Source organism: Lepus europaeus, chromosome 18 (genome assembly GCF_033115175.1).
Source record: "Lepus europaeus isolate LE1 chromosome 18, mLepTim1.pri, whole genome shotgun sequence".
NCBI lineage: Eukaryota > Metazoa > Chordata > Mammalia > Lagomorpha > Leporidae > Lepus > Lepus europaeus.
Window position 1 is genome coordinate 58,578,709 of NC_084844.1, and position 143,649 is coordinate 58,722,357.

Consider the following 143,649-nt stretch of genomic DNA (forward strand, 5'->3'; position numbering starts at 1 on the left):
GGGCTGGGCTCACAAGTCATTCAGCAGTCAAAGCATCAGGAAGTTCAGAAACCACGACACGCACACACGTGATCGTGTAGACATTCCCTACCTGTTGTAGCTGGCCTTGGGATACCTGTGTGGGCTCTTGTTTCCCCCTGCTCTGTCTTCACGAATGGAACGACACCTAACCCACAGCCACCTCCTCACTACTCAGAGGAGTCGGGATCCTGGACCTGCCGCACGCCATCTCCCAGGGGCTCGTCAGCCATGAAGAAGCCCAGATTGGGACTCTACGCCAGATCTATGAGGGTCAGAAGTGGAGCGGTACTTGCAGGTGAGCTGTGCACACACTGAGCCTGGAGAAGCACCTGACACCATGGCAGCAGCACTCTGTAGGCAGGGCTCGTTAGACGAGGGGTGGAGGCTTGATGAAAACTGTGCCAATCAGAATCTGGAAAACCCTAAATGAAAAGCCGCAATGGGAAGTGGAACCAGATCACAACCGTGGTACAGCTCTAGAGAGACAGTTTCAGGTGTCCTGCTCTGGTCCTTGGCTATCATTCCTCCTGGGGTGTCCTGGAATAACACATAGCCATCCCTCTGTGTATGGGCTCCATATCCATAGATTCCACCAGCCACGGACTAAAAATGTTGAGCAAAAAAAAAAAAAAAATGGGTTTGTACTTGAATAGGCACAGGTGTTTGTTTTTTTTTTTTTTTTTCTGGTCCTTATGCCCTAAACAATACAATATATACTACTTATATTGTGTTAGGTGTTATGAGTCACCTAGAGATGATTTGGAGTATGAGTATGTGGAAGGATATATGTAAGTTCTATGCAAATCCTTGAGGAAGTCTGAATTTGCTTAAGACAAGGGGATGTGGGGCTGGCGCTGTGGCACAGCCACATTGTAAACCGCCGCCTGCATTGCTGGTATCCCATATTGGCACTGGTTCGAGTCCCAGCTGCTCCACTTCTGATCCAGCTCTCTGCTATGCCTGAGAAAGCAGTAGACGATGGCCCAAGTGCTTGGGCCCCTGCACCTGCCTGGGAGACCCAGAAGAAGCTCCTGGCTCCTGGCTTTGGATCGGCACAGCTCTGGCCATTGCAACCAATCGGGGAGTGAACCAGCAGATGGACGATCTCTCTCTCTAGTCTCTGCCTCTCCTCTCTGTGTAACTCTGACTTTCAAATAAACAAATACATCTTTAAAAAAAAAGACAAGAGGATGTTGAAGGTCATTATATGTCACACAGGACACTGTGCCTCACACAGTGTGTCCCTGGAGCTCAGCCATCCTGTGCAGAGGGATCTTACTATCAGTCCCATTTTATCATCGAGAAAACTGAGATGTCGAGTCCTCAACCTGCCCACCCAGAGTTCAACAGTGGCCAGTGGCTGGGACTGGAATCCACACCACTGTCAACTCTCACACTGCGCTTCCTCGCAAACAAACTCAATCGTGTCCAGGGATGCTCAGCTCTTGCGTCTTGGCGCAACTCACCAGGCACGAGTGGCAGAGACAAGAGGACACATGCCGGCATCCCTTGTCCCCAACCTGAAGGCGAAGGCAGGGATAACAGGTCTCCAACAGGACAACACAAGCCACAGGAACCAGCCAGCGTACGTCAATTAATCCCACAGGCTCAGAGCCCAGGGAGACTGAGTCCAAGGGGCCTTCGTCTGTGTTTCCACCCAAGTATGTTTGTTGGACTAAAAGCCAGAAGATTGAAGATATTTCTGAATGCAATGCAAGCTAATATTTTATGACTAACAGGTTTGGTAGAGATGACTCAACTTTTGCTAGGTCCTCCTGGGGTACTTGGACAGTGTGACACAGGCATCTCAGGACCTGAAGAGGGGGATGATAATTAGTTTTCCCTCTATTCAGCTGTTTTTCACAATAGTCTCTCTCTCTCTCTCTCTCTCTCTCTCTCTCACTCTCTCTCTCTCTCACACACACACACACATGCGCGCGCATATGTAGATCACTCCATACTTAGCCTCAACAGTCCCATAAATGACTTACGGACTTTTAGAACAAGAAAGAGTGTCAGTGGTGTTATTTTTATTCCTGTCATACTCTGGCATGGATGTTTTGTTCCGCAGGAAGTAGAAACCATGCATGCTTGCACTTTCTTTTTCTTTTTTTTGGTTAATTTCTAGAAAAAGTTAATCAAGGCCCTCTTCCTCTTGCTCCACAAAGCATTTCTTTACAAGCAACGACACCACAGTGAAATTTGCAGAAGTTCAACAAGCTGCCCACACAGTTGGAAGAGTCTGGGGCAGAAGCCAGCTGCCCTGGGCTCAGGATGTAACATCTGTCGGCCAGTTCAATGCAGCTTCCAGAGAGCACTGGGGGAAGCTTGTTGGCTTCGTGCCTGGGTGTACAGCAAAGTGTTGCCCTCAAGTTTCAGATGTACCCGTGTGTGAAGGAGCTCCACACAGAAATCCTCCACTAAAAGGGACCCCTGTGCAACCCCTACATCCAGTCAAAAATGGCAGGAGAGTGAAGCATCAGCTTCCTTTGAAATAACTCCAGGGACTTCAGATTGGAACCAGACAAAACATTGTGCAGAAATGTGTTTAGACAGTGTTCAGGGCTGGCGCTGTGGCATGACAGGTAAAGCTGCTACCTGCAGTGCCGGCATCCCATATGGGCGCCTGTTCGAATCCTGGCTGCTCCACTTTTGATCCAGCTCTCTGCTCTGGCCTGGGAAAGCAGTAGAAGATGGCTCAAGTCCTTGGGCCCCTGCACCTGTGTGGGAGACCTGGAAGAAGCTCCTGGCTCCTGGTTTCAGGTCCGCGCAGCTCCGGCCATTGCAGCCATTTGGGGAGTGAACTAGTGGATGGAAAACCTCTCTCTCTCTCTCTCTCTCTCTGTAACTCTACCTTTCAAATAAATTTTTAAAAATTAAATAAATAGGCGGCACCGTGGCTCACTAGGCTAATCCTCTGCCCGCGGCGCCAGCACACCAGGTTCTAGTCCCAGTCAGGGCGCCGGATTCTGTCCCAGTTGCCCCTCTTCCAGGCCAGCTCTCTGCTGTGGCCCGGGAAGGCAGTGGAGGATGGCCCAAGTGCTTGGGCCCTGCACTCGCATGGGAGACCAGGAGGAAGCACCTGGCTCCTGCCTTCGGATCAGCACAGCGCACCAGCCATAGCGGCCATTTTGGGGGTGAACCAACGGAAGGAAGACCTTTCTCTCTGTCTCTCTCTCTCTCATTGTCTAACTCTGCCTGTCAAAAAATAGTAAATAAATAAATACAGGTGTAGTAACTGAGTAATAAGTCGCTATTTTTAAAAAAATTTACATTAGAGTAAAAACTACTTCACTGAATAAGCTAAACAAGTAAAATCAAAAACACCCTAGTTTAGTGGGAATATAGACAAAGCTATAAACAATTTACTGTAGATGGGTGAAATGTCCATTTTTCCCATTCACTTATTGATTATATTCTTATTTTTAACTTTAAAGAAATCTTTAATGTGTTTGTGGAATCAGGGCAATAGTTCGGGCTTGAACTTTTGGCCAATCAGGATTCTAGGTGATCACCATATGGAACATTATCGAATGAGACTGAATTTTTTTAATTGAGTGTCTTACCAGTTTATTAAATAACCTCTGGATTGTAAAACATGCTGTTATAATAAAATTAAGATAGTTGATGTTCCAGTTGAGTGGTTAAAAACACCTTTGCATCCTAGGACAGGAATACAGAAAACTGACAAATATTTGAGAGGAAGCAAACTTCCTTATCCGTTCTTTCAAATCACTCTAGAGATAGTTTATATATTAATACCAATTTGCTTATATATCTTATATAAATATTAGTACACTATGTACCATTCTTTTTTTTTTTAAGATTCATGCATTTATTGATTTATTTATTTGAAAGCCAGAATACACAAAGAGAGAGACACAGACAGAGAAAGACGTCTTCCACCTTCTGGTTCATGACCTAAATGCCCTCAAATGCCAGAGCTGGGCCAATCCGAAGTCAGGATCCAGGAGCTTCCTCTGGATCTCCCACATGGGTGCAGGGGCCCAAGCACGTGGGCCATCTTCTGCTGCTTTCCCAGGCACATTAGCAGGGAGCTGAATCAGAAGTGGAGCTGCCATGACTCTAACCAGCACCTGTATGGGATACCAGTGTCACAGGCAGCAGCTTAACCCACTGTGCCACAGTGCCGGCCCCATTCAGATTGTTTTTAAACTTTGCAATTACTTTACAAATCTACGTAGGTATCTGTAGTCTTGTAGAAGTAGAGTTTCGGGTCAAAAGAAAGGGCATTCATCATTTTGACCTACGTTCTGAATTCCCCTTCCAGGCCTGTTTTGATTTGAGTTCCCTCTTGGGAGTTGCTGCTCCGCCTCTAAATATGTAGTAAGTATTACTGGAATTGAATTCCACACTCTTTCCCCCATCCTCGACTGATAGCCATGTGTTCCCAAACTGTGGACTATGGCAAATGATGGTTGTTCTATTTACTGCTCTCTTGTACAGTTATGTGTATCTTGAATATCTATCTTGGAATATTTCATTTTCTTTTCTAAATTGTCCATTTCTCTCCTCTGTCTATGATTTTGGCTTTTGTTTTGTTCCGTGTTGTTGGCTGGCTTGGCTTTGCTGTCATTTGTTTGTAGCAATTCTTTTCAGGAGGCGTCCTCAGCCAGGGTGTTGCACTCCCATGCCATGGGTCTGGGGTTGGGCTGAGGCTGGATGGTGACCTCCAGATGTCCTTGCTGCTCTCTGAGGCTGCGGAAGCCTGAACAGCCCACTTCCTGCGTGTGGGGCAGCTGGCTCCAAAGTCCAGGCACTTACCCGCTTTGCATACTTCCTCATAGGCGTGAGGTTGGCTTTTGGATTAGACTCATCCACAATTTCCCATTTTTGTAAGACTTTCTTTTTTTAACATGTTTACACATTGAATATTTCAAATATCTTGTTAGCATGCACATCTTATTTTAACTTTTATTCTGTTGATATAAGGAAAAATATACTGATAGACGTTCTTATATTGATTTGCCTTTCAAATCAAATTGTACTAAAAGATATCTAGCCAGAAAGGACAGCCCCTTGGCCAACTTCTCCTCAACTTTTTGTCTGACCTATTAATTAGGTTATCAATGCTTGTTGACTTCTAATGGTAGTACATGAGTTTGTATCTTACATCCCCAGTCCCCTCCAGAAATGCTCATAGTACATTTCTATTACAAGGACCAGCATTGTGACACAGCAGGTGCAGCTGTCGCCTGTGATACCAGCATTCTTTATTGGATCACCAGTTTGAGTTCCAGCTGCTCCACTTCCGATCCAGCTCCCTGCTAATGCACCTGGGAAGGCAGCAGAAGATGGCCCAAGTGCTTGGGCCCCTGACACCCACATAGGAGACCCAGATAGAGTTCAGCCAGCCCTGCCCACTGTGGCCATCTGGAGAGTGAATCAACAGACAGAAGATAGCTCTGCCTTGCTCTCTCTCTCTCCCTCTTTCTCTCTGACAGTCTCCTTCTTTCTGTCACTTTCACTTAAACAAGCAAAATAAATCCTTAAAAAATTATTACAAGAATTGATTACATCATATAGCTAAGTCATCAATGTTTATATTACTATGACCAAGCAAATGTCCATTGCAAAGCCAAGTAGTCAGTGATGACTATCTCAAAAAATTTTAATTAATGCAAGGTAATTTCAAAAAGTTCATGGAAAATGGAATTTGAAATATGAGCATGTTTTGGTATAAAAAAAAATTGAAACCCTTTTTTTCATAATACACATTTTACATGAATTCTAAACATTTTTTGTTATATTTTTAATTTGTCTGAAAGGCAGAGAGACAGACAAATAGACAGAGATTTTCCATTTGTAGGTTCACCCCTCAAATGCCTGCAACAGCTGGACCTGGGTAAGGCCAGACTAGGAGCCAGGAATTCAGTCCAGGTCTCCCACTTGGGTGGCAGGGAGCCAAGTACTTGAGCCATCATCTCCTGCCTCCCAGGGTGCACAGCAGCAGGAAGCTGGAATCTGAAGTTGAGCCAGGGTGTAGACCCAGGTAGGCCAATATGGGATGCTGACGTGGCAAGAGGAAGATCACCATAGCGCCAAATGCACCCGTCTTTGGGAAGACGGCGAATGCTTGCTTGCTTGCATGCTGTTTGCATCATTTCCCTGGGGCACCATCCTTTAGGTTTCCTTCACACCTGTTGCACACCCATAAAGGTGTCAGGAAGGTGCTCCACCTATCACGGAAACTGGCTTCCATTGTGGTCCCCCTCCACGTTCTCAAGGCTGGCGGGCTGCTCTCTGCAGCCTCTACATAGCTGACATCCAAGGTCTCCAGTTTTATTCTCCATTCAATATCCTGTTTCCTGGCTCCTTTGCTTTCTCTTCCGTTTTAGCAGGATAAACTTTTTTTTTTACAGCTTTCTGTGCGAAAATGCATGATCAGTAAATCTCCTGGTTAACTCTACATCCGATCATATCATTATTCTTCACTCATATTTTATGAATAGTTTGTCTCAGTAGGAAAATCAAGCTTGAAAATAGTGTCCCCAGGCTGGCGCTGCAGCTCACTAGGCTAATCCTCCAACTGCAGCACTGGTACCCCAGGTTCTAGTCCCGGTTGGGGCGCCAGATTCTGTCCCGGTTGCTCCTCTTCCAGGCCAGCTCTCTGCTGTGGCTCGGGAGTGCAGTGAAGGATGGTCCAAGTCCTTGGGCCCTGCACCCGCATGGGAGACCGGGAGAGGCACCTGGCTCCTGGCTTCGGATCAGAGCAGCACCAGCCATAGCGGCCATTTGGGGGATGAACCAACGGAAGGAAGACCTTTCTCTCTGTCTCTCTGTCTCTCTCACTGTCTAACTCTGCCTGTCAAAATAATAATAATAATAATAATAATATCCCCACAGAACTTTGTCAGACACCTTCCAGGGTTACTGACACCATTTTGATTCCTAACTCTTTCTTCATGATCTATTTTTCCTCATTTAACTCTCACTATTGTTCTACAATTTCATCAACATAGACTTGCTATGAGTTTGTTGTTGTTGTTAACCAGTTGCTTTGCTTTTTGTCATAGTGATAGATGCTTGGCTGCATCTTATCATCCAAGCTATTATTTCCTTTGGTTCTAGAAAGTTCTCCTGCATAATCTCTGATAATTTCCTCCCCTCCATTCCCTCTGGATCTCTTATTAGATGATTTTGTCTCTCTTGAATGGGTTTTCTTTACTATTATTCTTTAAAGATTTGCTTTATTTCCTTTGAAAGGCAGAGCAACACAGAGAAAGATCTTCCCTCTGCTAACTTCGCTTCCCAAACGCCCACAATGGCCAGGTTGGGCCAGGCTGAAGTCAGGAGCCGTGAACTCCATCCAGGTCTTCCACGTGAGGAGCAGGAACTCAAGGACCTGGGCCATCTTCTCCTGCTTTCCCAGTCACATTTTCAGGCAGCCAGATTGGAAGTGGAGCAGCTGACACTCTAACTGGCACTCCAAATGCAACGCCAGTGTTGCCAGCTGTGGCTCACCCACTGCACCACAACACTGGTCTCTGAATGGGTCTTTCAATGTACTTATCATTTCTCTCCTGTTTTCCCTTTATCTTTACCTTTTGGGAGATCTCCTCAGCTGTATTTCCCAGTCTTCTCTTTGTTAATCTTACTATGATACTTTAAATTGCAGAGACTTCAGATTAATTCATTCACCCATTTATTCTAGAGTCAGAGAGAGAGAGGGCAGGGGGCTCCCATCTGCTGGTTCACTTCCCAGATGCCTGTAATAGCTGGGATTGGGCCAGATTGAAGCTGGGGGCCAAGAAATCAATGCAGGTCTCCTGGGTGGGTGGCAGGAACCCAAGTACTTGAGCCACCACCTCTGCCTCCCTGAGTGCCCATTAGGAGAAAGCTGGAGTCAGGAGCCAGAACTGGATGCTAAACCCAGGTACCCCAATACAGCACATGGGCATCCTAATCGGCATCTTAATCTCTAGGCCAAACACCTGCTCCATCAAGAGCCTTGTATTATCTAAATATTTCATTTCTTGGGAAAGAGAGTCATATTGTCTACATGCAATGCCATCTCTCACCTCTTTGGAGAATTTGTAAAGCAGGATATTTTTTAAAGATTTATTTTATTTATTTGGAAGGCAGGGTTACAAAGAGAGAGAGAGAGAGAGAGAGAGAGAGAGAGAGAGAGAGAAAGAGAGATCTTCTATCCACTGGTTCATTCCTAAATGGCCGCAACGGTCAGGGCTGGGCCATGGCAAAGCTAGGAGCCAGGAGCTTCTTCCAGGTCTCCTACATGGGTGTAGGGCCCACAGCACTTAGGCTATCCTCTGCTGCTTTCCCAGGTGCATTAGCTGGGAGCTGCATTGGAAGTGGAGCAGCCGGGACTTAAACCAGCCCCCCTACAGGAAGCCAGCATCTCAGGTAGCAGCTTTACCCACTACGCCACAGTGCCAGTCCCATGATGCAGTAGTTTAACTTACTCTTCTTTGCCATGTGTAATTTCTTTCCTCTTTTCTTACATTTGTCTCAAATAGCTGACACCTTGTCTGCCCGTGTGTGTTTCAGAGTGGAGCCCTAAGAAGAGCCTAAAGCTCCAAGGAGTCTTCATAGATTTCCTTCAAAGATTCATAGGACATGTGTGTTATCAAAAACCTATGCATGACAGGCGCCGCGGCTCAAATAGGCTAATCCTCTGCCTGCGGCACCAGCACCCCGGGTTCTAGTCCCGGTCAGGGCGCCGGATTCTGTCCCGGTTGCCCCTCTTCCAGGCCAGCTCTCTGCTATGGCCCGGGATGGTCCAAGTGCTTGGGCCCTGCAGCCTCATGGGAGACCAGGAGAAGCACCTGGCTCCTGGCTTCAGATCAGCGCGATGTGCCGGCCGCAGTGGCCATTGGAAGGTGAACCAATGGCAAAAGGAAGACCTTTCTCTCTGTCTCTCTCTCACTGTCCACTCTGCCTGTCCAAAAAAAAAAAAAAAAACTATGCATGAGGGGCCGGCACTGTGGCTCAGTGGGTTAACATCCTGGCTTGAAGCACTGGCATCCCATATGGGCGCTGGGTCAAGACCCAGCTGATCTTGGCCGGCGCCGCGGCTCACTAGGCTAATCCTCCGCCTTGCGGCGCCGGCACACCGGGTTCTAGTCCCGGTCGGGGCACCGATCCTGTCCCGGTTGCCCCTCTTCCAGGCCAGCTCTCTGCTGTGGCCAGGGAGTGCAGTGGAAGATGGCCCAAGTCCTTGGGTCCTGCACCCCATGGGAGACCAGGATAAGTACCTGGCTCCTGCCATCGGATCGGCGCGGTGCGCCGGCCGCAGCGCGCCGGCCGTGGCAGCCATTGGAGGGTGAACCAACGGCAAAAGGAAGACCTTTCTCTCTGTCTCTCTCTCTCACTGTCCACTCTGCCTGTCAAAAAAAAAAAAAAGACCCAGCTGATCCACTTCTGATCCAGCTCTCTGCTATGGCCTGGGAAAGCAGTGGAGCATGATCCAAGTCCTTGGGCCCCTGCACTCGCGTGGGAGACCAGGAAGAAGATCCTGGCTCCTGGCTCCTGGCTCCTGGCTTCAGATCGGCGCAGCTCCAGCCGTTGCGGCCAATTGGGGAGTGAACCATCAGATGGAAGACCTCTCTCTATCTCTGTGTAACTCTTTCAAATAAATAAATAAATCTTAAAAAAAAAAAAAAAACTATGCATGGATTTCCAACTTGTTGGCACCAACATAAACTTAGCTTTTAATTCCTTTTTCTGGAAACTTCTTTGAACTCCCTCGTCCATGAACAAGGCTCTTCAGGCAGTGAGGTTCACTTTGGGGTGCCTCCAGGTTTCAGGGTATAGAGAAGCTTTCTCGGGACCAGGAGCCCTGGGTCTGGCCCCTGCACCTCTCTGTGGGCACTCACGGCCAGAGCTGAGCTGATCTGAATCCTTAAAAAAAGAAAGACACCAGCATCCCACCAGTTCAAACCCCAGCTGCTTCACTTCAGATCCAGCTCTCTGCTACGGCACCTGGGAAAGTAGTGGAAGATGGGCCCCTGCCATCCGCGTGGGAGACCTGGATGGAATCCCATGCTCCTGACTTCAATCTGGCCCAATCCTGGGTGTTGCAACCATCTGGAGAGGGAACCAGCTGTTAGAAGTTCTGTGTGTCTGTCTGTCTGTCTCTCTCTGTAACTCCCTCTGGGTAAGGCCATGCTTCTTCCTTGCTGGTGGGTTGCATGCATTTGGCCCATCGTCCTCCACACTCCAGCGGGACCCAGAGAGTCATCCACAGCCACACGTGTCCCAACAAAGGAGATCCTTAGGTCCAGGCGAAAGTGCTTTTCTCCACCAGCTGCGAGGTAAACCAAGCCTGTCATTTCTCGCATACCACAGGCTCACAGGCACTTCCCCGGGAGTGCAGGGAGACCGCCATGTTCTGCCTCTGGGAGAGGAAACACTGGCAGTTTTGATCACAGCGCCATAAAGCGTCAATGCACAGCCATGGGTAGCGAGCGACATAAGGCTTCCTTTTGTTCGGCAGCAATTAGCCACGTTCCAGCAGAGCCAGTTCTGGGCAGGGGACAGAGGGAGTAGCAACAAAATGGCCTTTGTCCGAACTCCCATAACAAAATTCCAGGCAGTGAGAGTGAACGCAGACATAGTCCAGAGAGTCGATTGTAGATGTCCCAGATCCTGGCTTTTACCGGTGACAATTATTCCAGGAATTTGCAGACCGCGCTTTGCGCAAGGAGGAGAAAAACAGTTCGCTCCTGGAATAGAAAAGGCGATCGAGGGCTCACCGCCTGCCAGAGACGTGGTCTCCAGGAATTTAACCGAGTTCTTCAGTTGCTAGCATAGAGATAACAGCCAGAGAGAGACGATTTTTATCTCTGCATCTCATCGCCACGCCCCATTCCCTGGTACGCACTAGAAATGGGCTTTTGGCTGAACGCGGTTACAGCCTTGGAATTGTAGACGTGCCTGGAAAACTTGCTCACCTGGCCATCATGTCCGCTGGGGAAGTGGGAAAACTAACTCTGCGAGGGTTCTAAGTCAGTGGATGAAGGGCTACTGGTGGCGTTGAATTGATATGCTAGATACATGTGCCTGCTGCAGGGACTGGGTCCAACATCCGCCTCGCCAGAGCCCTTGCTGCTCAGAGGAAATCATTGGTGTAGCAGGGAGAGCGCCTTGGGCCAGATCTCACCTCGTATGACCCCCTAATCTTAGATCTTAGATCTTAGATCTTAGAGGATCACACCTCTCTGGCTCGCCTTCCTTGTCTTTGCGGTGGGCATGAAAGCAGAGATCCTCAAACTTCAAGGGACAGTGTGGCGCGGTGAGAACCGGCAGTCCCTGGCATTTCATAAACAGTGAAGGGATGCAGTCCGATGAAGTCAGCCTCCAGGGGCTGCCCAGGACCAGTAGGCTATGCTTTGAAGGACTTCTCCCGCTTGGAAGGGCTTGCGCTGATGCAAGCCTTTTGCATTTCCCTTTGGATTAATCATACACATTCAGAAGGTGGCTGACCAGACGAATCCTGTCCCTGCCTGTCTCCCCGGGGCACGAACTGATCTCAGATAACTGGATGCTGATGACCACTGGCCACACCGGGGAATATGGGAAGAGAGCACCGTGGTTTCGCTTTCCTTTTTACCAAGAAGATAAGACTGGCTGCACGCAGTGTCTGTGGAACAGAGTTGAGCATGTGTTAGTAAGCCCCTTTGAATGACAGCCGTGGGGTTGAATTCTGAGGCTGCCTCATCTCATTCACTAACTGGGTTGTTTTTTGTTTGTTTGTTTGTTTTTATCCCACCACCCAGACAAACCAGAAAGGTCAATGATTTCACACCAAAGTTGCCTTCTACATCTGGAAACATATAATTCTGCAGCTTTCGTTCTTTGTGAAAATTAACCATCACGTACCTCAAGGACAGACCCCAGCCAACCACCATAAAAGCGAGCACATCCAACTCCTTGGTGATGGACGCTGATGTCAACTCGGGTTGCCGGAACTGGCAGGTGTGGGATGCACAAGAGTAGAAGAAAACCTTGGCAAATCAGTCATGGAGTAGAGTGAGACACACTTGGGCTGACTTCCGACACTGCCGGATGCACCTGCTTGCCCGTTTTCTGAGGGCTTCGTTTCTAATGACTCATCACCCGATGGGACTTTGGCAGATCATTTCCATTTTTATGAAGTTTGGACTTTTTATTAGTGGCAGGGTGGGAGCAGGGTGTGGGTTGAATGCCTATGCTAGAAATCGTCTCCCCAGGGCCGTCCCAACCCACCTGAAGTGATTCAGAAGGTTATTAGCATGATCAGCTGTGCCTCGCTGGTCGACACTCCACATGCTTATGTAAGTTTCCAAGGGAGAAGGTCCAGAGGTGGCACCAACGAAGGCGTCGCTCTCCGTGCTGAGCTCGGCTCACCGTAAGGAGACATTTTAATACTTTGTGGTTTTGACAGATATGTTGATAGCATAAATACACTTGCTTCATGTTATTTTCTTTCTTTTTTTTTTTTTTTTTTTTTTGGACAGGCAGAGTGGACAGTGAGAGAGAGACAGAGAGAAAGGTCTTCCTTTGCCATTGGTTCACCCTCCAATGGCCGCCACGGCCAGCGCATCGCGCTGATCCAAAGCCAGGAGCCAGGTGCTTCTCCTGGTCTCCCATGGGGTGCAAGGCCCAAGGACCTGGGCCATCCTCCACTGCACTCCCGGGCCATAGCAGAGAGCTGGCCTGGAAGAGGGGCAACCGGGACAGAATCCGGCGCCCCGACCGGGACTAGAACCCAGTGTGCTGGTGCCGCAAGGCGGAAGATTAGCCTGTTGAGCCACGGCGCCGGCCCATGTTATTTTCTTGATGGGTTGATCAACCAATCAGAACATAGCCTGTTTTCCGTGTGTCCCTGTTTAAAGACATTTGACTTCTGAGGAACTGTGGATTCATCGAACTCACAGCTAACAGCACTAAAACCCCCGCCGGGATGAAGTACATCTATCTCATGCATGTGAGGCTCTGTGAGGCTCATCACAGCCTTCTTAGAAACACTAGAGAGTGATTGGCGCTACGGCACCATGGGCTGAGCCGCCACCTGCAATGCTGTCACCCCATAGACTCCCAGTTAGATTCCCGGCTGCTACATGTCAGATCCATCTCCCTGCTCATGCGTCTGAGAATACAGGTGGTCTATGTGGGAGACCAGGATGTGGTTCTTGGCTCCTGGCTTAGGCCTGGCTCAGCCCTGGCTGTTGAGACCAATTGAGGGGCGAACCAGAGGATGAAGGATTCCCTCTCTCTCTCTCTCTCTCTCTCTCTCTCTCATAAATAAGTCTTTAAAACAAAACAAAACAAACACTAGATGACATTTTAGGGCTACATTCAGGATCCATTTTAAACAGAAAACTCATCAGTAAAAAGTACAAAATAAAAAGGCAGCACCAAATTTATTTTATAAAACACAATTTACCATATTGATATGCAAAATTAGAAGGCAGAGCATCAACTTATTCTTGCATTAGACACCTCATGTTTACCATCACGCTGCATACACATGGCTATGAAGTACCATGAAAGCAACAAGTATTATTCCTGGAGCTACAAATAAACTTTAAATAATAGACGGCTTCACAATTATAGAATCCACAAATGAGGCTTGACTGGTTACGGGGGGTCGGTGCTGTGGCACAGTGGGTTAAGCTGCCAGCTGCTCTGCTTCCAATCCAGCTCCCTGCTAATGCACCTGGGAAAGGTGCCTGATAATGTGCTTAGGCCCCTGTCACCCATGTGGGAGATCTGGATGGAGTTCTGGGCTCCTAACTTTGGTCTCGCCCAGCCTCAGCCATTATATATATTTGGGGAGTAAACCAGCAGATGGAAGAACTCTCTCTCTCTCAATCTCTCTCTCTCAATCTCTCTCTCTCTCTCTCGTCTCTGTCTCTCATCACTCTGCCTTTAACATAAGTAATCTTTTAAAAATAAATCAACAAAAGGTAGTTCCAGGGATGGGCATTTGAGGTAGCAGTTAAAATGCCCACATGCTGTATCAGTGTGTGTAGGCTCGAGTCGCAACTCCTCCACTTCTGATCCAGTTCAGCTTAATGCAACCCTGGGAGGCAGCAGCTGATGGCTCAAGTATTGGGTCCCTGCCACCACTGTGGGAGACGCGGATTCAGTTCCTGGCTTCTGCCTTCAACCTGGCCCAGCCCTGGGCATCATGGGTACATGGAGAATGAAGCAGCATATGAAAGACCTCTGTGTCTGTCTGCCTTTCTCTGCTCTCTGCCTTTCAAATAATTAATTGTTTAAAGGATTGTTACAAATAGGGAGGTGGAATAATTTATAGGTTGAGAGCAAGAGTTTTAGGGTTAAACTACCTGTGTTTAAACCCTGGCTCCTCCACATACTAAGCAGGAAAGATTCTCCTTTGCATGGCAGCTGTGACATTAGATAGACTAATAAAACTCATTACGACATGGGGTTGGCCTGTGGATTTAAAGAGTTAAAGCACAGGAAGCGCTCAGGAAAGTTCCCAACATGCTAAGTGCTCAGTGAGTACCAGCTGACCCATCCTCTCCTCCCTCCTCTGCCCAGCCTTCTTTGGGGGGGGCACAGAAAGAGGAACCCCTCCTCCAAACTAAGAAGACCCCATTCTGGGCTTGTGCATGGGGAAGAGTAGAAGAAATTCCACCATTCTCCATCTGACACAGAAAAAATTGGAAACATCGTAGTGCCCAGTAGGGTAATAAATACAAGGTAGTTCAAAAGGTTTGTGCAAAGTGGAATTAAAAGATAAGCTTATTTTGGTGAAAATAATTCTGAAACCCGTACATGTGAGTCTTCAAAAAGTTCACGGAAATGCATATTATGAAAAACTATGCGTGAGTCCCCTTTTTTGCACCAATATAAGCTCATCTTTTAATCCCATTCCCCTTGAGCTTTTTGGAATTCCCTCATGCACATATTCGTGAGTTTCTAGAAATTTCTGAGATCCCTTCACCTCTATAATCACTTATTTCCACTGGACTTTGACCTGTCACTTGCTTTTTATAAGGCTTAATATTTTGCCCACTAGAAGAGTAGGAAATGGAAATAAAGCTTATATTGACATAACTTAGGGTGACTCCCTTTGGCTCAGAGCCCTAGGGTATGACTCATCATGTCATACATGCTGTTTGATCGCAGATAAATCTTCAATAACACACGCCGTTCGGTCTGGACCATGAGCTGAGGAACTACCATCAAGTGAGTTTGCCCACATCGCAAGCCCACTTCCCTAGAGAATAAACCTCTTTTAGTTTTTTTTTAAAATGCTATTTGGCCACCGCCATGGTTCAATAGGCTAATCCTCTGCCTGCAGGCCGGCACCCCGGGTGCTAGTCCCAGTCGGGGCGCCAGATTCTGTCCTGGTTGCTCCTCTTCCAGTCCAGCTCTCTGCTGTGGCCCGGGAGTGCAGTGGAGGATGGCCCAAGTGCTTGGGCCCTGCACCCCATGGGAGACCAGGAGAAGCACCTGGCTCCTGCCATCAGATCAGCATGGTGCGCTGGCCACAGCACGCCAGCCACAGCGGCCATTGGAGGGTGAACCAACGGTAAAGGAAGACCTTTCTCTCTGTCTCTCTCTCACTGTCCACTCTGCCTGTCAAAAAAATAAATAAATAAAAATAAATTTTAAAAAATGCTATGCAACAGGCAGAGAGAAAAAACACACGCCCAAGTGTCTGTGAGAGCCAGGCAGAGCCAGGCCGAAACAGGGAGCCAGCACTGAAGCCCTCATCATCTGCTGCCTCCCCGAGGGCACATTAGCAGGAAGTTGGATTGGAAGCAGAGGAGCCAGACTCGAGGCGAGCACCCTGCTACGGGATGCAGGCACCCAGGCTGCAGCTTCACTTTGGCTCACTTTGAGCCAAACGCCAGCTCCGTGTGCAAACTGACATGTATGGCAAGAGAGCAGATGAGAAAGAGGAGGTGAAAAATAGGGGCTGGAGTTGTGGCGTAATGGGTAACGCCACCAACTGCAATGCCAGCACCCAATGTGCGCACCGGTTTGTGTCCCAGCTGCTCCACTTCTGATCCAGCTCTCAGCTAATGGCCTGGGAAAAGCAGCAGAAAATGGCCCATGTGCTTGGGCCCCTGCATCAACATGGGAGACCTGGATGAAGCTCCTGGCTCCCGACTTGGGCCTGGCCCAGCCCCGGCTGTTGCAGCCATCTGGGGCGTGAACCAGCATATAGAAGATCTGTGTGTGTGTGTGTGTCTACCTTTCTCTCTCTGTAACTCTGACTTTCAAATAAATAAATAAATAAATTGTATATATTTATGTGTGTGTAAATACATATATACACACACACATTATAACACCCTTAATAGTAACTGCAAGGATTGATTGGTAATAATTAATTATGTTAATTTTAAATGGGCTTTCATCTAGAAAACAAGATTCTTATCTAACAAAATAAAACTCATGGAAGTAGACAGCAGGATGATGGCTACCAGAGGCTGGAGGGATGGGGAAGGGGGGAAAGGGGTGATGACCGAGCTGCACAAAGTTTCAGATAAACAGGAGGGTTAGGTTTTGCGATCCATTGCACAGCAAGGTGACTGTAGTCAATAACACACACTACATATTTCAAAATAACTAAGAGAGACGATGTCAACTCCCCACCCTTTAAAAAAGGGGAGGTAAGTAAGGGGATGGATATGTTCATTAGCTTGACTTAATCATTCCGCCTTGTACAAAAGCATACTTCAACGAGTCCTCAGGAAATTAAATTCAAAGGTTAGCTTCATTTGATGAAAAATGTTTAAATCCATGCCTAGGAGGGATCTTCAAAAAGTACATGGAAATGTGAGTTATGAGTTGCAGAACTCTTAAATCTATGTATCTCATTGTACTAAATATGCGTGTACAGTGATGATTCATCAGTAAAATTGTGATCATTTATAAGAAAAGAAGAGGCATCTCGAAGGCATCAGAACAGTAAGAAGGATTGGTATCCTCATTGGCTTTATGAACATCTAAGCTGAGCCTGACCCTGAGTGCCAAGATCTTTGAGGAAGAACAAGACCAGCACAACAGGCAGGGTGGCTCAAGGGTCATCAAGGGTCATGGAAGAGCTGGTTACAGCTCAAGAAGGACAGCCGCAGACCCACAGAGCTTGCATTTTTATTGCTTGGGGTTACATCATTACATCACAGGAAGAGACAGATCCGGAACGTGTCCTCTCCACCCTAATCTATTTGTGATCACTGGAGCCCTAATGACAGGGGTCTTGGGGGTACAGAGCCAAATATTCACTAGGGAAATGATTACCCACCCAGGTACTACAGCAAGTGCTGTTTATATCTCAGTTCATTGATTCTTCCCAATGGGCACCGTTATGCATTCATTGGTGGGGCCAGTATTGTGGCCTGTGACACCAGCATCCCAGATGAGCACTGGTTTGAGTGCCGGCTGCTGCACTTCCAATCCAGCTCCCTGCTAATGCACCTGGGAAAGCAGCAGCAGATGGCCCACATGCTTGGGTCCCTGTCACCCATGAGGGAGACCTGGATGGAGTTCCAGGGTCCTGGCTTCAGCCTGGCCCAGCCTTAGTGAACCAGTGGATGGAAGATTCTCTGTGTGTGTGTGTGTGTTGCTCTTTGTAATTCTGCCTTTCAAATAAATAAATAAATATTTTAAAATATTTATTTGTGGACAATCTTGCAAAAGATCACATTGATTGACAATGCCACTTCCTAACAAACATACTAAGGTGTTGCCAATGAGTTTCATCCATCAGAAAGCCTTAGTCTGGGAGGCAATACCTGCTTGTACCACATAGTAGGCGGGAAGCCTTGGGCAACTGCTTACTAACCTTGCTATGTCTCCGTTTCCTCATTCACGTAACACAGGCAACAACAGTTCCACATGACCCGGTTGCTGCGACTGGGACAGTGTGTGGAGAGTGCTCAGAACAGTGTATGGCAGAAAGTAAACACTCAGTAAAAATGTCAGTTTTTACTATCGCCACTATTGGCCTTGCGGGGTGCCTTGTGGGCAACGAATCTGATGCCACATTTCTGGCCCCACCCAAGGAGTTCATCCCAAAGTCCCTTGAGGAGCAAACAACACGGCCTCATCCGGAAGAGCCAGAGCTGGCTCTTATCAGATCAGGTTTAATCGGCCTCAATAAAACAGCCCATCAGGCCCAGGTAATGTCTGTACGGGAACTCATCAAGCTGTCCTGAGCAGTGCAAATCTTACGAAACTGTGCTAGATGCATCACGGGTGTGTTTTCATGGCAGAAATGAACCTATTCCATAGTAGGAAACAGAACGTGCACATGAACCAAAGGAAGAGACTAAAAACCATCCACAATTCCACTCTGAGATGATATGAACTTGTGTGCAGTAGCATTTCAGATCTTCCCCCTGCACATCTATCCAACATACGCTTATTTTACCATAAAGCTCTGGTCATTTGGCTTTGTAGCTCAAGCCATGCATGGTGTCTCTTCTGGGAGCCATTGTGGAGCCTTGGAGGCCTGCCAGTCTCCTAAGCACTTGTCAGATGTCCCTGGCTCAGTGAGGTTGGCGTCACCACAACCACTTTACAAATGAGAAAATTAATGCCTTGAGAGATGAAGCAAACTTGCCGAAGTCCACAGAGCTAGCAAGCGGCAGAGCCAGGCTTCAGCCCAGGTGCCAAAGCCCAGGGCATCTGCAGTGGCCGTGTAGTGCCTCTGTCGTGTCCATGGGGATTGAATCACAACTTACTTGGCCGGTCCCCAATACTGGTGCATTTAGAACGTGGCCAGTTTTTCCACATCTGTAAACACCGTGGCAGGAGATGCCCTTCCATAGTCTTTGGCTATCTTCTTAGGAAACATTCTTATTAGAAATAAAATGGCTGGATGAAAAGGCTCTCACACTTCAAGACCCATGGATAAATAGTGCTGGATTGGCCTCAGAAAACACAGCATCATTTTCAGTTCCCACTAAGAGGTGGGCATTTGCTCTAGCAATTAAGATACCCACATCCCGCATGGAAGTACCTCGGCTCCATACAGAGCCCCTGACTCCAGCTTCCTACTGATGCAGACCGTGGGAGGGGGCCGTGATGGCGTAAGTGACGGAGTTCCTGGTTCCCAGCTCCCAGAGTCCAACCCCAGCTGCCATTAGCATTTGGGGAGTGAACCAGTGGATGGGAGTGCACCCTCTCTCTTTTTCTCTCTCTTTCTCTCACCCTCTATGTGTATGTGTATGCCTGGGTGTATCTGTCTCTTTAACTCTCAAATAATGAAAATAAGTGTTAACACACCTGGCAAATTAACAACACATGCACACAAAAAAATCTGGTGTGGTGGGACCAATTTTATATTTTGACTAGTGTGGCAGACACACGAACATGCATATGTGATAAAATTGCATCGAACAAAATACACAAAATATGCATAAATGAATACAAATAAAGCTGGCCAGATTTGAACAAGATCAATGGCTGCATCAATGTCAACAACCTGTCTATGACACCATACTCTTGCAAAGTGTCACAGTTGCGGGAAGCTGCATAAGACACTGCTTCTTACAACTGCATGTGAATTTAAAATTAAAAGTCCTAAATTAAAACATTATACAGACACTGAACATATGGCCTAGGCATTCCATTCCTCTGTACTTACCCCAGAGCGATGAAAGCATATGTCTACCCAAACCTTGTACCCAAATGTTTATTGTAGTGTTATTCTTAAGAGCTAAATATTGAAAATAACCCAAATGTTCACCAACAGATGAACAGATACACAAATTACAATATATCCATACAAGGGAATGCTACTTAGCAATAGAATGCAAAGAGTAAACAGCCATATGAATCAATCGTGAAATAATTATGCCAGTGAAAAAGAGAGTGCATACTGTGCTACGTGATTTCTTTTGTACAAAATTGTAGATAGCACAAATCAAACTATAGCAACAAAAAATAAAAACAGATTGGTAGTTCCTTGGGAGCAGGGTTGGGGCAGGAGGAAGTGGGAGGTAGGAATGACCGAACAAGATAATGAAATTTGAAAGTGTACTGGACATATTCATTATCTTTTCCTATAATTTTTCGTGTGTGTGTGTATGTGTGTTTATATATGCAAACACAAGTTGTTTACAATATGTAAGTTATACCTCCCTAAAGCTGTTGTTATTTTTATAATAATAACAATACGGCTTGCTTTGTGCTACCCTGTTCTTTCTAGAACCTTCTGCTCCAGTTCTTGAAGACCAGGCTCTTTATAGTCATTTGCATTTCTTGACATGTTCGGCAGTCATTGCCTGAATTTTCTTCCTGTTCCTAGGTCTTCTTCTCAGATGCTCCTAGGAGGAGGAACCCAAAGAACAGGAAGTCATAGGGAAGTCATCCCAACTCACTCAAGGTAGGAAGAGCAAGAGCTGCTGTCATCTGCTGAGACGAGAGTTCAAGTTCACAGTGATTGGCTGCTCTGCATCATAAGGTCCCAGTCCAGTGGTCAAAGCATCCCTGCCCAGTGCCTTCCTACCACACTTCACAGAAGAGAACACTCTACTCCCTGTGTGCCCTCTTCGGCCTCGGCTGAGAAGTCAGGAAAGTATGGAAACAGCCCAGAGTGAGATGATTCCTGACAGAAACTTGACATCTGATTGAAGGATGGGCATCTGAGAAGTGCATTGAGTCAAACCCAAGGCAGAGTAGGATCGTTGCATTCACTGCATAGATTAGCCATGCTCAGGTTCCCTCAGTTCCCAATCCCCTGCCTCCAAGGCTGGGGGACTGAGTCCAGTCCCATCTGCTCTGGACTGCCCATCCTGGATCAGGGGACTTGGTGAGGCCCCTTGACCAAAACTTCACTCTCCCATTGGGTGTTACCAGGGAGTTCTGTCTTAGGGGTAGGAAGCACCTGGTGTGTTCTCACGTGTTTCTTTCTGTGTCCTGGAGGGGAGAAGAGATGTGTGTCAGAATTCAAGCAGAAAACCAGTTTGCAGATCCCTAATTGTGCATCTCCATTGTTCTACTCTGGCCCGCCTCCTCCCAAAACCCAGACCTTGTGACCTTGGGCCCTAGAACTCCTTCTACAATGTGGGAGGTATATAGGCAACTCTAAACAATGTCAGCTATGTGATCCAAATGGGTTGCCCAAAGCTGCTCCAATGGGGCTAGTGTGGCACAAACTGCTGGTTGGCTGTGTTAGCCCTTCCCTGCTTGGAAATAGAAGCCCGGATTTTATCTGGGCACATTGCTGATAGCAAAGAAAAGAGGAAGGAAGAGATGGAAAGAGGAAGTGGAAAAGAAAGGAGGAAGGGAAGGGGCAGGAAGGGAAGGGAGGGGGAAAGCGTACTTCCAGGAGACTAAGCTGTGCCCACTGAGCCACGAGCAGGAATGCGGTTCAGGGCTTTCTGTACAGAGAGCAGCGACCCCTCAGGGCTGCCTGAAATGGACAGAACTTGGTCTTTCCTTCTCTCCCGGGGCCAAGAAGGGGATGTCTCGGCTGAAGCTGCCTTAGCCTCCTGAGACCCAGAGACAAGGAAGGCACACGCTGCAGACGTGGGAGTGGAAGATAAAAGCCCAGCATGCTGACGCCTGCGAGCCATCATCCCAACTGAATCACCCACTCTGGACAGTCTTTATGTCAAGAGAAAATAAACTTACGGGCAGCGTAAGCCAATGTCATTTCGAGGGTGTCTGTTGTATGCGTCTGATCCTAATCTTAAAGTACTCACTGTTTGCTCTTTGTTCCCCGAACACTTGCGTGGCTGCCTGAGTTCTGTGGGAATTCTCTCTGCGTGTTTACATTTCTTCACCAGACTGTGAGTGTCTTAAAGGATCGTATTTTCATAATCTCTGCCTGCTGAATAGCTTCCTAGCAAGCACACAGCATGTACCTACTGAATCTTTTTTTTTTTAAGATTTATTTACATATTTGAAAGGCAGAGTGCCAGGGAGGATGGGGTGGTAAGACAGAGACAGAGAGTCAGAGATCTCCATCTGCTGGTTCACTCCCCCAGTGGTTGCAATAGCCAGGGCTGGGCCAGACCAAAGCCAGGAGCCAGGAACTCCATCCAGGTCTCCCACATGAGTGGCAGGGACCCAAGCACTTAGGCCATCTTCTGCTGCCTTCCCAGGCACATTAGCAGGAAGCTGGATTGGAAGCAAAGCAGCTGAGAGTCAAACCAGCACTCTGCTATAGGATGCCAGCATTGCAAGCAGAGGTCTCACTCTCTGTGCCACAATGCCAGCCTCTAAATATTTTTAAACATTAGAAGGAAAGGATTTTCAAGGTAAAAGTCCAAAAGTTGTCTTGTGTCAGAATGCCTTGTAACCTCTGCCCCGGGGGAACTCTTATTCCTCTACAGAGTCTGGGTGGTGACTGCCCCCCCCACCCCGCATTCGCTTGCTGGCAAACTCAACTCCCTGGAGTGCAGAAACAGGGGTGCAAAGAAGGCATTGTTGGCTCCACTCCCACCCACTCTGGCTCCCCCCCCCCCCATCACAGATGACAAAACCAAGGCTTTGTTTAGGCAAAGTGCAGTGTTACATTTCTGTCCTCTCAAATCCCAACCCAAACTCTAGGAAGGGAAAGGTGGGGAAAAAGTCTCCATTTTCCCATTATGCCTTGCAAATATTCAAACTCTGTTTTCCCCTTTTTCTTCTGCCCTTGGTGCTTCCAACATATCCACCTCTTGATTTGCTGCTCTCTTTTATTCTGTAAACGAATTCCTTTCATGACAGTTATTGCTTGGGCACCCAATGAATGCTGAAAACTCTGCAAGGTGCCGCGAATAACATAGAAACACGGTTACAAGTTGGGTTTCTCCACGAGATGTATACAGCATGGACATGGGTGACATGGGGCTCTGGGCCAGACACAGTAGCAGGCTTGAGGAGGGACCGTCCATGTTGTCCCAAGATGATTGGCAGGGGCTTCACAGAGATGAAGGAAGCAAGGATTTTGCGCACACCTGAGTTGAGAGAGAATGGAGTTCACAGTGAAGGAGGCGGCTTGTGCCATGAGGTGGATCCCTGAGCAAGGTCTAGGTCAAGGTGGAAGCATTATATCTCAGGTTGCACCTCCACCTGTAGGCAGCAGAGAGACAAGGAGGGGGTTGGCACTGAGGAGCACTGCAGTGTGCATGACCATGTGGTGCTTTAGAAAGATTGGTTCTGGCAGGAGTACAGAGGCTGCCGAGAATAAGCGATGCTACAGCACTCTGCGAGAGAGGAGGATTGGTGGGTAGGGATTGACAGACAGACTAGGGAGGCATCCAGACCTTGGCAAGCATAGCACATAGCACCCATTGAATGGGAGGTCATAGGTTGGACTTTGTGAGAAAGCAAGAGGTTGGTAAATTCGAGATGGAAAGCACTCCACCATTTCTACTCTTCTTTGATATCACCTGGCTTGAGAGAGGAGGTTGTGAGTACAGGGAGAGTTCTCCTTGGCACCGGAAATGCTCAGAGGAGAGAGAGTCTGGGGCAGATGCTGGCCCTTTATTTCACACTGCCAGACTCTCCCTCTGTGCGATCCAACTTCTATGCTAACTCACGTTGACCTCCACCCTCTAGGGAGTAAACCAGCAGAATGAAGATCTCTCTCACTGTCTCTTTTATGTAACTTTGCCTTCCAAATAAAACAAGTAAACCATGATAGTTACAGAGAGAGGGAGGGAGAGACAGAGAGAAAGGTCTTCCATCCACTGGTTCACTCCCAAACTCCACGACGGCTGGAGCTGGGCCAATCCAAAGCCAGGAGCCAGGAGCTTCCTCTGGGTCTCTCACATGGACGCAGGGGCCCAAGCAGTTGGGCCATCTTCTACTGCTTTCCTAGGCCATAGCAGAGAGCTGGATAAGAAGAGGAGCAGCTGGGATACTAACAGACACCCTTATGGGGTTCTGGCACCGCAGGCAGAAGCTTAACCCACTACACCACAATGCCGGCCCCAGTAAACCTTTTTATTTAAAAATGGGGATTCTGGCGCTGTAGGAGAGAAGTGATACTGGGTGCATACAGCTGTCAAGCTCTGCTATTGCGTTGTTTGAAAAGCATCTCTTCTGCTCAGGCTCTGTTCTCAGCCCCATCTCCTCCACAAGCCATCTGCCCAGCTCCTGATTGGCTAACATCACTTACCTGATTCTTCTGCCCAGCACACAACACTTCCTCCCCCTTAAAGCCACAGCCCACGCCGGGGAGGGGCCCGCCAAGGATGCCTTTCTGCTGCAGCCAGAGCCCACCCCGTCCCCCTTACACAGACATGTCTGGAGTCCATTTGGGGCTGTAAGCAGTTACATAATCATAAGCTGTTACATAAATAATCATAGGCTGTTATAGAAACAACACCCAAAGGCTCTGCTGCTGGGTGGGTAATGACTGCCTCCACTTCACCAACTCTCCTGAGCCAGACTGGAGCACAGACCGGTTTTTGGAATGCAAACGGAAAGCCAGGGGCTCTGGACTGAACAGCCATCTGACGGCAGCGGGAAGCATCAGTGCAGGGGAACGCACGGCAACCTTGACCTCTGAAGGGACCTGGGGGGCAGTGGGGCTGTGCAGGCAGAGACGTCTGCTCTGTCTTGACACGATGAGGACTTGCACAGTCCCTTGTGTCCCATGAAAACCACGCTGGCCGGTTCTTGTGCGTTACTTCCCAACCTCAGAACAACCTGAAGATACAACCCGCGTTTCATAGACGAGGAAGAAGGGTCAGAGAATACGACTGATTCTCCCTGGATTTTACACTTGAGCCCACAAGTGAATGGCTAGAGACCCAAGTCAGGTTTCTGCTACTGGGTGACCTTTCAGATATTTGGATGGGTTCTCCCACAGAAGAGGAAAGAGGCTTCTGGAATGTACTCAAGTAGGCTGAACAGGGGCCAGAGAACAATAGTGCAGAGAGAGACCAATGGGGGCTCTGCAGCAAGAGTGGCCCAGGAAGCCAACGGTCTGCCTCGATGAGTGGGGTCGGATTGAGAGGAGCTTCGGGCCGGCGCCACGGCTCACTAGGCTAATCCTCCGCCTTGCGGCGCCGGCACACCAGGTTCTAGTCCCAGTCGGGGTGCCGGGTTCTGTCCCGGTTGCCCCTCTTCCAGGCCAGCTCTCTGCTGTGGCCCGGGAAGGCAGTGGAGGATGGCCCAAGTGCTTGGGCCCTGCACCTGCATGGGAGACCAGGAGAAGCACCTGGCTCCTGCCTTCAGATCAGCGCGGTGCGCCGGCCGCGGCAGCCATTGGAGGGTGAACCAATGGCAAAAGGAAGACCTTTCTCTCTCTCTCTCTCTCTCTCTCTCTCTCTCACTGTCCACTCTGCCTGTCAAAAAAAAAAAAAAGAGAGAGAGAGAGAGGAGCTTCAGGACCAGACGTCAGGAGGCTGAAGAGCGTGCGTCTGCTGCACGGAGGCTGGGATCTAAGTCACTACCACCTTCAAAATCTCAGCTGGAACAAAGATCCTGCTCCCAGGAAGGAAGAGGCTGTGCGTAGAGAGTGCAGCTGGGAGACCGGACTTTCAAGGTCGGTAGAAGTTTGCACAACACTGTGAATGTAGTAGATGCCGCCACCATGCACCCTTATAGATAACTAACAGGGTAAGTTTTACGTTCTATGTGGTTTCCTGCAAATTTTTAAAAAGTCAGGAGTGAGCATTGTGACACCTGCAACTCCTACTGGAGTGCCTGGTTCAAGTCCCAGTTTCTCTGCTTCTGATCCAACTTCCTGCTGCTGCATCCTGGGAGGAAGAAGATGATGGGGTCAAGTGCTTGGGCCCCTGCAACCCACGTGGGAGAACGGGATGGAGTTCCTGGCTGTGGCCTGGCTCAACCCTGGCTATTGTAGGCACTGGAGGAAGTGAACCAGTGGATGAAAGATATTTCTCCCTCTCTCTCTCTCTCTCTCTCTCTCCCTCCCTCCCTCCCTCCTCCCCACCCCCCCACCACCACCACTCTGCCTTTCAAGTAGATGAAAAAAAAAAGAAGAAGAAGAAGTCAGTAGAACAGATGATTAAGCCATGTCTGGACCAGACATCCATAGGATGTTTCCAATGACATCAGAGTTTCAATGTCTCCTCTGAGACTCAGCAAAAGAAGCCTCTCTGTTGCCAGGTGTGCCTTGGAGCTGAATAAAGAAGGATGAAAAACTCCAAGGCATTATCTTCTCTGCCCCGCCCACCAAGCCCCTGGAACCAGTCCCCCTTCCCTTGTAGGTCAAAGGCCCACCCACCATGGCGTCCCATCACAAGGAACACAAAAGAACAGCTGGAATTCACAGGTCACTTAGCACTGGCAAGGAACCTTGTCTTCCCCAGCCTTACCTACCCCATCCTTATCTTCCCCGGGCTGGGGTGCTCTGGCCAGCTTCAGATGGGAGAGAGCTAGGACCTGAAGGAAGGATGGGAGGAGGTGGAGGAGCAAGGGTCTAGGGGAGGCTGCAGGCCTGCAGGTGAGGGTATTGGCTCACAGCTTCCCAGAAGAGGCTGTCCCAACAAGCAGCCTACGCAGGGCTTGAAGGTTGATGAAGAGACAGAGAAATCTCTTAAGAGCTGATGCATTTTCTGGTTCAAGTCACTTGTTGGCTAGGATTCCTTCAAATAATTCAGAGAATTAGGGCTTGGCTCTCATCCATGTAATGTTCCTCTCTGCCCAAAACCAATTGATGAAGATTGGCGATGTCCTTGGACACAAACAAGCTGAGTTACAGCCTGGGTTTCTTTCCTACTTCCTATCCAAGCACCTGGTCCCATGCTAGCCCCTGGGTTAAGGTCAAGGCCTCCTATCTCTCGGTCCACAGACCACAGAGAGTGGTATCCTGAGTCTCTAACAGCAAGTGGCCCAGGTACCGAGTAGGAGGAGAAAATGGGGAGGGAGGACCTCTCACTTTTTGCTGGGCTGCTGGCCACCGGCTTTTCTAGACTCCCAACCAGACATCCCAGGGCAGGGCAGAGAAGAGTTCCATAACTGTACCTTTCATCTTTTCCCTTTCTTGAGTGAGAACCCAGCGAGGGTCTTTCACGGTGGTCTGAGCCCCAGTGTGGCATCCTCCTTGCCCTCCGAGCCCACTTCACCCTCGCCTCTCGTTCCCACCTCAGCACCCACCAAGCCCATCTCAGTAACCGGGCCACGCACGCGTCATCTCCTCCTGCTTCCTCTTCATCAGTTCAGGGCCATCACCTCCTCACTGCCAGCAGGCAGTGATCCAGAAAGGCCATTTGAGCATTAGCTCATTGTGCCTCCTGTCTCTGGGGCTGCAAACCTTCAGTTTAACCCTTTCTGGGGAGAGCAGTTTCTGGTTCTCCATCAGCCTCTGGGCTGTGCAGGGTAGAGCGGGACATCGGGGGAAGAGGGTGGAGGACAGGGGATGGGGGTGATCTTCAACTTCAACTTCTTCCACAGCTTTTCTGGAACTGTTCTCTTTTTTGAGCTCCACTGCTAGAGGTCCCTGGGGCTGCCATTCCTGAGCTTCTGGAAGGTTCTGTGACATCCATCAGGCAACTTTCGGCATTCTTCATCGGTGAATTTCCTTTATTCTTTGTCCTCCTGCTTTTTTGTCCCCAAAAGTGTCGTTGCCACTGACTGCTCCCTCCTTGTTAACCTGGCAGCTTCCTGTCTTAATCCCTCCAGGGGATGCTGATGGAGTTTCACTGGCACGTATCCAACCTATTTTCTTTCACTACGAAGCCTGAGTGGCTGTTTGTCCTGAGCTGTTTGTCCCCTGAGTGGCTCTGCCCTCCCCAGCTGTATCACAGACCTCTCTGGTCACTGCACCTGCCACTCTGGAATAGAGTTCTCCAGGGGGACATGCAAGGCTTTTAACTGTTAAGCCTTTGAGGACTGTGGGTGCACAGGTCACGTGGGCATGGTCCCTGCGCCCTGGTGTGGGTCACCTGGCATACTCTGGTGTCTAACACCAGGTGACTGCACCGCCCAGAGCTCTGGGAAGTGCAGAATGAGCCTTCACTCACCATTTCCCACATGGGCAAGCTATGAGCTGGGTTGGGCTCTGACCTTTCTGTGTATTTCCCATTGGTTCTGGAGGCTTCCAGTAGGGTGTGGAGGCACAGAGACAATGGGCAAATTGGACTCACTTCCCAAGGAGAAGGCAAAAAAGACCCCTCGGGTTATAACAGACACACAACAAATAGCAGTCCCCTCCCACTGATAACACCTGGTTTGGGGGGTTGTTTCTGAACAGCCCAGAAGTCGCCACATTCCACTCCTGCTCTGGGCTCCCTCCAACCCGCACATTCCCATGGCTCCCGCACTACTGAGCACCGCTGTGCCCTGCCCAGCCTCCAGGGAGAGAGGAGGAAGAACCAACCCAGGCCAGCGGGCCATTCCTCCCTCCCTTTCTTCCTCCTTGTACAGGTGTGTATGAGAATATGTGTTTCCATTTTCTTGTATTTTTTAAAAAAGATCTATTTAGTTTATTTGAAAGTCAGAGTTACAGAGAGAAAGGAGAGACAGAGAGAGAGAGAGAGAGAGAGAGAGAGAGAGAGAGAGAGGTCTTCCATCTGCTGGTTCACTCCCCAGATGGCCACAATAGCCAGAGCAGCGCAGATCTGAAGCCAGGAGCCTGGAGCTTCTTCCAGGTCTCCCAGGCAGGTGCAGGGGCCCAAGGACTTGGGCCATCTTCTACTGCTTTCCCAGACCATAGCAGAGATCTGGATTGGAAGAGGGGCAGCCCGGACTAGAACTGGCACCTATATGGGATGCCAGTGCCACGGGCAGAGGATTAACCTACTGCACCACAGAGCTGGCCCCTTGTTCCTTTTAAAAACCTGAGAATGGCACATGAGAATAAGGCAGGTAGAAGAGCCAGGAAGAGCCAGAGCTGAGTGTAGAGCTCGAATGTCACTCCCTCCGGCCAATCTAAGGATGGTGGTGGCGCCGTGGGAGGTGACAGAGGCTTGGGCTTGCACAGCTTAGAGGTCACATGGATTTTGGACTTAGCCTGGAGAGCTCCAGGGGAAAAGCCCAAGCAGGTGCAGGACTCACACTTTGAAAAAGTATCTCTGATTGGTTGGTACAAAATCAGTTGCAGGGGAAGGAATGTAGTTCAAGGCAGGAAGACGGGAGACCAGTAGTGAAGGCAGGTGGGCTCCAAGGTCCTCAGATGACAGCATGGCCGGGCTTTGGTGATGGGTCCCTAAGGGGACAGGGCTCTGGATGGCGGTCACATTTCTGTGGGGCAGTGGGTGGTAATATTTACCAAGACAAGGACCCTGGAAGCAGGACCTGCTCTGTCTTCTTGATTTCAAAAAAGCAATAATGAGGGAGGGACCAGGCTGCTTCTTGAGAACTCTGTTGCAAGCTAAGGGGCCTGCCAAGCCTGGATCTCACTGCTCTTTCTCTGTGCACCTCCTACCGGCTCCTGGGCTTAGCCCTGTGGCCACACAGGCCAAAAGCCATAGCATCCCAACCGCACTGGATGACTACTACTACAGATACTGTTCTCGGATCCCTCACCGACCTCCACAAGGGTACCTCCAGAAGTTCACAGAAAGTGGGATGAAAAGATGTTTACTTTGGCACCCCACAAAAATGGAAGTTTATGCATGTGAGTTGTCCTCAAACATTTCCTGGACAATGCATATTGTGAAAAAATGGTGCATAGATTTCAACAATGTTTGCACCAAACTCTACAAATCTTTTCAGTCCATTTTTCCATGAATGTTTGGGAATGCCCTCACACTTGCACAAGGCATGTCTTGGGCCCCATGACAGCCTGTAAACCCTTATGTGTTCCTCCTCACTTCTGAGACAGGTACACACCGTCTCCTGTGCCTGGACCAGCTCGCTCAAAGCCCACTAGTTCCCAGGCCTCCGGGAGTCCTCTGGTTGCTGGAGACAGAGCCGGTGACTGGAGGGTCTACTGAGTCTTGTTTCCTGAGTCCCCTTGCTAACTCACGCAGATGGGGGAACAGAGAGATGTCTCCTGTCTTCTGCTGAACTCAGATAATCACTGGACTCTGCGAAATCACAGCTGAACTTGATCCTGAGGACACAGGGCTGACCCAGAAACTGTCTCTCTCAGCCAGGAAGAGAGACAGGTGCTCATAACAGTCCTAGCCCCTGCACCTCAGAATATGCTTATGGGTGGATCTGGGAGTCTTCATATGATAATTAAGTCAAAATGAGTTAATATGGGTGGACCCTAATCCAATCTGATTTGTGTCCCTTTAAGAAGACGAGATGAGGGGTGGGCATTTGGGTGCAATGGGTTAAGCCACCACTTAGGACAGCTGCATCCAATGTCAGAGTACTGGTAAGAACCCCTAGTTGCTCTGCTTCTGATCCAGCTTCCCGCTAATGCACCTGAGATGCAACAGGTAGATGCCCAGGTACCTGAGCTCCTGAGACCCATGTGGTGGGTGGTTTCTGGCTTCTGGCTGTTGCAGGCTTTTGGGGAGTGAACCAGTGTCTGTAAGATTCTCTCTCTCTCTCTCTCTCTCTCTCTCTCTCTGTGTGTGTGTGTGTGTCTGTCTGTCTGTCTCCTTCTCCTCCCCCCTCCAAAGAAAGATGAGATTAGGACACAGACCCACCCAGAGGAAGCACTATATGAGGACACAGGAGAAGATGCCATCAGCAATCCAGAAAAAAATCAACCGTGCTGACACTTTGCCCTCGAATGTGCAGCCTCCAGGGCTATAGAAACAAATCTTGTTGGTGGAAGCCACCAGCCTGCAGTACTTCACACAGGAGCCCAAGGAAGCTAACACAAATGCTATTATCAAGGTTTGCAAAATGTGCTGCAGGATCGGCCCAGAAAGAAAGCAAGTTGGCGCAGGGATGAATGTGTGGGCCCCAGAGCAGTCTGGCTGAGCCCAAGCCTCCCTGATGGGTCTCTTCCCTTGAGTTTGAAGACCGAAAGTCTTCAGAGGAAGCAGGTACAGCAAGGGACAGAGAGAGAGGCCACAGTGAGGCCAGCTGTTGCTCTCTTGGCTGCTATGCAGGAATCCCATGTCACAGAAGGTGAGAGCACAGAGAGAGAGAGGCATAGCCCTGTGGGCATAGCCCACAGGGGCTGCACGTGGAGGAAGGAGTCTTTCCAACCAGGGGACTTGGAGAGCCGGGGCTTGTCCTTGGTCTGGATGGGCCCTGGGAAGAAAGGTCACTGTGGCAGTGGGGAGATAAGCAAGGGGTTCTTGCAAAGGGGAAACTGGAGCACCAGGCCAGCTGTTGTTCCCAGGGAAGTGAAAAGTCATGAAAGGTTTGCAAGCAAGGAAGAGAGCAGCAGAGACAAGCTGGTAGCAAAGGCACTGGAAGACCAGTTGCAGGCTTGTGTGATCAAATAGGAGGCCGCTGAGTAATTCTGGCTCCACTCTTTGGCTCGTTGCTCATCTGAAATATTTACTTCCGTGTCTGCAAGCATAAACAATGCAGGAGCCCAGATGCGCTCACTCGAAGAGATGCTCTGTGAATGTGTTCCTGGAAGAGTCAGTTAATGCCTCTGCTCCCTTAGCCCAAAATTGATTTCTGAGAAGCAGGGCCCTGCCGGGCGAGCCTGGCTGCCAGGAGGATTTGTGAGTGCCGGCCCTGTTGCACCTCCTGGGGTGCAATGAGACTCAGGATCTCAGATTTCCAAACAAAGGCTCCTCCTGAGGAGCTCAGCTGAGGGGTGGCTACTGAATTAATGAGAGTGCCCATCATGGCCAGGTGCATCCCCCCATGCTCCGCTACTGAACCTCTAATGTCTTCTTTTAGGATGGACACTGGCTGTCCTAAACTCTACCAACCCCTGGAGAAGCTCCGCCCAAAAGAAATATGGCGCCAAGTCCCACGGTTAAGGTTAGACCTTCAAGGAGCCACATGAACAACACCAAAAAGAAACAAGTGAAGTGCACCTTAAGAATATGCATGGTTACAGCCAGTATATGCTAAATGCACAGACTCTTGTGCATACCTCCTGACCCACTAGATCAAAACGCACTATGCATCTGCTTGTGCTTGGCTGGGACATGGGTGGGAGGGAAGGAGTGAGGCCCCAAATAGCAGTGAGAATGGCCTCTCCAAGGAAGCCAGCAATTGCAAGCCCACGAAGCCACACATTTTGCAGAAAATCTGCACTTCTCGCAGGAGCATTAGTGTATAGAGAACTGTCCCCCACAATAAAAGCGTAGGCTTTGGGGGACAGAAGGCTTTTTATCCTGCCATCTACTGCCAGGGTGTTTTTAGCTGACAAAGAACGCCTGTGGGTTGCTGGTATTCCATCCATCTCTCGAGCCAGCTGGGTGTGGGTGACAGGGCCAGCCTCTGGGTAGAATGCTGGGACAGAAGTGCCTGAAGGGGCAGAGCAACCGCCCCCCAACACTGGAGGACTTGTGAGGTCAGCCCAGATGACTCATGTGGGATTCCCAAGCCCCTTGGATCCAAGGAGTGATCCCAATAGTCAGAGTTCACCTGGAGCTATGCCAAGTTCCCAAATTTCACCCCTTCCCAGGAATCTGAGATTCCGTTTTAATCCCTGTAAAAGCTACTGCTAGCTGACTGGGCCTCCACCTTCTCCAAAGATGTCAACATGCATCTCAGAGCCAAGTGCTTCTTCTCTAGCTCTCAAGTTCCCATATTGGAGCCAATACTCTGGTGGACTAACGAGGGCTGCTGATAACCAGGTTCCCAGGGTCACGAGCCGCTGGAGGCAAAGGTGGTACATTGCCCGCCACCACCTGGCCCATGGCATGGCTTCTCGGAGTGCTGATTAATTAACACAGATACTCAGATTGATGGAATTAATAGGCTCTTTGGCCAACAGGTCATCACAGGTTTTGGCTGTTCAGTTTGATTCCAGAACTGTGCAGACCAATACATGTGGATTAGGGAGCCTTTGAAATGCAGTTGGTCCAAACTGAGATGCCCTGGCATCTTCATTCTGTGTTTTGAGTTTGGTAGTGGATGTGAACCCACACACGTGATGGGATTGAATGGGACTTGATACACAGATACTCACTTGCCTGTGTTATCTGCATGTGACTACAATTATCTCAAGGCCATATTCTACACCCATGCCCACAGCAGCACTATTCCCATGGATACACCTTGAGGATGCTATGCTAAGTGAAATAAACCAGTCACACAAAGACCACTACTATGTGATTCCACTTACAGGAGATACCTGGAAAGAAACTAGAATAGTGGTTGCCAAGGGCAGGGGGAGAAAGAAACAGGAAGTCCATGTTTAATGGCCAAAGTGTTGGGGAAGATGAAAAAGTTCTGCAGATGGAGGATGGTGATGGTTACAAAACAATGTAACGCACTAGACGCCACCAAACCGTACTCTACAAAATGGCTAAAATGCAACTTTTATGTTATGTGTGTTTTATCACAAATGTTAAAGTATTTTGTCAATTTAAAAACTGAGTCCTTTGGACCTAGAGATCAATGACTATCTTCAAGGAGGAAGAACCAACAAGCTTTTGGGCATGTGAATAAGAACCATACCTCGGGCTCCTGGGTCAGTAGCCTGTAAGGGAGACAGAAGCCAGGCGTGAGCTGTGGGAAGATGTGAATCAGATTGGCACCTATGCCCATGCCCCACCCAGAGCATGCAACAAACCCACTTGGATCCTCTGTGCCACTCAAAGATTAAAACTACACCTGCTGTTGCAGAGTTAGTCTTGATCAAGACTATTAGTAAAATGTAGGGGTCGTGGAGCTGAAAATCCAGATGGAGACGTCCATTCCAAGAGCTGAGAGGCGCTGGAGAAGGCCAGGGCTGATCCCAGTTCCGGCAAATTGGGTCTATGGTGACTCGTGAGATGATTTCCTTTACAGATTAAGAGAAGTTGATGCTAGAAGCCATCTCAGTTATACCATTGAAACGACTCTGAATGCATTGACAGAGAAGGGTGGCTGGAGTGGGGGAGGGTGTGCACCTGCTCTGCCTAAAGGAGACGACTTTGAGCAGGAGGAGCTGCCGGGCTTGGGGGTTTTCTCTTAGCTGGCCATCAGGAGCATGACTCGGGGGTCCATTTTGGATAATGGGGACGTTCCAAGCCGGTGCACTGTTGCAACCTGTATTAAAAATGGCAGGTCGGGGCCGGTGCTGTGGCATAGCGGGTGAAGCCACCACCTGCAGTGCCAGCCTTCCATATGGGCGCTGGTTCTAGTCCTGGCTACTCCATTTCCAATCCAGCTCTCTGCTATGGCCTGGGAAAGCAGTAGAAGATGGCCAAAGTCTTTAGGTCCCTGCACCTGCATGGGAAGACCCGGAGGAAGCTCCTGGCTCCTGGCTTCGGATCAGCTCAGCTCTGGCTGTTGCAGTTGTCTGGGCAGTGAACCAGCAGATGGAAGATTTCTCTCTCTCTCTCTCTCTCTCTCTCTCTCTCTCTGCCTCTCCTTCTCTCTCTAACTCTGACTTTCAAATAAATAAATAAATCTTTTAAAAAAATGGTAGCCGTCTCAGCAACCATTTCGGTCCCCAGGGTTACAATGGGCAGTGACCCTACCACCCCGCTCTTTTTTGTTTTTTAAGATTTATTTATTTATTGGAGAGGTAGAGTTACAGACAGTGAGAGGGAGAGACAGATAAAGAAGTCTTCCATCCGCGGGTTCACTCCCCAAATAGCCACAATGGCTGGAGCTGTGCTGATCCGAAGGCAGGAGCCTGGAGCTTCCTCTGGGTCTCCCACGGGGGCGCAGGGGCCCAAGCACTTGGCCATCCTCTACTGCTTTCCCAGGCCATAGCAGAGAGCTGGATTGGAAGAGGAGCAGCAAGGACTAGAACCAGCGCCCATATGGGATACCAGCGCCACAGGAAGACTTAACTACCACTGGGCCAAAGCGCCACCCCCATTCTTCTCTTCAGCTCCCCCACGGCCCTCACATGGAACCTGCACCTGCCGCTGTGGTTCTGCGCCGTTCCTTCACAGAGAACGAGGGCGCATCATCACCATGATCCTGACCTGGGGTGTGATCCCTCCTCAGCCACAGCTTCTCGAGCCAAGAGATTGAACTGCTTATGAGAAGCAGCATTGTTTTCCCTCTTGGTCATGGAATTCATGGGAAATTTTTGTGTGGTGATGCATAAATCCCAGAAAGTTTGATGGGAAAAAAAAAAAAAAGTTCCTTAAAGCGTGGGTTGTTCCTCAAGCTTATCCAGATCTACTGAACATCCCACATCCACAAAACAAGCCTGAAAGCGTCGCCTGCACACCACCACCTCCCCTACGGGGTCTTTCTGGGCTCGCGGGCATCTCCAGGAGTCAGTCATGCCAGTCGATGGGCCGTGGTAGGACTTTCAAACTCACAATTAAAATGTGGCTAGGAGCCTGAGTTAGCTGGGTCGGAGGGGAGAACGATGCTTCCAACCTTGATCTAAAAATTCCTCTAATAAAATAATCATGGTGAATTCCAAATAAAATCTGGTGAGAAATTAATGTTTTACTCAACCTGTGGACAATCATTCTTTGGGCACCTGCTTGTCTCAGGGTGGCCATTCACTGACCGGAATGCCTTCTCTTAGTGTCAAGCCTCCACCCCCTCAAAACCCTGTCCCGCTGATCCCCACCCAGTAACCTAAGTAGATTTTGAGTAAATCGTGTCTGGACATGGAAAGACAGAAGAGCTTGCAAAACAGTGTGCATATGTGTTTGTAAATAAATAAATAAGTAATAAAAATATGTTTGTATGTGTAAATAAATGTTTGTAAATACATAAGCAATGTGTATTTAATCCAACTTCTGTGTATGTATATATATAGTGACACATGCTAGATATGATAGATAAGTAGAAAGATAGATAAGATAGGTAGATAGATAGATGATTGATTAATAGACAGACACAGATAGAGTTCCTGTGTTTCTCTCAGTAAGACAAAATCAGAGGGCCAGCGTTGTGGCGTAGTAGGTTAAGCCTCCACCTGCAGTGCCGGCATCCCTCATGGGCATCAGTTTGAGTCCCAGCTGCTCCACTTCTGATCCAGCTCTCTGCTATGGCCTGGGAAAGCAGTAGAGGATGGCCCAAGTGCTTGGGCTCCAGCACCCACATGGGAGACCTAGGAAAAGCTCCTGGCTCCTGGCTTCAGCCTGGCCCAGCTCTTGCCATTGTGGCCATTTGGGGAGTGAACCAGTGAATGGAAGACCTTTCTGTCTCTCCCTTTCTCTGTCTATAACTCTGCCTCTCAAACAAATGAATAAATCTTTAAAACAAAACAAAAATCAGGATAGATACCAACCTATTACCAGTGATCATCTCTGCTTAGTGGAGATGATCTCTGTATTTTTCTACATACAAAATCAAAAAATAAAAATGTTTTAAAGGAAACACTGGCATTGAGTGGTGATGGAAAGAGACTAGGGAGCCATTAAAAGAGGTTGCATTTTATTGGTTGGTAAGTTTTTGTTAATTCCTTGTAAATTCTGGATATTAACTCATCAGATGCATAGCTTGAAAATATTTCAGCCCATTCAGTCAGCTGCCTCTTTGCTCTGTTGATTTCTTTTGCTGTACCCCGTGAAAGTGTACAAGTTTTATATGCTGATCCAAAATACTAGAAACAAATTAATTACAATTTTAAAGTTTGAAAAAATAAAGAGGTCTATGTGGATTTAGGGTTTGGGAGCCCTGGGGTTCCGTCTGAGATGATGGCCTGGACAAAGGGAGAAGGTGATGTTTAGCTTTTTCCCATGCGACCAGGATGTAAAGACACAGCCAGTGATGTCTGTGTGACCTCCCCCTTAAATACGAGGAAGGGGTCTTCTCCAGCCTGATCAGGCTCATTCCGGGGCCTGGCTTTGCTGTTCTCATTGGGATGGAGGATGGAGGAGAGACTAGAAACAGCTAAGAGACGTTAAGTAGCTCTACGTAAGCAAGGGCACAGCCGCCAACACAAAGCGGGCAATGCACAAAGTGTGGAAGGAAGCGGAGAGGACTCCAAGGAGGAGGAGGCGAGGAGACAACCAGTCCCACTGAGATTCCAGGGGGAGGGAGGAGAAGCTAGCTGAGTAGTAGCTGCTGCAAGTATGTCCCCAGGGGACTTCCGGGGTCCCAGGAGAGAAAGGCAGACCTTGTCAATCAAAGGAACTGCACCACCTGACACAGGTTCTGTTCCCAGTCCCCGCCCTCAGCAAACCTTTAGTGAAGACTGTGACAACTCTGCAAGGCTGGGGCTCAGGTTTGTGTCACTTGGAGCCAAGGCAGAGAGCCTCCAATTTACCTGGACCTTTTCATTGTTGCACTGACTGGGCAAGCCGATCAGAAGCTAAGGGGGAGCTCCTGGGGGAGCTGTGGGGCATGTGCCCGAACCATGCGGGGGGGGGGGGGTGGCGTTGGCTGCAGCAGCTCCAACTCCCCTCCCCCTCCCCCTCCCCCTCGCCCTCTTCCCCCACCCTCTCCAGCCGCACCACCAGGTACCCTCTGCTGTCACTCCCCAACAACGCTGCTGTGAGAAACCATGACGTGTCCGGGGGACTCCAACAACAGGAATTTCCCATCCCGCAGTTTTGTGGAGACGGAAGTCCGAGATCAAGATGGCCACCTGGCTGGTTCCCTCTGGACGGTGAGGGGAGGATCCGTTCTAGGCCTTTCTCCTTGGCTCGTAGACGTCTGTCTTCATGTTCCCACACTTTCTCCCTGCATGCCTATCTCTGTGTCGAAATTTCCCATTTGTGTGGCACCGATCACATTGGATCAGAGCCTACCCTAAAGATCTCACTTGATAATAACCTTGAGAAAGACCTTATCTCCCAGGGAGGTCACATTCTGAGGTATTGGGGGAAAGGATTCAACATACATATTTGGGGAGAGAAGGCACGATTCAGGCTGGGACACCCACAATGGCCCCGGGCCCGTGCTCACCCCCGGTTCCTGCAACCCGCAGCTCAGAGGGTCCTCCCAGGGACCCGACCACATCCCTGTTCCAAGCACACACAGTCTGTGCCATCAGAAGGCTGTGCAGAAATTTCTTAGAACTTGGGCTTGTGACGTCACCCTTCCCCATTTCTGAGCCATCCTTGTCCTTGGCTTCCATCAGGCAGTAAGCACCAGGGGGGCAGGAAGACCCCGCTGGTGGGCTCGGATCCCTCCTTGAGCCTGAAGTCGCTCCTGTGTTTTGGCAGCCGTTCATTGAAGGGGCTTCCCTGGGGGGGTGGGGTTTCAGGAAGGCTGGGTGGACAGGCAGGTGCAGGGGTTGCTGGAGAGCTTCCCGAGGCTGCTGTCGCTGCTTCCTGTCCTTGGACAGATGGACAGACGTGGGATGTGGCTTCACTCCTCGGGGGTGGAGTAGGGGATGAGATGCAGGCAGGCAGTTAGCTGAGCTGGAATTCTCGCCAGCCCTGCCAGGTAATGTTCTCTCTTTTTACCTGCCAATCTAAAACACCCCTGAGCACAGTGGAGCATGGGGCTGGGTCACAGGCAGGGACCTCTTGCTCTAATAGGACAAGGAGCTGGGCCAGCGCTGTGGCGTAGCAGGTAAAGCTGCCGCCTGCAGTGCTGGCATCCCATATGGGTGCCGATTCGAGTCCCGGCTGCTCCACTTCCGATCCAGCTCTCTGCTATGGCCTGGGAAAGCAGTGGAAGATGGCCCAGGTCCTTGGGCCCCTGCACCTGCGTGGGAGACCCGGAAGAAGCTCCTGGCTCCTGGCTTTGAATCAGCACAGCCGGTTGCGGCCAATTGGGGAGTGAACCAGCGGATGGAAGACCCCTCTCTCTGCCTCTCCTTCTCTCTCTGCATAACTCTGACTTCCAAATAAATAAATAAATAAATCTTAAAAAAAAATAGGACAAGGAGTTCTCCAGCTCTTCTGGGCATCCAGGTGCAGCAAAAGGCTTCCTTGAAAACCCAAATTACTGTAATGGAGCCCCTGGGGGACTTGGCTCCAGAGGAGAGCATTTTGCATTTAGAAAATGTGTTAAATCGCGCCTGTAAGGGTTCTTGATTGTAGGGCTTCTTCTAACTAGTGGCTTGCACCCTGAAGTCCCAGGGCACCCTCAGATTTCAGCACAGGCCCTGCGGGTCTTTTCCTGGAAAGAGATGAGACAGAGAGAGCAGCTCCAGCAACCTCCCTCACTCCTACCCTAACTCCATCTTCTGGCTTCAAGCAAAGCTGCGCATCTTTCCTCGCCTGCTTGGAACAACGGGCTCCCACATAAGGTTTCAGTTGAAGAAAGGTCTCCATGGTTACAAAGTCAACACACGCATGCCCACCACTGCTTCAGCTGCATTTCGATACATGTGGAAAATCATTCAGTCATTCCTCAGTCCTCAAGCGACTGGTCCCAGGACCCTCCAAAGGTACCCAAACCCAGAGTTGCTCAAGTTCCTTCTAGAAAAATGGCCTAGTGGTTGCAGCTAGCCTACATACATCTTCCCATACACTTTATTTTTTTTAAGATTTATTTATTTATTTGAAAGGCAGAGTTACACAGAGAATGAGAGGAAGAGAGAGAGAGAGAGGTCTTCTATCTACTGGTTCACTACCCTAATGGCTACATTGGCTAGAGCTGGGCGGATCCGAAGCCAGGAACCAGGAGCTTCTTCCAGGTCTCCCATGTGTGTGCAGGAGCCCAAGGACTTGCGCAATCTTCTACTGTTTTCCCAGGCCATAGCTGGATCGGAAGTGGAACAGCCGGGACTCGAACCGGCACCTATATGGGATGCCGGCACTGCAGGCGATGGCTTTACCCGCTGCACCACAGCATCAACCCCTCCCAAACACTTTAAATCATCTCTAGATTTCTTATAATATCAAGAACAATGCAAATGCTATGTAAGCAATTGTTCTATTAAGGGGCCAGAGTTTAGCCTAGCGATTCAGACACCTGTGTCCCACATTAGAGGGCCTGGGTTGGAGTCCGGGCTCTCCTCCTAACTCCCGCTAATGCAGACCCCAGAGGAATCCACCTCCAGGAACAGGAGGTCCCAGCCTGCTGCTTCTGCTTCGAAGGCTGTGCCGTCTCTTGAGGACAGGGAGGGTCCCAGGGACATTTTCTCCACATTCCCCTCCCGACCTGGGGGACTTAAAGTTCTTACATTTGGGTCCAAGGGGGTGGCAAGCAGAGTGGCTGGGAGGAGGAACGCGGAGGCCGCTTGCTGGGTGGCCTGATTTAGACCTTTCCTCAGGCGTCAGTGAAACACCTGCTATAAGCAAAGCACTGAGCAGAGCTGGGGATCCAAAGCTGAGAAAGGAGCCCCGTGGGGCCGGCGCTGTGGCGTAGCAGGGAAAGCCACGGTCTGCAGTGCCAGCATCCCAGATGGGCGCCGGTTCGAGTCGCGGCTGCTCCACTTCAGATCCAGCTCCCTGTTAGTGGCCTGGGAAAAGCAGCAGAGGGTGGCCCAAGTGCTTGGTCCCCTACACCCACCTGGGAGACCTGGATGAAGCTCTTGAGTCCTGGGTTCTAAACCTGGCCAACCCCCAGTCGGGGCAGCCATCTGAAGAGTGAACCAGCAGATGGAAGGTCTCTCTCTCTCCTCTCTCTCTATAATTCTGATTTTCAAATAAATAAATAAATCATAAAAAAGAAAAAATGTAAGCCCCAGGGGTGGTTCAAGTGGCTCTCTTGCCTACTACAATGGTTTCCCAAACACAGGTCAACAAATATTCTGCTTCTAGAACCTTCTAGAAGCCAAAGACCTTTGGACCTTTCAAATAAATAAATAAATAGAACCCTGTCTGTCTTTGCCCTTTTGGGTCTGCCAGTGTAGCTGGGAGGAGCGAGTTCCCTGAATACCACGTGCAGAGAGCTATCCCAGGGGTGTAACACCCAGAGAAGGGGCAGAGACTGGAGTCCAGGATTGTGGAACCTACAGTAAACTCACAGCCACTCCATTCCTTGGCTGTGCACAGACTTCTGGTCTATAAATGCCCCCGGCCACCACCAGGCACTCGCTTGGGAGGATAGGATTGCAGTGTCAGAAGCAGCTCTCAAGGCCATCAGACCCGGCCCTGATGGGACAGGGCACTGGGAGCCCCGTGGGGACACGCCCATTGAGTGGCAGTTGGACTGCTCAGAGCAGGATACACTCACACCACGTGTGCAGGTCCTGGGCACCCACTGAGAGGCAGCTGCGTCTCAGAGCCTGTTGCCAGCTTTGGTGGGGTGTGATCGCCAAGGAATGGCGTTCTCTGCATGTTGGGCTTGTTCGGCATGTCCAGGGCCCCAAGCCCAGAGACGGCAGGACCTCAAACTGCCGCTCAAGCAAGGGACCAGCTTGCCAGAGGTCGCTTGGAATGCAGGCAGCTCCGCAGGGCACGGTATGTGCCTCCCAGGGCAGGCAGCCATGCCGGAGGGCCAGGGCAAAGCACCCAGGGCCTCCCAAGCCAAGAGACCTGCAGCAACACAGCTCCTGGATGGGGCTCCAGGCTGCCTCGCCCCCCAGCCCAGCTCAGCCTCTGCATGCGTCATGCTTGATCTCAGTGCCTAGCTCACCTCATTCTGGAAAGTTCTATTCTCGTTCACATCCTTCTATTTCTCCCATGGCCCAGGGGTCCACCCATCTCTATTCCAAATGCATCAAAATTTGCCTCTCTATTAAGCATCTCCTCATATATTCTTTTATTAAAAATTTATATGTATATATATATATATTTATAAGGCTGGTTTATGGGGCAGAGAGAGAAAGAGAGACGGGGAGACAGAGAGAGATTCCATCCACTGGTTCACTCCGCAATGGCTGTAATGGCCAGGGCTGGGCTAGGCTGGAGCCAGGAGCTGCTTCCAAGTCTTCCACATGAGTGCCGGGGCCCAAGCACTTGGGCCATCTTCTACTGCTTTCCCAGGCGCATCAGCAGGGAGCTGGATCGGAAGTGGAGCAGCCAGGACTTGAACACCCATATGGGATGCCAGTGTCCAAGGCAGTGGCTTAACCTACTGGGCCACAGTGCCTGCCCCACCCTGTGCAGTCCTGTCACCCACATCACTGCCACCTTCAGCTCCAAGTGTTGCCCAGCTGTGCCTTCCTCTGTCCCCTGCTGGTCCCTCTTTTTCTCAGCCTCTATGTTACTTCCGGCCCATACCATACTAGCGAGTGCTAGTGAGTGCTTCCTTTTGTGCTGCCTATTGCTGTTTCCCACCCGTGCCCTCCGTGCCACCCTCCTCCCAGCAAGCGCCTAACGAGAGGAACTGTGTCTCCCTGTGTCTGGTCTCTTCCCAGGGGCACGGCAGCAGCCACCCATCCCTGCGCACTGGCCTAGGGTCTCCCAGAGGAGGTGACCCTGGTCCTCGCCCCAGCTTCCCAGACCCCACTGTGGATGACACGCAGGAAACAGAGGCAGCACAGACTTGAAGAGGGATCTTCTGCAGCAAGGGACATTGCACTGGGTAAAGGGACCCGAGCTGAGTGAGGGGACAGGCAGGGGTGGCCTCCGATGGCCAGAGCTCAAGCCCTGGGGTGGTAATGCTGGGTGGGGGAGGGGAGCGGCTCCAGCATCCATGAGGAGATCCCACGGGACAGGCCACTTCACAGGTGTGTCGGCTTGTCTTGGCCCATCCCTGGAAAACACCTGTGATCCGCGGTTGACACCAAACAGCCAGGGAGGGCGCTCAGGTGGCCCTGGGCTGAAGGCACTCAAGGGACTCAGGACCATTCACCCAAACTAGAACATTCCCAGGGGCTCCACCTGCTTTCTCCATGTCAGGCACACGTCAGTGTGGTCTCGGAAAGGGAGGAGGAGGTGGCCAGCTCGGTATGGCCATCGCTGGGGCGCCTGTGAGTTGAAGTGGGCTCAGGGTGGTCCCTGGGTCCCCCATGCTGAGGTCTGAGCCACGCTGGGCCGTGGATGCTTGGGGGAGGGGACCAGCTCACCCAGGCCAGGGCTGGGGCTGCCCTGGAGCCACCTCTCTGGGGAAGCCACGTTCTGCTCCCTGGGTACCTCAAAGACGCTCTCCTGAGGTTGCAGACGGCTGGCTCCCTTGCCAAGCTGCCCAGGCCAGGGCCGCAACAATGGGGGCCTGTTCCTGGGGAAGCCGACAATATTCCATAAGAAAGGAGCAGAGAAGAAAAAAATGTCTAAATATCTGTTTTTTGCATCCTACGCGGCACCCACTCGAGACATTAGCCTCATACCAAGCTCCCACAGAAGCAGCGGGTTTCAGGAGGCCCCAGAGCTCTATGGGAAGGAGCAGAGGAAAGCCAGACCACGCTGGCTCTGCCGAGGGTCAGCCCCACAGCCTTGGCCCCCTGCTTCCTCGCCTTGGCTCTTCCTTCAACTGTCAGTAGGATCGCCAGCGACAGCCATATGCCAAGGGTGGGATTTTTCCCGCTGCTTTGCATTTTCTTTCTATTTTGCTACTATTTTTAAAAAATATTTATTTTTTATTTATTTATTTATTTATTTATTTGAAAATCAGAGAAACAAAGAGGGAGGTGGAGAGAGAAAGCGAGAGGGAAAGTGAGAGAGAGAGAGAAATCTTCTGTCCACTGCAACAGCCAGGGCTGGGCCAGGCTGAAGCCAGGAGCTTCCTCTGGGTCTCCCATGCAGATGCAGGGGCCCAAGCACTCAGGCTATCTTCTGCCACTTTCCCCAGGCACATTAGCAGGGAGCTGGAACAGAAGTGGAGCAGCCAGGTCCTGAACAGTTGCCCATATGGGATGCCGGTGTTGCAGGTGGCAGCTTCACCTGCTATGCCACCAGACTGGGCCCACCACTTTTTTTTTTTTTTAAGTGGCAAAGGTATAAATTCAGTATACTAAATTTATTAGTAAATTCAAATTTTTAAAAGATGTATTTATTTATTTGAAAGGTAGATGGGGAGTCAAGAGGAGAGACACAGAGAGAGAGGTCTTCCATCCCTGGTTTACTCCCCAAATGGGTGCAATACTTAAGGTTGGGCCAGGCAGAAGCCAGGAGCCTGCAGTTCTATCCAGATCTCCCACGTGGGTTCTGGGGCCCAAGCACTTGAGCCGACTTCCATTGCTTCCCCAGGTGCGTTCGCAGGGAGCTGGATTGGAAGTGGAGCAGCCGGGACTCAACCCTTAACTTGCTACACCACAACACCAGCCTTGGTAAACTCTTGGAGCCCTCCTAGCACACGCCCCAGAGGTGACCCAGGCTGCAGCACTGGGTTGTGGCTTCTGGGGAAGGAAAGAGTTTCACACAGCCTGTGTTTTGTGACCTCCTGGTGCCGCAGCAGAAGGGGGTCTGTCGGGAACCAGGCGCTTCTGTTGGCCTCATTGTTCTGCCTCTAGGAGAAGACAGGGCTGTGGCACCACCTGCAACCAGCTCTCCTTTGTGTCAAAGGCTCAAAGCAATCAGAAAACAATTTCAGAGGAGTCCTGTGGGCTTATTCTCACCGGGTACTTAAGAGATGTTAAAGCTGCATTAACGAAAATGATTTTATTCTGGTGTATAAATAGACAGGCAGATCAATGAGCCAAAATCAAGTCCCAAACTGCGACTGGAAAATATAGGCTAACTTAATGGACAGACCGAGTTCAAATCATCGCAGACAAGTAAATATTTTTTTTTTCAAAGTCTAATAGTCTCCTGTCAGGTCGGTATACTAAAGTAAATTACAGGTGAAAAATACATGTGTTTTTAAAAAAATATGTAGAATCTGAAAAAAAGTTGATCTTTTAGAAGGTAAGAGTAGAATGGTGGCTCTAGAGGCTCGGCGAGGAGGCGGGAGGAATGTATGGGGAGAGGTTGATTGACAGGCACCGAGTTCTAGCTAGGAGCAAGACAGTCTGGTGTTCTGTTGCACAGCGGGCCATCTACAGACAATGAAAATGTGCTGTATTGTTTTAGCAACGACACCAAAAAGCTAGAAGAGAGGATTTTGAATGTTTTCACCATAAAGGAAAGAAAAGTATCTAAGGAGATGGATAGGTTTCCCCAAATTTGGACATCACACAAGGTAGTCATGTCTCAAAACACCATGAATATCCACAATAATTGTCAGTCAATTACTTTTTTAAAAATGTTTAGGGGCCTGCACTGTGGTGTAGAGGGTAAAGCTGCCACCTGCGGTGCTAGCATCCCATATGGGCGCCAGTTCTAGTCTCAGCTGCTCCTCTTCCCATCCAGCTCTCTACTATGGCCTGGGAAGGCAGTGGAGGATGGCCCAAGTCCTTGGGCCCCTGCACCCACGTGGGAGACCCGGAGGAGCCTCCTGGCTCCTGGCTTCAGATCGGCGCAGCTCTGGCCATTGTGGCCATCTGGGAAGTGGAAGACCTCTCTACCTCTCTCTCTCTCTCTCTGTAACTCTTTCAAATAAATAAAATAAATCTTTATAAAAATATTTACAATGTTATCTCTATAGAAAATACTAAAATGGTGTCAAAACACAAGTAAAAAAGTCGAGGAAACTATTTGAAATACAGCTTATAACAAAAGACTAAGAAAGGCACAATACAGAAATACACCTGTGAACTGCAAGTATAAAGCCAGCTGCTTACTTAACAAGCAAAACACAAGAAGAGGCTCACTTACACACAACTGTAGGCTCTGCAATCGTCTACAAGAACGAGTTGATTCTGTCTGTTCTAAGAGAAGCAATCTCCAGGACCACTAAGCAGGAGAACATGTGTGTGTGCATACGCGAATGAGGGGTGTCACACTTTGGATTCGTTCAACTAAGCTTTACTGAGCAAATACTGCATGCCAGGCACCAGGGACCCAGCAGTGAACCCACAGACCAATGTCACTCAGTAGGCATGGAGCTTTTATCCTAGTGGGGGAAGAGCAACAATAGCAAAACGTGCGGTGTGCCAGGTGCTGCCAAGCGACAGGGAGAAAACTAAGCGAAGAAGGGATTCTGGAAAAAGGATGCACCCTTAAATACGGTGCCCAGAGAAAAGCTCCCTGAGAGGCAGATATCTGAGCCAAGACTGGAGAGCCCCAGGCACACAGACGGAGAAGAAAGTTCTAGCCAAAGGAAGGGCACGTGCCAGAGTCGAGAGACAGGAGCAGGCTGATGTGAGTGACGGTGAGGGAGGGGCGGGAAGGCTGGGGCAGAGGGAGTGAGGACAGTGTACGGGGCGAGCGAGCAAGAGCCAGGGGGAGCGCAGAGGGCCGGGTAGGGCTGTCTGAGGGACCCTAACTCCTCTCGGAAGATGAACTAGGAGAGGCAGGTGCGGAGGTATAGGACGACGGCTCTGTGGGCTGTGTGGTTTCTTTCCTTGGCTAACTATGCATGCATAGCTCTTTTAAGTTTTAAAAGTGCATCCTCTGTGAGCCAGGCAGGGCTCACTTTACGATCACATCACTGGATAATCTAGGGGCTGAGACACCTGGAGTTTCCCCAAAGCAGAGCCTGAGATGAGCACATGGACTCGGGAACCATGGGTGGAGGAGTGGGGACAGGGACGAGGTGCTTTCCTAAGCACATTGACATTGGGGTCACCAAGGCTGGGTCCTACTGAAAGCTCCAGGGAGGGGGCAGGACTATGCACCTGCCAAGTCCTATTTGCATTACTGAGGGCAGCTCCATGGGGACTTGGCTCCCAGCTGGAGAATCAGGTACCTCGTGGACATATGCTGAAATGCAAGGGCATGTGGGCAGGGGGCTGCAGGTGCTTTGCCTCCTTAAAAATACCTACAGGGGCCAGCGCTCTGGTGTAGCAGGTAAAGCCGCTGCCTGCGGTGCTGGCATCCCAGATGGGCGTTGCTTTGAGTCCCTACTGCTCCACTTCCAATCCAGCTCTCTGCTGTGGCCTGGGAAAGCAGTGGAAGATGGCCCAAATGCTTGGGCCCCTGCACCCATAGGGAGACCTGGAAGAAGCTCCTGGATCCTAATTTCAGATCAACTCAGCTCCGGCCATTGTGGTCCTTTGGGGAGTGAAGCAGCAGATAGAAGACCTCTCTCTCTCTCTCTCTCTCTCTCTCTCTCTCTCTCTCTCTCTCTGCCTCTCTGTAAATCTGCTTTTCAAACAAATAAATAAATCTTAAAAATAAAGTAAAATAAAATAAAATAGCTACAAGCATTTCCATTTGAGTTTCTTTCACCCTACCATCCAAAGCACAGGCTGTCCTGGAACGAATTCATTTCATGGGAAGGTGGAATAAACAGAAGCAAACGGGGTGGGCTCAGAGCTGTGTGAAATCTGCACACCCTTCTACTTCTCCCGCAGTCCCTGGAAAAAGGACACAGATACAAATAGTTCCCATCTGGTGCACTCTTTGGAGAGCAAGTTTTAAGAACATCGACTTGGGGAGATCCATGGCTCACCCCCTTTTTTGGGGAAAAAGACATTGTCAGTACCAGAATCCTTTTGGAGATACCTACAATACCTCACCCTCTCCACAATTCCCCTCCCTCTCATTCCGCCTCTTCAAGCCCTGTTCTGCAATGCTTGCCTCTAGCAGTAGCTCCGCCTGCCCCCATACCAGGAGATGCCCAAGTACATGGACAGCCAGGGTCCCACTCTTGCCCATGAGACATTAACAGGGGCCCTGAGGTTGCCACGGCTGCAGTCGGCCAAGGCTGTAGTTCTCAAGTAAAGGGGTGGAGAAGCTGCCCTCTGGCTCGTTCCCATGGTTTTTGGGCATGGGTCTTCCCCACAGGGCTTCCGTGTGATACATCAGCTCCTTCTTCCCAGAGCCAGTGACCAGAGGCAGAAAGTGGGCACCCAATACTAACACCTCCATTGCTTTCTTTTTTTAAAATTTTTTTCATTATTTGACAGGCAGAGTGGACAGTGAGAGAGAGAGACAGGGAGAAAGGTCTTCCTTTTTTCCGTTGGTTCACCCCCCAATGGCTGCTGCGGCCGGTGCACTGCGCTGATCCGAAGCCAGGAGCCAGGTGCTTCTCCTGGTCTCCCATGCGGGTGCAGGGCCCAAGCACTTGGGCCATCCTCCACTGCCTTCCCGGGCCACAGCAGAGAGCTGGACTGGAAGAAGAGCAACCGGGACAGAATCCGGCGCCCCGACCGGGACTAGGACCCGGGGTGCCGGCGCCACAGGCAGAGGATTAGCCTAGTGAGCCGCAGCGCCGGCCAATTGCTTCTAACCTCATCTTGGAAGTGCCATGCATCCCTTCTGCCACCTTCTGTTTATCAGCAATGACTCTGTAAGTCCCGCCCACACTCAAGGCAGAGAAATTGAGCTCTCCCTCTTGAAACGAAGAGTAACAGAGAATTTGTGGACACATTTTAAAAAAAAAATGACACCACCTCCACACCGTCACCAATGCTTTTCTTTCAAGAATAATGGCCCCTTGGCCAGCACCATGGCTCAACAGGCTAATCCTCCGCCTAGCGGTGCTGACACACCGGGTTCTAGTCCCGGTTGGGGCGCCAGATTCTGTCCCGGTTGCCCCTCTTCCAGTCCAGCTCTCTGCTGTGGCCCGGGAAGGCAGTGGAGGAAGGCCCAGGTGCTTGGGCCCTGCACCCGCATGGGAGACCAGGAGAAGCACCTGGCTCCTGGCTTCGGATCAGCGCGGTGCGCCGGCCACAGCGGCCATTGGAGGGTGAACCAACAGCAAAAAGGAAGACCTTTCTCTCTGTCTCTCTCTCTCTCTCACTATCCACTCTGCCTGTCAAAAAAAAAAAAAAAAAAAAAGAATAATGGCCCCTATCTACCCAACAGCTGCCAAGCAAAATCCTTCTTACCCTCCAGGTATACACATCCAGCAGTTGTATACAACCTGGTTGCACCGGTAGTGTGTGTTGGTGGCATTGCTCAGTGGTCAGTGTCGATTTGTGTGTGTATATGTTTTTAAGACTTTTTTTTTCATCAGGTGGACTGAAAATAGGAGAAGCATGAGTTAAGCGCATAGTCAAACTGTCCCAAACTGGCAGGGGAGTCAGCAACCAACCACAGGCGGGTGAAGCCCCACCTCATAGCTGCACCTTGCATGGTCTCCAGTCAGCAAAGCTCCTCCCACATTTTAGCATTCACCACCCACACTGAGCCTTCAGCCCTAACCCAATATGCTGGCTTAACTCCGGGCAGTTGGCAGCACCCGTAAGCTCTGGTTCTAATTGGGCCAGAATTCCCTGGCTGTTTGCTGTGCGTGAACATCCAGGAGTAGGCGGCCGTACCATGCCCTCGTTGGAGGAGCTCTGAGCTCTGCCAACTCGGGGTAGGTGCAGAGCAAGCATTGAGGAATGGGTAGGTTTAGGACATTCTCTCAGCTTGGCTCTTCCTCAGCTGAGAGAGCTAGGGTCAATAAGTCAGCTAAGTGAGCGCACTGAAAAGGCACACATTCCATGTAACAGAAGACACCACTCTGGTCTGCATGTCTGTGTCTCTCCAGAAGTTAACCCCCACTAGAGAGGTAGAGACTTTGAGGGGATGACCAAGACATGAGGGCGGGGCCTTTGAGAAAGGGAGTAGTGCCCTTACAAAATAGACCGATGGAAGCTCATTCGCCCACTCCACCATCTGAAGACAACAACGAAGACGTGAGACTGCACCAGAAACCCGGTCTGCTGGCACCGTGAACTTGGACTTCCCAGCCTCCAGAACCGTGAGCAGTAATCTCCGTAGTTTATAAGCTGTGCACTCAATGGCATTTTGTTCAGAATCAACTAAGACTGGCATGGTTACACCAAGCCAAGTCAGAGAGCAGCTGAGGCAGGAGGGAATCCGAGAGCTCCCCCTTGAGCTTTGCAAAAATCCAATAATCAATTCAAAGGTGAAAGCACTGATTACCACGGGGCATTAACCAGCTATGTAAAGGAGTAAGTGAGATCTCTATCTTCTGATGGTGAGGATATCCATGAGGTGGTAAGTGAGATAACAAAAATAAATATAATTTGTAAGATCCAATCATTGTAGAACTAGTGATTCTTAAAAAATTGTTTAGCCATTTCTACCTAAAAGGCCAGAATTGTTACATTACTCTAAGGAGCTTCATTCTCATTGTGGCTTATGTGAAATCCCCTTTTCCCATCACTCCGGAAGTGTCCAGTGCTCAGCATGTGCCATTACGCAACGAATCCTGTAAGAAAGCAACAGGTGGGAACCTGAAGAACATAGGAAGAAGAGTGAAGCCGTCATTGAACTTGCATTACTGCATGATTGGAATCATGATTCATGCATCGAGGGGCGTAGAGCACCAGGCTCTCTGATCATCATGTTTGGGCAACGTGGTGGGCAGTACTCACCCCACCCCCACCCCTGCCACTGTGCACATGGGATTCTCAAGAGCCTACTGGGCTATGTTGCAGGAAACTAAAAGCACATGGGTTCAGTGGAGATGTGACGTCTTCCATAGGCCTTTCACTGAGCCTTTTCTAGATCAGACTTTTTCCACAAATAAAGGCTGCCTTTGCATCCATTTGTTCCGTCGTGCTAGCGGGGATGAGTGGCCGTGGTGATGGTGAAGGTGATGGCAGCTGCAGCGATGATGGGCACAGTGATAGTGATGGAGATGGAGGTGGAGGTGACAGAAGTGGTGGTAAAGGTGGAGATGACCGTAGTGGTGGTGGTGAAGGGGGAGGTGTGGGTGTTGGAGATGGTCGCCATGGTGATGGTCATGGTGATAGTGATGGTGCTACTGATGGAGTTGCAGAGGGAGACAGAGGTGGAGGTGATGACGGTGGTGATGATAGAGGCGTTGATGGTGGTAGAGGTGGAGGTGAAAGGGGAGGGGAGGTGTGGGTGTTACAGATGGTCATCATGAGGGTGGTCGAAGTGGAGGTGAAAGGGGAGGGGAGGTGTGGGTGTTACAGATGGTCATCATGAGGGTGGTCGAAGTGGAGGTGATATTCATGGTGATGGCGTTAGTGGTGAACATAGTGGTGGTAATGGTGATGGTGGTAGGGATGGAGTTACAGATAATGATGGAGGTAGTGCTGGTGATGATGGAGCTAGGTGCTCTGTGTTCTGTCCGGGAGCTACCCCCACATTCTCATACCCAGACCCTAAGGAGGACCATACAAAAGCCTCCTGCTCTGCTGAATGGTTTTGAGGATCTGAAGTCCCTGATAAGCCACAAGGGAGCGTGTCAGGCAACAGGGAGTGGACTGTTGAGTGTTGAGATTGTCTCTTCCAGCCCAGGGCGGCTGAGCCACATCTCATAAATAAGAAACTTGGCATTCTCAGTGGTGTTTGTCTGTGATCAAAACAAGGAGGAGGTCATTAACAGGGGAGAGTAAGGTGGAAGTGGCCCCACCGCCTCCAGGGTGAGTGGGGAATGGAGTCCGAGTTCGGACGCATGTGCTGGAGGCAGAGCTGGTCCTCCCCAGGGAGTGGAAATCAAATTCACATTGTGCCCCTCCGCACGGGAGCCACTCCTGGAAGCAACTGCGATTCCCTCTCCTGTGCTCCTTCCGTCCCCAAGCCCTCCAGGCAGATTGGTGGATGGTTCCAACTCAGGCAGAGCTGATGTTGGGAATGTGTAGTGGACCCAATGGTTATGCTGGAGTAAAGCGAGACAGCAATGCTCTGGGACCTGGAAGTAGCTGCTTCTGGGATGAGGTAGGTGGCCAGGGTGACAGGTGGCTGTGACGATGGTCAGGTGGCTAGGGCAAGTATTCCTCAGAGCCTCCCAGGAAGTACTTGCAAACTCCCTATTGTCGTCTTGATGGAGGTATGAGAGTACCTTAGTACTCAGATTAGTACTTTAGTACTCAGCTTAGTACTTCAGTACTCAGCCATGCTTCCCCTAAAGACTGGAGGCTCAGCGTCATCTTGATTACTTAACTTCAAGTTACTTGCAGCAATTATCATTTAATTTAGCAATTATAAAAAATAGCCACGAAGATCAAAAGATAAGGAAAGAAGGGGAAGGAGGGAGGCACACAAGGAGGAAGGAAGAAGATGATAAAGGGAGAAATGAGGAGGGAGGGAAAGAAAAGGAAGGAGATAGAGTCAGGGCAGTGTCAAGGTCGCAGTGCGCTACAGTCTACGGAGAGCTGTGCAAGACCCTGGGAACGCAAGCATCGAGCAGGGGCTGCTTGGCCAGAAAGGAAATCAAAGACAGCACCGAAGACCCAGGAAAGCCCAAATGGGTTGGAACCGGATGCTTGAGGCCTGGCCCAGGTCCTTGGCCAAGGTCTGCAGAGCACAGCAAAGGGCCCTCAGAGTCTCCTTTGTAGCTGCCCTGCCCAGTCCCCCGGGACAGAAAGGCAGGCAGGAAGTGAGCGCCCTGGAATAAACAGTGTGTGCAAACATTTGGCACTTCCTCTGTGCTGTCACCGGGAGTGTGGAGCGGGATGCCCTAGCCCCAAGCCAGCCTGAGCTAGCAACAGCTCCATGGTGCTACAGAAACAAACAAGCGTGTTGGGGACCGGGTTTGAAACTGAAGGCAGCTTTGCAGAGTTTCACAAACTTACCAGGCTTCGCTGAAATTCCACTTGGCCCAAAATTCACTATGACCTCATTCCCTTTTATGAGCAGCTGTCCTGACACTAATCCTGCCTCCAGCTCTAATCCCTTTTTCAGAAGGCTGAGAGAACGGGTCATGAGCCTAAAGCAAATTCACTCTCACAGAGCCCTGTGCCCCTGCCTAACGCACAGCCCAAGTGGCATTGGACAGAACCCTTGTCTAATGTCGCCACCGCTGAAATATAAGCCCAGCTGTGTCTCCCGTGGCCACGGATGGGCCGCTGGCACAGTGCCTGGTACGAGCAAGCACTCAGGGCATGTATTTTGAGGGCCTGTCGACATGCTTCAAGCATGGAGACGGAACAAGTGAAGTCTACGAAACCACGTCCCTCAAAAAGGCTAAAGGGAAAATGGACACCTTGGAATCTCATCTCATAGGTATGGATTGATCATTTAAAAGAACATCTTAGGAGCAGGTGTTCGGCACAGTGGTAAAGACTGTACTTTTGACACCCATGTCCCACAACATCCAAGTCCCTGGATTCAAGCCTCAGGTCACTCCTAGCTTTATGTGTCCATGCATGGACACCCCAGTGGTTCCTGGTTGAGATCATAGCACAGAGAGCTGAACGCTGTCCTGTGTGTGTCCCCTGCTTCATGTGACTTCTTAGTACCCTTGGGGACCTCCACTGAGGCCTGAGAACCAAAATCCCTACCCTCAGGGTACTTACTCATTTAGTTCCCTCGGTCCTAAAAAAATGAGATGTGGGAAACAGGGAGGCATTTGTGTCTCCTGTGTGAGGACCATGGGCTAAGAAAAGGAAATGCAGGATTTGTTGACCAAGCTGTGATGGTCTCACTCCAAAGTAGCTCTAAATCAGGGTTGGGGTGGGGGGAGGCTTTTTTTTTTTTTTTTTTTTTTTTGGTGCCAAAAGCCATTTGGATCATCATAGCATCTTTCACGGACCACACAAAATTATCAACTTAAAAATGAGCCTGCTGTAGATTTATCAAATTTCATGTCCTCCCAGCAGTTCCCTGGGCAGGGCCAGACCAAATGATTTCGCTTAGACCCCACGGCTAATCATGGCCACAGCTGTTCTCTGTTCGCTGTTCCCCAAAGCTCCCAGGCCACCCCCAAATATCTGGCTTGCCCAGACCTCTGTTCTCAGAGTCACCTCCTCCAAGCTGGCCTCACTCCATCCAGACTTGCTCTCTGCCATGGCCAGGAAGGCTGCAGAATGTGGAACTGTTTGATGTCCTCACGAGCCCCGTGCCAAAGTGACAGCGGCCAGCAGGCTCGGTCATGTTGCCGAAGTTAAACATCAACCGTTCAAGCACCAACCTCGGAATCTGCAAATGTGCGCCGGGAGCCAAAGAATCTGCTCAGAAACAGCTGCGCGGGATGTGTCGGGACCGGGCCTTAGCTACAGAGCAACACAGACAGGCTAACAAAATCCATATTCTGTAGCTTCAGGAACCTCCTGCTTGCAGCAGGGGGACGAATGGAAACTGCTCTCCTGCCAAGCAGAAAATTCCATATGCAGGGGAGATAAATAAGAAGAGGCCCCTTGCGTTGTGGAATACCAGTGAACGCCAGCTCCCCCTTGGAGATGAAAGGTAAATAAATATATTCAGGGTAACCTGAGATAGCCCAGGCCGCCCCTGGCTGGAACAGGCAGATGAGGTTACCTGAGGGATAACCCACACATTCCACTCGCTCCAGCCCCTGCTGCTCCTGACCGACTCCAGGCCCCAGGAAGGGCTCCGTGCCCATTCCTGGGGACATCAAGGGTGTCTCTTGGTTTCTCATGAACAAGGCTGGTCCCACCACGCATGTACTAGGCTCTGCCAGATGCAGCCATTTCTTGTCTACATGCAGGGTGGGGGGATAATGTGAAGTCGAGAAGACCTCCCGACTGGGCCTTAGTCCCGCCCCCAGGGCCTTCCAGGGGCCTGTGAGAGTCTGACCCACTGGTCCCCACCCTCGTGGCGCTCAGGCAGGTCTGGAGCAGGAGACGTGTAAGCGTGAGATACGGGGTCCCCCAGGCCTCTCCTCCTCCCCCAGTGACCAGGCTTCTGCGGGGAATCCCGCTGATCTTCCCCAGGTATGTCTTTCCTTGGAGAACTGACTCCCAGAGGCCTTGTCAGCCCTACTGTTCATAGGCATGGCTGGTCAAGTCCCCCTGTGGGCCAGACCCGCAAATCCCACCTTGGACTTGGGCAGAATTCCCCCATCCCCAATGGAATTAGGGGTTCTCTCTCTTCAAACTGCCTAGGGAGTGCAGTGGCAGGGTGCAGGCAGCTCCTGTCACCACACAAGATGTGAACGGGTCCTTTCCCTCATGACTCGCGTTAGTAAAACAGGCTGGGCATTAAATCCATCTAATTAAGCGATCTAGAAGACAATCATTTTAATTTAGAGGGTACACACTTTTAAGACGATTAAAAATGATTCAATGCCTAGAAATGGGAAAATAAAAGTTGTGCAATCCATACCATTCTGCCCTTGAAGGGATTGGAAGAAAACATCCGAAATCATCCCAGATCCCTATAAACGCTAATACTCAATAACATTCTATACTCCATATAAACCCTGACCATAAACACCCATAAAGGGAAAGAGGAGATAAAGTTTCTTGTTGGTGGAATTTATCACCTACTCCCTTGGCTATAAACTTTCCAGGGACACAAAGCACAGTCACTCGAATTCACTAGAAACCTCCTGTGTTGTTCTAAGAACTCACTCTGGCCAAGGGCTGGGAACCCCAGAACGGATCCGGAGCTCCTAATTTGTGCAGTCGTCCCAACACCAATACCCGGAAGCCAGAGAAGAGTTCCCCAGAGCTTCCTGCATGAGTAGGCGTCTCCGAATATCGACGCAAGACTCTCTGAGGGAGAAAATGCATTACAGGACAAATTCTGCTTTTTCAAATGGTGTCTCCAGATGGGGATACTGCATTCCTCTACGTCTCTGTGAGGGAAGCCAGGTGGGGGTGAACTGCCTTGCACGGGCAAACACAGAACCTGAAGCAGGGTCAGCCATGCCCACGAACATGACCGTGAACGTGAAACCAGCTGGGGTTTGCTCATCATGACAGATCCCCTGTATCTAAAGCTGAAGCTTGTCTGCTTGGAGATGGGAGGTAATTCAGCACTGCTTGCCTTGGCACCAGCTGGGGCATGGGTAGACCAAGTCTAGTCTTCTCAGAAAAGCAGCTGGGGCCCAGCCCCCCACACTCTATTCCAAAAGGCAAAGGTCTGAGGAGGACGGGCCGGGGGGAACCTCCTCCGGTTCTCTGCTAGGGCCATCTTGATCCCCACCTTACAAGCCTTCAAGGTCAAAGCCTCGTAGCCTGAGGTTCGGGTGCCAAGTAGGGCAGCAGAGCAGACTCCCTCAGAACCGAGGCTGCTGCTCTGGGTACTAAGCTAATTTTTTCATGGCTTCTGAATGCATCCTGCTACCCTGTGCTTGGAGGTGCTAGGAGAGCAGACCCCACATCTGCTTTATGCTCCCCCAAAAAGCTCTGCCCTCGGGGTACCAGCTGGAGCCTGCAAGGCTGGAGGAGGAAGCGCACACTTGCTGCTTGTTCACTTCCTGTTTGCATCCTGGCGAGTTGCTGTCCGTGGCCTGTCATTCACCCAAGCAAGAGCCAAGTCCTTCCAGAAGCATCTGAACACATTTTGCCACTTGGCCAGCACTCTCAAAGACCAGCCTCAGGAGTGCCGCCTTGGAGACACCAGCCAAACAGTGGGGACACCATCCCCACAGAGACTCCACCCCGGAGTTCAGGGGCACAGCGTCCCCATGACGCCACCCCAACAAGCAGCTAATTTTTACTAAGTGCCATCTCTTCCCTTTGTTCCCCCAGCCTCAGGAGCCACCACTGCAGGTGCTTCCTCTATGGAAACCTCTTGGGTCTCCTTTTCAGCCCCCTGCTCCACAATCCCTTATATTCAAGGATCTCTGCTAAAAAATAAATAAATAACTGGTGTGATTCACCTCCTGCCTGGACGGGGACTGCTACACCTGCACGCGGTTAGCTCCTCAGCCACTATGGCCGACACTAAAACATGACACTGCCACACCCCACCACACAGACAGCAGGGTGGGAGGGGAGGCCCCCACGCACCTACCACGGCCCCCATCCAGAGGTGGCTTCTCTGAGCCGCAGGCACAAGTTCCAATTTAAAGGACAAGGTGACGTGTGTGGCACATGGAGCTTAATTGCTGTAACATTCCTGGGAGGGCACGGCCACGGGGGCTCCTGGCTAGGCATTGGCATGTTTCTCCTTGCTGGTCAGCAGCGAGCTGTAGGGAAGCAGCCTCATCACCGGTCTGCGGGAGAAGATGATCTTGTTGTGGGTTGCGGTAGGGCTGTCGCACGTGGGTTCTTGGCTGATGGCGGGACCCACGGCCAACACGGAGTGAGCGCCCCACACGGATAGCATGGCCTGCGACAGCACATCCTGGAAGGCGGCTTCACTGGAAGATTTCGAGGACTTCCTCCTCTTCAGCTGCACCATGCTGGGGGCCTTGTTGGGCTTCGCTGCCCGGTGGCTTTCCTCGAAGGCATTCGCGCATTCCAGCTCTCTCGTCTTGCTTTTCTCAATGAGTCTTTTTACCACGGGGGAGGTGTAGATGACATAAGCTGGCCAAGGGTCATGCTTGTCAACGAGTTCCAGGGGGAGTCCGATGTTTGCTGTGAGTCCTACCAGCAAAGACAGGAGCAGGCAATGTAGAGACACAGCATAGGCAATGATTCCGTTCTCCCAAGACTTGGGGGCTAGAGCAACCATGTTTTTGATGTGGCTTTATCTATTTATTTATTTATTTATTATTTATTTATTTGAAAGGCAGAGTTTCAGAGAGAGAGAGAGAAGGAGAGGCAGAGAGAGAGAGAGAGAGAGAGAGATCTTCCACCTGCTGGTTCACTCCCCAGATGGGCCACTATAGCCAAAGCTGGGCTAGGTTGAAGCCAGGAGCCAGGAGCTTCTTCCGGGTCTCCCACATGGGTGGCAGGGGCACAAGCACTTGAGCCATCTTCCACTGCTTTCCCAGGTGTATTCACAGAGAGCTGGATAGGAAGTGGAGCAGCTGGGACTCAAACCAGCACCCACATGGGACGCCAGCATTGGAGGCAGCGGCTTCACCTGCTATGCCACAGCGCTGGCCCCTGGAACCACTTTTTGAAGTCCCGCCATCAGGGCATCCCTTGCATTCAGCGCAAATGAAATCCACGCCAAAGCTGGGAGACACCAGGAAGATTCGGGGAGTCTACCCATTAAAGAACAAACAGCACAGGAAGGTGTCTGGAGTAGCAGTTATGCCACTGCTTGGGACACCTGCGTCCCGTATCAGAGTGCCTGGGTTCTAGTTCTGGCTCCATTCTCCACTCCAGCTTCCTGCTAATGCATACTCTGGAAGCAGCAGGTGATGGCTCAAGTATTGGGTCCCTCTGCCACCTCTGTGAGAGACCTGGATGGAGTTCAGGGCTCCTGGCTTCACTCCAACCCAGCCCTGGCTGTTTGCAGGCACTTGGGAAGTAAACCAGTGGATGGGAGAGCTTTCTCTCTGCCTGTCTCTGCCTCTGTGCCTTTCCAAGAGCAACAGAATAAGTCAGGCTGCCTATGCTGCAAATATTTGTACAACTTCAAATTGTTTAATCTTTGAACTTATGTTATTTATTTATAAAACAGAAATACAGATGAAAAAGAGAGAAACAGAGTGATTTTCCATCTACTGGTTTAATCCCCTAAATGCCTACAACAGCCAGAGCTGGGCCAGGTCAATGCCAGGAGCCAGGAACTCAATCCAGATCTCCCATGTGGGTGGCAGGGACCCAAGTACTTGAGCCATCATCTGCTGCCCCTGAGGGTGCACTTTAGCAGGAAACTGGAATGGACAGTAGAACTGAGACGTCCGCTCCAGCTTCCTGCTAAGGAGCCTGGGAAGGCAACGGATCATGGCACAAGTACCTGGGCCCCTGCCACCCAAGCAGGAGACCTGGATGAAGTTCCTGGCTCCTGGCTTCAGCCTGGCCCAGCCCTAGCCATTGCCATTTGGGTAGTGATTCAGTGGAGAAGATTTCTCTTCTTTTTCTATCTCTGCCTTTCAAATAAATAATTAAATCTCTTTTTTTAAATAAAAGGTAAGTTTGGGGTCTGCTGTTGTGGTACAGAGGGTTAAGCCATGTCTGCAGTGCTGGCATCCCATATGAGCACCAGTTTAAGTCCTAGCTGCTCCACTTCTGATCCAGCTCTCTGCTAATGAGTCTGAGAAAGCATTGGAAGATGGTCCAAGTGCTTGTGCCCCTGCACCCACGTGGGAGATCTGGAAGAAGCTCCCGGCTCCTGGCTTCAGATCGACCCAGCTCTGGCCATTGTGGCCATTTGGGGAGTGAACCAATGAATGGAAGATCTCTCCCTCTGTCTCTCCCTCTCTCTCTCTGTAACTCTGACTCTCAAATAAATAAATCTTTATTTTAAAAAAAAAATTAATTTGTTTTTGATGCAAAAAGTGTGAAATCCATGCAGAGTTTTATCCTAATATGCATTTTCCATGAACTTTTTGAAGGTCCCCTGACATCTACATGAGTTTCAACGTGTCTTTGCACCAAAATCAACCTATCCTTTAATTCCACTTTCCACAAACTTGCTGAAATACCTTCACATTTGTGTATAACCTACAAACATGCTCTCAGATACTATAAAACAATACCAAATACTGACTTACAATACCCAACACTGTCAATTGTTGCTATTCTGCAGTATTTAGGGAATAATGAGAAGAAAACAAACCTGTATGTGTGTGTGTGTGTGTTCCATTCGGATGTAATATGTTAATATTCTCCACTCACGAGTAGTGCAGGCTACAGATGGGAACCCAGCAGCTGGCCGAGGGGCGGCTGACTGTAATGGATTTTGAGGGCCTGGAACGGGAGAGCTTAGGGCTCGAGGGCATGGGCAGGCCATTTAGAGCTGCAGATTCCTACACTGCCCGCTTCATGACCAAGCTGCTTCTGCAAGTTTCTTAACCCTTCTACAGCTCAGCTGCTGTGCCTGTAACGATAGCGGCTGGAGTAGACCAACCCCAGAGAGACTGCTAATGGCTTAGGGCTCATTTATGGAAAGCTCTCATTTATTTGAATGTATGGGATGCTTTTAGTGCAGTATGTGACATGTAGCAAGCTACATCCCCTGGTCTGCAGTGTTTGATTTCATCTGAGTTATACCCATGAGGTAAGTACTAGACCCACGTAACAGTGTGTGACACTGAGGCTGACTCACACAACTGAGGGCCTGATAGGCTCACACACCCCAAAAGTTTTCCACTGTGGCCGATGACCTGAAGTTTTGGGTGTTTGGGGCTCTGGGGCTTTCCTAGAAATTCGACCATTAATCGACATGTTCCTCTGTAGATGCCAAGTCCTGAGCAGATGGGTCCCCCCTTCCGTCACATGCAGCTTCATTCTGTCCAGTGAACAAGGCTCCGGACTTCTCCCCTGCAGCCGCTCCTCACCCTGTCCCCCTGGAGTGTGTAGGTTCCCAAAGTCTGTGTTTCTTGGGTTATGTAATATAGGAGTGAATTTCATTAAAAAGTCTTGTAAGTGGGGCAAGAGGATTTGCACATTACACTTTTTCCCCTTACCCACAGTTTCACTTTCCATGAATTTGGCAATTTGGAGTATTAAATGGAAAATTCCAGAAACAAGCAATTTATAGGTTGTAAATACCTTGCATTACCGTCTACTGCTACAACGGTTCCATTTTATTATTTATTGTTGTTAATCTCTTACTGTGCCTAATTTATAAACTAAACTTTATCATAGGTATGTGTAGAAAAAAAACACAGTATATGAGAGCACTTTGAAAGATTTGTGGAAAACATTGTGTCATTTTGAAATAAAATCAAAGATTCATGGAAAATGGGATTAAAAGATAAGCTTATTTTGGTGCAGGAATTTTTAAACCCATGAATAGTTGTTTTTTTTTTTCCCACAATCTGCATTTTTCTGTTCCTTTGGAAAACCCCTGGGATACACGGTTGAGTACTAGGCACGGTTCCGTGCACACTGGGAGTCTGGAACATGTCCCTTGCAGGTGAGGGGGGACAGCTGTACACAGTCATCCCAGGCTGCTTTGCGGACGACGAGGCGCTGGCGTTTGTCTGCAGACAGATCTGTCAGTAAGGAACGTGCCGCAGAAGGCTTCCGTCTCCTGCAAGAGTCGTGAGTGATTCTGCCCAAGGAAGGGGAGACGTGTGGCATCACCCCTCACTAGAAAACGGGCATCAGAGCTTCCAAGCGCAGACCTGCCTCTCCCTCCTGGCTCCTCCAGGCAAATGCAAAACGCGAAGATCTTGCAGGTGACATCATCTGCACGACTCGGGCCAAGGCCAAGCTTCGCTAGAACTCTCTGCTTTTGACAGGGAGCAACTCCCTATTGCCTCTCCTGCACACGCTGTGTTTTCTGCCCGCACTGCAAGACTGGCCCTCCCCAGAGCCCTGCCTCTTCCCAGCCCCAGTCCTCCCACCAGGAGAGTTCCCACTGTGAAGTACCCCAACCCCTCTTACCTTCTTCTGTCTTCAGCTTTCTTATATTTGTCTTCTCTTTTAACTTTATGCAATTCTTCAGATCATAGGTCAGGATACCTTTGGGGACATACATTTGTTAGCCAGCGTCTCTTCCAAGTTCCCAGAGAAGAAGGGGTCTAGGATCCACCTTGGGGACCCCAAGTCCTATTGTCCCTAAGACTGAAGATGATTCCACCCTCTCCAGGGCAAAGACACACCTTCTGCGGAGCTGGAGGGAGGCCGGGTGAGCCCCAGAAGGCCCTGCAGGCAAGGCCATGCTCAAGAGTCTTGAGCATGGGGCCGGCGCTGTGGGGCAGCAGGTTAAGCCACTCCCTGCAACACTGGCATCCCATATGCATGCCAGTTCAAGTCCCTGGTGCTCTGCCTCTGATGTAGCTCCACACTAGTGGGCCTGGGGCAGCAATGGAAGATGGCCCAAGTGCTTAAGCAGACATCTGGGGAGTGAACCAGTGGATGGAAGATCTCTCTTCCCTCTCTGTTTATCCCTCTTTCTCTGTAACTCTGCCTTTCAAATTAATAAATAAATCCTTCAAAAAAAGAAAGAAAGAACGAACTGTGACTGTCATGCCAGCTCTCGGTGCACTGCTTTCTGGTCTGTACCTCTGAAGGAGTGAGAACAGGGCATATGTGGGGTCAGTGTGAATGGTGGTCCACGGAGAGAGATGAGAAAAAGTCCCTGTTTCAAAACCGTGCCATCTCCTCCATCGGAGCCCAGGAGTGGTCATGTTACAGCAAACATGTCAAGACCTCACCCTTCAACCTGCACTTGTCAGCCTAGAACTGGGGGGAGGGGGTAGCAGAGATGGGCGGCTGCCCAGGCTTTGAGTGCAGGTTGAAATAGGGAAGAATCTTTAACGGCCATGCAGGTAGGAGATTCAAAGAGAATGGTGCTCAGTGGTTCTCAAACTTGCAGGTGCATCGCCAGGATGGCTTGTTTAAGCACAGGTGCTTTTTTTAAAGATTTATTTCTTTATTTAAAAGTCAGAGTTACACAGAGAGAGGAGAGGCAGAGAGAGAGAGAGAGATAGAGAGAGAGTCTTCCATCTGCTGGTTCACTCCCCAATTGGCCACAACAGCCAGAGCTATGCCGATCCAAAGTCAGGAGCCAGTAGCTTCTTCCAGGTCTCCCAAGAGGGTACAGGGGCCCGAGGACTTGGGCCATCCCCCACTGCTTTCCCAGGCCATAGCAGAGAGCTGGATCAGAAGCGGAGCTGCCAGGACTCGAAACGGCACTCACATGGGATGCCGGCACTGCAGGGGGTAGCTTCACCGGATACGCCACAGTGCCAGCCCCAGCACAGGTTGTTCTTAACACCTCCAGAGTGCCTGACCCGGTGGCCAATGCTGTTAACTACATGAAGATGTTTTCAGTTCTTTCCAGTTCTAAGATGCAAGCTTTTATCCAATAACTCATTATTTCATACATTCAGTTTTGCCATCTCTGTAGCTTTTTGAACATTTAAAAGAGCCACAGGGCATGTCCACAATCACTCACTAATGCTCAGTGATAAAGAGCCACTGGCAGTTTTTACCAAGTTCCCTTGGATGCTGGTGCTGTTGGCCTGGAGATCACACTTCCAGAAACGCTGGTCTAGGACAAAGCTTTGGGGAGATGAGTTCATTCTAGAAGCATCTGCAGAGCTTGTGAACGCACAGATACCTGGCCCCTACCCTGGCATATTCTGTTCAGTAGGTCTGTTTTAGAGACCTGAGATTTTCCCATCTCCAAGTCACTCTGGAGCAACACTGATGCGGTTGGTCTGTGGATCACACACTGAGCAGCCCTGGCTTAAACAGACGATGGTCTCAACCTTTTCTTTCCACTGAGATTGACTTTCAAGTGTGAGACCCTCCCCTGAGATAAGCGACTTCCTAGGTTCTCTCTCCTAATCAAGGAACTGTTACAGAACGCCCAGTGCGCATGGCATGCACCACAAGTTTTATAAATTCACAGATTTCCGCATTTCATTATCACATACCTAAGAATAGCACCCTAGAGATTCATTCATTTTTCTTTAAAAAATATTTTAAAAGACTAGTCTTTATCAAACCTATTTTGATTCAGGTCATACAGGGGTTCTGCCATGACTGTCAGTGGCAAAGGTTCACAACAGCGTGTTGTTATTTTTTGTTTTTGTTTTGTTTGTTTTTGTTTTGTTTTGTTTTTTTGACAGGCAGAGTGGACAGTGAGAGAGAGAGAGAGAGAGACAGAGAGAAAGGTCTTCCTTTTTGCCGTTGGTTCACCCTCCAATGGCCGCCACGGCCAGCACACCACACTGATCCGATTGCAGGAGCCAGGTGCTTCTCTTGGTCTCCCATGGGGTGCAGGGCCCAAGCACTTGGGCCATCCTCCACTGCACTCCCTGGCCACAGCAGAGAGCTGGCCTGGAAGAGGGGCAACCGGGACAGAATCTGGCGCCCCGACCAGGACTAGAACCTGGTGTGCCGGTGCCGCAAGGCGGAGGATTAGCCTGTTGAGCCACGGCGCCGGCCACAACAGCGTGTTTTTAGAAGCACTCACAGCATCATTTTTCTGAGGCTGGGGAAATAGTCCCCTAACCTAGAAGCTTCACGTAATTAAAAAAGCGGAAGTTAAAACCCGTTAGTTCTCCAAGACCTACCATAGGATCTCAGAATTTAAGCTCATCCATTGGAAGTTACTTACTATATAAGACTACTTCAAAAGGTGTCTCAGAAAAATGGTATGAAAAGGCAAGTTTGTTTTGGTGCAAAAGAATTTTGAAATCCATGCACAGTTTTCCCATGATATGTATTTTTTGAAGATCGTATCTCTGCCTGACTTCAAAATCCCATCTACCTCTGATGAAAAGTCGACTCAGCTGAGCTTCTGTCCCTGTAGAGTTCTTAGACATTTCACTTCTCCCCACAGGGAAGACAGGACTGCTCAACCCTGCCCCATGGTGGGAATACCTTCTGAGCTGGTGCTTTGTAGAGCATTTTGGATCATTCCTTTCTTTCCGGCCTCTGACCTTCTAGTTAATGAGCTTGAAGTCCAGTTACCAGCAAATCGCCAACCAGCACACTAGAGTTTGTGAAAAAGTTCGTGGAAAAATGAACTAAAGGACGTTGGTACAAATACGTTGAAATCCACGCGTAGTTTTTCTCATACTATACGTTTTCCATGAACTCTAGGAAAACCGCTGGGTGACATCGGCGCCTCATGCTGTGTCTCCCTGGGCCCCTGCAGCAGCCCTGGGGGGGGCTCATAGGACAGTTCTACAGAATGGTGGGTGGTTCTGATACCTGCTGATGCAGAGACTGGGAAACCATAAAAAAAGCAAAGGAGGGGGTGCTTGAGACTGGCCTGCAACTCCTGGAGAGGCCTTGTTTGTTTGAAAATAGCAGGAGACAAATAGTTGACATTAAGTCTGAAGACAAGCTGTGGGCTTTCCTGATTCCCTTCAGTTTCAGCACAAAGGTTTCATTTTGCCTCCCTCCAAATGAAATGCAAACCAGCAGTCTGCACACAGAACCGGCATTGATGGGAGGGGCAGGAGGCTAACACTGAAGTGGCTTTCTTGTCTCTCCTACGGACACAAAGGCCCATGTTCAACCCACCTCCAGCCAACCTCTCCACCCACCATATCCAGCATCTAGCCTGATATGTGAGGTTTGGCCTTGCTAATTCAGAGGCAGGATGCTCACCTGGGACCTGTCCTAGCCGTGTGACCCTAAAGATGTCCCTTAACCTCTCAGAACCTCAGTTACTTGGATTTCAGGCTCCCCCCCTAATTTTTTTGGCCGTTGGAATTACTGGAGATTTTTAAAACATAAGCATGCTGGCCGACTCCCAACATTTGATTGGAATGGGATGCAGAACAGGCATCAGAATCAAAAGCTTCCCAGGGGATTCGAACACACAGCAAAATCTGGGGACTGCTATTCTAGAATCTAAACCAAAAACATCCAAGATTTGTAAGGTATGAAGGCACTTCAATTAGTCTGTGTGGGGATGGGTGGGGGCAGGGTAAGTGCAGGTGCTGTGGTGCAACAGGTTAAGCCACCACTTGGGAAGCCTACATCCCATACCAGAGTGCTGCTGGTTCGAGTCCCAGCTACTCCACTTGCCATTCAGCCCCCTGCTAATGCATTCTGGGAGGCAGCAGGTGATGGCTCAAGTGCTTGGGCTCCTGACACCCATACAAGAGACCCAGACAAAGTTCCAGGCTCCTGGCATTTGGGTAGTAAACCAGCAGATGGAAGGTCTGTCTGTGTGTGTCACTCTGCTTTTCAAACATTTTTTAGAAGTGTGTAAAAAATAGTATTTAAAAATAAGTTTATTTTCATGAGAAAAAAATTGAAATCCATACATGCACAGGAGATTCAAAAAGTTCACAGAAAATGCATATTACGAAAAATGTATACATGAATTTTGAAACTTTTTTAATCAAAATAAATTTATCTTTTAATTTCATTTTCCAGAAACTTTCTGAAATGCCCTCATATTATTTTGACCACTTGGAGATAGGTTACGGGACCAGTCCCTCTGCAGTTCTAAGGTACAGACTTTTGTTCAAGAATCCCTCATTATAAATATTCAGTACTGGGCTCAGTGCTGCGGCACAGTGGGCTAAGCCTCCTCCTGCAGTGCCGGCATCCCATTTGGGCACTGATTTGAGTCCCAGATGCTCCTCTTCCAATCCAGCTCTCTGCTATGGCCTGGGAAAGCAGTAGAAGATGGCCCAAGTACTTAGGCCCCTGCACCTGCATGGGAGACCGGGAAGAAGCTCCTGGCTCCTGGCTTCATTTGGGGAGTGAACTAGCAGATGGAAGACCTTTCTCCCTGTCTCTCTCTCTCTCTCTGTCTGTAGCTCTACCTCTCAAAAACAAATAAATAAATAATCTTAAACAAAAAAAGAATCCTTCAGTGACTTCTCATGGATTTCATTGAAAAAAAAAAATCAGTATTGCATCTCGGTGGCCGGAACACATTTAAGAACCATGGAGCATTTGCGCCACTCCCGCCTGCTATCACCAGAACTGACTTAGATCAAAGGTGGAGAAGCAGTGGCTTAAAGGGCTGAGCTAAGGAAGCTGTGGCTGGGGCAGGATTCACACACGAAGCTAAGGATCGCACATCTCTGCCTGTGACCGCAAGCTGCACCCTTATCTCAGGAAACCATCTTGTAAAAGGATGTTTTTATGGATCTTCAGGGTGGATTGGTGGATTAGTGCTTGGGAACAAGTCAGTCAGTCCCACACAGACGTGCTGGCCTCTGGCACTGGGCGGGGGCGGGGGTGGGGGGTGGGGTGCTGTTTGCAGTGCCGTGGTGGGCAAGGTGCAATCCTTATTCAGCATGTCCTAAAGTGGGTCCCCTAGAAAGCCAGGCTCACTCAAGATGTTAACAGGAGTTGCTTAAAGAAAAAAAAAAAAAAAGGCGGGGGGGAACTATGGTAAGGACCACAGCGAACAGCCATAAAGATTGGTTAGCCCAGAGTCTCCGTTCACATGGTATAAGTAGCTCTGCAACATGACAGGCCCTAGTCAGCTAGGCTTGGAAACACATGTCCTGTTAAACTCAAGGCTAAGCCTCCGCCTCTCACACCCATATGGGCACCGGATCGAGTCCCGGCTGTTCATCTTCCAATCTAGCTCCCTGCTAATGGCCTGGGAAAGCAGTGGAAGATGGCTCAAGTGCTTGGACACCTGCACCCACATGGGAGACCTAGAAGAAGCCCCTGGCTCCTGGCTTTGGATTGGCCCAGCTCCGTCCGTTGTGGCCATTTGGGGAGGTGAACTAGCAGATGGAAGACTTCTCCTTCTCTCTGTCTGCAATTCTGCCTCTCAAATAAATAAATAAAATCTAAAAAAAAAAAAAACACCTGAGAGCAGGACTCCCAGAGCTTGTCATTGATAACTTGCTCCGTAAATCTCCAAAAGAAAGGCCGAGTGTGCAGCAGCCTCTCACCGCAGGACGTCATTCATTCATTCATTCATTCGCTGGGTATGGCATCTGGTGGGACTAGCAGATTCTGAAGCCGTGTCCTGGTTCTGGAGGTGTGAACGCTGTGATGTCAGCGGACAGAGGATGCACCTGCTCAGGGTACAGCCGGGACTTCAGTCACTTATCTCTGCAGCCAGCCTTCGCCTCCCACAGAACTGTCCACGCTCAGAAGCATGAGCCGACACCAGGCCCTAGTGCTTCAGGGCAAACTACTCCTACAGGGGGTCTTCAGAAAGTTCATGGAAAATGCGTTTTATGAAAAAACTAGGCCTGAAATCCAAACTTTTTTTTTGCACCAAAATAAACTCATCTTTCAATCCCATGTTCCATGGGTTTGTTTTTTCGTTTTTTCTTTTAAGTGCATTCGCCTTTCTGCCTCTGGGTAGCCTCTCTCCTCACTGCTCCAACCTGCAGGCTTCTTATCCCACACACATCACATCTTTCGCCTCCCTCCCGGAGCCATCCCTAAGAGTTTTCTGGGACTCCCAAGGGAGAATCCATTTTCTCCTCCAGGAACCTAATGCAGGCCCTCATTTCAGCTCTGCATTTTATCCTGCTCACCCTTCCGTTTCCTCCCCCCCTTCTCTCTGCTTCATTTCCTGCCCTCGGGCTGCTCCTCGTTTATTTTTGATCGGAAAGGAAAGCGCCGGGAGAGCCAGAAGTGTCTGGGGAAGCCTCTCTCTTGGACATCCCTGGGTGCAGTAAATGGCTTACACACTCATCTCCCTCCCAAATGATCTCGCAAGAGACCTGCGGCGCCCCTTCCCACGGACTCCTTGCGTTTCAGTCCTGGGGAAGGCACCAAACAGATACTCAATACCTTCCACCACCCCGCCCCCACCTGGTGGCTGCTATGGAAACTCTTGCCACAGCCCCACCTCTGCTACCCTCCACCAGAGGTGGAGAGTGCGCATGGGATAGTGATTGGATGTGCCCTTCATGACACTGCAACTGGGGGGTAGGGGGCCCTAGAATTGCTAAGATAAAAGGGACCAGGGTAGGGAGGGACAGGTTTATCTTTCAGGAAAGAAGAGGTGTTCTGTGTCCGCCCCCCTCCCCCCGCCATGCAGCAACATGGGGCTGGCCACCTTCTCTTTTTCATCACTGCCCTTGCCAAACCCACCCAGTCAAAGAAGAGGAGCTCATTAGAATACGGTTCAAAAGTCAGTTGCATGCAATGGGTGACTTTGGTGGCTGCACCTTCTAATAGAGACCAGGCCACTTCCTAGGAGAGCCATGATCACTCACAACAGCTGGGAGGGGCAGCAGCAGTCCCATCAGAATTGACCTATTTATTTATTTATTATAACCGATTTATGTGGCACTCATGGTGGGGAGGAGGGGTTGCCTCTGGATAGTACTGCTACACTTGATGTATTTTCTGTGATGCTTCTTCATGTATGTCGAGGGTGCTTTATTTTCCAAAGTTGGAAGCACAGTTCACGTTTCCATGGCCACACAGCATCTGTGTATGCATGGCGGCCTGGGTGCACACACTCAACAAATCCGCATTGCGGGGCCATTGCCGTGGTGTATAGTCTGAGCCTCTGCCTGTGCTGCCCCCTGCACCCACATGGGAGACCAGGATGGAGCTGCAGGCTCCTGGCTTTGGATCAGCCCAGATCTGGCCATTGTAGCCATTTGGTGAGTGAACCAGTGGACGGAAGACTTCTCTTCCTCTGTCTCTCCCTCTCTCTGTAACTCTGCCTCTCATTTAAATAAATCTTTTTTTAAAAAAATCTGTGTTGCACTGCAAACACTACACATGTACTAGGTGCAGGTCCTGCATTTGCCCAGAGCCCACCGTGGATTCCCCACACTCACTTCTTGTCTTAGGGTCTGCCCTTCTCAATTTTTGTCAAAGGGTCCTCCAGGCTGTCTTCCTATGCTGACAACAAACTAAACGAGACTAATTCATGTCAGCAGAGACAAGGGCAGAGAAGTGCATTGCACAGAACCCCTGCCATCAGCCACTCTACAGACAGGCACTGGGCATCCCCATGGGCCAGGCACTGAGCTGGGTGCTGGAGACACAAAGCAGGGTGAGCTTCAAGACACTCCCGGGCCTGGGAGGATGACAGTCCACCAGTTTCTAATTCAGCTCAAGACGGGGGAAGACAGTGGTGCTGGACTTCAAGGACAAGGACAATGGGCAGTGGGTAGGGTTCCAGTGCCAGGCACAGTGTTTTCAAATCCTGCATGATATGCTTCTCTGCTTCGGATCCACTTTCTTCTCCCGGCATGTAGATGATACAGGCTGTTTCCAAACGGTGTGTTTTCTGCTCAGGAACTACAATATGGAATCGACTGAATGAACACGTTACACACTCACTTCAGGAGGAAGCACTAGGTCTTGGATACCCAGCAGGTGCGGCCATTTCATCTGAATTTTATGTTTGCCCAAGAAATATCCCATCATAAATATTAAATTCCCATTTTACGATGGAATATAAAGGCCCATTAAGCGCAAAATACATACAGGCCTATTAGCCGTGGCTCAAGTTCCGAATTTAAAACTGAAGCTTCTAGAACAAGCCAGGCAAGCATCATCAGAGGAAAGCTTTTCAACTTTTCTAGGGACGTTCTGGGGTACACCTGTCGACTGGTGAGAAACATAGGGAAAAATATGGAAAATCTGGCAACAAGAAAAGCCTTACAACCTCTAAGTCAGGAAACCAGGCATAAGAGCTTTAGGCAATTTGTTCTCAGAGGCCTTCTCTCGGCCTGACAGCTGACCCGGGAGCGACAGCGACGGGGACCATGGTAATGAGCGGCCACACAATGCCTAATCAATCAGGAACAGGAAGTCCCACTCCACAGGAACAATGGGGACAGTGTGAACCCAGAGACCACGTCGGGGAACAGCCCAGCATTTCCCGGGACTGGGTTCAACCAGTGGGCCTGGCCACCTCATTTTGCAATGCCCAGAGCATGGGAATCCAGGCCAGTGCTTGTTTCCAACAGGAAGCCTTGCATTTGAGACTGCCCAGAAGCAAAAAAAAAAAAAAAAAAAAACTCACATTGACACCTTCTAAAAGGATTCCATTAATCCGGCAACCAACTGACAGCTTATCCTCAATAGCACACGGTTATCCCACTTCTTGCCATAAGGCGAGGCAACACCTGTATCCCACCTTGAACCCAAATCTTGGGTCCCAGATAGGTGGCCATCAATTACGATGGAATCGAAAACGTTGAGTTCGTCTGGGGCGGATTGTCATGACTGAGCCACAGTCAAAGTAAATTGCCAAACTGAAAAATTAAGTTTGTACTTTGTCTTGAATGCTCTTCACCCGTACCCAGCAATCACAGGAGCCCTCGAGTTGCTTCCAAAACAGAAACTACACAAAGGGAAGTTGGGAAGTTGCAGCATTTGGGGATGAAGCAAAGAGAGGCAAGCTTGGGGATGGATCCTCGGCACTGCTGAAGCCAACAGGTGGAGAAAGGGGAGCTCACTCCAAAGCTGTGCAGACAAACTCCATCCCATCAGCAGAGTCCCTCCGGTACCCCATCCACATGTGGCCACCCCAGTGACTAAAAGGGTCCAAGGAGGAACTCGAAGCAATCATTACCATCCCTGGGAGAGCAGTCCAAGCCATGGACCCCGCTGATCATGGCCATGTGTCTGCATGTGTCATCCATAAACCTAACACAATCCCACATCAACATTCTGCTGTGTGTGTTTTCAAAGTGGAAATGATGCATCGGCATTATAGAAAGCCTTGTAAATAAGCTCCCACTCGGCCGGCGCCGCGGCTCACTAGGCTAATCCTCCACCTTGCGGTGCCGGCACACCGGGTTCTAGTCCCGGTCGGGGCACCAGATTCTGTCCCGGTTGCCCCTCTTCCAGGCCAGCTCTCTGCTGTGGCCAGGGAGTGCAATGGAGGATGGCCCAAGTGCTTGGGCCCTGCACCCGCATGGGAGACCAGGATAAGCACTGGCTCCTGCCATCGGATCAGTGCGGTGCGCTGGCCACAGCGTGCCAACCGCGGCGGCCATTGGAGGGCGAACCAACGGCAAAAGGAAGACCTTTCTCTCTGTCTCTCTCTCTCTCAACTGTCCACTTTGCCTGTCAAAATAATAATAATAATAATAAGCTCCCACTCATCAGCACACAACTGTCACCTCACCCAGTTCTTACATGATGATGGCCACAGAATGTACATATTCTTTCGAATCTTTCATTGTTCCTCCACCCTCCTGGCTGTATCTTCTCATTTTGTTCAAGATTCCTCATCATTATTTTAGAGAATGTTTACCAGTCCATCCCGTGAATAAACCATGTTCAATCATGGTTCAATCATGATTGTAAGGTGTTTTGATTTTAGCTACTGTAAGCGACGAGCAATGTCATTTTAAGAGGAAGGACTTGGGGCTGGCACTGTGGCATAGCAGGTAAAGCCTCTGCCTACAGTGCCGACATCCCATATGGGCGCTGGTTCGAGTCCCAGCTGCTCCACTTCCGATCCAGCTCTCTGCTATGGCCTGGGAAAGCAGAAGATGGCCCAAGTCCCTGAGTCCCTGCACCCACATGGAAGACCCAGAGGAAGCTCCTGGCTCCTGGCTTCGGATCAGCACAGCTCTAGCCGTTGCGGCCAATTGGAGAGTAAACCAGCGGATGGAAAACCTCTCTCTCTCTCTCTCTCTCTCTCTCTCTCTCTCTGCCTCTCCTTCTCTCTGTGTCTCTTACTTTCAAATAAATAAATAAATCTTTAAAAAAAGAAGAAGTGGAAGGACTCACTGATGCCCCACTGCTATGTATAACCATCTACAGCACAGTGCTCAGAGAACGTTGGCTGCCAATGGTTTCTTGTCCCCCAAAGACTTCAGGATTGCCAGAGCCACTCCCTTCCAACTCCTTTTCTCCACAGACAAAGAGCAAGGAAGATGTTTGCCCCCGTGGCCTCTAAAGTTCTTATCCACCCGCTCCTAGGTCTACCATCCACTGCAGAGCAGTCCAGTACTAACAATGAGGCCAGAAACTAAGATGGAGGCTGTGCGTTAGCTGGCTCCCGGCGCCAAAGTGAGGCAGACTCCAGAAAGTCCTCCATCCCCACCCCCACCCCCACCCCCGTACCCCTCCAGTCCCAGAAGAAGTCAAACAGAATCAGCTCCCTGCAGTTAGAACCTGCTGTGGACAAGGAGCCGGGCCTGAGAAGCACCTCAGCCACAGGGACGCTTCAGGAAGACAGAGGGGAAGGTTGGATGCCTCGCAGTGCGATGGCAAAGGAAATGGCATTGGGTGGATGAAAAGATTCTCTAAACTTGCAAGGCATGAGGCCCAGGAGCTGTAGGAGCTGCATAAAGGCCACCAAGAACCGCCTCCAAACGTCTAGGTATAAAACGCCCCAGCCAACTGAAGTCTCATTGGCAAGATGCTGAGTGACTGCTGGGAAGACCAAAGAACCATGGAAAGCAAACCGATTTACCACAAAAGCATGGCGACGTGGCCAGCGTCCTATCTTCCCACAGCAGCTAAGGCCCTTCCAGCATTATCATCTCCCATAAAAATCATAGCTGCTCTTAACTAGGTCCTGAGTCGTCAAGAAATTGTCAAAGCCATCATGCTAAGTGAAATAAGGCAGTTTCCAAAGGACAGCGTCCAATTCCAGTTAACTTGTGGTACCTAAAGTAGTCAAAGCTCACAGAAGCAGAGACTAGAATACTGGCTGCTTGGGGCAGGCGCTGTGGCATAGTGGGTAAAGCCACTACCTACAGTGTCAGCATCCCATTTGGGCGCCAGTTCGAGTCCCGGCTGCTCTACTTCTGATCCAGCTCTCTGCTATGGCCTGGGAAAGCAGTAGAAGATGGTTGGGCCCCTGCACCCACATGGGAGACCCAGAAGAAGCTGCTGGCTCCTGGCTTCCGATCAGCGCAGTTCTGGCTATTGCAGCTATCTGGGGAATGAACCAGCAGATAGAAGACCTCTCTCTCTCTGCCTCTCCTCTCACTGTGTAACTCTGACTTTCAAATAAATAAATAAATAAATCTTTAAAAAAAAAAACTCTCCTTCACACACAAATTCACATAGCAGCTACATCAAAAACAGGATTAAAAAAAAAAAAGTACAGTGGATACCAAGGGCTGATAAGTGAGGAGGAGATGGGGGATCGCCTACTGGGTATAACAATTCAGTTATACAAACTTAGTAAGTTCTAGAGAGCTGTTGCACAATATTTTGTTAAGAGCACAGGGGCTGGCGCTGTGACACAGTGGGTAAAGCCTCCGCTTGCAGCAGCAGCATCCCATATGGGCATCAGTTCGAGACCCAGCTGCTCCACTTGCAATACAGCTCTCTGCTGATGGCCTGGGAAAGCACTGGAACATGGCCCATGTGCTTGGGCCCCTGTATCCATGTGAGAGACCTGGAGGAAGCCCCTGGCTCCTGGTTTCAGATCAGCCCAGCTCCAGCTATTACGGCCATTTAGGGAGTGAACTAGCAGATGGGAGACACCCCCCCTCCCTCTATCTGTAACTCTGCCTCTCAAATAAAAAATAAATCTTTAAAAAAAAAAAAAGAGCACAGTATTGTGCACTTAAAAATGTGAGGGCAGATCTCACACGTTTTTAAAGGGCACACAAAGAAAACCTTGGAGGTGGTAGATATTTTGATCACTTTGATTGCAATGATCATTATCATGGGCGTGTATGCCTACACCCAAGCTCATCAAAATGTAAACATTAAACATGCAAAGACTTTTATATATTAATTACATCTTGGTAAGGCTGTTTTTTTTTCCAAAAAAGGAAATTGCTTGGTGTTGTCCCACATTACCTATTAGAAAGCAAGTAAGACTGGAAAAGACATGTTTGCATGGTTTCCCTGGCATTGTGCAAAGGAGATGGACTTGGAAACAGCACAAATGAGTCCCAGAAAAGCAAGTGAATGGGGGGGGGGGGGTGGCAGATGGGATCCATTGTGTGTATGAGTTGATGAGAGCAATCCCCTTTGCTTTGTTCACAAAGCAACTTTCTGAAAATTCGCATTCTTAAGTAACTCCTAGGTGTCCCATGGTAAATGATTATTCTGTGCTAAAATTTTCCTTTAAGTTTTGTCGGAATTCATCACTTCCCCACCAAAACATTATCAGTGTATGCCTTCAGTACCACTGGGAACTTGATAATTATCAAAATATGTTCCTAGGGCACACCTCTTGTCTGAGACTAGAGTGCTGTTTCCAACTGCTTACTAAGCAAGTTCCTCTTAGTGTTTGTCCCCTTCCGTTACAGCCTCTTCGAAGCCAAGGGCAGTATCCAATATCAGCCCAAACTATCACCGTCATTCCTGACCCTCAAAGCAGGAACTCAGTGCCTCCTCCCTTCTGATGCCCTGGATTCAGGCTCCGGTCCCCAAACACGTCTCCTTACCTGTGTTTTATTCCCCTCCAGTTCACCGTCCATAGGGCAAGGACAAGACTAATCACTTCTAGACATAAGCACTCATGTGACCAACCAAAGCTTACTGATTGCCTGTAATGTGCTGAGCGCTGCAGCAGGCATGATGTCCAAAAGCAGAGAGAGCCAACTGGGCGAGAGCTGATCATGTCACACGCTTTTCTACTGCCAGGAAGATAGAACGCACAGCCCTTAGTACGAGGGTACAAAACCCTTCAAGATCTAGTCCTGGGGTCAGCGTTGTGGCGTAGCAGGTAAAAAGCCACTGCCTGATGCACCAGCATCCCATATGGGTGCCAGTTCACGTCCCAGCTGCTCCACTTCTGATCCAGCTCCCTGCTAATGGCCTGGGAAAAGCAGTGGAGGATGGCCCAAGTGCTTGAGGCTCTGCCACGCCCATGGGAGACCTGGAAAAAGCTCCTGGCTCCTGGCTCCTGGCTCCAACCTGGTTCAGCTCCAGCAATTGTGCCCACTTGGGGAGTGAACCAGTGAATGGAGGATCTCTCCATTTCTCTGTCTCTCCCTCTCTCTCTAATGCTGCCTTTCAAATAAATACTTAAAAAAAAAATCAAGATCTAGTCCCATGAAAACTTCCCAATCTCAGCATCTACCACCATGACACTCTCTCTACATACTCTCCCTTGCACACGCATGTACACACATGCAAACACACATATCCACAGTCACAAACATATGCAAACATACACATGCACATGTATGCACAGAAACGTGCACACACATATAAATACATATATGCACAAATGTGCACTAAACGTGTACACATGCTTAAGCACACACATGTGCATACATTCACATGCATGCACAAACAAAAATACATACATCACAATACAAACCTATACTCATATACACATGTGTACACACATGTACTTGCACTCATAGTGCAGATGCCCACGTATACAAACATGTACATGCAGGCCCATATACCCGTGCACCATGCTCACACACACCTACACTCAAACACACACATACAAACATACACTTGTCACTCCAAGCGCCCCATCATTCCTAATGCTCTCCATACCCTCATGCCTTTATCCTCCACTCATACAGTTGCCTTTGCCCTGAATTCTTGTCTCCCTCCCCACTTCCAATTTACTGCACGTCCCCCCAAAACCAGCGTGTAGCTCAACCAATGCTAGAAACTATTTCCCAACCCTTCCGGGATGGAATCTGTCTTGTGCTGGCAGAGGAAGGTAAAAATGACTGTGTTACAGATACCGTGTTGGGAGAATTGTATGGGATTTTCTTGGGGCCTTGAGCAAACTGATAAAATTGCTTTCACAGTCGGAAACTGAAGACAAGAAGAGGAAGCTGGAAGACATCCCCATGCAGAGCCACACCGCCCTGGCTCAGATCATCACCTGAGGCCGTGCCCTCTGTCCCGGCCCGGGGAAAGCCTGGCCACCATCCCCCTCCTCACACACGGGTCCCAGCGCCCAGAGACAAGTCGTCCCACTGTTGTTCTCAAACCATTTTCCTTCCCTCCTTCTTGGAACCTCCCACATCACTCACTGACATCCTTGGTGGTGTCCGGTGGTGACTTCTGGGCCCTTTCTCTTTCTTTGCCTCCACATCCACCCAAGGGGACATCTGCCAGTTCTGTGGTCTTACCTTCCATCCATTTGCCAAATCTTAACTCTAAGGCTGACCCTTTGTCCCAAATCCACCTGCCATCTCTACACCTGCATTTGTATGTGGAAAGAGATCCCAAGCTTCTGCCGGCTCAAACTCTTGATTTACTCCCTAAAATGTTTCCCCTGGCCTCTCCCACCTCAGGATGAGGCTCCATCATTCAGCAGATTGCCCAACTCAAACATCTCAGGTTTGTCACAAGTCCTCCAGCTGCTTCACTGAGTACATCCAGGCCGTTACCCTCCCTCAACATCCTGCCATTACTTAACTTTTCTACATCGCCAGCCTCGTCCAAGACACTCACATCTACTAACGGGGCTGCTGAGCACCTGCTAACCAGCCTCTCCTTTTCTCCTATAATTCTTTCTCTACAGTAGACCCAGGATTAAAATTAAATCCTTTCCTTATCTAACCCCAGTGGCTTCCCCTTCATTTAGGATACAGTCAATGTTCCTAACCTTGACCTACAAAACTCTCTTTGATCTTGGCCCCTGTCAACCTGTCCAGCCTTAGCCAGAGCCACTCACCCCTTCAATCACTGGACCTGGCCACACTGACTTTCCTTCTCTCCTTTAAATGCCTCAGGCTTCTGCTCGGGATGCACTTGACCCAAATCTTCACGTGGGATATTTCTTCCTATAAGTCAGAACTCACCCAAAATGTCACCTCGTCAATGGAGCCTTTCCCTTTCTATCCATTGCATCCACCAGTAATTACCACTTCTCCCATTTTATTTCTCTGCATGACACTAAACCTGTCTGGCATTTCTTATGGTTTCTCTTAACCAACTAGAAATTTCCATGGGAGTAGGTTCCCCAGGCACTGGGACCAAAACCATTAGATGAGTGAATGTCACTGAAACTTCCCCTTGGATCTCCAAGGATCATGGAAAGTCCACTCATCTGGTAGCTGCACCCTTGTACAGAACACAGTGGAAAGCACAGATCAGCAGACTAGCTGACTTGACCTCTACTATTAGAGGTCAAATGCCAAACAATGAGACATTATCAAACACGTATGATAAGCAAATTGGCTAGTGGAAAGGCCTGCGTTCAAATCCTTGTGCTTCACCTGACTCCTCGAAGGGGGCAAAGCTCTTGACCTCTCTCTCCAGGCCATACATTTTCCCCACCTGTAGCATGGGAATGACACACCTCTCCTGTAGGACGTCTGTAAAGAACGAGTGAGATACTGCACGCAGAACACCTGCCACGTTGCCAGTGCCCAGTGAAGAGCGACGACTCGAGCATTTAGCACCACATTCGTCTGGGATTCAGGCATCGTTCAAAGGTGCAATGAAATCCTGTCTCTCATGAAAAGAGCCCATGGGGCCTAACTGTACCAAATTCCAACTCAAGCCCTTTTCCACTTTGCCTCCAAACCTCCATTTCCCTTCCCACGTGGCCCCATGGGGGCTCCATTCCCTCCACGCCCAGCAAGCATGGCCAGGTCTCATCACCGTCAAACATCGCCGCACTCGAGGCATCTTCCATACGCTGTTAGTGGGTGTGACTGTCTTTTCACACACGTCTGTTTTCTTCCATCATAATGATCACACACGTGTGTATGTGGCCCTCGCTCTCTACGCACTCTGTATCTCTTTCCAAGATGGCTCCAATGGCCCCCGTGCTTTGGGATCCTGGTCCCAACCTCTAAGTGGAATTAGGAGTCCTCATTCTGTGCTCCCAATATCTGATCTGCACCCCATCTCTCAGGACCATCTAACATATTGGTATGTTAGTTGGTGTGGGTCTCTCTCTCTCTCTCTCTCTCTCTCCTTAAATTGTATTTCTTAAATCTCAGAAGCCATATCTTTAAATTCCAGTCAACTCCCGGCCCACACGTTGTCTCACAGGGTGAGGACTGACTATGGTCTGGCTTACCTTGATACGATCTCTTTTCTTGCTCGCTTCTCCCAGCCGGAAGCTCCTGCAAGTTCTTGGTGTCATTCATTTTACTAGGTTTCTGAAACACATAGAAAGAGAAAGGTAAACTGTCAAAAATATAATGGAACATAACTAGGATGAATGACTTTGGGGACAATGGACAGCCAAAAACATACAGCATTGGTGCCTGGGAGTGGAAGTAGAAATTTCAGTTGCTCCTTTCCCTAGAGGTCACTGGAAGTGGGGAGAAATCTGTAGTCATTCGTTTCAAGTGGATCTTTCTAGGCATACACACAGATAGTACACAGCGAAACATAACTGCTGCTATCCACATATAGAAACTGTGTGTGGGTAACATGCAGAAATGTTGAAGTTCTGACAAAAGAAGTTTTTGTTGAGTCAGAAATCCAATTAAACAACAAGGACTTCAATGTGTGCCCTTGGCAGGGCAGGGGGATGGATCAAATGCCCTTAAAATCCGGGAGTGGGCACTTAGTGGAGGGTGTTGTGTGGCCACCCTCTCCCCAGTGAAAGTTTGGCTTTTTTTTCTTTTTTAGATTTGTTTATTTATTTTAAAGGCAGCATTACAGAGATAGAGGGAAAGACACATTCCCCAAATGGCTGCAACAGGCAGAGCTGGGCCAGGCTGAAGCCAGAAACCAGGAGCTTCATCCAGGTCTCCCATGAGGGTGCAGGGGCCCAAGCACTTGGGCCATCTTCTACTGCTTTCCTCAGGCTCTTTAGTAGGGAGCTGGATAGGAAGTGGAGCAGCTGGGACTCGAACTAGTGCTCATATGGGATGCTGGCATCACAAGCAACAGCTTAACGCGCTGTGCCATGGCATGGCCCCAGGTCTAGCTTGTGAGAATCACCTGTGTGCAGATTGCAAGAAAGCTCATTCCCTCCTGTCCAGCTGTGTCTGTGAAATACTGTTTTGTGCATATTTCCATGTGTGAAGGAGGCAATTGATGGGAGAGTTAGCCAAAGTTGCCCCAAGTGGTTAAGCTGCATATTAGCAATTGTTTTGAGTGAAATGTGGCATAGAATTAAAAAGCATGTGTTCAGGAGATGACTTAGCTGTGTGACCAGGAACAAGATACTTAAACCTGGTCTCAGTGTTCTCACCTGTAGAACAGAGGCAATAAGAACTCCTCGTAGCTTTTCTTGAGGATTTAATGAGATAATTCATACAAGCATTGAGCACAGGCCTAGACACGTGATAAGAGCCTATCTGTTGGAATGATAAGAGCCCATCTGTTGGAATGTTATCATCATGAAAATTCGGGCTGATGGTGTCTTCCATAGTGCCAGAACAGTGTGCACCAACATTTAGGCTGGAAAATTAATGGCCAAGTGCATCCTCTCAAAAACCAGCCACCAGGTTGAAGAGCAGGGAAGAGATTGGAGCAAAGGGGATCAGAAGATGTGTTCAGGGGACCCTTCACCTGCCACATGCTGCTGTCTCCACCTCTCGCCCAGCCCACCCCACCTTCCCAATTTTTCCCAAGAGTCCTATTTACATCACCCTCTCATCAAGAGGACAGTCTCTAGAGCTCACTCCTGAGCCCAGGCAGGTCTGAGGCATCAAATGTCTACTTGTAGCCACATACATGTTCACTTGCACATAAACATGCACAGTCCTAAGGAAGACATCCATGTAGCCCCGGGCATGGGAAGGAGTCAACAAGTCACACATACATGTATGAGCAGGCCCACAAACACACATGCACACACCTGTGTTTACCTCTCCAAAGTCACCAGCCATGCCTGCCGTGAACCCCTCCTGCCTTTGACCTTCCCTGCCCTGGCTGAGTTCTATCTCCCACCTCAGATCCCTGCAGCCATGGTCTGGAGTGACTTGATGCACACAACCAGGTCGAGGAGTCTTGCCAGATTCCTACCAGAATCAATATGGAGAGTTAGGTGCGTAGGCAAGCAAGCAACGTTAAAGGGGGTGCAGGGTGGAGCACAGAACGTGGGGTTCTGAAATCCAGATTCACCTCCATAAGCCTACTCTGCAGCAAGTTCCTTCGTCTTTCTGAACCTCAGCTCCTTATATCCAAGATGGGGACCATCCCGTCCCACGGGATGTTGTGACGATCCCATTAATACAGGTGGAAGTATTTCACAAGCTTTATGACTGTCAACTTTGGTGGTGAACACCAAGAACCATGAACTATCTTGTCCATTTCATTCTCTGGTCTGTGACTTGGGGCTCATTTTGGTAGCAAGAGAGTTAAATGACACTGGCATCCAAGGTGAGTGTAAACTCTAGAGAGAGCAGAAGGGTCGTGTCAGCCAGGAACCAGCAAAGACCTCAGAGAGGGGACAGTGAGTGTGGACGCTGTCTTGGGTTTGTCTGTGGTCTGTGGAGTGGCAGTGGGGTAGGAAGGGAAAGTGGAGGGTCTATGTAACTGGCTTAGACACTCAGAATTATTCATCCCTGAGAAGTCTTTGGAATGCCATGCCAGCAAGTGTGAGCATGCAACTCATTTTCCTCTGCCCCTCACAACCCCATCGCTTATCAACATCCCAGGGCCCCCCAAGGAAACAGATCCAAAGACTCAACAGCAACTGGTCACAGGAGGCCTGTGGTAGGCAGCTCAGGAGATGGCTCCCAAGGACCTTGGCTCCTGAAGTTCATGTCCTTGTAAAATCTCCTCCCCTTGTGTCTGAGCTGCCACTCATAGCGACCTCCTCTTCTAACAAACAGAATTTTCCTATGGTCCAAGGGACGACGTCACTTCTGAGACTGTTACAAGACTCTGGCTTCCATCTTAATCATTCTCTCTCTCTCCACCTCCCCACTCCCTCCCCATCTCTCTTTCATTCATTCTGAGTGCTACCAGCTGTCCCTGAAGAGCCCATGAGGCAGGGGTCCAAGCAGTATTTCCAGTCAACAGCCAGCAAAGAACAGAGACACTCAGTTCAGCAGCCTGGGACAACTCAATCTTGCCATGGACCAAGCGAGTGAACTTGAACGCTGATCGTCCTCCCCTTGAGCCTTCAGATGAGACCACAACCTCAGCCAAAATCATGAGTGCAGCCCCATGGACAGACCCTGAGACCGAGGCAGGCAGTAGATTCCTGACCCACAGACATGGCAGCATAAAAAATATTCAGTGACTACGTTTGGGAGTAATTTTTTTACACAGGAAGAGATCACCAACACAAGGCCCTCACCAGGCATGCCAAGAGAAAGCCCCACCCATGAGACTGACACAGAGGAGGGTTTTGCCCTCTGGCAGCTGTGGGGGAAATCTCAATGCATTATTCCTCCATTTCCATTCCACTCCCATCTCTAGGAGGCAATGCAACTTCTACCAAAAAGAAAAAAAAAATCATGAAGGTAAAGTTGCTAAGCCCCAGAATGTAAGACAATAATGAAGTGACTCTTGTAACAAGGCTGATGTTGGCCAGGCCTTGTAGCCACAGGGGATGCATGGATGTGATGTGGCCGGAGAAGTCCAGGTTGGGGCAGGGATGAGACGTAAGGGGACGGCCCAGAGACGGCATCAGGGCATTTTGCTTCTCACAAGACTTGAGAGGTGTGGAGAGCTGGAATTGGGGTGGCTTCTTTGGAAGACAAAGCAACAATGAATGCCCTTGGCATCAAATTGGCTTTGTGAAAGCAGAGAGACCAAAAAGTTAAGTCCTATTATGGAGCTATCTTATCCAACCTCACTATGTAAACGGTTCTTGGGCTCTACCCAGGCCCCAAAGGTGCAGAAAGAGTATAGCAAGTCTCCCTGTCTTGCTTGTTAGTGCAAGCACTCACACCTTTGCGTGCGCACACACACACACACACGTGCAGACACACACATGTGGACACACACACACATACCTTGATCAGGAAAAATGTCCAGGGCCTACGGCACGAGGGTCGAAGATGGTGTGAATTTCAACACCACCCTTGTCTGTGCCCTGCTTGGACGGGGCTGCTCTGATTAAGAGGCTGACAGCCACCGGCCCAGAGGCTGGAGTTTCTCCGCGGACCCCATGGAGCCTAGGATATCCATGGGGTCCCACAAGGGCTTTCCCTGAACTGCTGAGCACCTAGGACACAAAGATGAAGAAGCCGTCTGCTGAGCACGGTGACTCTAAAGATCACCTTTATCTTTAGCCATCCCCCTTGGTTTTCTCTAAAGTCATTTGTATATTGAAAGCTATTGCCTTATCAACAAACACTTCATAAAAACGGGCATGTCCCCTGTATCCCCATGTGGCTGGCTGGTCGTCTTCCTTGGAGCTGGCACAGTCCCAGGTCACCACAATTGGGTGACCTACGAAGCAGTGCTGAGGTCTAACCCACTGCACGAGGGACAGGTGCCCAGGTCACTTTGCACCTCCGTTTCCGCCTGGGTGACAACAGAGGGGTTGGGGTCTACCACAGCCAGGTGCCCTTCCAGCTCTGACCTCACGGGTGTCCCCAGCCCTCCCCGCACCGCGGGGCCCCGGGAGCCCGGAATGCAACTGAGGTTTCCTAACTTCCCACCAAATCAATTCCTTATGAGGCCAACTCCTGGGTTGATCCTCATGGAGGAAACACAGCAAACGCTGAACTGCAAAACTCCGCTTGTTCTCATTCCCCGCTGCCTTGCACAAGGACAAGCAGCTAACTTTTGCCCTCTAGGGTGGGAAATGCGAAAGATACAAGTGCAGAGCCCTGCAAACCGAGACCACAACCACCGCCGGCCCCTCCCAGGCGCCGCGCCATCCGCTGGGTGGAAATTCCACAAGCAGAAGGTGCCCGGCCCGACTCCCGCTCTGGCTCCCCTGCCAGTGGCCGTCAACCTGTTTCTGTCCTGGTGGAGTTACGACGTGGAGCCAGAAATCTGGAAGAATTTAACACCCAGTCGATTCAGACACAGGAAAACACTGTTCAGAGTAAACACTGGAATCCCTCCCTCATCGTGCAGGAATGTGGGGCCAGCAGGGTCTGAGCTCAGCAGCTTCTCAGAAAAGCCCCCGCTAAGTGCTCGCTCGCTAGCTCGCTCTCAGCTTTGGGGCTGCAGCCCTGGAGGGCCGGGCCGGGCTCCGCAGGCTGTGTTCTGGCGACACAGGGGCGAGGCTCAGGTCAGCACAGGGCGCTACTCCCTCGCCATGGAAACATGGGCAACGCTGGCCGCAGCCTCTGGCGAAGGAGCCGGTTGTTTTCTCTGCTTCCAGGACTTTGCTTGTATGCCAGGGCCGGGCATGGGCTCTGGACTTGCGCACGGTGGAGGAAGCAGAGGGGCTCCGGCTGCCTTGGGACCTTCCATTTCCCCTCCCTCCCAGCAGGCTATGAAAGAGTCACTTTTCCTGGAGGAGAAGAAAGGAAGCTCTGTGCACATGGCCAGGGTGCAATCCATCCAACCGAAAGCTGAGGGCGCGCAGCATGGGATGTGGCCTCCAGCGTCCATTTCTCTTTACTGCGACTGAATGACTTCCGTTTCTCCACTCCGTTTCCTCTGGCTCTGGAGACCAGAGAGAAAGGTCTTGCTGGGCCCAAGAGCTGTAAAATGGATCCCAGGAGGAACATTTTTGTCCCTGCGTCCCTCTGCCTAACATTCTGCCCAAATGCCCCTCGTGAGAAACTGCTGGACGATGTCTCACGGCCAGAATGTCAGAGGACACCTGTAAGTTAGCAGTGGTTCAACAACCACGCAGAGGGGCCGGTGCTGTGGCATAGCAGGTAAAGCCACTGCCTGCAGTACTGGCATCCCATATGGGTGCAGGTTCGAGTCCCTGATGCTCCACTTCCGACCCAGCTCCCTGCTGATGTGCCTGGGAAAGTAGCAAATGACAGCCCAAGTCCTTGGACCCCTTACACCATATGGGAGACCCAGATGAAGCTCCAGGCTCCTGTTTCAGCCTGGCCCAGCCCTGGCCATTGCGGCCATCTGGAAAGTGAACCAGAAGATGAAAGATATATATATATATATATATCTCTCTTTCCACCTCTCCACTCTTTCAAATAAATAAATAATTCTTTAAATAAACACATGCCACAAAGAAGTAACACATATGCCCTTAAGACAAAGATATTTTATTTAAAAAAAAAAAGACAATGCATAGAGAGTCCAAAGATCACTGCTGTGGCTTGAATGTCATCACCAAAAACTCACGTTGAGAACTGAATCCTATGGTAAGGTCGTGAGAGGTGGGACCAGGTGGGACATTTTACAGGTGATTGCTTGGGACATGAATGAATTGATTAAATGGTTCTCTTGAGAGTGGGCCTGTTATAAAGCTGTTGGTTCTGTCTCCCCATATGATGCCTTCTACAATACAACAAGAACATCCTCCTTGGATGCAGAACTGATCCAGCCACCAGCATGGACTGCCCAGGCTTTGGAACCATCAGCCAATTAAATGTCTATTTATCATAAATTACCTAGTCTTGGGGGTTTGATTACAGCAAGAGAAAATTGACTAAGTTGACTACTTTGCCACCAAAATTCAGTGATGAGGCTGCTGGGACATTGAGGTGCACCAGCTACAGCTACTTGGGTCTTTATGAAGGGGCCAAAGGCACAAACCACTGAACGCCTGGCATGGCAGTCCATCTCTGCCTGAGCTTTACCACTGCCTCCCTGCCAACGTAGCACTGAACCCATTCCCGAGCCCTGAGGGATCCATTCACTGATCCGAGTGCATTGAGTGGCATTCTTTGTGAGCAAGAGACCCAGCTCCCAGATGTGTATCTCCAGCCCTGGGCTCTTCCCTGAGCACCTGGTTCATGTAGACAAACTCTCCAGACCTTCCCTGTCCTAACTGAGCTCTAGCCACCTGTCTCCCTAGCCACTCACCAAAACCTGCTCCTTCTCTGGGCTGTCCCCATTTCATCCAACAGCACCAAAATACTAGATGGTCTCCCTCTCCTCTTTCCTTCACCTTCAACGTCCAACTTATCAGCAAATCACGTCAACTCACCCAGCAGAAATACTCTGAAACTGTCATTTCCTCTCGATTTCACAACCATCACAACTACTACTGCAAATAACAATGATAGAATAACCATAACTCACCCCATAGGTGTCAGTGTTTCACGTGCATTAAGCCATTGAGAATTCTCAACAAACCAGGAGTTAAGTACTACTATTACAGAGGGTGAACTTGAGGCACAGGAAGGCTCACTCCTAGCTCAAAACCGTACACCTCTTGTGGTGGGGCCTGGATTTAGATGTAGACCACTGGTTCCAAGATCCACGTGATCAAACACCACATGCCCGGTGCCACCCCTGTACATCCCTGGATATCCCCACAGCCTCTTTCACCTATGTAATTTATTTTGTATGCACAACAGCATGGTGATCTTTCTAAAAATATGTGCCAGTATGCATAGCACCCCCCCACAACCTAAATATCCCTCCCCAGTGGTCTCCCCAGAACCCTTGAAATGAGATTCTCACTCCTACCATGGCTGCCTCTGTATATTTCCTCTCTCTCTTCTTCTCTCTTTCTCTCTCTCTCTCTCTCCCTCCCCCAGTCTCCAGCCCTTCCCCCAAACCAGAATGCTCTTGCCCACAGACTGCTCCATGGCTGGCTTCGGGTCATTTGGATCTCCATCACATGACTTTATTGCATTATCACAGCAGCACTCATCACTATCAGCCATTATTGTACATTTGTTCGTCTATAATTTATTTTCTGCCTTCCCTCTTAGAATGTAAGTTCCACTGGGGGGAAAGAATTTGCCTAGATTTTCCCCCACTCATGTCCTAAGACTTAAAACTATATAAATAGCTACTGAGCACCTGCTGTGCACCAGACGCAGGGAGAGAGAGCGGAAGACATCAGAAGCTTGACCGACAGGGAAGTTGTTGTCCCACAGTTCCAGCCTGGCACTGGGAGTTCATGACAGAAGAAGGCACAGGTGCCATGAGGACATAGAAGAGTAATTTCTCACCCCGCATAGGAAAGTCAAGAAGGCTCCCTGGGGTAGAGATGACTTGAGCTCATTTCAGTAGTTCAACAAACAGGTACTCTGGGCAGACCCACACAGTGGCAGAGGTGACGAGGCCAGTGGTCCACTTCCTCAGGGCCAGAGTCACCTGCATTGCTGAGTCCCACACCCAGGGCCTCTGATTCAGTAGACCTAGGGTGGGGGATGCTAACAAGTTGCCAGGTGAGGATCAGTGTCAGTGGCTTAGGAAGCAATGCTTGCAGAACAAGTCAATTGGGGCATTTTCCTTGCCCCAGACCAGCATGAATATAGTTCAGTGCACAGCTGAGGGCCACTTGCTTTGACAGAAGTATCAGCTGAGTTGATATGATAGGGAGAGATCCAGGTCACTGAAGGAGAAGAGGGAGCCAGAGTCTTGGAGGAATTAAAATGTATTTCAGTATTGCTGAAGATTAAAGTGAAGCCTAAAGCAAAGATTAGCCAAAAGTGAGATCAATGCAACTACCAGTTCCGAGTCTCAGGTTGAATAAGGGCAAGGAAAGCATAACAGACTAAGGGACTTCAAAAAATGCTTCCATCACATCACAGAGGTGTGTGTCATCGGGGGAGAGCATAGTAGCAAGAAATGAGATGGTGAACAAAGTAGAAGTCAGACCATGAAGAACCCCCTCCTGGAGCCAGGTGCTACTTGTGTCCTCTGCCTAGAACATTCCCACTGAACGTCATGGTGACTGCCGGATGACTTCCATCAGGGAGTTGCGTCATCAGCTCTGATTTTCAGAAAGATTTCCCCCAACAGAGACCTATGGTTTTCCACCAAAGACGTGCACTTCCAGACCTAATTATCCATTTGTTCCCAGAAAGAAGGAGCCCAGCCAAGAACTCTCTTGCTAAACTCTTCCCCCCACCTTGCATCGGAGACAAGCTTTGTATTTGAGTTCTTGCTACTCACAGGTCTGGCCCATGAGACCTCCCAACTTTACTCGCTTCGTTTCCCCCGAAGGAAAGGAAATTGAAGCAGAGATGGCAGAGTCACAAGATGGCTCAAAGGTCCCCCTCCACCCTCCAGCAAGAACCCCGAAATCCACAAATTCTCAAGTCCTTTACATAAACTGGCAGAGCAGCAGCATCGAACCGTGCACATCCTGTATACTGTCAGTCCTCCCCAGATTACTTAGAGCACTTAACACGACGCAATGCCATGTCAACAGATGCTGTACTGCATTGTTTAGGAAATAAGGACAAGGAAAAAGTCTGTATGTGTTCAGAACTGATCCAATTATTTTTAATATCTTCTGAGTTTGGTTGAATCTTGGCATGCAGAACCTGCAGATACGAAGGCTGACTGTATTTCAACATTAAAAAGAATGTTTTGAAGTAAAGGGATGACAGAGCAGAAGGGAGTGGAAGGGGGTGGAAATGGGACAAGAATTGCTACAAGGAGGGGAAATAGAAGATTGCCTAGAATTGCTGGATGTTTGTCCATGACCCAGGCTCTGTCAGAGCACAGCTGAAGGGTTAGCAGTGAGATGTGTGTGTGGTGGGAGTGGGTTGGGGTCGGGGTCAGGGTGGGACTCGGGGCAGGGGCAGTAGTGGGCAAGTCTCTTTAGCATCAGTCAGGAGCCTTAGATGGCGTGGCCTGGAGAAGGTCTCGGGTGTGATGGAAAACAAATGAGAAACAGGGGATGGGTGGGGAAGGGGGGTGCTGGGGTCCCTGTGTGACTGAAACAATGGGCTAGAGAAGACAGAGCCCGGAGATGCACCGAGGAAGACAGACCTGGCCATCAGCCACTAACCTGAGGGTGCAGTTAGCAAGCTGGCCCCTATCTCTCTAAGGCCAAAAATAAGCGTCTACAACCAGGTCAAAATCACCCTTTCCCATGTTCATAAAAGCCTCAAGAAAAAAAAAAGGTAAAATCAACATGTATTTTAGAAATAATGGAAATTGAAAATCAGTGTAGGCCAAGTATTTCCCAGGCAGCAGGCCTGACCGGCTGCACATTCCTGGTGTCTGGTTTCCACGAGGCACTCACTGTGTCTCGGCCAACCTTTGCTTCTGACGTCTCTGACCCATGGACGCTGCTCCCCACATGCCACCTCTGCAGTGGATTCCACTTACTGGGAGCCATCAGATGCTGCCTTGGCCAACTCCAATTTAAATACCTTCTTCTCCATACCTCCTTCTGAGTCCCTGCTTCTGCCTGCCTATCTAACTGTCCCATTGTCAGAGGTATGGGTGGCCTGAGGACAACTGGCCCTGGGGAAGCCTCAGAAACTTCTGGGTCCAGAGCTGGGGTCTGGCCAGGGGCGAGCATTGGATGAATACTCTGAGCTGAAATGCACTAGCTGGCCAATGTGTGATGAGCTAAGGGTCCAAGTCAGGCAGGCACGAGAGGAGAGGAGCAGGCAAAACAACACTGGAGGAGTAAGCAGGTCACAGAGGATGAACAGCACACCAGGACCCCACGACTATGGAGGAGGACTACGTCATGGAAGTCCAGGGCTTGAACCACCGTTGGTGGCACACGAGGCTGGGTTCAAGTCTTTGTTCTGGTGATTGCCCATGGTGTGACTTTGGCCAAGTCACCGACCTCTGCTGGCCTCGATTTTCTCTGGTGAAATGTTGATGACCTTGATGACGGGTATGGGGGAGGGGACGGAGGCCCCTGGGCCAGGCAAGACTTCCGGTTTGAGAGGTTGAAACGGAATCCTGAGCCTGTCAGGGACGGAGCCTCTGGGCCAAGTCAAATGAGGAAGTGGACATGACACACATGAGCCTGGGCAGCCCCGTCAACCTCAGGGGCATGCTCACTGCCTTTCCAAAGCCTGCTTCTCGCGTCTGCTTCCTGGGCCGACTCCTGAGTGACAGCATAGACGCTGGGGCCACCAGCAGCCTGCACGCTGAGTAACAGCGACCAGTGTCCGTTCTCTTGCCCTGTTCCCCCACTCCGGCGCCGGCTCCTCACACCTCTCCCAGTCGGCCTCACCCTGTCCTCTGCACTTTCCAAACGTCCCTCCTCACGACATTTCCAAGTCTTCCCTCCTCTACAACATTCTTCCCTTGACCTCCAGCTTCCCCTTACTTCTATTTTTCTCCTTTTCGCTGCCAAAATTCCCCAGGGAATGGCCGTACCAGCTGCTGCTCTTGCCTCACTCCCCAGGGCCCCGCAGCCTGTGTCCATCCCCAGAGCTGCTGACAGTGCTGAGCAGAAGCCAGCGGGCAGGCTGGAAGGAAAGACATGGCTGGAGAGGGCCCCAGGGAGCGTGAGTGGGAACGTGCACAGGCTCATGCACGCACACACGTGCCCAGACACACATCCCAACACCCCAACACACATGCACACACACACACCAGCACCCTGACATAACCGGGTGTGCCAACATACTACCACATGCACACACCAGAACCTTGACACATACAAACATGCTTAGACACACACACACCAATACACAGACACAACCACCCCAATACACCCTCAACACACACACACTCACACACATTAACTCATGGAAATACACACCCCAACACACACATCAACATATAGGCACATGCATAGCTATACCCCAATATACACACCAAGACATAATTGCACTAACACACTACCACCCTGACACATACACAACATACAGAGACACACACACCAACACACATATACCATCACACATACCAGCATACAGACACACACACGAACACCACAACATATACACACAGCAACACAGACACACCCACAAACACCATGATACACACACCAACACAGAGACACATCCACAAAGACACACACACACACACACACTACCTAACCCCTTCCAAAATGGTAGACAGGGGTTCTCACTGTGATTAGAGAAGAGGAGGCGGCACCCAGAGCTGCCCATTGTGGGGCCTGCACCCAGTCCTTACCACAGGGACCTCGGGCCTGTGTTGGCAGCACAGTGGGTGAAGGGGATTCTGAACTGCTCCACCTAGGGGTGCATCCAGGCCTTAAGTGAGTGGCCTGAATGTCCTGCAGTTGGGGAGGGAGCCTTGCACAAGTCCCCGGGGAGTAAGCACCCAGAAGTCATCCCTGAAATGCTGTGCAGTCAAGGAAGGGGGAGGGAGGAGCAGGGTAGGATGGGGTACAACTTTAGGCTAAGTCCCATGAAGATAACATCAGCCTGATTCTGCAGGGGGCGGGGGAGGGCTCTGGGTATAAGTTATGCCTCTGGAAGTTTTATTTTATTTTATTTTATTTATTTATTTACCTGAGAGATAGAAAAAAAGAGACAGAGAGAGGAGAGAAGGAGAGACAGACAGCAAGAGCTCCTACCCTCAAATGCCTGCAATGGCCAGAGCTGGGGCCAGGCTGAAGTCAGCAATCAGGAACCCCATCCAGGTCTCCCACACAGGAGGCAGGAGCCCAACTACTTGTGCATCACCACTTCCCCCCAGGATCTGCACTGGCAGGAAGCTGGAGGTGACTATCAAACCCAGGTACTCAGAGATGGGGGCACTGGCATGTAAACTACTGGGTCAAATGCCTGCCCCCTACAGGCTGTGAGTAGTAAAGGCAGGCGCCAATCCTCGGTTCTGAACTATGATGAGACTCCTTCGTGCATCTGTGGGAGACACAATGGTGTCAACCCTCACCTCCACTGCCCAGGAAGGCACACAGGGCTGTGGTCTAGCTATGGTTTGGATGTGTCTGGGGCGCATGTACTGGAAGCTCCACCCGCCATGGGGTGCCACTGGGAGGCTGTGGAACCTGCAGCCGGTGGAGCCTAGTGGGAGGTGACTGGGTCACTGGAGGGTTGTTATAAAAGGAGGCAGGCCTGACCCCTGGGCCCCTCTCCCTTCCTGTCTCACCTTGCGATGCAGCGATCGCTCTGGCGCGTTCTCCCACCATGTTGTGCTGCACCCTCATGGGGAGGGCAAGCCAATGGGGCCGCCCAGCCTTGGGCTTCCAGCCTCTAAAGCTGGGAGCCAAATAAACCTCTTTTCTTTAGAAAGAACCCAGCATCAGCTGTTTTATTACCACAACAGGAAGTAGACAACAACTCCCTGAGTACACTTTTGTGTGTGCTTTGGTTGGCTGGTTGCTTAAGTAGAGTTGTCAGCACTAATTACATAGCAGAATCACCTGTTAACATACCCAGGGCTGAGCCTTCTGCAGACAAAGTAAATCAGAATTTCAGGGATTGGAGGAGACGGTGGGGGTGGGTGGGGGAGAGTGATGGAGGCAGGGGCTGGACATCAGTATGTTTACCAAGTCCCAGGTGTAGGGACCCCTGAGGATTCTGGGAATTCTGGAACAAGCAGAAGGATGGTCCTCCTATGAACCGCATGACCTCCTGGTATCTGGGTGTGTGCCTTTGACTTTCCCCTAGACTTTTCTCTCTCTGAGAATGCCTGGTGTCCCAAGGTGGGGAAACAGGATCCCAGCCACTGTTACCTGAGAGGGTTCTGTGCTTCCCCCATCTTCCTTAGCTTGCCTGCCCGGTGCTTATTGTCTGTCTCCAGCCATCTCCCGTGCTCTCGATCCCACTGGCCCCAGGATCCTCTGCTTGCTGCTGCCAGCCATCCCCTCACCTCCCTCCTGGAGTGGTCCAGAAGCCAGGCCCCAGGGGGAAATGGGGGCATTGTGACATCAGCAGTTGCCATGTCTTTGTTCTCTTCCTCCTTGGTGAGGCCAGCTGACTCTAAAAGGGGGGTGTCCTCAAACTCAGATGTGGGAGGCATCATCGCTGTCCCCCACCCCAGAGAGAATACCTACTACGTGCCAGGTCCTGGCCGAGGCACTGTGTGTGCCTGATCCCATCGGGCAGCTCGGATCGCAGGGGCATGAAGGAGATTCTTGGGATCATTTCATTTCCACAGGCAGTTACTCTAGCAGAGCCGGCCAGTGAGAGACAGACAAGGCCAGTGGTCTACTTCCTCAGTGCCAGAGTCCTGTGGAGGACCCATGTAGACACAGGTCACTGGGTGCCGCCCCCACCCCCCAGAGCTCCAGTTCAACAGATGTGCACAGGATCCTGAGGCTGTGTCTCTCTACGCTCCTAGCATCCTTCTGAAATACAACCTACTTTGGGTAAGAGAAGGGAATCATGGCCACCAATAGGCTGTTCAGGTTCAGCCTCCCTTGCCGGGAATCCCTTGACTTGACCGTCGTTGGCAATGGAGAAGGCACAGCTTCAAACCTTACCTACCCGTGACCCCAACTCTGATAGATTCTCCAAGTCCAAGGAGCACCCAGTGCAGAGCAGACTGGGACATCTGGCAATTTAACTGCAGTTGGCTGGGGACAGCAGCCAGGAGGCAGGCTGGCCTTGTCCTCTAGGTGTCCCAGTCACCAAGCTCCACTGGGAAGTCCTTGGAAATGTCTCTCCAGCCTTCTTGGTCCTCTCCACCCACCTCCGCTCCCCCATGCCTCTAATGCCAGCCCTCAACCTGTCCATCCAGGGATCTAACCCTTGTCCCCAGCATCCAAAGCAAGTCCTTCATCTTCCTCAAATCATCAATTTCCCATTGACTCATCGTCTTTGGAGTTCTCTGTAATCTTGAGAGAGAGGCGCATTCTGGAGAAAGTCCAGGCCCAGGTCCGGAAGGCAGAAGACCTGTGTTTCAGGCCCAGCTTTACCACTTGATGGTAGGACGGCGAGCGGGTCTTCAACAAGAGCCCGCCTTTCCTTAGCACCACAAGCCCAAGCCGTAGCCTCGCACAGACCCTCTGCCATGGCTGTTCTACAGACACCTTCCTTGGTCTTCTCTCTCCAGACTCCAGTTCCTCTGCGGGTGCAGCCCCACACTCTTCTTCCACACTGGAACTCCTGTGTCACCCGGACTGAGCGTCCTCCCTCTCCTTGGTCCCCTCTCTGTGTCTCTCTGTACCCCAGCCCCATGTGTCTGATGAAAATCTTTCCTGGGGTATTTTCCTCCCACAGGCCTCGGGGTGCTGGCTTTAGGGAGGTGCACCTTTCCCTCCTCTGTGGGCAGCACGACGTGCCTCTGCACTCACCGTCAGCTTCCACGGCCTGTGAGCAGGGGTGAGCCAAGCAAGTATGCAGTGTGAGCCTGATGCTAACCACCCCCGGGACTCGGGGGGACTGGACTTCAACCCTTCCAGAGCCCCTCTGCGCACCTCGCCTGCCTCTTCACTGTCATTCCCTACAACCTCCCAAGAGGCAGAGACCCAGCTTGACCCCAGCCCTTCATTGTGGGCAGAATGAATCAGGCAGCTGAGGATCCCAGAGCTGGCCTGAAGGCCCCCATGCCCATGCCCTGTGCCAGGCCCTGAAGGCAACTCTTTTCCCAGACTGATTTATTTGATGTCCCAAGTCTTCAGGACAAAGCCTATAGAGCAAGCTCCACGATTCTAGATCCTGGTTGTACAAAATGAATGATGAAATTGAGGCACACAGACGTTAATTAAGTTGCCCATTGTCTTAGCCTGGTTCTTGCTGCTGGAAGACCAGGTAGCTTACAAGGAAGGAAAGCTTATTTCTCTCATAGCTCGGAATCAGGGAAGTATAGGAACATGGCGCCAGCATCTGGTGAGGGCCTTCCTGCTGGCTCAGGACATGACGTGTTGAGATGGAGCAAGTGTGCCCAAAGCTGTTCCTTTAAAAATAACACATTGATGGCCCAAGTACTTGGGCCCCTGCACCCACATGGGAGACCCAGAAGAAGCTCCTGGCTCCTGGCTTCAGATTGGCTCAGCTCTGGCTGTTGTGGCCATTTGGGGAGTTGAACCAACAGATGGAAGACATTTCTCTCTGTCTCTCCCTTTGTCTCTCTGTAACTCTCTCAAATAAACAAATCGGAAAGAGAGGAGAGGAGAGGAGAGGGGAGGGGAGGGGAGGGGAGGAGAGGGGAGGGGAGGGGAGGGGAGGAGAGGGGAGGGGAGGGGAGGAGAAAGGAGGAGAGGAGAGGGAAGGGGAGGGGAGGAGAAAGGAGGAGAGGAGAGGGAAGGGGAGGGGAGGAGAGGAGAGGAGAGGAGAGGAGAGGGGAGGGGAGGAGAAGGTAGGAGAGGAGAGGGAAGGAGGGGGAGGAGAGGAGAGGGGAGGGGAGGGAAGAGAGGGGAGGAGAAGGGAGGAGAGGAGAGGGAAGGGGAGGGGAGAGGAGGAGGAAGGGGAGGGGAGAGGAGGAGGAAGGGAGGGGAGGGGAGGAGGAAGGGAGGAAGGGAGGAAAGAAGAAAACAACACATTGATCCCTTGACACATCACCTCCAAACACCATGCCTCTGACCTTGGAGACAGGTGTCCAACATTCAAACCACAGCACCCGCGGACATGCAGTTCATAAGCAGAAGAACCCCAGGCTGAGGTCCTGCACAGCCCACTGAGAAGGGGATGCCCAGGCACCTCCACACGCCAATTCCACGGGAGAGGCCACCTGAAATCCACGGCAGACTTGCCCAGAACCCCTCACCCAGCTCTCCTCCTGAGCTGCTCTTCCTCTCCCCATCCCAGATCCCGGGGCAAACAGGCCCAGGCGCACTCTCTCTCTGGCCTGCTGTGAGGGCTCACCCTAGCTGTCAATTTGACCGCAGTAAGGAACGCCTACGGAACTGGCCGGCCACTGTTTAGGGCACGTTTGTGAGCACGTTTCCAGAGATCACCACGTGTGTCTGAGCGGACAAGGTGAGGAGACCCAGTCTTAACACGGACAGGCACCACCAGCTGGCGGGGGCACCTGGAGAGAATAAATACAGAAAGTGGATTGGTCTTTTGCTCCATGATCTGGAACCTGCTCAACTCACTTTACTCCCGCCTTGGACATCAGAACTGCAGACTTGCTGGCTTTGGAACCCCAGGACTGAACACCAGCACTGGTCTAACTATTACCTGGGCTTTCGGCTTCCCATGGAGAGTTAAACCCGCAGCCTCTCTGGTTTGGAGGTCTTTGGACTTGGACTAGGCCATGCTGCCGGCATCCCGGGGTCTCCAGCCTGCAGAGGCCCTGTCCTGGGACTTCTCAGCTGCCATAATCACGTGAGTCAGTTCCCTAATCAATCTTCCTGCACATATGTATACCGTAGCACTTCTGTCTCTCTACACCTGCACAGTCACGTTTTATGTGAAAACCCAAACAGAAAAACGTATCAGGTCAGAAGTTTGTTAGTTCTCCCTCTTGGTCTCTATGCCAGTTTTCAGGGTGTTAAACATCAGACCCGTCACACATCACCTCTTCCTAGAGGACTCCCCAGTGGCCTGGTACCCCCAGTTGAGTCAATCAAAGAAGGACATAGAATCAAATCAGGCAGCTCACTGGCTGCCCTCTGCCCTGTGGCCTGGAACAAGAAGAGGACCTGGGCTGAGGCAATTCTATGCGGGAAGACAAGCAGGAGGCCGAGAAAGAAGTGGCAACTGGCCAAGGGTCAAAGGATTCTCCGAGTACTATAAAGGCCACGAGAGGTTGTAGCAAACATCAAAGGAGCCGGATGAGCTCCACGTGCTGCAACTGGTGGACAAACCTCTTCAGTCTCTGCTTTCCAGGTTCCCCCTCCCTCCCCTTCTCTATCTGCAGAGGAGCTGCACTTCCCACAGGCTGAACTGTGCTGATCGCATCTCCATGACACCTTCTTGCAAGTTCCTCTGTTCCCCCTGTAACTTGGCCGTAGGATCTGGAGCCTTGACGGGGCCCGAGTTTGCTTTTCCATAGATGTGTTGTAAGTGCCAGGAGGTGCCTGACTCAGGGCTGCCTCTCCTGTTGGGACATCGGCAGCTGCTGCCAACCTCCTGACAGTTGGTGACTGCAGCTGACAGTGAGGTAGTTCACTCGTTTCCTCTTCGTTTTCCACCTGGAATATTTCCATAGGCAGACACCTGTCATCAACACTTTGGTTCTGCAAAACGAATGAAAAGCAAGACAGGTGTTGTATTTTTTTTTCCTCCTTTAGTCACTGTTTTTTCCAAGTAGTAAGTGGGATTCTTGCAAGTTTCAAAAGGAACTAAAATTATGGAGTGAACTTGCAGATTTGCAATAGCTCCCCCTTATCCACAGGAGATGTTTTCCAAGACCTCCAGAGAGTACCTGAAGCCTCAGGTCGTGCCAAACTCTGCGTACACTAAGATTTTTCCACTACAGACAGACACACCCATAATAAAGCTTAATTTATAATTTAAGCACATAACAGATTAACAGCAATAACTAACAATAAACTAGAACAGTTATAACAATCTGCTGCAGTAAAATCGCCAGCATTGCTGCTCTTACACGTTGGAGCCATGGCAAAGTAAAACAGGGGTGACGAGACTGTCAGCACTGTTCACAGCACTCTGTCTACTAACAAAGACAGCTACCAAGAGACGAATGGGCTGGTGGGGCGCTGCGTGGAGACCCTGCACAGATGACTCAGGTCCTGGATGGGGAGGAGCAAGACAGTGCGAGATTTCATCACACTGCTCAGAACTGAGTGCAACTGAAAACTTCTGAATCAGGGGTCAGTACTGTGGGCATAGCCGGTAAAGCCCCAACCTGCAGTGCCGGCATCCCATAGGGGCACCGGTTCAAGACTCGGCTGCTCCACTTCCGACCCAGCTCCCTGCTAATGCTCTTGGGAAAAGTAGTGGAAGACAGCCCGAATGCTTGGGTCCCTGCACCTATGAGAGACCTGGAAGAAGCTCCTGACTCCTGGCTTTGGCCTGACCCAACTCCAGCTGTTGAGGCCATTTGGACAGTGAATCAGTGGATGGAAGAGCTCGCTCTGTCTGTCTCTTCCCCTCTTTATGTAACTCTGACTTTCAATAAATAAATCAATATTTTAAAAAAACTGAATTGTGTCTTTCTGGGACTTTCCACTTAATATTGTTGGCTGACTGTGGGTGGCTGAAACCACAGAGAGCAAACCATAGATAAGGAAGGGTTACTGGGAATACTCAAAAATTGCAATCCACAGTAGCACTGTTCTTTTTTTCTCAAAGATTTTTTTCTTACTTATTTGAAAGGCAGAACTACAGAGAGAGAGAAGGAAAGAGAGAGAGAGAGAGAGAGAATGATCTTCCATCTGCTGGTTCACTTCCCAGATGGCCACAATGGCCAGGGCTGGGCCAGTCCAAAGCCAAGAGCCTAAAACTCCATCTGGGTCTCCCACGTGGGTGGCAGGGGCCCAAGTACTTAGGCCATTTCCTGCTGCTTTCCCAGGTGCTGTAACAGGAAAAGGAAGATGGAGGCTTGCTTTTAGCTTTGTAGGAAGGCTGTACCACTCACCTGTAGGATGAAATCATTATGGAAAAGCTAGTTTTTAAAAGGAGATGTGGGAAAGAGGGACATCAATCATCCTGTAGCCTCCAAGGTACGTGCAGTAAATAAAACATCCCACTGCCCCACCCTGCCCTCTTTGGCTCCCTGTCGGGTTAATGCTGAACCAATGTTTCAGTTCCAGGTCAAAGGCCATCTCCCATAGCAGGGCACGGAACTCAAAGGCCTCCAGGAAGAGACTGGCAACACACACATCTCCAAGAGACCGGCTGAACTCGTGGAGGGGTGGTGCTGCCCGCCTAAAGGGCCTGAAGTTCAGTCTTCAAAACAAGATGGCAGCCCCAGATTGCCACTGTGAACCGTGGCTGCATCTCCGTTCCAGGGACTGCAACCCAGGCCAAGGTCTCCCCTCCCCTGCCACCGCCTCACGGAGGACTGACTGTCCCTTCTCTGCCCCGGGGCCCTTTGATCGCGCTGCAGCTCTTTCACTGATTAGAGGCGACACTCGCCAGCCTTTATGGAGGGCTTATCGGAGGCCAGGCAACACGCCAAGGGCTTTACATCTCTCCTATCCTACAGCCTTGGTAGAAATTAGGTGCAAGTTTGCAGCCCCCTTTCCCGGGTGAGGAAACTGCATCCCAGAAGGGTTGAAGAGCTCCCTCCAGGTCATTCACCAGCAATGAGGTAGGCAGGCTAGAGCTGGGATCTGAACGCAGGCAGCCTGGCTTCAGAATCGACCTGCCTAACCAGCAGCTGTCTTGCAGAAGACGGGGCTTGGGTCCTAGTCCTAGGTGCCTAGCACCGTGGTTTAAGTAGAGTCAAACTAATTCGGCAATACTTACTCAGGCTGCCACAAAATGCATAACGCCCTCCCTGCTTCCATGAAGGTACCACGGCGAGCCATTTTCATTGTGTCTCACCCGGAAAACAACCACTGTGTGAATAAACGTGGCAGACACGAGGCTAAGCAAAAGCAGGCAGTCGCCAGGTACCCAGACGGCAGGACTCCAGTTACGTGAGCCATCCAGGAGACACAGGTCCATGGAGAGGGAAGGAGGGCTGCTCACGGCTGTGGGGAGGCAGGAGCACTGGGGAGGGGACCGGTAGAGGCGACGGGGTGTCCTGGCATCTGGGCCCTAGTGCTTTCCCCTCCTGCACTGCCCCGGCGATGGCCTGGGGGATCCAGACAATCAGCACAGCAGAGGGGTGGGCATCTGGCGTGGTGCCCGTATCCCATATCACAGTGCTGGCTTCCAATCCCAGCGCTGCCCTCCGTTCCAGCTTCCGGCTGATGTGCACCCTGGGAGGCAGCAGACTTCTTGGCTCAAGCAATTGGAGCCCTGCTACCCTGGAGGGAGACCTGCATGGTGTTCTGAGCTCCAGCCCTGGCCGCTGGGGGCATTTGGGCAGTGAACCAGTGGAAGGAAGATTCTCTCTCTCTCTCTCTCTCTCTTTCTCTCTCTCATCCCCTGTCTTTTAAATTAAGTGAAAATAAGTAAATAAAAATGCTTTTAAGAAAATGTCCTAAAAATTGACTGGGGTGATAGTTGCAATACTCCGTGGATATACTAAAAACAATGGAACTGCACAATTTAAACTGGTAAGTGAAGTGAAATTAAGTGGAATATGAATTATATCTCAAGAAAGCTGTTTTAAAATCTGAATTATCTTTTTCCAAATACATGCTGAAGGTTAGATGAAAAGAGCATGTATTAAAGATGCAATTAATAAGTAACGGACAATAGGCAGCTAGCTTAGGGAGACAGGCAGCTAGACAGCTAGCTGATGGATAGTTGTAGGCACCTGTCCTGACTATCTTTCACCTTGTGTTCTCCCTTCTCAGACCAGCAACCCAAGAGGACAGAAGATCTGTCAACAAACCATGAGACTCACCAAGTGATTACAATGGCAGAAAACTTAAGAGAGAGGGCTGGAATATCAAGCCAAGTATACCAAGTATACAAGTGCTCCCCCCCCCCCCCCCCCCCCGTATCACTTTCCCAAATGCCTGCAACAGCCAGGTTTGGGCCAGGCTGAAACCAGGAGTCAGGGACTCCATCTGGGTCTCCCACGTGGGTGGCAGGGACCCTAGTACTTGGGCCATCATTCACTGCCCTCCTGGGTGCATTAGCAGGGAGCTGGATGGGCTATCTGGGGATACCTGTGACTTCTTTTTTTTTTTTTTTTTTTGAGTTTTTTATTTATTTATTCGAAAGACAGAGATATCCCATCCACTGGTTCACTTTCCAAATGCCCACAACAGCTGGACCTGGGCTAGGCCAAAGCCAGGAGCCAGGAACTCCATCTGGCTCCCCCACAGAGATGGCAGGGGTCAATTACTAGAGCAGTTCATGTGGAACCCAACACCTTGAGTCATCATCACCTGCTGCCTCCCCAGGTGTGCATTGGCAAGAAGCTGAAATTGGAGCCCAGGCACTTCAACAGGAGATGCAGGTATCTCAAGTGGCGTCTTAATGCCCACGCTAATGTGACTTCTCTTAGAAATCCATCAAGGCCGGCGCCGTGGCTCAATAGGCTAATCCTCCACCTGTGGCGCCAGCACACTGGGTTCTAGTCCCGGTTGGGGCACCGGATTCTGTCCCGGTTGCCCCTCTTCCAGGCCAGCTCTCTGCAATAGCCTGGGAAGGCAGTGAAGGATGGCCCCCAAGTGCTTGGGCCCTGCACCCCATGGGAGACCAGGATAAGCATCTGGCTCCTGCTTTCGGATCAGCACGGTGCGCCGGCCGCAGTGGCCATTGAAGGGTGAACCAACGGCAAAGGAAGACCTTTCTCTCTGTCTCTCTCTCTCTCTCTCTCTCTCACTATCCACTCTGTCAAAAAAAAAAAAATCAATTATGCTTTCCAGGTGGAGCACAGACAGGTTTTACCCTAGCTGTCAACTCAAGAAAGAATGCTGCAATGCAGTTATTAAGACTACAAGGCAATCCCTTAGGGATTTCTCTTCTCTTTGGAACACATTACATAATTTATTTTGCAAGGGATTCACATGGCTAATTAATTCCGTTTTTCCTCGGCAACTATTAACAGGAGTTTCACACTCCCAGAAGGAACTAGAGTTATACAGGGTGTTGAGACTGGAGTTGTGAAGCGAGTCATGGAGGGTTTTCCAAGAGCTGAGGGCACGCGGCGGATAACACCCATGAAGAAATGTGTACAGATTCACAATCACATGCACGCAGCTTTTTAGAGGGATCTGCAAGTTCTTCTGTTCCCTCTCCAACACCCATAAACTACCCTTCCAACCCCATGTCACCCGATCCCCAAAAGGAGCAAACTCTCAAAGGCAGGCTTTCCTCTATGTCCTATACAAGTATGTTGGACTATGTCCGGTGTTTCTCAATGCTGTCTCTCTCCTCTCTCTCTCTCTCTCTCTCTCTCTCTCTCTCTCTCTCTCTCTCTCTCTTGCTACTACAGCTCTGGGTTTCCAAATGTCACTCCCTGGAATGTACTTCCAAATTACTTGGGAGCTGGTTACCAACACAGATTTCCTGGAATGCTGGTTTGGTAGGTCTGGAAAAAGTTTAAAACACTGTATTTCTGTGTACATTTGATTTTTTTAAATTTATTTGATTTTTAATTGACAAGTAAGAATTGTGTGTTCTATTGGGCATATGTTTTGAGTTTTGTACCCATTATTAAAAGATTCAATAAAGCTAATTAATGTATCTACCACCTCATCAACTTATCATTTTTTTTGTAGTGGAAACATTAAAAAATGGGCCAAGCAGGGCTGGTGCTGTAGCCTAGCAGGCAAAGCCACCAACTGCATCCCATATGGAAGGCAATTCAAGACCCGGCTGCTCCACATCTAAGGCAGCTCCCTGCTAATGCTCCTGGGAAGGCAGTGGAGGATGGCCCAAGTGCTTGGTCCCCTGCACCCACATGGGAGACCCAGAAGAAGCTCTTGGCTTCTGGCTTCGGATTGCCTCAGCCCCAGCCGTTGCAGCCATTTGGGAAGTGAACCAGCAGATGGAAAATATCTCTCTCTCTCTCTCTCTCTCTCTCTCTCTCTCTCTCTCTTTGCCTTTCAAATAAATACAGAATGCTGGAGGACGTGGAGAAAAGAGAACCCTGGTGTACACTGTTGGCGAGAGTGTGAATGAGCAGAGCCATGACAGAAAACAGTATATAGCTTCCTCAAAAATCTAAAACCAGAACTGCTCTGTGATCCAGAAATTCCAGTGCTGAACATAGATCCTGAAGAGAGTTATAACTGGCAGAACCAAAAAAAAAAAAAAATCTACACTTCCAAGTTCATTGTAGCATTAGTCACAATAGCCAAGAGCCAAGAAGACGAATCACTCTAAGCCATCAATGACTCTCACGTGGGAGACCCAGATGGAGCTCGCAACTCCTAGACTCAACCTAGCCTAGCCCCAACTCCTTATGGGCATTTGGGAAGTGAACCAGAGGATGAAATCTCTTGATGTCTCTATCTGTCTATCTATCTATCTATCTATCTTCTATCTATCTATCTATCTTCTATCTTTGTCTCTATCTCTCTCTGTCTGCACCTGTTTCTCTTTCTCAAATAAATGAATACAAACCCAGCCAGTCTCGTTTCTCGCTCTCTGGTCATTCTGACCCAGCTTCGGTGCTCGGCCTGGCTCCTCCGCAGAGAGCTTCATCACGTACGCCGGCAAACCTCCGCAGCCCCTCTTGGTGTGGGCGATGCCACCAGTCTGGACTTTCAAACTGAATTCCGGGGCCTACCCTGCAAGATGGCCACAGCACGTGGTGTCTACTTCCAGAATTCCCTGCGCACCCCTGCTGCAGTCACCCTTCAAAAAACATGGATCTGCTCAGGCTCCCGACTGCCTACACAGCCACTAACAGGCAGAGCCCCCACCTCCCACTTATTCCTGTCTTCTCCCACCACGCCTCTCACACGCCTCCTCCGACAGCCATACCGCAGCGGCGGTGCTATTTTTTTCAAGTACTAATTAGTTTATTTCCTATGTATTCCCACTGGCTTCTTCTTTCTCACTGACGGGCTGTAAGAAACCACAAAGAAACCAAATTACTTTAGTAAAGAAAAAAAAAAACACGGAAGCCAGCAGAGCCAGTCTTCCTGTCTTCTAAGACCAGACAATACCGGGCTAAGGACTTGGACAGGGTCCAGTGGGAGGAATGTGAGAGAGACAGGAAGTGAAGAACGAGGCGAACTTTACCGCTGGAGATCTGCTCGCGTCCTGCCAGGCAAAGCTCATCGCCCCCTCTGCCGGGCTCCCCAGACCTGCGTTCACCTGTTTGCTGCTCCAGGGGATCCATGGCTTTTTAAAGTGTTTTAGTTCCTGCCATCCACACCATAAAGGGCTGGCGATGTGCATGGCCAGGTACTATTTAGATTATTAATTTTTTAAAAACCCCTTAGTTCATTTAATGCAGTGCAACTGTGCAGCCTTGCGTTTTTAGGATCCTGTTTCAGTGCAAGCGTCAAGAACACTCAAGTCAGTGTGGAACCTTCTTTTCTCCTTCCTGTTTCCCACAATTCCAGGAATGCTAAGGTGACCTGGGAATCCAACAGGCCCCATACACACATCAAAGTCTTGTATGTTGGTTAATCGCTACTTGCCTGTACTTGTCCCCACAGGCAAGTCTCACCTCCTGACCTACTGACCCCTACAGTCACAACCTCATAACCTCTTTCTAGAGATCTCTCCCAACAGCCAGTGAGCCCTCAGGCAGTGAGTTATTCCAGTACCAAGCATCCATGGCATAGGAGAAAAGATTTAAAAGATTCTGGCTTTTATTACCTGTGATCCTGCAGAGGGTTTCATTCTTCCTCTCGGCGTTCAATGTCTTCATTCCAAAAGGTCCTCATGACATCTGCCCAGGTCCTCTTGCAGGGACACTCTGAGTATCAAAAGAAAGAATCATTTTGGAGATGTCCATGAAGTGTTCAAGGGCCATGCACAGACAAGGAGACCTCAAAAGGTGTGTGGAAGATGGAATTAAAAGATAAGTCTGTTTTGGTGCAGAAAGTTTCAAAATCCATGCATAGTTCTTTCAATGCGCATTTTCCATGAACTTGTTGAAGACCTCTCCTGGAAGTGGTTATTGTTTTTTAAGATGTGTTTTTGTTTTTTAAGATTTATTATTTAGGGGTTGGCGCTGTGGCACAGTGGGTTGATGCCCTGGCATGAAGCGCTGGCATTCCATATGGTCAACTGGTTTGAGACCCGGCTGCTCCACTTCCAATCTAGCTCTCTGCTATGGCCTGGGATAGCAGTGGAAGATGGCCCAAGTCCTTGGGCCCCTGCACCCACGTGGGAGACCCGAAAGAAGTTCCTGGCTCCCGGCTACAGATCAGCGCAACTCCGGTGTGGCCAACTAGGGAGTAAACCATTGGATGGAAGTCCTGTCTCTCTCTCTCTCTCTCTCTCTCTCTCTGCCTCTCCTCTCTCTGTGTAACTCTTTCAAATAAATAAATAAATCTTTTTAAAAAAATGTATTATTTATTTGAAAGATGAAGTTGCAGAGAGAGCCTCCATCGGCTGGTTCAGTCCCCAAACAGCAGCAAAGGCAAGGATTGAGTGCCCTAAATTCCATCTGGTTCCTCCATGTGGGTGTCAGAGGCTTGAGACATCTTCCACTGCCCTCCCAGGCGCATTAGCAGGGAGCTGGGTAGGAAGTGGAGCACCCAGGACTCAAACCGGCCCTCTGAGGCATGATGCCGGTGCTGCAAGTTGTGGCTTAACCTGCTGTGCCACAACGCTGGCCCTAACAGTTTGGCTATTAGCTTCTCATTTATAAGAGGATGAGCCTTGATGTAGTGTAAAGACCAGCTCTATTTCCACTCCAAACATGATTGACATAGAATAGACTCACTACTACACAAAGTAAGAGTTAATAATGCACAGAGTAAAAACCCAATGCTAATGGGCAATAGGAAGGAATTTTGCAACCTTTTTTAACGACATTTTTTGGGAAAAAAAAAATCAGGGGCCAGAGCTGTGGCATAGCAGGTGAAGCTACTGCCTGCAGTGCCGGCATCCCATATGGGTGCTGGTTCGAGTCCCGGCTACTCCACTTCTGATCCAGCTCTCTGCTATGGCCTGGGAAAGCAGTAGAAGATGGCCCAAGTCCTTGGGCCCCTGTACCCACTTGGGAGACCCAGAAGAAGCTCCTGGCTCCTGGCTTCAGATCAGTGCAGCTCTGGCCATTGCAGCCATCTTGGGAGTTAAACCAGCGGATGGAAGACCTCTCTCTCTCTCTCTCTCTGCCTCTGCCTCTTCTTCTCCCTCTGTGTAACTCTGACTTTCAAATAAATAAATAAATCTTTACCAAAAAAAAATCAAAGTATAATTCTTTCCTTTAATGTTATTTGAAATATCAAAATAAGTAAAATAATCGATAAATCTCATAATTCCTACATGACCTACTATCCACCCGCCCCAGCCAAAAGCCATTCTCGTGGTTCTTCATAATTTTGTTTCCAAAGGGGGCATTTATAATAAAAGCTAACATCCACTGAAAACGTGCCACATGCCGGGCCCTGTTCTGAACACCTCAGGAGTACAGACTCACAACAGCTCTGTGAGATTGGCACTCTGCCTTCCCATTCCACAGATTAAGATCCTGGGGCACAAACAAAGGTGGGAGAGGGGGGTTTAATTTGCTCAGACTCACAGCAAGAGGGGGGCAGAGCCAGGCTTCGAATCAATCCCTAGTTTCTGACGTGTTTCGCCAACCCCCTAAGGTAACACACATCGCTGGCATCATTTTTGGCTAAATTTTCATTCAGCAGTGGGTGAGCATTTTTTGGCAACATCTTCAGATGAGGCTGCTGGGATATGCAATGTGGCAGCAGCTCCCAAGCACAACAGCTGCTCTGGGGGGACCTTGGCTCTCAGCAGTCCCAAGCCCGGACCTGCTCAAAACCCCACAATTCATGTGTTGGCAAACGAGTCCCTGCACTCATCTTTTAATGCATTTGGAGGCGGGGCCTGTGGGAGGTATTTAGGATTAGATGAGGGTGGGGCTCCCAGGATGTGCCTGGCACCTGGACAGGAAGAAGAAGACAGCTCCCAGGTAGCAGGCTTGCTCTGTCCCGCCATTGTGATGCATCCGCCATGCTGTGCCCCAACATGGGGCGACCTCACCTGATGTTGATGCCATGTTCTGAGACCTCCCAGAACCGTGAACCAATAGACCTCTAGTCCTTGTGTCTCTATGCTATTTAGTTATACAAAGGCACTGCTTTTAATGATTGAGATTGTTTCTTTAACTGCTGCTGCCTGCCATAAAACTATCCAGACTGTCACCGTCTTGTGCTGGTTAGAAATACATAAAGCAATGGAAATAGGTTAAATAATCAAGGGTATAGGAACCACAGCGACTGAAGATAAAAGACTCGAGACTTGTTACTGAGCCTTGCGTCTGATCCCAAGACGGGAGACAAACCTCAGGAAAGGCTGCCTCTGCGGGAGGCTAGCAGCCCACAGCCACAGAGGGGGTGTGCAGAGCTGGGCCCTGGAAGATGGCCTGCTTTGCAGGTGCCCAGGCTGGACATGTCCTGATGTGGGCAGAAATTACCAAGGCCAGGCTGGGAGCATCGGTTTCACCAGCCCAAGGTCAACACAAGAGCGAAACGTGAAAAACCATGGGACTGGCTTTCCCAGGATGAAGTAGGAGTGTAAGCCCCATAGCACCCATGTCTGTGGTTTGCTAGCTCACCGTGTGTCCTCACACCTAAAGCAGTGTCTCACATGGAAGAGAGGTTTGCTACTCTTTTGCTACCTCGCTAAGGAACCAATGAAACAAGGAAGTATAGAGTTCCATTCATCCCTTAAGCACCTGGGGCATGGATTACAGGGAAGCCATCAGTCAGCAGTGTCTGCTCCCAGGATGGGACGGCCCAGCCCCAGCTTGTGCCCCTCCCTACTCAGGGCTAAAGCTGCTGGGCTGGGGAACTGTCAGCCTGGAGCAGAGGCGGGGGTAGGATTTTAACAGCACCAGGTCAGTGAGAATTCCTTTGAGGCTGGAAGAGGAAGCCAATGGTACTTAAGTTAAACGTTTTCACATGCGGGAGAAAAGCATAGGGACTGTGAAACATCTGCCATCAGGGTGGAGATGACAGAGAGATGAGAGGTAGAGAGACAGTAGGTAGATAAATGACAGATGGTAAGGTAGCTGGATAGATGATGATGATGAAGACAGATATGATTGATACAGATGATAGGTACTTCAAAAAGTTCATGGAAATAAAAGACAAGCTTATCTGGATGCCAAACATTTTTAAATCCCTAGATAGTTTTCATAATACATATTTTCCATGAATGTATTGAAGATGATAGATAATAGGTATATGGATGATAGATAAATACTTTGGCATATACAGACTGGCTCAATCGGTCAATAGGCAATAGGTAGATAAATGATATACTGATAGAATCACATAGATAGAATCATATACACACATATGCATGTGTGTATATATATTTGATAGGAAATATACAACACTGTCTTTTTCCCCTCAAATCTAGTTTATTTTGTTTCTTGTGTCCTCCCCCAAAGTTGCATGGAAAAACCATATGGAAAGAAATGGAAATTCCTATTCTTTGTTCTACATTTGCTATCTTTATATATATATTTATATTTACATATAGCAAATATAGGCTTTGCTGTATGGAAACAGAAACATTATTCAGTTGCCAGAGTGAGAGCTATAAGGTGAACTGTGTCCCCTTCAAAGACTTTGAAGTCCTAGCTCCAAAACCTGTCTATGTGACCATATCTGCACACAGGGTCTTCACAAAGGTGATGGACTTCTGACCCAGTTTCCTGCTAGTCAGTGCACACCCTGACAGGCAGCACGTGATGGTTCAGGTACCTGAGTCCCTGCCACCCCTGTGGAGGACCTGAACGGAGCTCCTGGCTCCTGCCTTCAGCCTGGCCCAGCCCCAGCTGTTGCAGGCAGTTGAGAAGTGGACCAACAGATGGAAGATCTCTTTCTTTCTCTCTGTCTGCTTTTCAAATAAATAGTAAATAATTTTTTAAATGGGTCCTAATCTAACATGACTAGTATCTTTATAAATGGGGGGAATTGGACCGAATGGTGTGTACACGGGGAACAGTAGGCAAAGATGAAGGCAGAGATTGGGGTGATGCATCTCTAAGCCAGAGAACACCAAAGACACCAGAAACATCCCAAAACTGGGAAAGAGGTCTAGAACAGTCCTCGGCTGGAACAAACTCTGCTGCCACCTTGATCTTGAACTTTCACTCAGAGGTAATAATAATAAACTGCTGTTGTGTTGGACACCGAGCTTGTGTCCTTGGTTACAGCAGCTCTAGGAAATGAACGCAGAGAGATGCCACGGAACGCACAGAAAGCAATGTCATTAGGGCTCCGGGTTATCCAGACTCCTCCAAGTTCTCCTTCTCTCCGTCTGGGCTCCACTCCCAGGAAGGCTGTCACTCACTACACAGTGGCCCCGGGAACCCCAGACTTGCAATCTTCCAGATTCCTGTCCTTTGGGGCAGCCAGGGGTGGGGGCTGGGTGGGGGGAAGCTTCTCCTCCCAGGAGTTGCCAAAAGACCTGGAACCAAGTCTTAGTGATTTGAACTTAGGGGTGGGGCTGGCTCCACTGACTCCACAGAGTCTGAGAGTGGGACAAAGATTTTTTTTCCACCCCCATGGAAAGCAGCGTTCTGTTACCAAACAAGAGGGGAAGTGTATACTGAATGCCAGGCTGGCCAAACACAGGAAGGTATCTGGAACCCATTTTCACATGAGGGAGTTACACATCCAGCCCACAAGTACAACTGCATGCAAGACATTGTTCTAGATTCACCCAAGAGCAGGATGGACAAAGATTTCTGCCTTCTTGGAGCTTATACTCCAGCAAGAGGCACTGAAGGCCCAGAAAACCACTGACCGGTTCAACACCTGCTGTCTTATGGGAGCTCAAGGTTTCTTGAATGAATCAAGGGATGGAAATGAGAACTAGTGGCCCTTCCAACTGAATCCCAGCTAAGCCCAGAGCAGTGTAGGTAAGGGGTTTCTAAGATTCCCAAATGCTCTGTGGGTTGGGATTTCAGTAAATAAACAGGCAGGTGAATCTCTAAGCTCCAGGAAGGCTATAATAACTTTATTCACACAGGAGAATCTGCTACCTAGTGAAGCAGCACTTTTTTTTTTTTAACAAGCACATGGAAAACCAATTAAAAACGACCATGTAAGAACCCTGTGACAATAGTCCTTTCACGGAGTTAAAACTGGCTGTCTCTTAATTACTATTTTTCTGCTCCTTCGGGAAAGTCTGCACCAGGCTGCCCCAGCATGAAGAGAGCTGTGCTTATTCTAAGGAGGAAAAAAGAGCATGAAGTCATTGGATTTTGCAATCAGGATTCTTCAGCAGCCAAATGCATCCAAATCCAAAATGTCCCTCCCTGGATGAGATCACGGATGGAGTGACTCCTTGCGACTGGCCTGTGAGCTTTCTGGAAAAGGAGCCTTCTAAAATAACAGCACCCGCAGCTCCCTCTGAAATCCTCAATCACTAAAACAGGTCCCTGATGTCTGAGCGAATGGCCAGCCCTTGTGCCTTCAACCAAGGGCAAAGCTGGTGGCCCTAGGAGAAGGCTCGATGCAGATTCACCACCTTCAACATCATCATGACTTTTGATTCCTCGATTTGTTCATTCATCAAGAAGCCCTTTTCTGAGCACTGTCTCCAGGCATGAGAAACAGTAAGCAAAAAGAGATGTGAGTATTCCCTCCTCCTGATATGGCCTGTCCTTGCCTACAGTTTGTGTAGCTTACAGACTGGCGCCAACCAATCTCAGCGCTGTCCAGTGATTTCCAGGTGCGTGGGAATCGAAATGTAGAGATTTGACCCAAACAAGGAGGTCAGAGAAGAGCTCCCAGGGAGTGATCATTCCAGTGAAATCTAAAAGATTGAGTAGGAGGTATCAGATGAAAAGAAAACATAAGAGCACTTCCAAGAGAAGGAATAGAATGTACAAAGATCGGCAGTGAACAAGAATACACAAGGGGGTTTGGTGGGAAATGAACTTGGAAAAGATGGCAAGAGAAGACCATGAAGAGAAGCCACATGAAGAAGCTTTGTCTTCCTGCTAAGAGCCAGAGGAAGGCATCCAAGGTTTTAAGCGATGAATAAGACATCCTGGCTTGTGTTTTGAAGCCACAGAGGGTGAGGGATGGAGAAAGATGGTCAAGGGCAGAAGCAGGTAGACTGTTGAAGATGCTGTTGTAGTAGCCCATGGGGTAACTGATGAACCAGGACAGTGGTGAAGGCGAAGGAAAAAGGAAGCCTTCCGGCATGGTTGAGGAGGTCAGCTGGCAGATCTTGCTGATTATCTAGATGCAAAGTTGAGTGTGAGGAAAGCATCAAGATCAGCCCCTGGATTTCTGACTTGCATAACTGGACGTGTGGTGGAACCACTGACTGAGGTAGGGCAGATAGGAAAAAGAGAAGTTTTGGAGGAGAAGTTAGTTGGTGAGTTTGATTTTGCTTTCTTTATTTTTTTAAAGATTTATTTATTTGTTTGTAAGGCAGAGTTACAGAGAGGCAGACAGAGAGAGAGAGAGAGAGAGAGAGAGAGAGAGAGAGAGAGAGAGGTCTTCCATCTGCTGATTCACTCCCCAGGTGGCTGCAACAGCCAGAGCTGCGCCAATCCAAAGCCAGGAGCCTGGAGCTTCCTCCAGATCTCCCACGTGGGTGCAGGGGTCCAAGGACTTGGGCCATCTTCTACTGCTTTCCCAGGCCATAGCAGAGAGCTGGATCAGAAGTGGAGCAGCCGGAACTAGAACCAGCGCCCATGTGGGATGCCGGCACTGCAGGCAGCAGCTTTACACCACAGTGCGGCCCCTGACTTTGCTTTAATCAATAGACTACTTTGGGACTGGTGCTGTGGCGCAGCAGGTTAAAGCCCCAGGCTGCAGTGCCGGCATCCCATATGGGTGCTGGTTCATGTCCCGGCTGCTCCTCTGCAGATCCAGCTCTCTGCTATGGCCTGGGGAAGCAGTGGAAGATGGCCCAACTCCTTAGGCCCCTGCTCCCACGTAGGAGACCCAGAAGAAGCTCCTGGCTCCTGGCTCCTGGCTTCGGATCAGCTCAGCTCTGACTGTTGCAGTCATTTGGGGAGTAAACCAGAGGAATGGAAGACCTCTCTCTCTCTGGCTCTACTTCTCCCTGTAACTCCTCTGTCTTTCAAAATAAATAAAATAATTCTAAAAAAAAAACAATAGACTACTTTGTAGAAGTTTTAGTTTTCTAGAAAACAATTGAGAAACACAGAGGGTTCTCACACACTTCATCTCCACCACTCCCCATTGTTAACACCTTCCATTAATATAGCTCAATTTTTTTTCTTTTTTGTTTTTTTGTTTTTTACAATTGGTGAGTCAATATTGATACAGTGTTGTACACCAAGGTCCACAATTTACACTGGGGTTCACTCTGTGCTGTACAGTTCTATGGGTTTGGACAAATGCATACTGTCACATGTCCACCAACGCAGTAGCATGCAGATCGGTGTCACTGCCCTGAAAATCCCCTGTGCACCTGTTTGTCCCTCCCCCTTCCCGCCCCCATTCCGTTGGCAAGTCTCTATAATTGTGCAGTTTTCAGAATGTCATAGAGTTGGAGTCATACAAGTAGTGGGCTTCTCAGACCTTCATTTAGCAACATGCATTTATGATTCTTCTATGTCTTTTTATGGCTTAATAGCTCATTGCTTTTTATTGCTCAATAATATTCCATTGTTTGCATAGACCAACATTTTATCCACAAACCTACTTACTGCTTCCAGCATGGACAATTATGAATACAGCTACCATGAACATTTATATACAGAGTTTTATGTGGACATAAGTTTTCAACCCACCCGGCCATGTGCCAAGCAATAATAACAATAAATATTGCTAACTTTGTTGTAAGACTATTATTTTTTTAAAGATTTATTTATTTATTTGAAAGTCAGAGTACACAGAGAGAGGAGAGGCAGAGAGAGAGAGAGAGAGAGAGAGAGAGAGGTCTGCCATCCAATGGTTCACTCCCCACTTGGCCGCAACAGCCGGAGCTGAGCTGATCCGAATTCAGGAGCCAGGAGCCTCCTCTTGAGTCTCCCACATGGGTGCAGGGCCCAAGGACTTGGGCCATCTTCTACTGCTTTCCCAGGCCATAGCAGAGAGCTGGATTGGAAGTGCAGCAACTAGGACTTGAACTGGCACCCATATGGGATGCCGACACTGCAGGCTGGGCTTTTAACCCACTGCGCCACAGTGCCGGCCCCAGAATATCATTATTTATGGAAGAAACTGCCAGACCATCTTCTAAAATAGCTGTACTATTGTTTCGTTCCCAACAGAAAGGAGTGAGGGTTCCTGTTGCTCCTCACCATCCTCACACAAGTGCGTGATGCTGTCGGTGTTTTCAGTGTTAGCCATTCTAATAGGTGTGTGGTGGCCATTCATTGTGATTTCAGCCGGTAATTCTTGACGACATATGATGCAAGGGAATCTTTCCATATACACATCTGCCTCCGGTATACCTCATCTGCTGCGGTGTCTGTTATTTTGTTGACTTTTAATTGGCCTAGTTGTTTGCTTATTGTTCAGTTTCAAGACTTCTTTAAACAAAATGGATAAAATTCTTTTTTTTTTTTTTGCCAGGCAGAGTTAGACAGTGAGAGAGACAGAGAGAGAGTTATAGACAGTGAGAGACAGAGAGAAAGGTCTTCCTTCCGTTGGTTCACCCTCCTACTGGCTGCCACGGCCAGTGCTGCACCAATCCGAAGCCAGGAGCCAGGTGCTTCTTCCCAGTCTCCCATGCAGGTACAGGGGCCCAAGCACTTGGACCATCCTCCACTGCCCTCCCGGGCCACAGCAGAGAGCTGGACTGGAAGAGGAGCAACCGGGACTAGTACCCAGTGTCCCAACCAGGACTAGAACCTGGGGTGCCGGCGCCGCAGGCAGAGGATTAGCCAAGTGAGCCACGGCGCCAAAATCCTTTATTAAATATATTTTTGGCCAATATTTTCTCCCAGTCTGTGGCTTATCTTTTCATTCTCTTTTAAAAAAGAGAGATTCATTATTATTCAAAAGGCAGAGTTATAGAGAACAAGAGAGGGAGAGACAGAGAGAGCAAGGTCTTCCATCCACTGGTTCACTCCCCAAATGGCTGCAATGGCCAGAACTAGGCCAATTCAAAGCCAGGAGCCAGAAGCCTCCTCTAGGTCTCCCACATGGGTGCAGGGGCCCAAGCACTTGGGCCATCCTCCACTGCTTTCCCAGGTTCACTAGCAGGGAGCTGGATTGGAAGTAGAGCAGCCAGGACTCAAACCAGTGGCCATCTGGCAAAAGTCCCAAGACAGGAAGGAGCACAGTGAGCTCCAGGGTCCAAAGAAGCTGAATACAGCTGGAGCAAAGCGAGACCAGGACTCGGGCCACTCTATCCAGGGCCCTGGAGGCTGCGGCAAGAAGTTTAATCTTTACTCACTGAAGAGTTAAATCCTGAGGCTTTCATGAATCTCCTTGAAGGACAAATCTTTCATGTTAGTCATGCCAAGTCCTCCTCTTGAAAGCAGTGGGGATCCAGTTACATCTCAGGATTTAATCCGGCACTTCCTGTTGAGCATGTGTTTATCAACATTTATTGAATAAACGCATTAACTATCAAGTAGGCTGTGTGGAGGCATTTATATAAATATTCATATGCAGATTCATTCACATCTCACAAGCGACTATTATGTGCCAGGTGCCATATTGGTTGTTGTGAACAAAGCCAGGAGATCTACTCTCAAGGAGCTTATATGTGAGCAAGAGGAAATGGTTAATGAAATACATGCACAAAGTATAAATCCTCATAGGGTGCTAAAGGTATGGTCAAGAGGCCAGCACTGTGGCGTAGTGGGTAAAGCTGCCACCTGCAGTGCCAGCATCCCATATGGGTGCCAGTTCGAGTCCGGCTGCTCCACTTCCAATTCAGCTCTCTGCTATGGCCTGGGATAGCAGTGGAAAATGGCCCAAGTGCTTGGGCCCCTGCATCCGCATGGGAAGATCTGGAAGAAGCTCAAGGCTCCTGGCTTCAGATTGGCCCAACTCCAACTGTTGCAGCCATTTGGGGAACAAACCAGCGGATAGAAGACCTCTCTCTCTCTCTTTCTCTCTCTCTCTATCTCTCTCTCTCTCTCTCTCTGCCTTAGCCTCTCTGTAATTGTGCCTTTCAAATAAATAAATCTTGCAAGAAAGGAAGAAAGAAAGAAAGAAAGAGAGAGGGAGGGAGGGAGGGAGGGAGGGAGGGAGGAAGGAAGGAAGGAAGGAAGGAAGGAAGGAAGGAAGGAAGGAAGGAAGGAAGGAAAAGAAACAATGAGTCAATGAGGAGCTGGCGCTGTGGCTCACTTGGTTAATCCTCCACCTGCAGCTTCAGCATCCCATATGGGCATTAGGATTTCAACACAGGGGCAGACGCAAACGTTCTGTCCACTGCAAGAAGATACTTAAAACCGTAAGTCACATGCAATCACCCTGTAGGTGCATGTGGGCAGAGAAGAGAACCCAGAACTGGGCCCCAGCGTGTTCCAACATCCCACTCCTCGCCACCTCCACTGCTGCCACCAGGTGCAAAACTCATCTGAAGCCACATTTCAACAGCCTCCTGAGCGGTCTCCCCGATCCACCCTTGCCCCCTCCAGTCCATTCTCTACTCAGTGCCCATAGTGATCCCACCACAGTCAGATACCATCGCTCCTCTGCACAAACCCTGCCAGGGAAACAGCTCAGATGGGGCACTCGATACCATGGAACACAGCAGAAGTGCACAAGCCTTCAAGATATTACCCTATGTGAAAGAAGCCAATCATAACAGACCCCTGTGTCATGGACCCCACTGACATACTATGCCAAGAATAGGTAAATCTGCAGGAAGGCTCCCATGGGGAGGGGAGGGAGGATTACGAAATGACTGCAATAGGGACAGAGTGTGCACAATGTCATGTTCACAATCTCTGCCCAACTCTATGAATATCCTGAAAACCACTGAGTGGTACCGGTTGCGTGGGGGCCTTGTGTGCCACAGAGATAATATTTCCATTCTGCTGCCTAAAAACCCTGCCATGGCTCCCCATCTCATGCCATCAACTCAGGCCCCTCTTTCCTGCCCATGTTCTCGCTCTAGTCTCTAGACTTGATTCTCCCTACTCTCCCCCACCACTCCCCTGGCCCAAGCCACCACAGCCCCCTTGCTGGACACCAGGTGTATACACTCCAGACTCACTCCCCCCACCCCAGACACCACAGCCCCCTTGCTGGACACCAGGTGTATACACCCCAGACTTAGTCCTCTGCCCTCCAGGGCTCTGCATGTTTCACCACTTCATGTCTTTCGGTCACACTGTCAGCTTGCGAAGACACCTTCCTGGCAGCCCACACTTGCCCACAGTGCCTGTGCACACCCCTTCCCACTTTCTCTCTTTGTGTTTCCCCATTATCCATCTCACTATTTACACCACCATTTGATTTTGCATTCCACCCACTGCCTGTGTTCCGAACAAGAAGGCTAAGTCTCATGAGGATGGGAATTTTCTTTAGTTGTGGTCATTGCTGAATCCACAGAGCCTAGAATAAGGGCCAGCACCCAGAGGGCACTCAGCAAATATGAAGTTGCTTCAGAAAATTGGAATTAAAAGATAAGTTTATTTCGGAGCAAAAAAAAAAAAGTTGAAATCCATACACATGAGGGATCTTCAAAAAGTTCATGGCAATATGCATTCTGCAAAAGCTATGCACAGATTTAGAATTCTAATAAACATGCTTTAATTCCATTGCCATGGAATTTTTAAGTACCTATATATATTTTGAAGATCCCTCATATATATATTCAATGGATAAAGTTGTGTTGCCTTTTGTTAACTACAGACTTTTATTCTGGGGTTATTGTGGAATTTTTTTTTCCCTGCAAATTTTCTTTAAAAAAAAAAAATTGGGGCCAGCGCCGTGGCTCAACAGGCTAATCCTCCGCCTTGTGGCGCTGGCACACTGGGTTCTAGTCCCGGTCAGGGCACCAGATTCTGTCCCAGTTGCCCCTCTTCCAGGCCAGCTCTCTGCTATGGCCTGGGAGTGCAGTGGAGGATGGCCCAGGTGCTTGGGCCCTGCACCCACATGGGAGGCCAGGAGAAGCACCTGGCTCCTGGCTTCGGATCAGCACGGTGTGCCGGCCGCGACGGCCATTGGAGGGTGAACCAACGGCAAAAAGGAAGACCTTTCTCTCTCTCTCTCTCACTATCCACTCTGCCTGTCAAAATAAATAAATAAATAAACTCTTTTAAAAAAAAAAAAACATTTGCTTGAAAAGCAGAGTTACAGAAAGATAGAGGAAGAGACAGAGAGAGATATCTTCCATCCACTGGTTCACTCCCCAAATAGCTGCAACAGCCAGAGCTGGGCCAGGCTGAAGCCAGAGCCTGGAACTCCATCTGGGTCTCCCACGTGGGTGTCAGGGGCCCAAGTATTTGGGCCATCTTCCACTGCTTTCCCAAGTACATTAGCACAGAGCTGGATCAGAAGTGGAGCAGCCAGAACTCAAACTGGCACTCATATGAGATGCTAGCATTGCAAGCAGTAGCTTAAGCTGCTGCACCACAACACCGGCCTCAATTCTACAATGAATATGCATTACTTATACAGTCAGGAAAAATGTCATATAAAAGGGAAAGGAATCCTGCTACTGCTCTTCACTGTCTACAAGGTGAAACCCGAAACTCCTTATCAGGCTTTGGTTTTTCCAAAACCAAAGATCTCCATCCCCTTCTGTGCCCCCTGCCCTAAACCAAAACGAGTCCTTTGGAGCTCTGGCTCCCCAGGATGAAAGTAGACATTTTCCAAAACAGAAACAGGGGGCTCCCCTTGCTCTCACATGGTAGTGCAGGCCTTGTCTTGTTGTGTTTGTTTTGCTTAAGGGCCTTAGCTTTGTGCGTTGTGGAACTCTAAGACTGCATAGTGGCAATCTTGCCTGACGGATTTGACCGAAGATCCCTTCTGGGGTGGCTCATCTCCAAGGACTAGAGTTCCACGGAACAAGTTTTGGGGGTACCACCCTAGTCAGACAGGACTCCTGGCAGTTCTGAAGCACCTCCTCTCTCCCCAGCTCAAGCTTCTGGGATTTTGTCACTTTCTCTGCCTGCAGAAACCCTACCCTTGCTTCAGAACCCAACCTTTCTGGCGCCCAACCCATGACACCTTCCCCGATTGCCTGCTTTAGCATCGCATTCTCCTGCTTTTCTGTAGAACTCTATCTGATGGAAGCTCTCATCGCGGTGGTTGCTGGGGCCGTAACCAGCTGTGAAGACGTCTGTCTCCAACACCCAACTGTGAGCCCCGTGACAGCTGCAACGTTGCCTTCTGTGTGGGCTTCCTGCAGGCCTGGTGTGCAGCGGGGCTCCAGGACTGCTCATGCTCCTGCAAAACTGTCTTTTGGAAGCAGGTGTGCCTCCCCGCTTATGGCACAAAGCCCAGCAAGTGGGCTGGAGAGGAACCCCAGGCGTGCCTCCTTCAGCTCCCCCTTCCCAGCATCTCCATCTATGGACACAGGTGTCTTAGCTCATTTCCTGGTTGCTAATCACACAGCAGAGGTCTAGCTAGCTCAGAGCCCTGCAGGTGCAAAAGCACAACCCTTGCATCAGCTCCTGCTGACGGCCTCATGGTAGATGACGGGGGGACAGAAGTCAGGTGGCATGAAGGGAAGACAGCCAGAGAGCAAACGAGAAATCCACACTCACCTGACCACACCCGGCTCTCACAGAAACCAAGCCAGTGCCAGATGTAACCCACGACCACCACTAAAGTGTTAACCCCTTTGTGTGAAGTTATGCCGCCACCTTCTCCTGGACCTCACCACCTGTCAAAGCCTCCACACTTGGAGACAAGTAGCCAGCACATAAACCTTTGCAGGGGAGAAAAAACCACCACCCTGGAAAGGCTCTGGCCACTTAGGGATGAGCATCCTTGATGGCTCTTCCTCAGCTGCTCTCCATCTTTATCTTTTTTTTTTCTTTTTTTCTTTTTTTTTTTTTTTATTTTTGACAGGCAGAGTGGACAGTGAGAGACAGAGAGACAGAGGGAAAGGTCTTCCTTTGCCATTGGTTCACCCTCGAATGGCTGCCGCGGCCGGCGCACCACGCTGATCCGAAGCCAGGAGCCAGGTGCTTCTCCTGGTCTCCCATGGGGTGCAGGGCCCAAGCACTTGAGCCATCCTCCACTGCACTTGCGGGCCATAGCAGAGAGCTGGCCTGGAAGAGGGGCAACTGGGACAGAATCCGGCACCCCGACCGGGACTAGAAGCCGGTGTGCCAGCGCCGCTAGGTGGAGGATTAGCCTGTTGAGCCACGGCACCAGTACCATCTTTATCTTTGAAATCTTTTTCAAAAGGCTGTTTTGAAATCAGAGGAGCTAGCTTTTGGAGTTCACCTGGTCGGGCCATATTGGTGTTACACTGGGTCCACCCATCTTCTGCCAATGTATAGGTGAGCAAAGGAACTGTTTAGAAAATTTTTAAAAATCTGCTCTGTGAGAGGCAGAGAGAATGGCAGGGGAAAAGCACTGGACCGGGAGACAGGAAGCTGACCTTCAGGTTTTAACAACAGCTCTAACATCATCAAGAGATGAGCTGATCACTGCACTCTTCGGAGGCTCTGTTTCCTCCATTCTGAAGTGGAAGGAGCCTAGAAGACCCCTGACAGGGCTAAGGCTAAAGGTTAACTTACAACGAATTTTGGGGGGTATAAATTTTCTGAGATGGTTCTTGTAGCACATTCTAGTGACCATGCATCCCTTCCAATGACCATGGAGGGCCATCCGATACAGTAAAGCTCCATGGTCCCCACCACCCTCAACAGGCAAAAATCATATGGGATTGTTCATCTGCCTCACTAGTCACCTCCAAGATGGCCTTGCGGGAGGTGTGCATAGAGGAAGCTTCTATCTGGGTAGAATGTTGGTGGCTCAGATCAGAGAGAGCTTGAATGTGATTTGTACCCACTCTCAAACACCTTCCTATGGACAAATGATAGCCACAGAACCCACTCACAAGGCTGATTCCTTTTCAGTTTGTATTTATGTTACTCTTACTTCTGTGAGAAGCAGGCGAGAGAGAGACAAAGACAGAAACAGACAAGAGAAATCTCCCATCTGCTGGTTCACTGCCCAAATGCCCACAACAGCTAGAGCTGAGCCAGGCCTAAGTCAGGAGCAGGGACCTTAATCCAGCTCTCCCATGTGGGTGGTGGGGATACAGTACATGCTGCCTCCCACGATGTGCATTAGCAGGACGCTGGAATCGGAAGTGGAGCTGGGACTCAGACTCCCAGTGTAGGATACGGACAACGCAGGCAGCGTCTTAACTGCTAGGCCGAATACCCACCCACCTCCAATCCCCCGCAATAAGGTCAATTTAAAATATTTGGTCTTCCTGCCCCATCAGTCACCCTCTCTTTATCCAGGCCCGCTGTCCCGATTTAGCTGGGAAAATATGGTTGTTGTAATGATGGACCCATTCCTGCTGCAGGCAAGGAGTCCTGGGAAGAATTAGTCAGTCCTTCCTGGACTGTCAGGAGTTTCTGAGCAGAGGGAGGAGGACAGGGAAACAAACAGAAATCCTAGAGGGACAGTCATCCGAGCCTTCGTCATGGGGCCGTTCCTAGGACCCACCCTGGGGAGCAGTGAAAGGCCCATTGATCTGACAGGGGAGGGAGTGCCCTGCACGGGTGACGTTTGGGGCAAGGGAAGGCAGATGTCTGTGCTGGCTGAGATAAGGAGGCTTCTCAGGAAGTCTGAGTCACGTTGGACCAACTCTCCCTCGAAGCATAGAGGTCTGAGCACGGATGGCCAAGACTTCCCCCCAAGCCCGGGAGGGGTGGGGGGTGGGGAGCCTGAGAGTCTGCATTTCCTGTTGGTGTCATTTGACCTGGGCAGCCACCTCCCCTGGGCAGTTTCCGGTGGCCACCCTTACCCGTGCACATTGAGCCTGGTATTCGCAGCTCTTTGTCTCTTTGCTCATCTCGCTTTTGTTTCCTCTGGAATGTTCCAAGCCCCCTGCATTGTCCTGTGCCAGGAATCTGAACATTCCAGGGTAGGAGCAAGACTACGTGTTACTCATCCCCTCTGTGTGATTTCTGGATGGAGGATCCGGGGACTGAATGCTGGTCCAGGTCTACCAACAACTAACAATCGCAGCCAAGGCCCTCTCTGAATCTTAGCTTCTTCATACATCTCAGTGGAAACGGGGCTAGGATGGCACAGTGCTGAGGAAACAGATTTGTAGAACAACTTTGATGTTTCCTGCAAATTACTACATTCGCTGCTGCCTGCTGGCTGGTACGTGCCATTAGGTAGAACAGAAGTACTTACAGTTAGAGTCAGCCTTTGGTATCCATGTGGGCTTGGGTCCAGAACTCAAATACTAAAAGCCACATACGATCAAGTCCCTTACATACAATGGCATAGTATCCCGAGACAAGCACTGTGGTACTGCCGGGTAAGAAGCCACCTATGATGCTCACATCCCAGTCAGAGCACAGGTTTGAGGCCCAGCTCCTCTGCCTCCAATCCAGCTTCCTGCTACTGTGCATCCTGGGAGGTGATCATTCAAGCGATAGCTCAAGTGCTTGGGCCCCTGCCATCTGTCTGGGAGACCCAGATGGAGTTCCAGGCTCCTGGCTTCAGTCTGGCACAGTTCTAACCATTGAGGGCATTTGGGGAGTGAAGCAGAGGATGGAAGATCTGTCTCCCTCCCTCCCTCCCTCTCTCTCTCTCTCTCTCTCTGCCTTTCAAGTAGATGAAAATAAATAAACATAAAATAGGACACAATAACTGCATATAACCTGTGTACATCCTTCCCTATACCTTAAATCATCTCTAGATAATTTATAATACCAATAAAATGTAAATAGCTGTTATACAATAATGTTTAGGAAACAGTGATAAGACAAAAAGCCTGTGTATATGTTCAGTAAAAATGCAATGGTTCATTCCCTGACATTTTCTGGCTGTGGTTGGTTGCATCTATGGGTACAGAAAATGCAGATAAAGGGGGCATCAAACTCTATTATCATTCACTCATTCATTCATTCCTTAGAAGTGAAGGGTCTCAGCAGGTTTATGCTAGAGGCAAAAATAGCAGTAAGTCAAGCGAAAGCTACTCCCCTTCCGAGTTGGAGAAAGTGCTGGAAAAGGCTGGCGGAAGGGATGAAGCACACAAAGATCCCGTGTCACGCGCTGCTTGGTCTTAGAGCTTATGATACAAGGGAATATTTGCTAGAGCAAAACATCACTGGAAGCCAGCTGATCCAGCCTTCATTTTTTTTTTTTTTTTGAGATTTATTTATTTATTTGAAAGGCAGAGAGAGAATGAGAGAGAGAGAAAGAGAGAGAGAGAGAGAGAGATCTTCTATCTGCTGGTCCACACCCTAAATGGCCACAACAGTCACCCGGCTGCTGCACCCTGGCCAGGCTGAAGTCAGGAGCCAGGAACTCCAGCCAGATCGCCCACATGGGTGGCAGGGAAACCAAGTACTTGAGCCATCATCTGCTGTTTCCCAGGCTGATTAGCAGGGAGTCAGATCAGACGTGGAGTATCTGGCATTCAAACCAGTGCTCCAAAAGGGGATGTGGGCAACCCAAGCAGCAGCCCAACCTGCCCTGCCACAATGCTCACCAACTCTGCTTCGTTTTCCAAATAGGGAGACCGCAATCCCGTAGCCAGGAGGAGTGCCTGGCACCTGGACTTTAACAGCCCATGGCTTTGGGCGACTCCATCTCCCAGCTCTCGGTGTCTTCCATTTTAGGATGGGGATGCTGGTAGAACCATAAGGGATGAATGAGAGCAGACAGACTGGCAATAGTAAGTAGGCAATCATCATCACCATCATCACCATGCTAACCTCCTAACCTCCTCCTAACCAACATTCTATGCCCTTCTGCAAGACTTTTCCAACACTGGAGATAATATCAATAGTTCTTGAATGAGGCAAAGCTCGATTTTGCACATAACCACTTCCCCCAAGTAAATAAGAGAAAAACCACACAGCACAATCCCACTTCCTCCATGAAGATCACTGTGTGGGCAACAGTGCTCAAACACCACACACATGGATCCCAGAACCCCCAAAGAGAAGTTGGCATGGATGCATTCGGAGCCCTGGGCTGACTTGAGAGCACACCGCGGGCTGAGAGAAACAGGGACAGGTATGCTTCTGGGGACCTCTCCTCTCCTTCCCCAACCTGCATCTGATTTGGGGTTGGAAGCCAATCATCTGGAAGAGAGACAGCTGCTGACTGGGGACGACAGCCATGTGCCCTCCCGGACACCAGAGAGCCAGCCACAGGGTCCAGAGCCTGCCCCGGCACGGTTGCCAGGGCCACGGCAGGGGCCAGCTCCCGCTGCTGAGCTGTCCTGCACCCTGGGAGCGCCAGTCTTTGTGCAGCTAAAGCCCACAGGGCTTGGCCATTGTGGACCTGTCTGTCTGCATTCCGGCTGTGGGCTTCACCCTTTGGTGAAAGCGATGCTCCGGCTGCACAGGCATCCAGAGTGGAAAGGGCAGCATCGCCCCATCCTTTTATTGCAAGAGCTCTGTATGATTCCGGCCAGAGCCCTGTGCCGGGGGACGAGGCAGAGCCACAGGAATCTGAAAACCTGCCCCTGCCCTCAGGGAGCTTGTCAGCTCCAGCCTGCCCAAGGAGCCCACAAGGCGTGGGGAGCACCGTCCTTCTTGGTCCTTAACACTCATAACACTAGCTCAGCCTTTCTTGAAATGGGTGTTGAAAGCCACCAATCCTAGTGTTTGGAGGTAGGGCCTTTGGGAGGTAATTAGAGCATAATGTTGGAGCCTGATGAATGGGATTAGTGCCTTTATAAGAGAATGAGTGCAGCGGAGGATGGCCCAAGTGCTTGGGCCCTGCACCCGCACAGGAGACCAGGAGGAAGCACCTGGCTCCTGCCATAGGATCAGCGCAGTGCACTGGCCACAGCACGCCGGCTGCAGCGGCCATTGAGGGGGTGAACCAACGGAAAAGGAAGACCTTTCTCTCTATCTCTGTCTCTCACTGTCCACTCTGCCTGTCAAAAAAAAAAAAAATATATATATATATAAGGGAATGAGGAGACGAGAGCAACTCAGTCTCTCTCTCTCTCCCCCTCTCTCCCTCTCTCTCCCTTTCTCTCTCCCTTCCTCTCCCCCTCTCTCCCTCTCTCTCCATTTCTCTTTCCCTCTCTCCCCCTCTCCCTCCCACCTCTCTCTCTCATCTAAAAGCCAGGAAGAGGGCCCTCACTGGATACTAGATTTTTGGTTTTCCAGCCCCCAGAACTATGAGAAATAAATGTCTGTTGTTTAACCCACGGCCTACGGCAGTCTATTCCAGCAGTTCCAGGACACCTTTATCAGTGGAAAATGTAATAAAACCAGTTATTCATTAGATTTCTCACATTTGAAAGGTTAAAAAACAGAGTAGGTGCCCAGCAGTTGGTACAAGCTAAATGTTAAAGCTGAAGTCCGGGTACAAGGTACATGACCGCATGAGATTGCTCACTCTGGCTAACACTCGTTGGGTATGGTTTACCTCAACCATTTTCTCATTGCTGGTTTGTGACTGCTTATATTGTTCGGATTTCTTTGCTGTTGCTATTTACTATGATCTCATGGTATAGCCCCTAATCACAAAGTAAATCAAGGGTTCTAGAGCAAGGCATTGTAGAATAAAAACAGTGATGAGAACAGTGACGTCAGTGTTCTTGGAATAACATAGTAAACAAAATAAGAAATATACACTACATATCAGAATAACAATAATCATTACTATAAGCATAACCCCAGTGGGAATATAGACCAGAAATTTATGTTCTGTGACTATTAACTATTTAAACTAAGTCCATACACACAGCATCCCCAAAAGAGAAACATACAGGGGCCGGCACTGTGGCGTAGTGGGTGGAGCTACCGCCTGTGGTGCCAGCGTCCCATATGGGCACCAGTTTGAGTCCCAGATGCTCCACTTCCAATCCAGCTCCCTGCTATGGCCTGGGAAAGCAGTAGAGATGGCCCAAGTGCTTGGGACCCTGCATCCATGTGGGAGACCCGGAAGAAGCTCCTGGCTCTTGGCTTCGGATCAGCACAGCTACACCCGTTGCAGCCAACTGGGGAGTCAACCAGCAGATAGAGGACCTCTCTCTCTCTCTCTGCCTCTCTTTCTCTCTGTGTGTAACTCTGACTTGCAAATAAATAAATAATTTTTTTTAAAAAAAGAAACATACAGATAGGAATTATAACAATTTGTATCTTTTGATTGAATTTCATTCGAAAAATGACCCACTGTAGTGTACAGTGGACTGTAAGTTAAAAAACTGTTAAATCACCTTTGGAAAATCAATTATTTTTCTAAAGTAAGTGCACAATCATTCTTTCCAAGAAAAAAAATTTAGTCACTAGGGTTGAAGAGACGAAAAGAAAAATGCATCATTCTTATACCTAAATAAGCTGTTTAACTTACACTGTTTCGATGATGCTACAAAATGACAAACAAAAATGTTGAAAAATATTGGGCTTAGAATAAAAATAAGTGCTTTTATTCTAATTTATCAAAACCTAAATTCCCTTATCAAACAATACTGCTGGCCAACATAATATCAGAGCTGCTTGTAATTACTGGTACTCTCAGCTGCATTTCAACTAGCGATTCTCATCCAGAGTCAATTTTGCCCACACTGAGACAGTTGGCAATATCTGGAAGTAGTTTTGGTTGTGACAACCAGGAAATGAGAGCAACGGGGGACTGCTGCTTGTGTGTGTGTGTGTGTGTAGAAGCCAAAGAAGCTGCTAAGATCCTCCAGTGCAAAAGACATCCCCCTACCATAAAGAATTCTCTGACCGGAAGTGTCAACAGGGCTAATGTTGAGAAACTCTGATCTAAACCACTTCTGTGCAGAATGTGAATCAGCTACTGGGGAGGGGAGAGGGGGAAGAGAGATAGAGGAAAGACTTAAAGAATGTTTTTCTCTGTCTTTTCTTAGAAGTCCACACTATAGAAGACAAGATGGTATGCTAAGATCCTGATTATTGTCTGATTCACAAGCCCGTGAAGTATCTTGACCTCCATGTGCTGTGTGACAATGAACCAGATCTTTGAACCTTCAACTTGCTTGATTGGCAGAGAACAGGCCAGCAAATGACCCAGTGTTCAAGTCAATTGTGAAATCCACAAATATGGCCAGCTACGGCCACTGAAAGTACATCTTCTGGGCTTGTCTTGGTGATGAAAGGAAACTGTTTCTAGATTCTTCTTTTCTGCTCTGAAGAACATAGGCCCCGAGGGTGTAGAGAGATCTTCCTTGAGGTATTGAAAGGATTACTTCCATTAAAAATGTTTTTCCTTGACAAAAATTACGTCAAGAAAGGCCCTTCTCGAGGTTTCAAGGAGCTTCCTGCAGGCAATGTAGCTCATTGATATTTTGAAGATGAATTTTTTTTTCAAGGCAAAAGCTACATTCATACTGGGAAGGAGTGGAGACCAGGAGTGAGCCAAGGTCACAGAGGGCAAACATAGCCCAACTGCTCCCTACTGTTGGGTTTCCAAACCCACCTGGGGGCCCTTTCATCAACCCGCAACCCCTTGCTTTGGATTAACCTTCTAAGAGGCCCCAGTGGGCCTTCTAAGAACGCTTAACTCTGTTAAAAATAATTAACTGGGGGACTACTAGGTTGAGATGGCTCCAACACCTTGCATCCCTATGAAAGCAAACCAAAACCCAGCTCAGTGTAAACAGTAAAATGAAACGTAAGCTGGACCAAGCAGAAACCACCAACCAACATTGAACTGGGGACTTTCCACTTGAGCCAATCAAATGTTTTCTTTGTCTTGCCTGCTGGAGCACCTTACAAAGCATTCTCTCTCTGGGCCCCTCAGTGGAGTGCTGAACCCCTTGTGGTCTATCGTTGCCCAATTCATGAATTCATACTGAATTTTCAGACAAATTCGTTAAAGCTTCAGTGCACAGGGCAGGCATTTGGCCTAGTGGTTAACAAGTCTGCAGGCCCCATCAGTCTAGCTGGGTTGAGTACCAGGCTCTACCGACTCCAGCTTCCTGTTAATGTGGATCCTGGCTGGCAGTGGTGATGGCTCAACTATTGGGTTCTTGCTCCCAATGTGGGAGATACAGATTGAGTTCCAAGCTCCACTGCAAACATTTGGGTAGTGAACCAGCAGATAGGAGCTCTGTCTCTTTCCCCATTAAATAATAACTTTTAAAAAATCTGAAGCAAATTATTTTTTCCAAAAACTTTATTGTGCCTAAATTTATTTTTAACAGCTCCTTGGCTTCTCTTTCATCTTTTTCTCCTCCATATCAAAGACAGTTTCATTTTCTTAGGTAAGAAGATTTCCATCCCCTATTGGCAAAGTGGCCACCAGGGGAGTGGCTTAAGAATTCACGCATGGGGTGTCCAGGTGACAGAGCAACAGGTAGACTTCATAGAGGTCTGTTTATCCCCTAGGTTAGAGGAGCAGCCCCATGCCCGTTCTCCCATGTGATACAGAAGGGAGCAAGCATGGGACTGAGAGCCAGAACACCTGAAGTCCAAGGGCCAGGACACCAAAGCAGGTGCAGTGAGGACTACATGACTTGAGACCAGATAGGGATAAGGACACACCGAGGGTAGCAATGCTGACCTGTCACACTGCCACCACTGTTGCCCCTCACCACCACCCTACTGTCAGAGAATGAGTGTGTGAACTCAAATACCTCCCTTAGAAGACACTGGGAGGTGGCAGCATTCCATACTGGAATTTAAGCAGAAAAAAAAAACAAATAAAATTCTTGAAGTGACTAAGAGAATAGTCTTGATTGGTGAGGTTATGCACCCTATTATCAGGCAGGTGAAACTGAACCTCAGATCTGAGATTCCCAGGATGATAGCAGTAATGTAATGAGTATAATAAACAAAGCTCCTGGCTCGCAAAGCCAAGTACAAGGTTTAAAAATGAGGTCCCCGGGTACACTCTTCACTTTGAGTAGCCATAGAGGCCCCTGGGAAGATGTGGATTTTTTTTTTCCTGCAGATGAGACAAGGCTTGAGAGAGGAAATACTTACCCTTGAGATGCCAACATCAGTTAAAAATGAAGCCCTGGGGACTGCTGTTCTCGCCTTGGCTCTCACCCTAACTACCATACAAACACATGCTCCATGATCACACCAGAAGGGCTCTGGCCCGAGACATCTGTAGAGCATTGAGAACAAACATCTGTAATTTAGAACATGTCCTTGGAACAGACTGTTTGGGCGTTGGGGTCTACAGAAACACCAGAGTGTCCTTCTGAGAAGCCAGGGTGAAGGCCAGGAACCGGGAAGCAGAGATGAGGATAAGCTCAGGTTTGAAGGAAGCCGCGGATGACTCCAGGTAGAGGAAAGCGAGCAGTTTCAGACAAGTGCAGTCTTGAAATATCGATACAGATGTGAACTCCCAGAGAGCAGCAAGTTAATCTCATCAAGTGGTAGCTATAGGCAGAGCGAGTCTTTCCCTCTGGCGAGGGGGAGAGGCCCTAAGTGCACCATCGTGATCATTTTCAAAGCCAGGCTTTAAAGCTTACTCCAGAATTAAGCACACACCCACATACACCAACAGACTACAGAGCTCATCAAATGTTAGCTGAGAAGTGCTTCCAAAATTATCCAGTCTAGCGGCTTCATTCTGTGGATGAGGACACCCAGGGATGACAGGCCCTGCCCGTTGTCACTAATTTAGTTACAACTGGGAACAAAACTCTGATCTTGTGACTCCTAGCGCGGACCACGTGTATCCATTACTACTATTAGTCTCAAAGGAGGAGGGGAGTATTATTATTATTTGTTTTTTCCAATACTGCGTCTCTCCAGGACAACAGCAGGACACAGCAAGGAAGTAAAACCCTGCAGTTTTCTTACGATTTTTACTACTGGAAGGTGGGAAGCTGGCAAAGGGCTCCAGTCCAATGGGCCCGAGGCCTGGACGAGGAACCCAGTTGGGTTCCAATAGCCAGCAGCAGAGGTTCCGGAATGTTCTGGTCACACGTCACTAAGAAGTTTGAGCACTAAACCACAGATGTATATTGCTATACTGAAACATGTACACCAAAAGATAGAACATTACAAAGGATGAACATTAAAAAACAAACTGTAATAGAAGTTAACAGCCAGTGCAGGCCGATTACCATGTATTTGGGGAATATACAATTAGAGTCCCCACATTTCAGTGGCTTGACTGAGTGAGGTCTGTTTCTTGCTCATGTTGGGGTTCATGGAGAGGGCTTTGTCCCTGTACCCACTTGAGGGTGCCTCCCATCTCGTGGCTCCTCCCTCCTCTAGGGTCCAGGAATCTTCTCCATTCAACCAGGGGAAGTAGAAGACAGGGAGCCTAGGGATTGGAGAAGTACATCTAGGGAGGGGCAGCATGGTGGTATCGTAGCTGCTCTAATTCTTCTGGCTCAGATGCAGCTGTGTGGTCTCACTGAGCTGCAAGAGAAGCTGGGAAACCCAGCCCAGCTTGTACCTGGTCTGGGAAAGGCAATGAAGGTTGGTGAATATAGCAAACTCTGACACAGAAATTCAGATCCCAAAAAGAGTTTCTGAGCCCTCTGTGGGGCACATCTTCCCCACTGGGAAACCTCTGACCTGGAGGGCTCAGCCCCTCACTCCCTCTCCCACAGAACAGCACTGCTTGCAAACACCCAGATGAGGGGTAAACAGAGATGTTGAGGTTAATCGCTAATACCAGGGTGGCATTTGGCTTACGGAGGCTGGCGTTGTGGCACAGCAGGTTAGGCTCTCGCCTAGGAAGCTGGCATCCCATTGAGCACCGGTTTGAGTTCCAGCTACTCTACTTCCGGTCCAGCTCCATGCTAATGAGCCCGGGAAAGCAGCAAGTGATGGCACAAGTACTTGGCCCCTGCCATCCACATGGGAGACCCGGATGGAATTCTAGGCTCCTGGCTTCAGCCTGGTCCAGCCCAGCCTTTGCAGGCATTTGGGGAGTGAATGAACAGAGTGAAGATCTCTTTTTCTCCATGTCTCTCCTCTTCTCTCTCTGTCACTCTGCCTTTCAAATAAATTAAATAAATCTCTTTAAAAAAAAAAAAAACCTACTAGTTAAGACACCCACATCCTATATCAAAGTACTTGCGTTCAATTCCCGGCTCTGGTTCCTGAATCTAGGATTCCGTTATGCAAACCCTGGGAGGCAGCAGTGCTGGCTCAATTGCCTGGATTCCTGGCACCCACATAGGAGACCTGGATTGCATTGCTGGCTTCTTGCTTTGGCCCCCAATTGGGGGGTGAGGGGAGCGTGCATTGCAGGCACTTGGGGAGTGAATCAGTAGATGAAGCCTGCACACTCTCTCCATCTGTCTCTGTCTCTCAAAAAATAATCAAATAATAGCAAATATTACTGAGCCCTTACTTACCCTTGGTCCATGCATTAACACATTTAATCCCATAAACAACCCACTGAGGTGGATGTGATTACTAGCCCCACTTTTCCTATGAGGAAACTGAAGCCCAGAGAGATGGCATAGCTAGCCCTAACCCCACAGCAGCGGGGACAAGATCTGACCTCAGCACTGGCACCAGACTCTGTGCTGTCAGCCACTACCCGGGGTTGACCCCAGAGGGGAAATGAACTGGCAGCTCTGTGCAAGCTTCCTGGGCCTGGTTAAAGAGAGGGCGGGAGAGAAAAGGCCTGGGGCTGAGGGGCTGGGAAGGGAAGGGGTGCAGGGGTGGGGGACAGTACAGAGATCAGGGGGGCCAAGGCAGTGAGACAAGGACAGGAGGCCGAGGGCCAGGGTAACGGAGGTGAAGGAAGCAGTGGTGGGTTTGTAGAGCCAGGCCATGTCACCATGCAGAGGAGTCACAGGGCCCAGTGCCTTTCCTTGACTGAGCTGAGAGTAACAGCTGTGTTAACCTATTTTGTGTTGCTGAGTAGTATAATTTTTTTTTAAAGATTGATTGATTGATTTGAATGGTAGAAAGAGAGAAAGGGAGAAACAGAGGAAGAGAAAGAGACAGGTCTTCCATCTGCTGGTCCACTCCCCAGCTTTCAGGCCTGTGCTGTGGTATAGTGGGTTAACCCTCTGCCAGCAGCAATGCCAGCATCCCATGTGGGTGCCGTTTTGAGTCCCAGCTACTCCACTTCAGATCCAACTCCCTGCTGATACACCTGGGAAAGCAGTGGAGGATGGGCCAAGTGCCAGTGCCCCTGCCACCCCTGTGGGAGACACAGATGGAGTTCCAGGCTCCTGGCATTGGCCTAGCCCAGCCCTGGCTGTTGCCACTATTTGGTGAGTGAACCAGCAGACAGAAGAAGACCTCTCTCTCTGTGCCTCTCCCCCTCTTTCTGTTACTCTGCCTTTCAAACAAAAAAATTAATCTTTAAAAAAGAGGAAAGAGGTCAGTTAGGACACAGCTCTAGGGCTTCAACAGCATGGTCCCTGCATCTGGTTGGCTCTGCCAAGGGTCTCGTAGTGGACAGCTCCGTGGTTGTGGACACACAGAATGGTCACACCTGCTGCCCAAGGGCTCAGGGGCTCACTCTTTTTATAGCAACCCATTTGCAGAGGAACTAACTCATGACTGTGAGATCCAGACCGCTTCAAGAGACTGGCATCAATCCACTCATGAGGGTGGAGTTCCTGGTGGCCTAAGTTTCCTTCCCACTACCTCCGGGATGGGCATTCACCCTAGCACGTAGGACACAGGTTAAAATAGCTACGTCCCATACTGGAGTATCTGGGTTCAACCCCCAGCTCTGGCTCCCAATTCCAGTTTCCCACCAGTGTTGACCGCGAGAGGCAGTGGTGATGGTTCAAGTAGTTGGGTTCCTCTCACTCAAGTGGATGGCCTGGGTTGAGTTCCCAGCTCCTGACTCCAGCCTGGCCCATCCCCCACCACTGCAGGCATTTGGGGAATGAACGAACAGATAGGAGTCGCCTCCTTTCTCTCAATACATTTTTAAAAAGTTTTAAAAGATCCCACCACCCTAATACCCCACACTGGGGACAAGAATCCAGCATCTCAACCTTTGGGAGACACACACTGGACCCATATCCCACACACAGCAGCGGCCATGGCCTGCCCCAAGCCCAGAGCTCTCGCTTGGTGCATCCCCAGGTCAAGCTCAGCCGTCCCCCTGAGCCCACGTGTCAGTCCCTGGGGGGCACTTTCCAAGGCCCTTGCTCTCTGGGTGCCTTCTGGGGCGTCCACCCTTGAATGGTCTCCACGTGGGAGGGACCCGATTCACCCAGAGAAACCTGCAGGACTGGATCCTGTGCAGAGTCACTACCATCCTCACAGACTCTAAGCCATGAGGCTGGACAGCACTGGCTTAGGCCCCCTTTCAATGTGCTCAGGGTGTGCGTGTGTGTGGCCAAGGAACAGACCCATCGGGTCACACATCCACGGGGTGCCTCTGCCATCACTGAATGATCATGGGCAAGTCATTCTGCCACTCTGCTCTGGTTTCCTGGCAGCAAAGTGAGTTTGGAAACGGGACGACTCAAGCCCCCACGGTAACTTCTGAGCGGTGCTGTGCCTCTCCACCTCACCCTGGTGAGATAGGGGGAGGCTCCTGGCCTAGCAGTTAGGATGCCCAGCTCCCACATCGGAGTGTCTGGGTTTGATGCCCAGCTCCACTCCCACTCCCAGCTCCCTGCTAGTGCAGACCCTGGAGGCAGCAGGTGAACACGCAGGTGGTTGGGTCCCTGCCACCCATGTGGGAGACCTGGTTTGGGTTCCTGGCTCCTGACTTCAGCCTGACCCAGCTCCAGCCATTGCGAGCATTTGGGAAGTGAACCAGCAGACTGGGAGATCTCTCTCTCTCTCTCTGTCTGTCTCTCTGCTGCTCAAGTAAATATAAAAAATTAAATCAAAGTTTTAAAAAAAATGCCCAGGGATGACTCTTCCTCTGGGGATGTGCATGGCTGTAACTGATACTCAGACACCCACAGGGTCTGCCATCCGGCCAGCGCCAGGACAGCTGAGGACTTCACAGAGGCCACACAAGCCCTTCCGCCGAGCTCCTCTGCTCTGGTAGCTTCCATCTCCTCCTGATAAAAACTCTCTTCCATGGCAGCCTACCTCTCGTTCAGGGATCCAGTGCATCTCCCAGCTCCCGGAAGGAGAGAGACGTGTGCCTTCTCTGCTGCTCCTTTGATTGATTCTGATTGCCAATCCACGTAGGAACCCAGTTTGCGTCGGACACGGTTCAAATGGGCAGAGAGTGTTCGTCCTGCACTGCATGATGGAAAGCCAGCAGCCAACTCCGGAATACTTTGCCAAGCTCCAGTAACCCTCACAGCTGTCCCGGGAGAGCCTGCTCCCTGCCCTCGTTGCACGGACGAGGAAAAGTGCAGCACAAAGAACACGAGTGATGTGGTCAGCAGATGTGGTCACAGAATCAGTGGCTGAGCTGGGCGTGAAACCTGAGAATCACCTGACTCCAAATCCCCACCAGTTATGTCTCGTTCTGCCTCATCAGGAAGAAAGCAAAGTTACATCAGCCAAGGAGAGGTAGGTTAGGTGGGAAGAAAACAAAGAGAGGACGGGAGGAGACCAGTCTTGGGAGACTGGGCAATGCACACCATTCGATGTATGTAGTCGGCCCTCAGCATGTATGGTGGATCCATTGCAGGATCCCCCACACACCAAAAATACCAAAATCTGCAGGTGCACAGGTCCATAAAATGGTGCGGAATTCACATCTAACATCTTCCCAATGGTTTAATCTAAGCATCTCTAGATTATTTACATCCAACGTAAATGCTATATAAATAGTCGTCCTATTGTATTGTTCAGGGAATAATGACAAGGAAAAAAAAGCTGCTGAATATGTTTAGTACAGATTTTTTTTTTACCGAATATTTTCTATCCCTGACTGGTTGAATCTGCGAAGGCAGAAGCCACAGAGACTAAGGACTGTGTGCCTGTGTGAGGGCTGACCATGTGCCAGTGACCACGGCAGCCTCTTCTCGTCTGGCCTCTTGGGAACTTGAAAGATCGTTTTTTCCTTCTGGAACGTACTCCTTCCCTCTTTCCATAAGGATTTGTTGAAAAATCATCGTGTGTGAAAACATCACATAAAGTCTTAAAGATATGTACAGTTATTCACTGGGAAGCCTTGTGGGAGATCCCAAGGACACAAAGGACACAGTTTCTTCCCGTCAGGAGCTGGTCACGTGTTTTGCCTCGAATGCAAGTTCCTCTTGGGTTTCTTGGACTGAGACTTGGCATGTGCGACAACAGTGAGAAGGTGCAGGATGTCAGGTTTACTCCGTGCCGTGTCCTGTCCACCACTGTCCCATCCCCATATTCTTGTCACCCTGGGGTTCACGAGGACCACTAGATCCTTTCCTCCTTTGTCCTTCATCCATCCCTCTTGAAGTTCATTCCCACCGCCTGGAGTTTACGTGTTCACAGCACCCACCTCCCTATCCTCAAACGGACTGGAGGGTCCATCAGTAACAGTTTCTATTTCACTCAATACATCACCAAAGAAACAGGGGAACATCAAATTTGTGGGACCGGCTACATTATGCCCCCACCACGGGGAGCCCGATAACCAATCAGTGGGAGAAAAAAGGGTTTTACTGCTGTCGGCCAGTGCATGAGTCCAGGTTCTGTTGCCATAATCGCATGGCTGAGGCTGGGTACGGACAAGGAAAAGAGGCTTATTCCTCTCCCAGGTTCGGAGGCTGCAAGTCCAAGTTCAGGTATACGGCATCACAGCGGCAGGTACATGCAAGGCAGGATGCCAGAGACCAGTCTTGCTCTTTCATAGCATGAGAGCTAACTCACTCCACAATACCAGCATTAATTCCTTCCACAGACAATGTTCCCCACCACCACCCCTGCCACCGCCATCCCCCGTTACCAAACTGCCTCCCCCTAGGTCCCAACTCTTCATGGTTCCAGCGCCTCACATTGGGGACCCTGCTTCTGATACAGGAACCTTTGAGAAACAAACTACATGCAAACTGTAGCGCTGGACGTAGCCGGGCCTGGGAGCTCAGCCTCGCAGCTCTGAGCTGTTTCTTCCTCACTTTCCCACCCAGACACAGGAGCCACAGAGCATGATGAGGGCGTGCACAGCAGGGCAGCCAGCTGTAGGGGGACTGAGGCAGAAATGGGTGGTTTAGGTGGAAAGTGGTAGCGAGATATGAGAACAGGTGTCACACACACACACACACACACACGGCGAGCAGAGCTACTACACACAGGCCGGCTCAGATCCTCTTCCTTTTTTATTCCACAATAGCTTCTTCCAGCCATAGAAGAAGGACAAGAACACACCTCACTCCCCAAACCCAAATGCTGCGGCACAGCCCAGAGAAGGAGATGTTCTGTGTCCTTCCTGGGGGTGAGGGGAGGGGGAGGGTGACCTCCGATCGCACCCACCGTGGTGCCTGGTCATCGTCCGCCAGCTCCTGGGTGCTAAGGAGTGACATGGGTGAACCTTTAAAACCACTATTCCATCATGAAGACCCAGAAAAAAAACAAATAAACTATGAAATCAAATGCGGGTGGAGGGGAGGCTGTCACACACACACACACACACACAGATAATGTCTGGAACTTGACCTGGGCAGCCCCTGGCCCATCAGTCACGACCTGCAGAGGCAAGGGTTTGTCACTTGGGGAAAGTGACCCAGCTCCAGGCAGAGGAGGAAGCTGCAGGCCTCCACCCCTTCCCTCTCTGTCCCCGCCTAGGAGGGGCCACCCTGCCCTGCCCGGAAAAGAGACTCCGAGGATCCCGGCCCGCCATCCACGGACCTCTATCTCGTGGCTCCACGGCTCCACTCCTCCCCGGGGCCAGGTCTGCAATGACCCCAATCATGGACTGGCAGCCCCTTGTCAGTGGTGACCCTGGGCCCATGTGGCCCCTTCCCAGCCCTCCGCCCCTAGCCTAGCCCTCTCCCTCTCTCTCCTCTCTCTCTCTCTCTCCCTCTTTTGAGATTCAGATTTGTGGGTTGTTTTTAATGCATTCCAGATGCCAGAGGAGATCTTGGCCCAGGCTCAGGCGTTCTTCAGACTCTGGGCCTCGCCCCGCCCCGCCCCTCCGGTGGGGCCCCAGAGGAGAGCGAGGCCGGCTGGCGCCACCTGTCGACAGCGCCTGGGAGTGTAACAAAGGGGAGGAGGATCTGGGGACGGGGCGGGGCCGGACGGAGGTTTTCCTGGAGCAAGCTCCAGAGGCAGCTCATTGATGAAAAAGTCCCGGAGGCCAGAGTTCATCAAGCACAGCCTCCAGCCCCTAGGCTGCGTACAGGGAACTGAAGACATACGGAGCATTTACGGTCACCTCCTGATGCTATACGTCAACATTTTTCCTCTTTTTGTAACTACAGTCTGGAGCCCAGCTGGATCGCCCCTAAGGTTAAATCCTTTGAAGGGTGGAGAGAGATTCTTCACATCCAGTGTGCTGGCATCCAAAGGAAGCCAGGAGAAGTTTATTTGTGAGAGTATGGTTCGGTGAAGTCCAGTTAGGAACATGGAAAGGAATGGAAACAAGGCAGTTAAGAATAAGCAATGGGGCCAGCGCTGTGGCGTAGCGGGTTAAGGCGTCACCTGCAATGCCCGCATCCCATACGAGCGCCAGTTCAAGTCCTGGCTGCCCTGCTTCTGACTCAGCTCATTGCTTATGCACCTGGGAGGTAGCAGGTGATGACCCAAGTATTAGTATTTCTGTATTAGTCCATGTTTGCTATTGTCATGAAATACCTGAAGCTGGGCACTTCTAAAAAAAAAAGAGAGAGAGACTTATTTGACTCATTTATTTGATTTGGAAGTACAATGTCCAGGTAACATAGCAAGACTCTGGCGAGAGCCCCCTTAACCATCACACCCCATAGCACACAGAGGCATCACAGTGCGGGGAGGATGTGTGAGAAGGAAAGAGCACTGTGGCCGGACAGGAAGCCAGTCTTTGGACCTCCCACTTAGCTCCACCTCTTAAAGGTCACATGACCAGTCAGGACGCCACTCTTGGGACCTCCCACTTAGCTCCACCTCTTAAAGGTCACATGACCAGTCAGGACGCCACTCTTGGGACCTCCTACTAGGCTCCACCTCTTAAAGGTCCACCACTTCAACACAACCACACTGAGGACCATGCTTTGAACACATAAACCCTTGGGGGACAAACCACAGCCACACAATAGCAACACCCAATGCATACCCCTTCTTAGCACCAAAGAGGCAATGGCAGTAGAGACAGACATGGAGCCACAGCCTTCCACCTTTAACATTTAAATTAAACAAGTCCAATTAGATAAAAGGAAATATACCTTTTGTCAATTTCTTTATTTGGTCTCTGCATCTTTTCCAAAATGTCTAGAGATTTTTGGACCAAGGCACCTGACTGTGGATGCGCTTTTGGGTGGAGGTGGGAGTTTGCCGGGCCTATGACGACGTGGGATAACTGTCAATTCTCTCACCAGTCTTGGGCAGTGAAGCCTGGTGGTTGGAACCACCACATCCAGAGCAAGACAGGGTCCAAGCTCCAGCTCTGCTGCTTCCTCCCTATACGACTTGGGCAAGTCGCTTATCCCTCTGTACTTCTAATTTTTTTTCATCTGTAAAGTGGGTATCAAAATAGAACCACTTGGGCGGCGCTGTGGCATACCGGGTAAAGCTGCTGCCTGCAGCGCCGGCATCCCATATGGGTGCCAGTTCGAGTCCCAACAGCTCTACTTCCAATCTTGTTATCTGCTATGGCCTGGGGAAGAAGTAGAAGATAACCCAAGTCCTTGGGCTCCTGCACCCACGTGGGAGACCTGGAAGAAGCTCCTGGATCCTGGCTCCTGGCTCCAGATTGGCCCATTTCTGGCTGTTGTGGCCATTTGGTGACTGAACCAACAGATGGAAGATTCTCTGTCTCGTTTCTGAAAAGACCTCTGGAGCAATGGAGAGACATCATGGATCTGCACTCGGACCCCACAGAGCTGCCCTGCCCACAGTGGACCAAGGCAGGCAGCAGCACACACACATGTCCTGAGTTGCCAGCATGCTCTGCTGCAACCTGGCCAGGAGCTCCCGACCTGTTTCATGGGGGATTGAGGGTCCTACCCTCAGCTCTTTCGAGAAGGCTTTCTTAGGCCTTCATTCTCCCTCCCTGTGGCTTCCTGTGGCTTCTCACTCGCCCAAGGCACTACCACTGTGTTGAGTCAAGTGTTTCCATTATGCAGTGTTGCTTTGGGACCAGTAAAATGACCCAGGAATAACTTACAAATGGGTATGGGACAAGGTATGCTTGTAATACTTGGAAAGGTTTCTGGGTCTACTTCTTGGTCGTGTGTTTTACAGCCAAGCTCCAACTCTGCTACTTCCTCCCTATACGACTTGGACAAGTCGCTTATCCCTCTGTGCTTCTATTTTGTTTTTTTTAAATCTGTAAGTGGGTATCAGCCACTTCCTCCTTGCATTCCTCTTGCATCTTTCCGGAATGACAGGTAAATTCGCTGCCCGGCTACAGCTCTGCCATTTTCTCAACAGGGTCCCAGCAAGTGAGTTCCCCTCGCCCAGGAAAGGAGGCTGCCTGAGTCACTGTGGAATGGACAGAAAATGCTCTAACTTAAGATTTCTGTTTGTTTTCATCTCATTTTGAACTTCTAGTTTGCAGTAGGTTTTTAGATTGAGCATCATACCACAGTAGTATCTATGTACATTTATAAATAAATACACAGCTACTGGGGATGCAAGAGCAAACTTGGAGGGGCACGGTGTTAAAGATTTGGCATCCAGGATCCTGGCCCACAGCACCTGTCTGTCATGCTCAGACCCGGATCCTGGCCCACAGCACCTGTCTGTCATTCTCAGATCCGGCTTCAGATGGGTTTTCCTACTTTATCAGCCCCCAGAGCTCAGCCAAGGTGATGATCACAACATCTAGCAGAAGACCTGCCCCCAGCCAACCCATTGGAGGGAAGGAGGGACCTGGAGGCTTACAGCTGACTAGCATTAACCCTCTAGCTGCTGGTCTGTGGGGAGGTCATGGGGCTGGGGGGATGGGCAGGGCAGCTGATACAGCCCAGGTTGCAGGGATGCCCTTGGGAGGTAAGAGAGAGCTGCTGGTTACAACTACAGGTGCTCTTTGACTCCTAATGAGGTATGACCCAATAAACCCATTGTAAGTTGAAAATGCATTGAATTGGGACCTGCATTCTGGTGCAGTAGGCTAAGCCATTGCCTACAACACCAGCAGCATATATCGGCAGAGCAATGCTGAGTCCCGGCTGCTTCTATTCCAACACAGCTCCTTGCTAATAATAGGCCTGGGAAAGAAGCATGAGATGGCCCAAATGCTTGGGTCCCTGCCGCCCACGTGGGAGATCTGGATGGAGTCCAGGCTACTGGCTTTGGCCTGAGACCTGGCTGCTGCAGACATTATGGGAGCGAACCAGCAGATGGAAAATCTGTGTGTGTGTGTGTGTATTTCTCCTCCCTTCTCTCTGAGTTCCAAATAAATAAATAAATCATGAAAGAAAGAAGGGAGGGAGGGAGGGAGAGAGAGAGAGAGAGAGAGAGAGAAGGGGAAAGAAGGAGTGAGGGAGGGAAGAAGGGAGGAAGGGAGGAAGAGAGGGAGGGAGGGAGTAAGGAAGGAAGAAAGGAAGGAAGGAAGGAAGGAAGGAAGAAATCTCTGAAAGCTAGCAACAGCCACTGGTGCTCAGCTCCGACTGTAGCCATGCCCATCTTTCCAATTAGGGGCCTGTCAGCTAGCAACTTTACAAGTTCTCTTAGTCTTTGCTTTTACTGATCCCTGGAGGATGGGGGGTTTGAAATGCCCTTCCACCTTTTTCTTCTATCAAAAATCCCACCTTCAAGATCTAGTTCAGGTCCTCTCTCCTCCAAGAGAATCCTCCGATGCTGCAGGTTAGAAGGAAGCACAGTCAGCTCTCACTATGCACGGGGGATTAGTTCTAGAACCCTCCGTGGGCACCAAAATCTGCGGACGGTCAAGTCCCTTCCATGAAACAGTGGGCTATTTGCATGGAACCTCGCCACACCTCAGCTCCTCTCTAGATCACTTAGAATACTTAATGAAGCAGAAACGTCATGTAAGTGGTCTGTTTTACTGTACGGGTTAGGGAATAACGCACCCCAACAAATGCTGCCACGTGTTTGGTATGGACACAGGCTTGTTTTGTTTTGTTTCAAAGACTTGCTTATTTATTTGAAAGTCAGAATTACACACAGAAAGAAGAAGAGGCAGAGAGAGAGAGAGAGAAGAGAGAGAGAGAGAGAGAGAGAGGTCTTTCATCCATTGGTTCACTCCCCAATTGGTCGCAATGGCCAGAGCTGTGCCAATCTGAAGGCAGGAGCCAGGAGCTTCTTCCAGGTCTCCCACGTGGGTGCAGGGGCCCAAGGACGTGGGCCATTTTTTATTGCTTTCCCAGGCCATAGCAGAGAGTTGGATTGGAAGTGGAGCAGCCAGGACTTGAACCATCGCCCATGTGGGTTGCCAGTGCTGCAGGTGGAACCCCCAGAGACAGAGGGCAGCTGCACTCCTTCCCTTGCTCCCTCCATACCATCACCAAGCACTTACTGTGCTCTGTCCTGGATGGTGGGCTGGCTCTTTACCTATCGCCCTCTCTCTCTGACTCTCACCTTGGAGAGAAAGACTGCTAGTGCTTCAGAGGAGAAATGACTACATTTCAGCAAACCTAAGGTGCCATGGTTGCAAATGCACCTTTACGGATCGGAAGGCATACCTGGACCTCAGAGACACTGAATTTTACAAAGCAAAAGCAAAAGTGCTCCTTGGAGTGGGTAACATGTTGTGCCCAGTTTGGCTTTGTATCTGCATCACCCTATGTCTAGAATCGTGGGTTTTCTTTCTTCTTTTCTTTTCTAAGATTTATTTATTTAAAAGGTAGCATTACAGAGAGAGAGAGGGAAAGATAGAGAGATCTTTCATCCACTGGTTCACTCCCCACATGGCCACAACAGCCAGGACTGGGCCAGGCCAAAGCCAGGAGCTTCATCTGGGTCTCCCACGTGGGTAAACGGACTCAAGTATTTGGACCATCTCCCGTTGTTTTCTCAGGAATATCAGGGAGCTGGATCAGAAGTGGGACAGCTGGGACTTGAACCAGAACCCGTATGGGATGCATGCACTACAGGCGGTGGCTTTACCAGTTACATCACAACGCCGGCCCCTAGAATCATGTTTTGTTTGAAGTAAATGTTGCAGAAGTATTTTTGCTTGCTTTATTTGAGGATCTAGCATAGAATTCCAAGGCAGGGGCAGGAAGCAGCCAAGAACCAGGGCTGGAAGAAGATAATGGTGAGACTGGAGAGCTTAACACCTTGGGCTCAGGTGACAGGTGTATCTGCCACTCACTTCCTCATGGTTCAGCAAAGGTGTTTGAGGCTCAGGGCACCATCGTCTGGTTACAGTCCCAACTCTGTGATGGCCTGTCATTGAAAACCAGACTCCTCTGGGATCCCCCATGCTAGAGGAGACAACGAGATGACAGTAACTACCATTTACCGCATTCTAATAATGTGCCAGGCTTATATAAGTATTCATGTGTTTTCTTTAAAAAGGCAAAACCAGGAGATGTGTTTTGTGGCACAGTGGATTAAGTCACTGCTTGGGATCCTAGCATCCCGTATCATAGTGCCGAGGTTCGAGTCCCTGCTTCAAACCCAGCTTCCTGCTAACATGCACCCTAGGAGACATCAGGTGATGGGCCAAGTACGTGTGTTCCTGCTACCCATGTGGGAAACCCACACAGACCTGCAGCCTCCAGACTTCAGCTTGGCCCAGCTGTGGCTGTTGTGGGCATTAGGAGAGTGAACCAGCAGATGGAAGATTTTTTTTTTTTTTTGGACAGGAAGAGTGGACAGTAAGAGAGAGAGAGAGAGACAGAGAGAAAGGTCTTCCTTTTCTGCTGGTTCACCCCCGAGGTGGCCGCTGCAGCCGGTGCACTGCGCTGATCCGAAGCCAGGAGCCAGGTGCTTCTCCTGGTCTCCCATGTCGGTGCAGGGCCCAAGCACCTAGGCCATCCTCCACTGCACTCCCGGGCCACAGCAGAGAGCTGGACTGGAAGAGGGGCAACCGGGACAGAATCTGGCACCCCAACTGGGACCAGAACCCGGTGTGCCGGCACCACAGGCGGAGGATTAGCCTATAGAGCCATGGTGCCCACCGATATTTGTTAAACTCTCTCTCCCTCTTTCAAGCACATGCAAAATAAATAAACCTTTTTTAAATGCAAAATCAGTATTCTTGGCCCTTTCTATTTTAAAAAAGATAAATGGAGAAGCAGCTACCCACAAGACATGGGAGTTCACACGAGCTCTGGTATTGCATAGGTAAGCAAACAGGACCAGAAAAGCTAATCACAGGTACCTGGTCTACATTTGAGATGCTTTATGAAGACAAAATACAAGACCAAATGTCCAAGAGCTTTGACAACCACAGGGCCAGACTAGTGTGAGAGGTGAACACAGGCAATAAGAGCAGGGCAGATCTGCAAGTGCTCAGTGCCGTCGACAGCAAGGATCCTATTCCACTCCAACGTAAAACCGTCATAGACACAGAGTTCCTGATCTTAATGGCACCAACTGCCCCCCTCCGACAGCCTTCGGAGAAGGTACAAAATGATAACTCACTTAAAAAGCAACATTCTGAAAGTGTCTACAGTTTCCAGGAACCCAAAGGAATTGGTTTGAGGCCCTGGGGAATTCGAATCGTTAAGAATTATGAAGTATTCATAGGGTTTCCGGGAGTCCTACAACTTTAGCTCTCTGCACAGTTAATACACTGGAGAACAGCCACTTTTGTGATTGTCCTGTTTCCCCATTTCTCTGTCTAATCGGAAATTGTTGCAGTCTCCAAATCAGAATGGTGTTGGGTTTACAGAATGGGCTTCTTTGACCTCATTTAATGGCTCAAGAAAACCATTATTATATTCATTTCTTCTTTCAGTAGTATTTTGTGATTCTTCAGAAAAATACTAGATACTGTCAATACCTAGTATGATACTTAACTACAGATACTATAGTATATTACTTTCAATATGTCAAGTTATATGATATCTTTATTGTTAAATATCAGATTTAAATAATAGAAGTGCCGGAAAAGACTCAGGGATTGGAGATTGTGGCTTAAATAGTGGTTACTTAGAACCTCAATTCTCCAAATCTCCCTGGGCCATGTGTTGAAATACAGCCTGCTGGGCCTCATCCCCACAGGTGCTGGTTTGGCCAGTCCGGAGGAATAGTATCATTTGTATCTCTAATACCTTACCGGGTGATGCTGATGCTGCTGGCCCTGAGACCACACTGTGAGAACCACTGTTTGAAATGGCCATCGGAGGAGCCGGCATTTGGCACAGCAGTCAAGAAGCCACTTGGGACAAAATGCATCCCATGTCACAGTGCCTGGGTGTGAGTCTTGGTTCTACTTCTCAATCCAGTTTCCTGCTAGTGCATCCTGGGAGACAGCAGGGGATGGCTCAAGTATTTGGGGCCCTGCCATTCACATGAGAGAACTTGACTGTGTTCCTGTTCCTGGCTTCAACCTAGTCCCGCCCCCCATCAGCCTGTCTATCTTTTTCTCTGCCCTTCAAATAAACATAAATAAATACTGACAAGGAGCAGTTGGGAGAGCCAGGAAACACAAACCCAGGAAGCTTTCTCTCTTGTTCTTGGGACCTGAGTTGTGATGTTGTGAAGGGGGTGGTGTTAGGAAAAGCCTGGGGAGACGCTGTATCCTGGGGTGGGGTGATGGGTCCCATTTCTCAAATCCTCACCAGAGTTTCCTTCTGTACCAGCTCTGTACACATGCTGATGCTCTCCCGTGGGATGCTGGAAATCCTGAGCTCCAAAGTCTGTCTGGCAAGCCCGGATTCTGTCTGTCCCCATGTGACCCTGGGATCTGCTCTAAGAAGAGTCAAGGCTCTGGAGGAATTCACTAATGCTCGTCCCCATGACAACGCCCTGAAGCCCCTGCCATGTTTAGTGGTGGGAAGTGATCAGTGAGGATGACTGTATGGGTGTGCTCTCACACAACTGTAAAGACAAAACATCCGAAGTCAAACCACCCTACGTCTTGGACCACCTGCTTATCTATATAAATTTTAAAGGACCCACAGAAGATCACTGATATTCTTTTATTAATGTTTAAGTTCAGATTAAGAAAAATCAGGTTATTGCCAGCGCCGTGGCTTAACAGGCTAATCCTCCGCCTTGCAGCACCGGCACACCGGGTTCTAGTCCTGGTCGGGGCGCCGGATTCTATCCCGGTTGCCCCTCTTCCAGGCCAGCTCTCTGCTATGGCCCGGGAGTGCAGTGGAGGATGGCCCAAGTCCTTGGGCCCTGCACCCGCATGGGAGACCAGGAGAAGCACCTGGCTCCTGGCTTCGGATCAGCGAGATGTGCCGGCTGCAGCGGCCGTTGGAGGGTGAACCAACGGCAAAAAGGAAGACCTTTCTCTCTGTCTCTCTCTCTCACTATCCACTCTGCCTGTCAAAAAAAAAATGTTTAGAAAAATCAGGTTATGCCCCCTGCTCACAAACTTTCTTTCTTTCAATGTTTCTTTCAATTTTTAAAAAATTATGTTTCTTTCAATTTTTAAAAAATTATTAGAAGATTTATTTGTATTTATTTGAATACAGAAAGAGAGAGAAAGACAGAGAGAGAGAGAGAGAGAGAGAGAGATCTTCCATCTGCTGATTCATTTATGGTAGCAATGGCCAGGACTAGGCCAGGACAAAGCAAGGAATCAGTAACTCCATCTGGGTCTCTCATATGGGTGGCAGGGGCCCAAGTACTTTGGGCTATCCCAGGAGCATTAGCAGGGAGCTGGATCAGAAGCAGAGCAGCCATACTCAAACTGGTGCTCCAATATGGGATACTAGCATCCTAAGCAGCTGTTTAATGCACCACAATGCCAGCCCTAGTCACTTCATTTCAAGCAAACCAACCCTATTACCAGACCAAACCTAATTGAATCATGGAAAGGTGCGCCCTGGTAGGGGCTACAGCAAACTGCAAAGGGGACAAACTATCCACCCCACGGAATCCTCCCTGCTGAGGAAGCTGAAGGAGGGGCATCCACAGGCTGTGTGGGACTTGAGGCCAAAGCCCTCTCCCTACCCTGAGCCCTCACGTCTGCAAAGGCAGGAGCCTGAATCTCAGCTAGCTCAAAAGCCCTTTCTGCCCTGACGGCCAACACACAGTCGCTCTCTGTTCTTCCGCGCGCCGCTGCGGGCCCCCCTTTTTTCTGTGCTATGCTAGGAACTCGCCCTCTCATCAGATCTGAGTGCGGAACGGGGTGTCCGATGCTCCGAAAGGCAGCGAAGAGTCCTTCGTTTCCAAGGCAGGCCTCAGAATCTACGGCCAGACCCAAATGGCAAGGCGCTTAGACAATGTGACATTGTGGTGTTCAAAAACATGCATTTTTTTTTAAGAGACTGGGCTTACTGAGTCAGCAATCTGGAACATTCTCAAGAGCCTAAAAATATCCCGAGAGTGCACTGAATTTTCAACTATGCTCTAAAAAACTTTCTATGTGAAAACAATTGAGTATTTCTTCTTCAAAACAGTTATCTCTTCTCCACTGCTGGAATTAAGTACAGAGGGGTTTCTAGGCTCAGACGCAGAATTGAACGTCAAGGGCTCAAAGGCTGGGCAGCCCAAGACCCTATAGCAGGGGAACCAGAACTGCAAGTTTAAATCTCTCAAATGAGTTACATGTTCAAAGGAAAAAAAAAAAAAAATAAGGCTTTCTCTTTTCTTTCTGTTGGTTTGTGGGCCCCTTTCACAGCATCAAGTACCAGGACAAAGGAGTCTTTTCAACCAGGAGCCAAATTCGTACCTGCCAAATGGTCAGCTCTCAGTATTCCCTGCTTTCTTCCAGCAAAACAGGAGTAAGAGATTCAGAACAGGCCTGAAATACCCCAGTAAGATGTACATGTGAGTGTCATCACCCCACCACC

At 49.8% G+C, this 143,649-nt stretch overlaps 1 protein-coding gene across 2 annotated transcripts; it reads right to left on the reverse strand.

The window, feature by feature from the left end:
- Positions 1–20,875: 20,875 nt before the first annotated feature.
- CDRT4 (CMT1A duplicated region transcript 4) lies at positions 20,876–102,515 on the reverse strand. 2 transcript variants are annotated; one of them, XR_009864296.1, is made up of 5 exons: positions 102,427–102,515; positions 77,586–77,667; positions 60,668–60,745; positions 56,225–56,803; positions 20,876–20,895 (listed from the first exon to the last, which is right to left on the reverse strand). XR_009864296.1 is itself a non-coding variant. In XM_062175506.1 (4 exons), exons 1-4 carry the CDS (start codon positions 102,448–102,450, stop codon positions 56,364–56,366), a joined length of 624 nt encoding a protein of 207 aa, XP_062031490.1. In that variant the 5' UTR covers positions 102,451–102,515; the 3' UTR covers positions 54,522–56,363. The 2 variants fall into 2 exon arrangements, 1 of the variants encoding a protein (XP_062031490.1); XM_062175506.1 differs by lacking the exon at positions 20,876–20,895 and having other exon boundaries at positions 54,522–56,803.
- Between the last annotated feature and the right edge of the window lie 41,134 nt (positions 102,516–143,649).

Excerpts from the sequence above, each read along its gene's own strand:
- CDRT4 (XM_062175506.1), bottom strand. The coding sequence starts at position 102,450 with ATGAAACCCTCTGCAGGATCACAG. Across the intron at positions 60,746-77,585 it reads AGAAAAGAGATCGTATCAAG|GTATCCTGACCTATGATCTG; the intron begins GTAAGCCAGACC and ends ATGTCCCCAAAG. Across the intron at positions 56,804-60,667 it reads AAAGCTGAAGACAGAAGAAG|GACTCACAGCAAACATCGGA; the intron begins GTAAGAGGGGTT and ends CTTTGCTGGTAG.